The 135,414-nt window shown below is 44.4% G+C and overlaps 4 protein-coding genes across 11 annotated transcripts; 1 reads left to right on the forward strand and 3 right to left on the reverse strand.

The window, feature by feature from the left end:
* The first annotated feature begins 7,165 nt into the window (after window positions 1–7,165).
* LOC115174489 (galectin-3) lies at window positions 7,166–12,136 on the forward strand. 2 transcript variants are annotated; one of them, XM_029733063.1, is made up of 6 exons: window positions 7,166–7,239; window positions 8,801–8,811; window positions 9,073–9,708; window positions 9,962–10,050; window positions 10,345–10,516; window positions 11,410–12,136. In XM_029733063.1, the coding sequence occupies exons 2-6, from the start codon at window positions 8,806–8,808 to the stop codon at window positions 11,566–11,568; spliced, it is 1,062 nt and encodes a 353-aa protein (XP_029588923.1). In that variant the 5' UTR covers window positions 7,166–7,239; window positions 8,801–8,805; the 3' UTR covers window positions 11,569–12,136. The 2 variants fall into 2 exon arrangements, with proteins under 2 accessions (XP_029588923.1, XP_029588922.1); XM_029733062.1 differs by lacking the exon at window positions 7,166–7,239 and having other exon boundaries at window positions 8,726–8,811.
* LOC115174488 (mitogen-activated protein kinase-binding protein 1) lies at window positions 12,137–57,415 on the reverse strand. Of its 3 annotated transcripts, none has more exons than XM_029733060.1 (32): window positions 57,140–57,415; window positions 46,216–46,307; window positions 44,017–44,079; window positions 43,823–43,880; window positions 42,791–42,961; window positions 38,587–38,724; window positions 38,182–38,364; window positions 37,460–37,620; window positions 37,029–37,218; window positions 36,732–36,860; window positions 36,390–36,574; window positions 36,060–36,277; window positions 35,800–35,870; window positions 33,833–34,030; window positions 33,177–33,288; window positions 33,028–33,091; window positions 32,838–32,948; window positions 32,501–32,539; window positions 30,990–31,144; window positions 30,861–30,895; window positions 24,462–24,674; window positions 22,780–22,925; window positions 22,447–22,586; window positions 22,167–22,364; window positions 21,991–22,054; window positions 21,378–21,524; window positions 21,061–21,236; window positions 20,077–20,757; window positions 19,775–19,883; window positions 19,496–19,581; window positions 18,877–18,962; window positions 12,137–13,268 (listed from the first exon to the last, which is right to left on the reverse strand). In XM_029733060.1, exons 1-32 carry the CDS (start codon window positions 57,224–57,226, stop codon window positions 13,011–13,013), a joined length of 4,764 nt encoding a protein of 1,587 aa, XP_029588920.1. In that variant the 5' UTR covers window positions 57,227–57,415; the 3' UTR covers window positions 12,137–13,010. The 3 variants fall into 3 exon arrangements, with proteins under 3 accessions (XP_029588920.1, XP_029588919.1, XP_029588921.1); XM_029733059.1 differs by having other exon boundaries at window positions 21,991–22,057; XM_029733061.1 differs by lacking the exon at window positions 32,501–32,539 and having other exon boundaries at window positions 21,991–22,057.
* A 4,576-nt stretch (window positions 57,416–61,991) lies between these two features.
* On the reverse strand, window positions 61,992–91,008 carry LOC115174491 (MAX gene-associated protein-like). Of its 5 annotated transcripts, XM_029733069.1 has the most exons (10): window positions 90,515–91,008; window positions 90,272–90,350; window positions 87,733–88,309; window positions 87,303–87,528; window positions 86,955–87,183; window positions 86,596–86,777; window positions 86,179–86,340; window positions 73,776–73,815; window positions 68,820–68,931; window positions 68,494–68,584 (listed from the first exon to the last, which is right to left on the reverse strand). In XM_029733069.1, the coding sequence occupies exons 1-9, from the start codon at window positions 90,893–90,895 to the stop codon at window positions 68,894–68,896; spliced, it is 1,914 nt and encodes a 637-aa protein (XP_029588929.1). In that variant the 5' UTR covers window positions 90,896–91,008; the 3' UTR covers window positions 68,494–68,584; window positions 68,820–68,893. The 5 variants fall into 5 exon arrangements, with proteins under 5 accessions (XP_029588927.1, XP_029588926.1, XP_029588930.1 ...); XM_029733068.1 differs by lacking the exons at window positions 68,494–68,584; window positions 68,820–68,931 and having other exon boundaries at window positions 72,236–73,815; XM_029733067.1 differs by lacking the exons at window positions 73,776–73,815; window positions 86,179–86,340; window positions 86,596–86,777; ... (3 more) ...; window positions 90,272–90,350; window positions 90,515–91,008 and adding exons at window positions 61,992–64,767; window positions 65,026–65,148 and having other exon boundaries at window positions 68,420–68,584; window positions 68,820–69,087.
* On the reverse strand, window positions 90,901–103,778 carry LOC115174391 (T-box protein VegT-B-like). The gene is made up of 4 exons (XM_029732907.1): window positions 103,653–103,778; window positions 100,489–101,810; window positions 91,021–91,316; window positions 90,901–90,932 (listed from the first exon to the last, which is right to left on the reverse strand). The coding sequence occupies exons 2-4, from the start codon at window positions 101,733–101,735 to the stop codon at window positions 90,901–90,903; spliced, it is 1,575 nt and encodes a 524-aa protein (XP_029588767.1). The 5' UTR covers window positions 101,736–101,810; window positions 103,653–103,778.
* Between the last annotated feature and the right edge of the window lie 31,636 nt (window positions 103,779–135,414).

The raw sequence follows: 135,414 nt of genomic DNA on the forward strand, positions 1-135,414 counted from the left end.
CTAACAGAGGTAGGGATTTGTTATTTTGCTGTTGTTACCGTGGACACCGCTAATTTAGCTGTGAGTTAGTTTGACCATGACTTTCCACTCTCCACCATAATGATCTACAGGAATTAGGGAGAAGATTGGATTAGATAAACAAATATTAGCGTTACAGAGTAGGGCTGTGACGGGCACAAAATTTCGTCAGCCCGTGATTGTCAAGCAAATAACTGTCGGTCTCACGGCAATTGGCCGTTAATTAACATAAACACATTTTGCATCTACTGGCTTCCACACATAGCCTACAAGCCACTGATGCAGATCTTTGGAACATCTACATTTTAAAAAGTATAATAAATCCATCTAATATAGCCTACACCTTCACTATAAATCTATTATTTATTTTAAACAGGTCTAAAGAAACATGATATGAAGAAAATGTAGTCTATTTCAGAAGAACAGAATAGAGTACTCTGAGTTGTTCTTATGTTATGTCCTGATGTGGCTATGCCAAATGGTTGTGGGCAACACTAGTTCACTTAGCAGACAAGATGCTTAGAATTCTGTGGCATTATTTTAAATTATTTCATAGTATGAAGAATACAACTGAACAAAGCTGAATAAAATATAAATATTTTCTCCAAACAATTTGAGGGAATGCGCATATGCGGCTATTCTGTGATAATGCTGTTAACAAAGAAATAGGTACTCCTATATGCTTAATTTAGAGTTATTAATGTAACTTTAGTTGTTCTACAAACTTTGGGCTATGTATTTTGATTGTTAATACATTGTAAGGCTGCATGATGAGATTCTAATGATGATTTGAAAAAAGTTGCTTGAAAGGCATGAGCTCTGTGTCACAGTTGTCGTAGGGTAAAGACCAAGACGCAGCGGGAAAATGTACACTCATCTTCTTTTTATTTGGTGAAGAAGGAAAACACAATAAACGTATACAAAACAAAACAAACTTGACAGTCTTGTCAGGCACACAGCTAAACAAGCACAATCTCCCACAAAATCCCATGACAAACAAACTCCTAATTATAGGACCTTCAATCAGAGGCAACAATAACCAGCAGCCTCCAATTGAAGGTCCAACCCCAATTAACTACACATAGAAATACAAAAGACTAGATAGAAAATATACTAACATAGAACATAGACTAACAAACCCCGAACCACATAAACCAAACACCCCTCTACCTAAATACTTAGCCCAAACCACATGAAACAAACACCCCCTGCCACGTCCTGACCAAACTATAATAACAAATAACCCCTATTACTGGTCAGGACGTGACACTCTGCTTTGTTTTTTGTGCAGGCTGAACACACTTCATCAGTCTCTCATTCACAATTTGACAAGCACTTGACAATGCCTCGGATTTCACGGCGACATCCCTTTTGTGGCTGTAATGCCCCCTGAAAAAATCCATGCCTTTTGCGCCAGTGGCCGTCGTGCCCTTGGACCGGAGTGCTGCATTGAGCCCTTCTCCCTGAGTGCTGCACACTCCTAAGCACTTCTCACCCACCTGGCTCTCCATCACGTGATCGGGTCTTTCTCACAGGTTAAAAGTGAAGCCAGACACATTGGGGACGCAACTATGAATATTGAAGATATTGGAAGAACTGCCCACATTGACTTTTCATCAGCCAGCAAGATGAGTAGGCCAAAAAAACAGCAAAAGCACTAGCCTATGTCAATCTACTATCCCGCATAGTACAAAAGTTGACCTATTCTATTCTGTGCAAGAAATAAAAATTCCAAAACATAGTCTTGGACAGTTGTGGGATGCAATAGATCCCAAATTAATACAACCACTAGTATCAAAAAAACATTTTTACCCAATGTGGCTGACGCAACAGATCAGAACATTTACCTTAAAATGTTGATGAACTATTAGGCTATTTCTTCACATTATAAGCACAGCAATGCGCACATGGTAGTAGGCTATAAGCACTAATGTTCCTTTAGCGGAAAACACCATTATCAAAAGTAACCGCAAATGCAATTATGCATGTAATGCTTTTATTATAAATGTGTGTTTTTATGGTGAAAATGATTTTCCCCAAACTTGAAACTCACGCGCTGCTTATATATGCCAGTTTGGCTCTACACCCCTTGTAAGCGGATTAATGTGCTTAATTTTAAGAAGTTATTTGGCCACTTTAGTTGTGATACAAACCTTATTAAAACATATAAGCTTATGGGCTAGGCTACATGAGGTGTGTGACTATAATTAGAAAAAGTTGTACAAAAAAAGGTGATAGGCTAATATTGTCACCCATCAGACTATTCTTGATTTAATCTTTAATACATATACTAAATAATATATGTGTGACATTTGTTTTGATTTAGAATGGACCATTATCATGCACCTGTCTCGGAACAGGGGCAGCGGGAAAAAATACATGTCATCTCTGCACTGGTCTCTCATGAAGTGTTTGATTAGATTTTCGAAGACATTTGCCTGATTGGTGTCACAGTTTTCCCCAGCCCCAGCTAACACACCTGACTCCAATAATCACCTAATCATGATCTTCAGTTTAGAATGCAATTTGATTAATCAGCTGTGTTTGCTAGGGATGGAGAAAAAGTGTGACACCAATCAGGCCCTCGAGGACTGGAGTTGCCCACCCCTGGATTAGAGGGACAACAGAGTGCTGAGTAGCAGGCAGTTAGCAAGTTTGGTAGGCTACTAATGACCATCAGCAGCATCAGAGCTTGGAGAAGCCTAATTACCGTGACTAAACGGTCACGTGGAATTTGACTGCCTTCATGACTCTTGACCGCCGGTGTGGCATTAATACGGTCACCACAGCCCTATTACAGATTACAGAAATGTAAAGGTAATTTCTGACTGAGCCGACATACCCAGAGTTTAAAGTGAATGCAGTCTCTCTAAAGCGGAAACATTGCCTTTAAACTTCAATCACGCTGTAAAGCTGAACTTCTGTGATGTGGATTGAATAGAGCCCTTAGTCGCCAGAAGTTAGGTGCAGGGGATTCCAATTAGCCTGATCCCAGATCTGCTTGCGATGTCTTGCCAACTCCTATGGCCATTGTTTGGCATGACAACATACAAGTAGCAAGACAGCACAAAAAGCTGTTACCATGCATAGAGGTGGTCAGATGTTATAGGTTCTTCAAGGGGTTTCAATATCTACAGATAATCTGATCATGGATGGAGAGAAGGATTAGGATTGACACCTGGAACCAAACTCAATCTGAGAGATTATAGAAATCATTAAACATTGTTTATATTTTTTAGCTATCGATTTCATTCAGGTATTAAAATGAACATCTCCAAGAATAGCTTTTCTATGGGAGGGTTAACACTGTCATAACACTGTCATAACAATGAAATAACGATGACATAACCTTTACGTTGAGAGATGGATCGACAGAGTTGATTATGTTCATCACCGTTACCAGGAAACTGTTAGACTGGGCCCTCTTCTGTTGAGATACAGACTCAATGTAATGACACAGACTTTTCACCCTATCTGTGCAGGGAACCAAGCCCAGCTCTGACACAGTGGAGGTATCTGTCTGTTGTAATGACATTACTGTCCCTGGCACAGAGACCATGTCAGGGTATATCAGGGAGTTGGTTAGTGTCTGTGAGACCATAGTCTCATGACTGGCTGCTGAGCAATGAAGTCAACCATGTTACCCACAGCAGACTCAGAACCCGTCCCTTTGTTCGTTGCGTTTGGAAACGGGGGTATGCACGACAATGGGCACTGTCGCGCTAATTAATTGGTTACTGCTAGCACCCACCCACACACACACGCACGCTTGCTTGCGCACACACACACGCACGCACGCACACGCGCACACACACACACACACACACGTATACATAAAACACATACAACATAACCATACACAGACAAAATTCCCTGGTTTCTATGGCAACATTTCAATATTGTGTCAGTGTTGTGCTCTCTCTCTCTCTCTCTCTCACTCTCTCTCTCTCTCTTTCTCTCTCTCTCGAAAAAGGGTTTTTGCATTCCAGCCACACCCATGACAATTTAAGAGCATCAACAGTGAAGTTCTTTTTTTATATTATAGGGACATTTTTATATAACCTATTTTGTTGTTGTAGTGGGGACAGTTACATGAGAACTTTAAAAAAAGTATACTTTAAGGAAAATGTTTACATATAATTGTTGTATTTATTTATATGTTTAGCTCACATAATTTAAAAGTATGCATTAGGTGTCTGTGATAGCGTAAACATGGCAAAAACAAATGTAGACATTAATAAATGCATTTTTATAGCTTCCCAAATATTTTTTTCATTGGTGGGGGGCTGCCAAAATTGAGGCATGGTTGCTTCGAAACTGCGCCCCCTGTCAGTTATTGAGTGTATATATACAGTGCTGTCAGAAAGTATTCACGCATTACTTTTCCCACATTTTGTTGTGTTACAAAGTGGTATGAATTAAATAGATTTAATTGTCATTTTTTGTCAACGATCTACACAAAATACTCTGTAATGTCAAAGTGTAAGAAAAATTCACCTTTGACAGCGATTACAACTGTGAGTCTTTCTAAGTAAGTCTGTAAGAGCATTGCACACCTGGATTATTCAATATTTGCATATTCTTCTTTAAATAATTCTTCAAGCTCTGTCAAGTTGGTTGTTGATCATTGCTAGAATGCCATTTTCAAGTCTTGCCAAATATTTTCTAGACAAATATTTTCTAGACATCCAATGTCATCTTGGTAAGCAACTCCCGTGTATATTTGGCCTTGTGTTTTAGATTTTTGTCCTGTTGAAAGGTGAATTTGTCTCCCAGTGTCTGTTGGAAAGCAGAACTGGGTTTTCCTTTAGGATTTCACCTGTGCTTAGCTCTATTCCATTTATTTTTTATAGTAAAACGTTCAAGTCCATGCCGAAGACAAGCATACACATAACATGATGCAGACACCACCATGCTTGAAAATATGAATAGTGGTACTCAGTGATGTGTCGTGATGGATTTGCCCCAAACACTTTGTATTCAGGAAATAAAGTTAATTTCATTTCCTTTCTTTTTTTGCAGTTTTACTTTAGTGCCTTTTTGCAAACAGGATGCATGTTTTGGAATATTATTTATTCTGTACAGGCTTCCTTCTTTTCATTCTGTCAGTTAGGTTAGTATTGTGGAGTAACTACAATGTTGTTGATCCATCCTCAGTTTTCTCCTATCACAACCATTAAACTCTCTAACTGTTTTAAAGTCCCCATTGGCCTCAAGGTGAAATCACTGAGCGGTTTCCTTCCTCTCCGGCAACTGAGTTAAGGACACCTGCATTTTTGAAGTGACTGGGTGTATTGATACGCCATCCAAAGTGTAATTCATAACTTCACCATGCTCAAAGGGTGGAGCAGTGGTCATAATTCACTGCATGTCAGAGCTAGAGCCATCACTATTTGACCCTGGTTTGATCCCGGGCTGTATCACAACCGGTTGTGACCGGGAGTCCCATAGGGCGGCGCACAATTGGCCCAGTGTCGTCCGGGTTAAGGGAGGGCTTGGCTGGTGTAGGCCGTCATTGTAAATAAGAATTTGTTCTTAACTGAATTGCCTAGTTAAAAAATGGGATATTCAACGCCTGCTTTTTACATTTTTTTGTAAATATTTGTATGAACATAACAAGATTCAACAACTGAGACATAAACTGAACAAATTCCACAGACTTGTGACTAGCATAAATGGAATAATGTGTCCCTGAACAAACAGGGGGTCAAAATCAAAAGTAACAGTCAGTATCTGGTGTGGCCACCAGCTGCATTAAGTACTGCAGTGCATCTCCTCCTCGTGGACTGCACCAGATTTGCCAGTTCTTGCTGTGAGATGTTACCCCACTCTTCCACCAAGGCACCTGCAAGTTCCCGGACATTTCTGGGGGGAATGGCCCTAGCCCTCACCCTCCGATCCAACAGGTCCCAGACGTGCTCAATGGGATTGAGACCTGGGCTCTTCGCTGGCCATGGCAGAACACTGACATTCCTGTTTTGCAGGAAATCATGCACAGAATGAGCAGTATGGCTGGTGGCATTGTCATGCTGGAGGGTCATGTCAGGATGAGCCTGCAGGAAGGGTACCACATGAGGGAGGAGGATGTCTTCCCTGTTACGCACAGCGTTGAGATTGCCTGCAATGACAACAAGCTCAGTTCGATGATGCTGTGACACACCGCCCCAGACCATGACGGACCCTCCACCTCCAAATCGTTCCCGCTCCAGAGTACAGGCCTCAGTGTAACACTCATTCCTTTGACGATAAACACAAATCCGACCATCACCCCTGGTGAGAAAAAAATGCGACTCGTCAGTGAAGAGCACTTTTTTCCAGTCCTGTCTGGTCCAGCGACGGTGGGTTTGTGCCCATAGGGACGTCGCTGCCGGTGGTTTCTGGTGAGGACCTGCCTTACAACAGGCCTACAAGCCCTCAGTCCAGCATCTCTCAGCCTATTGCGGACAGTCTGAGCACTGATGGAGGGATTGTGCATTCCTGGTGTAACACGGGCAGTTGTTGTTGCCATCCTGTACCTGTCCCGCAGGTGTGATGTTCGGATGTACCGATCCTGTCCGTCCTGTCTCACTGTAGCGCTGTCTTAGGTGTCTCACGGTACGGACATTGTCATTTATTGCCCTGGCCACATCTGCAGTCCTCATGCCTCCTTGCAGCATGCCTAATGCACGTTCACGCTGATGAGCAGGGACCCTGGGCATCTTTCTTTTGGTGTTTTTCAGAGTCAGTAGAAAGGCCTCTCTTGTGTCCTAAGTTTTCATAACTGTGACCTTAATTGCCTATCTGTAAGCTGTTAGTGTCTTAACGATCGTTCCACAGGTGCATCATCAATAATTGTCTATGGTTCATTGAACATGCATGGGAAACAATGTTTAAACCCTTTACAATGAAGAGCTGTGAAGTTATTTGGATTTTTACAAATTATCTTTGAAAAGACAGGGTCCTGAAAAAGGGACGTTTCTTTTTTTTCAGAGTTTAGTTATCTGCTTTTAGTAAGATTGAAGAACATAGTTTGATAAGGGAGATTTTATGACAGGGAATCTTTCCCCGTGGGCGTGGTTCTTCCAGGAGAGTTGGGAGTGGCCTAATGAAAAAGGGAAGGTATAAAGGAGGTCATAAATATGTGTGTGTGGATTCCTGCTGTAGCTGTCTAGCTGTCACCTCAACAACCCAGCAACAATCTAGTTATACAGTGTTACACCTGAGAAGCGCAGTGAATAACAGGTAACGTAACGTTGTATTCATTTATGTCTAGAGACTGAGTTTGAGATTGTATTGTCCCATTGGTTTAGAGCTCTTATCGTGTTTTTATTGTTTTACTGTACAGTGTGTTGCAATTTTAAATAAAGTTTAGCTCCAGCTGTGCAGAATCATATTTCATGATACATAGAAGGGGAAAGGGGATACCTAGTCAGTTGCACAACTGAATGCATTCAACCATAATGTGTTTTCCATATTTAACCCAACCCCTCTGAATCAGAGAGGTGCAGGGGGCTGCCTTAATCAACATCCATGTCATCAGCGCCCAGGGAGCATTTCATGTTGGGGGTTAACTGCATTTCTCAAGGGCAGAACGGCAGATTTTTCCACCTTGCCGGCTCAGAGATTTGAACCAGCGACCTTTCAGTTACTGGCCAATGTGCTTAACCGCTAGGCTAGTGAGGGAATATTCCAATTAAGTTATGGCTGATCTCTGACCTTGGTTAGCCCTCCCCAAAAGTTGGTGCTTGCTCTGCTCTGCAGCCGAGCCAATTTAGTCCTGGGCTAAAGGTTGATGTTATCCCACTTTAGAGTGTGCTATGCTGCAGTCCAAAAGTTCTCCTTTGTCAAACCAACCTTTTGCAGTGTGAAAAGTCCTGGCATATAGAGTGAAACTAACATAAATTTTGGCTGAATCAAAAAATGAATTGTGCAACACTTTCAATGAGAGAGATTAGACATGTTCAGCATGCTGTTTTTAAACATGTTTAAATTATTGTAAATAAATATTTGTGCTGATCTATGGAATGTTCAAAAGTAGCTACTGAGCAAAATAATATATATATATGACTATATATGTCATTCTGAATGACAAAGAATTATACAAAGCAAATATGTTAAACTGAATTGTTGCTTCTTATAGTAGCTGCTGAGAAAAGGTAATCAACTTATTTGGGCATGACTGCAGTTATGGTTTGGAGGCCTATTATGGGATGGTAGCCTATCTTATACTACGCATCCATATCATACTTGCGGTCATGTTATAGTCTATAAGACAAAGACAATGCACAGCAAATGCAAGACTAGTCTGAGGGCAGGTAATCAGGTTATGATGTAATTGGTGAGTAGCTATCTGTGGAATCTGCTGTGGCAGGAGGAGAGGACAGTCACTTGTGTGACTGTGGCAGAATGATTACAGACAACAGATTCACAGTTCCATACACATTCCTTACAAAGGGCTTTATTATGCAATAGATGCCATATTATGTCCATTTCCTCCAAGTATTACAATGGTCTTTAGGGTGGCCTTCTACCTTCATACTCTGTCTATGAGTAGTGTGGGACTTGGTCTACAATAATACAGAGATGTTGTGAGCCAATTTGAATTCACTAGGGAATGTTTCCAAACTCCAAACTTTTTTCTGAGCTATCAGTTGGTAACTTGAACTGAATGCCCGATGATCTGACAGTGGTGATTTGCTAGAGAGATTTTGTTTCTGCTGTTAGGGGACCATGGCTGCAACACTGCTTCCGTTTCTGATGAAGATAAAAAATCGTAGTGATGCTGTTCTCTCTTTACTTACAGATACTATGGAAGTAAGTACCTCACCTCCTCCAACCTCTACACTGACAACTAACGACTGAGAACTATCCCTGAAAGGAACTGTCTCAGTATTCTTGAAATATTGTGTGGAAATAGTCTGTCTGTGTGTCTGTATGCATGGGAGTGTGTGCATGAGTGTTGGTGCCAGTGTGCATGTGTGTATCTTTGACGGTGTGTGTGTGTATTAATCTTGACCCCCCCCCCAGCTCTCTGATGCTTTGTGTGGCTGTCCGTCCTCTGGTTATACCCCCCAGGGAAGCAACGGTATCTGGCCCAGTCAGAAGCAACCAGGGGGTCTTGTCTGGTCGACACAGCCTGGCCAACAGCCCACCCAACCCCAGGCCATGCCCTGCTTTCCTGGGCAGCCCAGCACCCCCTGCTGGCCTGGTCCACAACCATCCCAACAAGCCCCAGCTCCGGCTCAACCTCAGCCTATGCCCTGTTTTCCTGGGCAGCCCAACACCCCCTGCTGGCCTGGGCAACAGCCATCCCAAATAGCCCCAGCTCCAACCCAAAACTGGAACTGGCCTGGTCCGCAACCATCCCAACCAGCCCAAGCTCCATCCCTAAACTGGCCAGGTCCCCAACCACAACCACCCCAACCAGCCCCAGCCCATCCCTGCCAGCCATGCTGGCCTGGACCCCATCCCCAGCCTCCCCAATTCCAGCCTCAGCCTGCACCCCAGCCTATGCCCCAGCATTTTCAACCTCAAGGCCCAGCTCTGATTCAAGCCCAGGCCCAGGGCCCCAGTCAGCCTAGTGTCCCAGAGTGGCCAGTCCCAGGCCTTAGCCCAAGCATTAACCCAGGGTCTGGATGGCCATTAGGCCCTGGTCAGGACACAGATGGCTTCACACCTGCTCCACAGTGGAATCCGACACCAGCTGGACTGGTGAGAGACAAGGAGGGAGGGAAGGAGGTTTCCAAATCAAATGTTATTGGTCACATACACATGGTTAACAGATGTTAATGCGAGTGTAGCGAAATGCTTGTGCTTCTAGTTCCGACCACGCGGTAATATCTAACAAGTAATCTAACAATTTCACAACAGTGGATGTGGAAGGAAGGAGGAAATGTGCAATAAATTGTGTTGGTGTGAAGTCAGAGCCATATCCTAAATGTCAGTGTGTTGTGTTGGTGTATAGAGCGTGCCCTACAACCTGAACCTACAAAGAGGCATCTACGACAAGATGATGATCACCATCATGGGCCGGGTCAAACCAAATGCTAAGCAGTGAGTTCATCAACTACCATAGTCTACTATGGTCTTTGCTGTTTACTAGGATTAATAAGATCCCTGAGAGACCCAGTGTAAGCATTGGATGCTCTACACATCACTTGTATGTTACATGAACAACTGTTAACATACGTGTCATTTCGTAAAGTTGATTGTTCTGAGCATGTCGGCTGCCTTTGTCTGATGACGGTGGCTTGTGTTCACTGCCTAATGTCTTGACCTATCCTATTATCAATCTGAGCAATTAAACATCCTTTTCGATTCATTTTTTTTGGTTGTATCCCCCTCCAGGTTCACAGTCAACTTCCTGCGAGGTAAAGACATCGCCTTCCACCTCAACCCTCGGTTCAATGAGGGGGGCAAGAAGGCAGTGGTGAGGAACACCAAGGTGGGAGAGCGCTGGGGGAAGGAGGAGAGGCACACACAGGGAGGCTTCCCCTTCATGGCTGGACAGTCCTTCGAGGTCAGTGGGAATATTCATTACAGCAGTGCAACTCTAGCCCCTACTGTACTGACTAACAAAAGGAATATAGAGAAGTGTGTTTACTATCATTATTAAGCGTAGAACGATGGTTAGTTGTTTTTATTGATCTCTACTAGTTAAGGTTAGTACAGGGATAAAGTACTGTAACTAAAGTAGGTTATAGATCAGCACTGTGGGATATCCTCTCTCTGAAGCACTGTCTGGTGAAAGCTTTGGTTGAATGCAGAGTCTATGTACTGTTGAGTGTCCGAGAGGTAGTCAGATGTACCTTTCAGGGATCTTTATCGAACCAGGCTATTTTGCAAAGACAATCTGGTTTAAAGCTGCAACATGTCACTTTTGGGGCAACCCGACCAAATTCACATGTTATAGATCTGTCATTCTCATTGAAAGCAAGTCTCAGAAGCGGTAGATCTATGCACTATTTCTATGCTTTTAGTTCTAAAGTTTAGTTTTTTTTCTCGTATTTTGGCCTACTTTTGGTTTTGTATAGCAGCTTTAAACTGCTGAAAATACAATATTTTTGCTTTTTGAAAAGATATTTCACCGTGGTTTAGATACAGAGGTGGTCAGTGGCACCTTAATTGGGGAGAACGGCTCATAGTAATGAATGGAGCAGAGTCAATGGAATGGTATCGAACGCATCAAACACATGGTTTTCAACATTCCATTAGTTCCATTCCAGCCATTATAATGAGCCGTGCTCTTCTCAGCAGCCTCCTGTGTTAAGATGGTACAATGATTCTCTACACTATACTTGCTTGTTTTGTCACAAACTGAAATTAGGCAAACTATTAGAATTTTAGCAACCAGGAAATGACGGAGTGATTTCTGCACAGCGCATCTTTAAGAGTGTTCGTCTTTCCTTTCAGATGAAGATTCTGGTTACGTCTGGGGAGTTCAAGGTGGCTGTGAACGGAGCTCAGCTGTTTGAGTTCAAACACCGCGTCAGAGAACTCAACCAGATCGATCGCATCAACATCCTCCATGATGTCATCCTCATCTCCATCAACGAAGACACAATACCATGACATCAATATACAGTATATAACACCCAGCATAGGCTACATGCATAACATGGCATCAATCTGCATTTGTCTTTGCACCTGTTTTATGATGATGAGCTATACACTTAAACCACATTAATTCCCACTAACAAACACTCCATCTGCAAATGTGTGTAATGTTAAAGGCCTAAGAATTCAACAATGCCATTTAATTGTAATTCTTATATTTCATATAACTATTTTCTGTTGAATGTCTATATAAATCAACATACTTTATGACTTTGAACTGACTAAAGATATCAGTAGTTACAGAACGTCTCTATATGAGAGGATTCAGCGTCCTCAGCGGATTCAGCGTTTTGGAATCTAACCAGCTGGGTTAACTTTTGCCACTGTAAATAAGAAAATAAGTTGGTAGAGCATGGCGCTTGCAACACCAGGGTTGTGGGTTCAATTCCCATGGGGGATCAGTATGGTAAAAAAGTATGAAAAAGGTATGCACTCACTACTGTAAGTCGCTCTGGATAAGAGCGCCTGCTAAATGACTAAAATGTAAATGTAACATTTTATGAAATAAAACCATTAAATTGAATGAAGTTACATTTTAAATATTTTATTGTATCAGACCTCTCATACAACTGCAATATCAAGACAGGCTTGACAGTCAACTCAACACACACAAACAAATCACATTCACACACACAACACTCACAATGAAACCAGGGGAAAGAGAGACATTAAGCATAGATTCAAAAACAGGTAGAGTAAGACAAACAGTATGATCATTGAGAAAAGTCACAGTGCCATTGCACAATTACAGTGAACGTAAACATGTCTACCCTTGCCGTGCAAGCTACATTTTTTGGGAGAATTCAGTTAAAAGGATAAAACAGGCATAAAGGATTTATGGCCACTATTTTCTTAGGGAAAACCCATGTCATTTTCTCCCCTCAACAGTGGATAGGACATGACATTCGCCCACAGTGCAGTCCCAGCATTCATTCATTTTCCTTCATTCATTCATTCATTCATTCCTATCATCATTACTCCCTTCATTAATCCCTACATCCATTCAAAATCAAATAAAAATCTAATCAGAGTTTATTTGTTACGTGCAAGGATAAAGCAGGTGTAAAAAGTACAGTGAAACAACTGCTTACAAGTTCTTCCTCAACGTTGCAATAATACTGAGTCATATAAAAGAAATACACACAAGACATTTTTAAAAGTACACATGAGAATCTTAAATGTAATTCATTCTTAACAACTAATTTGTCTATCGTCACTTTATTTAATGTTTTTTTGCAATTTTATTCACTTTTCTATGAGGAAGTGTCTGGTTCTCATTGTCCTTATGATTTGTTGATTACCGAGCGATTCCCGTCTGTGTGTATTTTCATATGTGTAGTATGCATTTAATTCATATACATGTCTGCTTGTATGCATCTTCTGTGTATGTATCCTTTTTAGATCTTGTTGTCCAGTCTCTTCTCCACTGACTTTAGTAAGAGCTCAGAATACTGCTGCAGGAGAGCCAATGTCCTGTCCCCCTCACCTTTGACCCCTACCTCCCCTCTCATTGCTACCTCCCCCCTGAGCCCTTTACTTCTATGTACAAGGTGTGGCAGGGAGTCTAGTTCAGTCTTCACTGTTCCCAGAGCCTCAAACAGAACCGTCTCCATCTCCTGCTGCTCTGCATTGACCTCTGACCCACTGCTCAGCACCTGGAGAGAAACATGACATACTTTACTGTAAATACACAAGGTATAAACACACACAGATGCACACCCACACACCGAATACAACAGGTGTAGACTTTACAGTGAAATGCTTATTTACAAGCCCTTAACCAACAATGCAGTTTTAAGAAAAATAAGAGTTAAGAAAAATATTTACTAAATAAAAGTAAAACAATTTAAAAAAGCAACAATAAAGAGGCTATCTACAAGGGGTACCGGTTCCCGAATCAATGTGCGTGGGTACAGGTTAGTCGAGGTAATATGTACATGTAGGTAGGGGTAAAGTGACTATGCATAGATAACCAGAGAGTAGCAGCAGCTTAAAAGAGGGGGTGGCGGGGGACAATGCAAAAAGTCTGGGTAGCCATTTGATTAGCTGTTCGGGAGTCTTATGGTTTGGGGGTAGAAGCTGTTAAGAAGCCTTTTGGACCTAGACTTGGCGCTCCGGTACCGCTTGCCGTGCGGTAGCAGAGAAAACAGTCTATGACTAGGGTGACTGGCGTCTTTGGCAATTTTTAGGGCCTTTCCTCTGACACTGCCTGGTATAGAGGTCCTGGATGGCAGAAGTCTTGGCCCCAGTGATGTACTGGGCCGTACGCACTACCCTCTGTAGTGCCTTGAGGTCGGAGGCCGAGCAGTTGCCATACCAGGCAGCGATGCAACCAGTCAGGATGCTCTTGATGGTGCAGCTGTAGAACGTTTTGAGGATCTGAGGACCCATGCCAAATCTTTTCAGTCTCCTGAGGGGAAATAGTTGTGCCCTCTTCACGACTGTCTTGGTGTGTTTGGACCATGATAGTTTGGAGAATGGGGGAATGCTCGGCCCTCCTTTTCCTGTTGTATACAAATCATCTCTTTTGTCCTGATCATATTGAGGGAAAGGTTGTTGTCCTGGCACCACACTTTCTGGTCATTGATCTCCTCCATATAGGCTCTCATTGTCATTGATGATCAGGCCTACCACCGTTGTGTTGACGGAAAACTTAGAGGGTGTTGGAGTCGTGCTAGGCCACGCAGTCATGGGTGAACGAGTACAGGAGGGGACTAAGCACGCACCCCTGAGGGGCCCCCGCGTTGAGGATCAGCATGGCAGATGTGTTGTTCCCTACCCTTACCACCTGGGGGCAGCCCGTCAGGAAGTCCAGGATCCAGTTGCAGAGGGATGTGTTTAGTCCCAGAGTCCTTAGCTTAGTGATGAGCTTTGAGGGCATATGGTGTTGAATGCTGAGCTGTAGTCAATGAACAGCATTCTGACGTAAGTGTTCCTTTTGTCCAGGTGGGAAAGGGCAGTGTTGAGTGCAATAGAGATTGCGTCATCTGGATCTGTTGGGGCGGTATGCAAATTGGAGTGGGTCTAGGGTTTCTGGGATGATGGTGTTGATGTGAGCAATGACTAGCCTTTCAAAGCACTGCAGGTTACAGACGTAAAGGTCGGTAGTCATTTAGGCAGGTTACCTTGGTGTTCTTGGGCACAGGGACTATGGTGGTCTGCTTGAAACATGTAGGTATTACAGACTCAGCCAGGGACAGGTTGAAAATGTCAGTGAAGACACTTGCCAGTTGGTCAGCGCATGCTCGGAGTACACGTGCTGGTAATCCGTCTGGCCCTGCGGCCTTGTGAACGTTGACCAGTTTAAAGGTCTTACTCACATCTGCTATGGCGAGCATGATCACACAGTTGTCCGGAACAGCTGGTGCTCCCATGCATGCTTCAGAGTTGCTTGACTCGAAGCGCACATAGAATTCATTTAGCTTGTCTGGTAGGCTTGTGTCATTCCACAGCTCGTGGCTGGGCATCCCTTTGTAGTCCATAATAATGTGCAAGCCCTGCCACATCCGACGAGCGTTGGAGACGGTGTAGTAGGATTCAATCGTAGTCCTGTATTTATGCTTTGCCTGTTTCATGGTTCATCTGATTGCATAGTGGGATTTCTTATAAGCGTCCGGGTTAGAGTCCGCTCCTTGAAAGCGGTAGCTCAACCCTTTAGCTCAGTGCAGATGTTGCCTGTAATCCATTGCTTCTGGCTGGGGAATGTATGTATGGTCACTGTGGGGACAACGTCATCGATGCACTTATTGATGAAGCCGGTGACTGATGTGGTATACTCCTCAATGCCATCGGATGAGTCCCGGAACATTTTCCAGTCTGTGCTAGCAAAACAGTCCTGTAGCTTAGCATCTGCATCATCTGACCCCTTCCGTATTGAGCGAGTCACTGGTACTTCCTGCTTTAGTTTTTGCTTGTAAGCAGGAATCAGGCCGTAGAATTATGTTCAGACTTGGCGAATGGAGGGCGAGGGAGAACTTTGTATGCGTCTCTGTGTGTGGAGTAAAGGTTGTCTAGAGCAGTGATTTTCAACTGGGGGGGAGTCGCAACTGACTTTACACAACGTTACCGCTATATACAGGCATGCGTGCACTGCATGGCTTATTGTTGCTGACTTTACACGTGCAGCGCGTCCGCAGTAATGAAATGGCTAGCTACGTTCGGACTCAAGAGGGTTTTCACGCTGAACACACTCACTGACCAATACAATAATGTTCTCAGCCCACACGCACACACTGATACAATAAAAATGTCATTCTGCAACATTGTTTTGTTTTAAAATGTGACACGTCCAATCAAATAATACAGATATTTTTGGACAGCTAGCTTGGTTGACAGCTAACGATGCAGATGTGCAGGCATTGCACATGTGTATAGTTAGCTGTCACTTATGTCATGTAGGCTAGCTGTCGGAGTAAAATCATGGACAAGTTTTTTTTAAACGTGCAGCTCCCTCTTCATCTACTGCTGCTTCCAATGTCAACAACCAGGCAGACAACCCAATCCCTTTCAAGAAGAGAAAATACTACCACTGACTCATAAAAATGCAAATCAATTTATAACATTTTTGACATGCGTTTTTCTGGATATTTTTGTTGTTATTCTGTCTCTCACTGTTCAAATAAACCTGCCATTAAAATGATAGACTGATCCTTTCTTTGTCAGTGGACAAACGTACAAAATCAGCAGGGGATCAAATACTTTTTCCCCCCACTATATAGAAGACAGGCAGGGTGAATTTAGACCGCTGTGCGTCGTATGCAATGAGCTGTTAGCTAATGTGAGCATGAAACCCTCCAAAATGAAAAGGCATCTGGACACCAAGCATCCAAGCTGAATTGCACACCACCACCACTGCAGAGTCTGTCTTTAACACGATGGATATGTACCTGGGCTTCGTGGGACTGGCCTGGGATGGGTGCGTCGGTGTGACCACTGATGGGGCAGCTGCCATGACGGTAAAGCACTCCGGAGTAGTAAAGCGGATCCTGGAGAGAGCACCGAGTGCGACGTGGAACCACTGCTTCCTACACAGGAGGCATTGGCAGTGAAGGACATGGTGCCTGAGCTCCACGCCACTCTCCAGGATGTGATCAAGTGTGTCAACTATATCAAAAAGAGTTCCACGAAAAGCAGGTGTTTCCAGGCCTTCTAAAGGGATATGGGGAGCGAGCACGAGCAGGTGCTTTATCATGCATAGGTCTGCTGCCTACCTGCCGGATATGTTTGATCATCTGAATTCGCACAATGTGTCAAAGAAAGGGACGGGGGCACAATCGATTTGAACAGAGGGACAAAGTGGATGCCTTCAAGATGAAGCTCACCGTTTGGGCAAATCATGTTTCTAAAGGGAGCATTAACATGTTTCTCAATGCTGATTCTGAGATTCAGAATCTGATCAACAAAGCGCACGGCAACACACTGAAAAATCCTGTTAAACGGCATCTTGTTAAGCTGCAGGGAAAGTTTTGCGACTACTTCCCGGAGGAGAACAGAAGACAAGACGACTGGATACCGGACCCCTTTCGAGTGGAGATGGGAAGCGTCCCGTTGCCAAGCAACGAAGATGATCAGCTGGTGGAGCTGTCCTTTTATAAAAGACTGAGCATGCGCTTCCTGGAAATGACACTGCCAAAGTTCAGGTGCAGCTTAGTGGGAGAGTGTCCTGCTCTCGCCTGTCATGCAAATTAGAATCATGCTACCGTTCAGCACTACCTATCTGTGTGAAAGGGGCTTCGCTGAAAACTAAAAGCAGAAATAAACTGGACAGCCAGCATGAGCTCGAAGTTGGCCTGTCAACCATCACCCCAGACTTCAATAAACTTATCAAACTGAAGAAACACCCCCCATTTTCCCACTGACAAGCCACACACACACAATAAATAAACAAACAGGTAAATTAGTTATTGTTCAGTATGTTAATTATTATTGTTAATTAATTCTGACATTCATATTATATTTTATTGAACTGGTTAAAAACTTACATCTATAAAAATACTTTTGAAGGTTGTGAAACTATTCATACAGTCCATAATATTGGGTAGCGACTCAATTGTCATTGTCAATTTTGGGTCCCCAAGCAAAACCAGTTGAGAACCACTGGTCTACAGATTTTTTCCCTCTTGTTGCACATGTAACATGCTGGTAGAAATGAGGTAAAACAGATAAGTTTCCCTGCATTAAAGTCCCAAGTCACTAGAAGTACAGCCTCTGGATGAGCATTTTGTTGATCGCTTATGGCTTTATACAACTCGTTGAGTGCGGTCTTAGTTCCAGCATCGGTTTGTGGTGGTAAACAGATAGCTACGAAAAATAAGGATGAAAATTCTTGGTAAATAATGTGGCTTACAGCTTATCATGAGATACTCTACCTCAGGCGAGCAAAACCTTGAGACGTCCTTAATATTTGATTTCGCACACCAGCTGTTATTTACAAATAGACACAGACCGCCGCCCCTTGTCTTACCGGAGGCAGCTGTTCTATCTTACCGATGCACGGAAAACCTAGCCAGTTGTATATTATCCATGTTGTTGTTCAGCCACGACTCAGAGAAATGTAAGATATTACAGTTTTTAATGTCCCGTTCATAGGATAGTCTTGAAGGGAGCTCATCCAGTTTATTTTCCAATGATTTCACGTTGGCCAATAGGACGGATGGAAGAGGTGGGTTACCCACTCGCCGACAAATTCTCACAAGGCACCCGGAACTGCGTCCTGTATCGCCGTCTTCTCTTCCTGTGAATGATGGGGATTTGGGCCTGGTCGGGAATCTGGAGTAAATCCTTCGTGTTCGACTCGTTAATGAAAATATCTTCGTCCAGTTTGAGGTGAGTAATCGCTGTTCTGATACCCAGAAGCTCTTTTCGGTCATAAGAAATGGTGGCAGAAACATTATGTACACAATAAGATAGAAAAAAAACCACACAATAGCACAATTGGTTAGGAGCCTGTAAAACAGCAGCCATCTCCTCCGGGACACGGATCTGGACACACATTTGTTTTACTATCCTTGTGGGGACCAAACAATTGATTCATATTCAAAATCCCATTTTCCCTAACCCTGAACTTAACCCTAACCCTAAATATAACCCTTACCTAACCTTAATTGTAACCCTAGCCCTAATTGTAACCCTAACCCCTAAGTCTAAAATAGCGTTTATCCTGGTGGGGACCGGCTAAAAGTCCCCACTTGTTTGAATTTTCCTTGAGAGGACTTCTGGTCCCCACAAGGATAGTAAAACCAAACACACACACACCAGACTGACCGTAGTATAGAGCTGGGTGGCTCTCCTCACACTGTTGTGCAGCTCTGCTATAGCCTGTCTACAGATTTCCACAGTGACAGCGGGATCTGTGGTAGAAAACATACATTCTGGTGTCTCATAATCATTGAGGGGCTGAGAGTAGTAAACACAAACAAAAACATGCTACAGTACAACACACACACACACACACACACACACACACACACACACACACACACACACACACACACACACACACACACACACACACACACACACACACACACACACACACACACAAACAATGGGTAGGTACAGAGCTAATACAACACACCCAAAAGGTAACATGTTATGGATGCATTGGTATATGCTTTTAGTCTGTGAACAATGTGAGTTAGTAAATTCGAGACAAACAGCACATAGGCAAAAGGAAGGTTTGAAAGCTGAAGGCATTAAGCTGACTCACCATTCAGGCAGCAGTGTTGACAGTAGGAAGGGACAGAAACAGATGGACAAACAGGCCAGAAAGCACACAGACACTTATGATGAAGAGAAGGACGAAGCGGAGGTAGAGAGATGGAGTGATGGAGAGGAAGAGTGGCGGTGAGGATGATAGAGGAGCGTCTGCGTTGATTCAGACCTGGCTGGGGGTCAGAGGTCAAGGCGTTGGCCTGGACCGACACTACAAGGGGCTCTCTGCACACCGCCTCCTCCAAATCTGGAGCACTGAGAATGGAAAGGAAAGGTTACACGGGGAAACTTTGAGTGTTTGGAATGTATTGTTGTATTAGGGGGCTCCGTCTCAAACGACACCTTAGTCACCAAATATTTTAATACTTTGTTTTCTAGCCAAACATACTGCACTATGAAGAAATGGGTGCCATTTGAGTGTATCCTAAGTAAATAGACTACAGTTTACCTCTCTGAGTGCTTTATAGGAAGTGAGGTAGGCGAGACGGACACCAGCTGGACGTTACCCAGAAGCCCTTGCATCTGGGCCGTAGTCAGGGAGAGGCGTTTACCGAAGGCTGCAGAGAGACAGCCCCAGGTTGATTAGTAACAATGCCTTTACATTACATTTACTAAACATTCCTTTAATCAACACTTTTCAGTATCTATAACATAATCAATACAACATGTAAAAAATATCTAATTTCATACTTGCATTGTAATGATGTCCTCTAATAACCTTGAAACTTTACAAAAATAATTCTGGCTTACTTTGGTGTTGTTTCCCGAGGGCAAAGTCTCTCGTCGGGGAAACAGTCCAATCAGGTTGAGGTTTGGTCTCCGGGCAGAGGCTGCACCGAGGGCTGAGTGACTGTTTGCTGGGCAGGGGAATGCGGGAGGGCTGGGTGCTCAGGGGCAAAGCCAAGCTGGGATTGGGCGAGACTGTCGCACATGGAGGAGAAGGGGAGGGGCCAGGGAGAGGACAGGGAGAAGGGGAAGAGAGAGAAGAGGAGCGGGAACAGAGAGAGTGGGAAGAGGGGAAACAAGGAGAGGAGGAAGTGAGGCGGGGTGGTTCAGCCTCCAGTAGCCCACAAAAAGGCTTCCTGCTCTTGGGGCTGTTAGGTGTGTTTCTACTCCCTCCACTACCATCCTCCAGGCCTTGTGGTGTTAGGGAAGCATGGCAGGACAGTAAGCCCAGATGGAAGCCCTCTGCCAAGGATGCAGAGTGGCTGGTCTTGGCCATGGAGCTGGTGGTGGGACTCATGTAGTCGCAGGGGGATCTGAGCTTGGGGATTTCCGAGGGCAGGCAGGAGACAAGAGGGGGGGGAGGAGAGGTAGAGGAGGGAGAAGGGAGGCAGGAGTGGGCTTTGGAAGGGTGTGTATCGAAGGGGAGGTGCTGGGGGCGAGGGCACATCTCTCCTCTACCACTGGAGGGGTTTAGGGAGCGGGGGACTATGGAGGGTGGGGGCAGGTCCAGGGTCATGGGAAGGGTCATGAGACAGTAGAGAGGATAGAAGAAAAAAAAGAATGCTGCTTACTGTCAATTAGACAACCAATGTAATGTAAACTATTTTTTTAAATGTCACATGTATATAGGTAGACAGGTGTTTACTGACAAGCCATCAATCTTGTTTTGAGATCATGTGGCTTGTGCTATACTCCCCCTCTGAGGTTAGATTATTAATATGTACAGTATTATAATGTATGTGCTGTACTGTGTGCTGTACTGAACATCAGTGGCACTGAGCAACTCACCCTCTGTGGCCAGGTTCTGTACAGACTGGGTCTTCTGTAGTCCAGCTGCTCTGTCCAGCAGGGTTGGAGCTCTGGCCAGAGGGCTTGACATCCTCCACAGATGAGCCCCAAGAGGCCTCTTCTTCTGGGGATGGGAACGCAGCATGGTGCCCCTTTCTGGAGCACACACCTCCAGTCTGACACAGGGAGGGAAGCTTCATCAATCAATGAATCAATGAATCAAATCACAGTTTTCACAAATATATGATAAAATAATATTTTTACTTGCAAATATTTCTCACAAATGACTTAGTCCCCCCCTCTCTAAAGCTACTCACTTTGTCCCCTCCTGCCCTCTCGCAGGGGTCATGGGCCTCTCCCTGTTTTCGTGGCCCTTCCCCTGGCCCCCCTCCATCAGTGGCCTCACTTTGGACACCAAGGGCCCCTGCTCCCTCTCATGGGCATTGGAAAACAGAGGGGTTCTCCTGTAGAGAGGAGAGAGGACATCACCTGGTTACAGTGTACAGTCCTGTACTAGACAGGGTGAAAGCAACTCTAGACAATTAAAAAAAGGATTTGTTGGTGTTGCGAACATGTGAAAGTATAAATGGGCTTCCATATGTATGTGTGTAAAAGTCTTTAGGATCCCTGGTAGGGATCACAGACTTAGGAGATCTTATACGTTTTGTTCTATGATCTAAATCAGTTAATATACCTTTTTGAGCATTTAGAAGCATTTATGGAATCAAAACAAGCACTTAAAGGTTTCCTAATTCATGAAGGTGATGTTGACTGACTGATATTACCGTATAAAATCAACGCAGACCTCATTTTCGCCTTTTATCCCAAACCCCATTCATTTACCCCATAGGAATGGCCAACGAACCAGAGGTAGAAAATGCTAACTCATTTAGGTTTTTTTTATGACTACAAGCTAGCGAGCTCTATTACCTGTTGTAGGAGCCTCTGGCCAGGAATCGCGCTGACATACTGATGCTGGGAGCTCTGCTGCGCTCTTCTGGGGAGGCGGATAATTACAGTCAAATCATTGTAATGTGTACCTGTACAAGAGTTTAATGGGTGGAATGTCACCTTCATGTGCAAAGTTGGAATGTGTCCTCTCTTACCCATATTGCTGGGCTCAGCCAGTGTTTCAAAGTGGTGTCTGAGGAAGGCCTGATGGTGACTGTCTTCTAGAGGGTCAGAGACTTTCCTCATCGCCTCATCCATACTAGACACTTCCATCTTCCTCTCCTCCTCCTCATCCTCCTCCAGGTCAGAACTGTCCTCGTCTGAGCTTAGAGGCTCTGCTGTGCCCTCAGAGTCTGGGAGGAGAAGTCAAAGTTCAAAAGTCAAAGGATGTATGTGTGTATGTGTGTATGTGTGTGTGTGTGTATGTGTTCTTACCACCATGATCCGGGTCAGGAGTAAGCTCTCTACTCCCATAGCCCATAGAACAGGCACTGTCTGGGCTCTGGCTGTCCTGGCTCTCAGGCCCACGGTTCCCCCTACTCAGGCTGCGGGGCGACTCTTTCACCAGGTAATCACTGAGAGAGGGGGGGATAGGGGAGAAAGAAGGAATGAACAGTGAGAAGACAAAAAGAAGAGAGAGACAGAAAGTTGATAGATAAAGAGAAACATGAAAGGAAAAATTGAAGGTTGAAGTGGTGTGTGTGTGTGTGTGTGTGTGTGTGTGTGTGTGTGTGTGTGTGTGTGTGTGTGTGTCTAAACATAGTGTACCTGCCCCGTCGTCTGGCAGCGTAATCGCTACCCTCGGGGTACAGCACACGTCCATCAGACCCCTGGCAGCCCAGGTCAGAGTCAGGGTTGGGGTTAGGGGTCAGCCAGGCAGCATAGTGACGTCTCTTAACCCGCTCCTCTAAGTCCTGCTTATACCACAGAACAGAGGAGCATTAGGGTTGGAGAAAACCAAATTCAAGTCCATCTACATAGCTGTCTATAATCTTTTACTAATCTATTAGTTATCGATCAGGGATGGGCAACTTTGATGGGGGTGGGGGGCAACCAAATATCTGCCTGCCTACCCACGTCCATACCCCCCCAACCCCCACATTGCGAGCAAAACATTTTAGTGGCCCCACTCTTGACAGATATTCTACACATTTTGCCATGGGGCGGAGAGAAGATTTAAAAAATGTGTAATTAATTTACTGAAATTCTACTCATTTTACCATAGGGTGGAGAGAAATTTTTGCCGTTTTTAATATGATATCTGAGCGAAAATGGAGGAAAACTAAACTTCCGGAGGACCTATCCTCTTGTCTCGATTCACCAAGGCATATCCTCACATGGTCCCTCCTATCATTGCTATGTGGATGACACTCAACTACTTTTCTCCTTCCCCCTTATGACACCCAGGTGGCAACATGCATCTCTGCATGCCTGGCAAATATCTCAACTTGGATGGAGACCCACCACCTCAAGCTAAACCTCGACAAGACGGAACTGCTCTTCCTCCTGGGGGAGGCCTGCCTGCTCAAAGACCTCTCCATCATGGTTGACAACTCCACAGTGTCCCCCTCCCAGAGGGCAAAGAACCCTGATGTGACCCTGGACAACACCCTGTCGTCTTCTGAAAATATCAAAGCAGTGATCCACTCCTGCAGGTTCATGCTCTATAACATCCGTAGAGTATGACCCTACCTCACACAGGAAGCGGCACAGGTCCTAATCCAGGCACTTGTCATCACCCGTCTGGACTACCGCAACTCGCTGTTGGCTATGCTCAAACCCTGCACCCCAACCCAAGCACTCATTCTGCCACCTCAGGTCTCTTGGCCCTCCCACTCTTGGCCACCTCCAAACTCTTCTCTATCCTGGCACCCCAATGGTGGAACCAGCTTACCCTTGAAGCTAGGACAGCAGAGTCCCTGCCCATCTTCTGAAAACATCCGAAACCCTACCTCTTCAAACAGCACCCCCCCCCCAAAGAAAAATAAACAAAAATAAACATTTACCAGCATTTACAACCCCCCCCAGCTCTGACTGTACTGACAGCTACGTTATCGAGGAAAAAATTACTTTCTATGCTCTGGATAAGAGCGTCTGCTAAATTACGTAAATGTAAATCTGAGTGAGACTGCATAACAAAATCAGACCATGATAAGAAATAGCTGGCCATGAAACTACCTTTTGCTGACATGGGCTAATTGACTGACTATCAGTGACTAACAACAAGAGAAAAACTGCTGATGCACGACCAAATTTCAAAATTGCACCTTGTATATTCTACTATTCTAACTCGCAACAGTAAGTTCAAAACCTGGAATGAGTCCATCAGAGGGCCTGCCAGTTGCGGCCCGCCAGTTGCCCATCCCTGCTGCAGATAACCACTATAACCCCCTCGCTCCATCTCACTCTTCCACCTTCCTCTCTCCCAGTCTCTCCCCCTCTCTACTTACCGAGGCCCCTTGCAGGCTGGAGGTGCTCCCTGCGTCGCTCGCTTTGAGACGGGAGGCAGGGCCTTTCTTGTGAGAGGAGCCGGTGATGGAGAAGGCCTCTAGCTGTCTCAGGTCCAGCATAGACTTGACCATGAGTTCCAGAGAACCCATACGACAGGACCAGCGACGCCGGGGCCGACTGGAGGGCTCAGGGGCCAGAGGGCTGTCTAGGGCCTGGAGAGGAGAGTGGAGGGAGGTGGAAGACAGAGAAAGAGAGAGCGAGCGGAAGGAAGGAACACTCCACTATGTATTTATTTGGTCTGAAGCTGTCACTGAATGTTGAATTTGGCTCTGTACTCCAGCATTTTGGATTCGAGATCAGATTTCTTTGAGGGTATTTTCATACATATCCATTTTACCGTTTAGAAATGAATGCACTTTATGCATCTAGTCCCACCATTTGAAGTTGTCATAAGTATTTGAACAAAAATAAAATGTTGTCAAAAGTTTAGTATTTGGTCCCATAATCCAAGCACACACACAGTTGAATTTGGAAGTTTACATAACCTAGTTTTAATGACTCCAACCTAAGTGTTTCAACCACTCCACAAATTTCTGGTTAACAAACTATGGTTTTGGCAAGTCGGTTAGGACATCTACTTTGTGCATGATACAAGTAATTTTTCAAACAATTGTTTACAGACAGATTATTTCACTTATAATTCACTGTATCACAATTCCAGTGGGTCAGACGTTTACATACACTAAGTTGACTGTGCCTTTAAACAGCTTGGAAAATTCCAGAAAATGGTGTCATGGCTTTAGAAGCTTCTGATAGGATAATTGACATCATTTGAGTCAATTGGAGGTGTACCTGTGGATGTATTTCAAGGCCTACCTTCAAACTCAGGGCCTCTTTGCTTGACATCATGGGAAAATTATACAAATTATTCTGTTTAAGATAATGCCTAAAGTATTCCACCCTGAAACCATATAATTGTATGAAATGTGTTAAGAGTCATAATTCAATAATGTGTGTGACTAGGCCATTGTGTTAATATTTCGCAATATGAGCTGGGTATAGTTGAGACATTCAAGGACAACTGAACTGTCGACTTGTGATAACGTTGAAACTAATAACTGGAAAGAGGCCTCCCCACCCTAGGGAGGAGAAAAACTGTTAGAAATGGCTAGGCTTGCAGAAGATGATGAAACATGTTGCAGAAGTGTGATAAACAATGTATGTGAACTTTGGAAAAATACAGCCCACCTAAAGAGAGGTGGAGTTTCTACTGATGTGAGTTCATTTGTGTGTGTGTGTGTGTGTTCTCCTTTTGAAGTCAGAGCACTCTCTGAATAAAGTATTGATCCATTGCAGAATCTGAGACTTAGTTTAATTCTTTATTAACCGGAGATTTACGACCTCTGGGAAATAGACAAAGCATGAGTAAAAGTTGAGTTCAACCATTGAGATAGCAAAATTCTCGTGACAGAAATCAAAATAAAGAAACAGTACGCAAGTATAAACACCATGCGACCACGCAGCCGTCATACCGCTCAGGAAGGAGACGCATTCTGTCTCCTAGAGATGAATGTACTTTGGTGCGAAAAGTGCAAATCAATCCCAAAAATATGGCAAAGGACCTTGTGAAGATGCTGGAGGAAACAGGTACAAAAGTATCTATAGCCACAGTAAAACGAGTCCTATATCGACATAACCTGAAAGGCCGCTCAGCAAGGAAGAAGCCACTGCTCCAAAACCGGCATAAAAAAGCCAGACTATGGTATGCAACTGCATATGGGGAAAAAGACCGTACTTTTTTAAAAATGTCTTCTGGTCTGATGAAACAAAAATAGAACTGTTTGGCCATAATGACCATCGTTATGTTTGGAGGAAAAAGGGGGAGGCTTGCAAGCCGAATAACACCATTCCAACAGTGAAGAATGGGGGTAGCAGCATCATGTTGTGGGGTGCTTGCTGCAGGAGGGACTGGTGCACTTCACAAAATAGATGGCATCATGAGGTTGGAAAATCATGTGGATATATTGAAGCAACATCTCAAGACATCAGTCAGGAAGTTAAAGCTTGGTCGCAAATGGGTCTTCCAAATGGACAATGACCCCAAGCATACTTCCAAAGTTGCGGCAAAATGGCTTAAGGACAACAAAGTCAAGGTATTGGAGTGGCCATCACAAAGCCCTGACCTCAATCCTATAGCAAATTTGTTGGCAGAACTGAAAAAGCAAGCAAGGAGGCCTATAAACCTGACTCAGTTACACCAGCTCTGTCAGGAGGAATGGGACAAATTGACACAACTTATTGTGAGAAGCTTGTGGAAGGCTACCTGAAACGTTTGACCCAAGTTTAAACTGTTTAAGGCAATGCCCCCAAATACTAATTGAGTGTATGTGAACTTCTCACTCACTGGGAATGTGATGAAATAAATCCCTCTCTCTACTATTATTCTGACATTTCACATTCTTAAAATAAAGTGGTGATCCTAACTGACTTAAGACAGGGAATCTTTACTAGGATTAAATGTTAGGAATTCTGAAAAACTGAGTTTAAATGTATTTTGCTAAGTTGTGTGTAAACTTCCGACTTCAACTGTAACTACATGATGCTTGTGACTCTACAAACTTATTGGATGCAGTTTGTTTTGGTTGTGTTTTGATTATGTTGTGCCCAACAGAAAGGAATGGTAAATAATGTGTCATTTTGAAATAACTTTATTGTAAATAAGAATAGAACACTTCAGCATTCATGTGGATGCTACCATAATTACAGACAATCATGAATGAATCGTGAATAATGATGATTGCGAAAGATTACAGATGCACTAAGATCATGCCCCCAAAACATGCTAACCTCTCATCATTACCAATAACAGTCGAGGTTAGCATTTTTGGGGGGGGTATGATATTTATACCTCTGTAACTTTCTCACTCATCATTATTCACGATTCATTGATGATTATCCGTAATCATGGAAGCATTCACATTCAATTAATGTAGAAGTTTTTATTTACTATGTAACTCCAAAATGACACAATACATTATTTACCATTCATTTCTATTGGGCACAACATAATCCGAAACACAACCAAAACAAACGGATTTTCAGTTTTCATGCATTTTGCATCCAACAAGTTTGTAGAGTCACAAGCTTGATGTAGTCATTGTGTGCTAGGAATATGGGACCAAATACTCAATGTTGACTAAATGTAATACACGACAAGTGAATTTTTCCAAATACTCATGACACCTTCAAATGGGGGGACTACCCAGCTAACACATTTGGTTCCTTGGAATTTGTGGGAACGTACGTTTTTGGTTTTTCATTAGTTCTGGGTATTAAGTTTCCTGATCGGTGAAACTGAACGTTTTTTAAACATTCTGAGTTGGAAGTAAAGAAAAATGTACTATGGTTCCTTAGAAGTTTTCCTGGGAGGTTTTATTAACGCTCTGAGAACAGAAATTATAGGTTATTTGGAGGTTTATGAATAACTTCCTCAAAACTTCCACTGAATGTTTCAATAAGACTTTTAATAACATTGCTAGCTTGTTTTGGGCTAACATTTTTTTAAACTCCAAACACATGGAAATTATATTCCTTAATCACCCATAAAAAATGATGTTATGTGACACTGCATTAGTCAAATTCAAACCTATAATCTTCTGTTCTCTATCCATAAAATGAGTCCACTGCACCACCAGGATGGAGCTAGCATGCCATGTTTTTTTGAACTCATACAAAGCATCTATTCAAACAGACCCCATTTAAAAGGAAACAAGCCCTTATTAAGATCAGGTGTGGCCAATTAGTGGGCGTGGCCAAAACACCTGCACCTACTTAACAAGATAGAGGATAGGGAGAGTTTTGTTAATGCTGAGAACGGAATGTATATGTTTTTACACAACGGGTGGGTCTAATCCTGAATGCTGATTGGTTAAAACTGCATTCTCGCCAGTGTCTATTACACAAGTTACCACCAGCTAAATCTAGGACGTTAAAATGCCTATTTACTCTGTTCCATCTTACTGCGCAATCCACTGTCTCATCAGCCCAGCCAGGCAAGTTATAAACTTGATCTCCACTATAAAAAGCATCTAGACATTAGCACACAGAGATTTGTATAAACCTTGCTGTCTGTCTCTCCAACATTTGCAACATTGTTTCAATATTCAAATTCGATCTTGAGCTGTCCCATAGTAATGAACGAGTCGGTACGAGAGACAAGCAGGGAGCGTCTCTCAGCCAGTCGAACTAATGAATCAGCTTGCATAATTTATAGATATACACTGCTCAAAAAAATAAAGGGAACACTAAAATAACACATCCTAGATCTGAATGAAAGAAATAATCTTATTAAATACTTTTTTCTTTACATAGTTGAATGTGCTGACAACAAAAATCACACAAAAATAAGCAATGGAAATCCAATTTATCAACCCATGGAGGTCTGGATTTGGAGTCACACTCAAAATTAAAGTGGAAAACCACACTACAGGCTGATCCAACTTTGATGTAATGTCCTTAAAACAAGTCAAAATGAGGTTCAGTAGTGTGTGTGGCCTCCACGTGCCTGTATGACCTCCCTACAACGCCTGGGCATGCTCCTGATGAGGTGGCGGATGGTCTCCTGAGGGATCTCCTCCCAGACCTGGACTAAAGCATCCGCCAACTCCTGGACAGTCTGTGGTGCAACGTGGCGTTGGTGGATGGAGCGAGACATGATGTCCCAGATGTGCTCAATTGGATTCAGGTCTGGGGAACGGGCGGGCCAGTCCATAGCATCAATGCCTTCCTCTTGCAGGAACTGCTGACACACTCCAGCCACATGAGGTCTAGCATTGTCTTGCATTAGGAGGAACCCAGGGCCAACCGCACCAACATATGGTCTCACAAGGGGTCTGAGGATCTCATCTCGGTACCTAATAGCAGTCAGGCTACCTCTGGCGAGCACATGGAGGGCTGTGCGGCCCCCCAAAGAAATGCCACCCCACACCATGACTGACCCACCGCCAAATCGGTCATGCTGGAGGATGTTGCAGGCATCAGAACGTTCTCCACGGCGTCTCCAGACTCTGTCATGTCTGTCACATGTGCTCAGTGTGAACCTGCTTTCATCTGTGAAGAGCACAGGGCGCCAGTGGCGAATTTGCCAATCTTGGTGTTCTCTGGCAAATGCCAAACATCCTGCACGGTGTTAGGTGGTAAGCACAACCCCCACCTGTGGACGTTGGGCCCTCATACCACCCTCATGGAGTCTGTTTCTGACCGTTTGAGCAGACACATTCACATTTGTGGCCTGCTGGAGGTCATTTTGCAGGGCTCTGGCAGTGCTCCTCCTGCTCCTCCGTGCACAAAGGCGGCGGTAGCGGTCCTGCTGCTGGGTTGTTGCCCTCCTACGGCCTCCTCCACGTCAAATTAGCCGTAGTATGCTAGCTAGCAATGGAACGAACGACCTGGTCGCGTCTCTGGTCACCGAACCAATAGAACGAACAACCAGCCGGCTTGGGTAGCAACCCTAGATTTGTGTCGGGACTATATCTTGTGGAAGGATGAAATGGTATGAATATATTAATCAAAATAAAATGTTTAATTAAAATGTCAAATCATTATTTGAATATGTTGGTAACCCGTTGTATAAAAGTGATAATGCCCTCGAAGCATTGAGGTGGGTTGAGGATAAATCGGCACGGTTTGCTTCTCGGGCATTATCAATTAATTAAATAACATTGTTAGAATGTTCTCCAAAAGTTAATGTTTTCTTGTGGTTTTTATGGAAAGTTTTCATAATGTTCCTGGAACAATTTGAGAACATTACTTTAAATAAAACCATGAGGAAACCTGCAGCAAACCAGTTGGAGAACGTTCCTAGAACATTACTAAAACTGAAATTAAATGCAACTATGTTTGAACGTTTAGGAAACGTTCTGTTAAAGTAATGACATACCAAGAAAATTATATTTTTTGTCAAGTTCCTTAAATGTGCTGAGAATATTCCAAAGCCAAGGAACTACCCTGCACCATTCCCAGAAAGTTGTGGGAAGGTTGTATGAAAAATAACCATAGTTTGACCACGCGCTCACCAAGCTCTAAGAAACATATGGTTCCCAGAATGTTATGTGCTAGCTGGGTAGGAACATAAAGTGTTTTTATTTCTAAACTATAAAACAAATATGTAAGAAAGTGTGCTCAAATAAAATGACATTCTGGACTGTTGCCTCATAATTTGAATTATAAAACATTTGATCTCAAATGCTGGAGTATAGAGCCAAAATAAGGAAATTAGTGCCACTGTCCAAATAAATATGTAGGGAGTGTAGGAAAGAGAGTAGCATGACCAGCAGAGGGCAGAATGGAGCAACCTCCGTGTGTGTGTGTGTGTGTGTAACTACAACAGTTCAACAAACCTTAGATTCCCAGTCCTGTCCTTCATCCGAGGCAACTATAAAAGACCAGAATGCAGTATTTAATGTAGAGACACTATAGGTAGAAGTTGCCCAAATGTTACATCCAGATGTGACGACTCTGTTCTGTACCTGCGTCGTCGTCATGACTACTCCCTGAGGAGGTGTTGCTGTTTACTGTGATCTGTTCCAGGTCACAGGGATCGTCCCTCTCCTCTGGCTCCTCCACCTCACGGTCACTCTCTGATGACATCAGACCAAGATCCGGTGCACTGTACACCTCACGGCTATACCACACACAACAACAACGAGACAGTAGGACTGGGCGATATGGCCAAATATAATATCATGATATTTTGGAATGGTATGACGGTATTTGATGTTTTTGAATAACAAAAGTAAAAAATATGCTTCATGAGTAGTGTGTGACACTAGTATGGCAACACATACATTCTAAGATATTTCAAGAAATGTTAATGGCGCATTCTTCATTCTGATTCAGTCAACAATCTTTTAGCATTTTCATCAATGTATGTATTTTCTGCACTCATTTGAGATCATTTCCACACTTCCACGTAGGGCTGCATGATATGGACAAAACATATAGGCCTTATTTTTTGACCAAATATTGCAATTACGATTTGACTTGCGATTAAGATCAAAACACTTGGGTGAGCTGTTGGAATCATGGGAATATAATGACTATTCTAATTCTATAGATAGAATATAATAGTGGGCACTTTGAGTACAGTTTTAATGACATGACAACAAATAAAAAAGCCAGGGCGGAGTTATTGTGACAGGGTAGGAACCAAAGTGTTGGCCAGTGTTTCCTAATCTTTTAGCAACTGTCACGTATACGCCCTCTCCGGCCTCTAGGTAAGCATCAGGGAGTGTTTTTTTTTGTGCCAGTGTAAATGACGTCGGGTCCGGGAGCCACTACAGGCCAGGCTCCCCTGCCTCCACCAGCTAGTCAGGCTCTCATGCCTCAGCCGGATCGCCGGACTCCCCTGCCTCATTGGGCTTTCATGCCTCCGCCAGATCGCCAGGCTCCCATGTGCTCGTCAGGCTCCCCCTGCCTCAGCCGGTCTGTCAGGTTCCCATGCCCCAGCCAGCTCAACAGGTTATCGCGCCTCACCCAGCTTGACAGGTTCCCGCGCCTTAGCAGGGGTGACCAGTCCGTTCATCCCCTTCGTCGGCGTCCTGCGGCTGGAGCCACGCGTCGGGGAGGGGGTACTGTCACGTATACTCCCTCTCCGGCCTCTAGGTCATCAGGGTGCTGATTATCCCGCACACCTGTCACCATCGTCAAGCGCACCAGAGCCTCATAACACTCACTCCCTGTACTTGCATCCCGACTCTGAGCACTCGTTACAGCAACATTAAATGTTTTCTCTTTGCAGTTTCATGTAGCTAACATATTCATGCGGAGGTGACATGGCGGCAAATTCAAGATACAATAACAATTTGAACAGTTTGCTACTACACTGGATAAAGAAGCAGAAAGAGCGTGGAGATGTGGAAATGGACAGCGAGGGAGTAGGAAAGGAGCTGAGTGTAGAGGGAAGCAGTGTGGTGAGGAAGAGTGGCGTCAAGTACAAAAATAAATGTAACCTGACGAGAGGAGAGTGAAGATGAATTACCTGCGGTGGCTCCTTGAGTGACAGGGAGCGGGGCTTAGTCTGTGAGGAAAGCGGAATGGAGAGAGGGAGAGAGACGACTCAAGTAGCGGACTAAACTATAAAAACGGACTCTACACGTGGCGTGGTAGCGTATCCCATTTAACAAACCAAAAACTGAAATACAGTCTTAGAAGGTAAAACCCAAATCGGTCCGTGCAGCAATACCGGTATATAGTCAGATATGGTATACCACCCAGCCCTAGGAGACTGTGAAATGTCTGTCCAGTCCTCTAGCCCACACTCCTTGGTTTCTTGTGGAAACTGTTACCCTACTGCTTATACCCATCCAATCCTTTACCTGAGTGTGTCGGTGTTGCAGGGTGGTGTGGGGGAGGTTCGTCTGAGTTGGGAAAGATGTTCTCTCATATTCATGGTCAGCTCTGGAGCCAGACGCCACACGAAGATACAGCTGGAATAGACAACAGGCCATCAGACAGACACAGAGACAAACAGACAGACTCACACACACACCAGGGCAGGGGTCATACCTGTCCCCAGACACAGAGATCAGATGTTTACAGTCGTTGGTGAACTTTATCCCAGTCACTATCTCTGAAAACAGGAAAAGAATGAATCAGCTGGCTGGTAGGTTGTTTTGATACTCTGTGTGTGTGTACAGTATGTCATGGTCTGTTACCAGAGTGTCCAAACATGGTAGCCACACACAGTCCAGAGCGGAAGTCGAAGATGCTGATGTTCTTATCAGAGCAGCTGGTAGCAACGTACTGACCAGACGGATCAGTCTGCACCTGCATGGGGAAAAACAGAACAAAAAAGGCTGAAACTAGTGGTGGGCACCAACATCGACAATTCAAATGATATCGATATCGTTTGATATCAATATGAGCCAGGCATATCGTGATATCGGTTTATCCTTGCTGTAAATTACTATGTAAAAGAGCACACGTGACTGTTTCTGCAGGCACAAAATCATCTCACCGGCTCTCAATTTAGCATAGCTAACTGCCTGCTGATGGGCCATCAACAGACTTCCCATTGTACTCAAACTGGGTTGGTAGGTTAAGCCCCCAGAACATTCACACCTGTGACCTGGCCCAATGGGCAAGCAGGATGTCTGAATGTCACAAATCCGTGGAAGTGAAGTCCACACAGTTGCAATGTTATTTAGTCAAACCAAAATGACATCGATACAGATATGATGCCATATCAGTGCCCATCTCTAGTTGAAACGCCGTATCTATCACAAGCTTCATAAAGACCTTCTTTGGGGAGCGGCAACAACATTTTTTTTATCTGTTTTTGACAGAGTTTTAGAGGTGAATGATACTAAACCTTAAGCAGGCTGCCATCCTCAGTCTGTGAACCCTTGTAGAATGTCTTCTGTTTCCCATTGCTGATGTTGAAGATCCTGATGCATCGGTCCTGGCAGCCCACAGCAGCGTACTTACAGCTGGGCTCTACATCCATGTCATACAGAGTGGTCTTTCTCACCACGTGGTGAGAACGCCTGAACTCTGTACCTCCGGCTGTCTGGGGGGGAGAGAACAACAACAACCTCTGTACCTCCGGCTGTCTGGGGGGGAGAGAACAACAACAACCTCTGTACCTCCGTCTGTCTGAGGGGGGAGAGAACAACAACAACCTCTGTACCTCCGTCTGTCTGAGGGGGGAGAGAACAACAACAACATCTTTACCTCCGTCTGTCTGAGGGGGGAGAGAACAACAACAACCTCTGTACCTCCGTCTGTCTGAGGGGGGAGAGAACAACAACAACCTCTGTACCTCCGTCTGTCTGAGGGGGGAGAGAACAACAACAACATCTATACCTCTGTCTGTCTGAGGGGGGAGAGAACAACAACAACCTCTGTACCTCCGTCTGTCTGAGGGGGGAGAGAACAACAACAACCTCTGTACCTCTGTCTGTCTGAGGGGGGAGAGAACAACAACAACATCTTTACCTCCGTCTGTCTGAGGGGGGAGAGAACAACAACAACCTCTGTACCTCCGTCTGTCTGAGGGGGGAGAGAACAACAACAACCTCTGTACCTCTGTCTGTCTGAGGGGGGAGAGAACAACAACAACCTCTGTACCTCTGTCTGTCTGAGGGGGGGGGAGAGAACAACAACAACCTCTATACCTCTGTCTGTCTGAGGGGGGAGAGAACAACAACAACAACCTCTGTCTGTCTGAGGGGGGAGAGAACAACAACAACAACCTCTGTACCTCCGTCTGTCTGAGGGGGGAGAGAACAACAACAACCTCTGTACCTCCGTCTGTCTGAGGGGGGGGAGAGAACAAACCTCTGTACCTCCGTCTGTCTGAGGGGGGAGAGAACAACAACCTCTGTACCTCTGTCTGTCTGAGGGGGGAGAGAACAAACCTCTTTACCTCCGTCTGTCTGAGGGGGGAGAGAACAACAACCTCTGTACCTCCGTCTGTCTGAGGGGGGAGAGAACAACAACAACCTCTATACCTCTGTCTGTCTGAGGGGGGAGAGAACAAACCTCTTTACCTCCGTCTGTCTGAGGGGGGGAGAGAACAACAACAACCTCTATACCTCTGTCTGTCTGAGGGGGGAGAGAACAACAACAACCTCTATACCTCTGTCTGTCTGAGGGGGGGAGAGAACAACAACCTCTGGAGTTATCTAGCTTACTCTTGAACAATAATGTTAACGCCATCTTAAGGTATTCTACTCTCTATGCTCAGTGTCTGCAGTTCATATACAACCCTAACCCTAACCCTTATAGACGGTAACAGATGCTTTTAAAAACTCTGAAAAACCAGATGGGGGCCGTGTGCAATTTCTCTAAGTTAAATACCGACAGGCAGCCACTTGGTAAAAACAAAGAGCATGATAATAGATGGAACAGAGAGCACTGCCAGAGAAGATCAGATTGAGAGAGAAAGAGAGATGCATGTCAGTGTTTGTTTCCTAAACTGCCACTCAAATAATGTCTATTTACACTGGTTAAGATGCTAGCAGGAAGTTAACAAGACATTTTTGGGTCTGGAAGAGGAACCCTGTCCCTGCGATGGACTCATGTTCCAGAACTTAACAGTAGTCCCATTCCTCTATCCATTATCCTAATAGGGACATTTGAAAGGGAAGGAGGAACGTATGAAGAGCGGATGATGATGACTGTTGTCTCTTATGTAAATGTTGAGATACCGAGAACCCAGTTAGTTACAAAACGTTGCATTTACAACAACTCACATTTTGGACTTCTGTAATTGCAACGTGACACCCTAACGTGTTCCTTACCCTGTGTACCCTGACTGAGTGTTGAGTGCCTTACCCTGTGAGCCGTACGGAAGTAGATGCTCTTGTCTGCTCCACAGCTGATCATCCTCACCTTGTTGTCATTGGCTGAGGGAGGAGAGGCAAAGTAACCCTAGCCATGAAAACAACCCCAGAGCTTAGACCGTGACAAAGATCTTCCATACAGTACCCATCTCCTACTGTCAAACCTTACTACATAGACTGTATCTGTTCTACATATGTTGACGTCACAATGACGCCTCTCTCTCTGATGCCGGGAGGTTACAGGTCGCTCACCAGCGAATCGGACAGCGGTGATGGATGAAGAGTGTTCGTCCAGGGTCTGGACTAGGCCGTAGTCTTTCTCCGCATCCAGGACGTGGATCAGACGGTCGCGGCTAGCGGTGGCTAACAGCTTCAGACCCGTCTCTGGTTTAGAGTATTCCAGACACAGGATCTCTGAGTCATGGGCCTCCACCTTCTGAATCTCTGTCATACTGCTGAGGTCATGAACCCTGCAGAACACACGCAGGCGCACACAAACGCACATCAAACACACACCCTGCACAGACATAACCAGCCTCCATTCCTATCCCATCCCCATTGCATTCTCTTCCCGTTCCGTACCTCAGCATCCCGTTGCGGTCTCCAGACGCCAGGTGTTTCCCATCGGGGCTGACACAGATGGTCCTAATGCCCGTTCTGGTCTCTGCTGTCTGTCCATCTGTCTTCTCTGTGCTAACAGACACACTTCCCTCTGTTTCCACCAGGGCGGTGGTGTTTTCATCCATATAGATCACCTTCAACAAGTCCTGAGGGGTAGAGAGGTGGATGAAAAGTGAGGGAGAAAGATGACTCCCAGGAGCCAATTCAGCAGGAGGGTTAACAGGGGTCAACACAACACAGCTTTTTACATGCAGAGGTGGGTCGGTATCTACTACAGTACACTGTTAAGTATCGGACACATACCTTACTGAGAACATTCTGCGTATGTGTGTGTCCCTGCCTCTCTGTACTCCACAGTCTGACAGTGTTGTCTGCTGAACAGCTGAGGAACTCTCCAGAAGACAGGCCAGACTCTGGGACCTCCGGGACCATCTGGAGAACAGAGAGGGGAGGAAGAACACATGGAGAAGGATGCGATGGTATTGTAAAGGAACACTCACCTCTGCATCGTACTGAAGTACTTCCATATAGCCTCAACTACAGAGACACTTAATCATCTCTACAGCCCTCAAATATTACTCTGATATCTTGACATTTTACCTGTAGGTCCCAGACACAGGCAGCGTGGTAGAGGGCAGAATGCACCTTGCCTACCCTGTGGAGGTCCCTGACATCCCACACATACAGGCTGTGGTCGTTATACACACAGCTCAACCAATGACTGACCGGGTCATAGGTCACCGCCACAGAGTCAGGGTAGCGGGCGGACATCTTGTTGGAGAACAGGTGGCTGATGGGAGAAAATAAGTCATGTGTGACTTATGTTAATGCATGGTGTACCAGGAGTAACCTGCTTCAGCTCCTAATATTGGTTGTAAAACAAGGTTGTGAAGATGCCCCTAGAAACTGATCTAAGGTTAGTTTCGTATTCCCCCACCTTAATAGTTAAGGTTAGCATTAGGAAGGGTAAGCTGATCCTAGATCTATACCTAAGGGTAACTTCTACCCAGAGGTGTGTGTGTGTGTCACACCTGGCCTGTGTGATGCTGGACACGTCAGTGCCAAGGTGGTGTGGTCTTGGCAGGGTACAGATGAACCCCAGGTCAGCAGGGCTGAAGGCTCGCACCATCCCATCAGCACAGCCACAGAAGATCAGCTCCTCTGACACACACAGAGACCTGGCCACACTGGTCTACGGGGACAGGAAGAGATCAATTAACCAGTCAGTCTACCAATCAATCAATCGATAACATTAAAGAGTGACTTGGAGGTGCTTCTCAGACACAGAGATTGACATTGCTACGCATGGTCTACAGAGGACAGGAAGTTATGCAACAGAGAAAATCTAGTATCAAGGACCCAAGGATCTAGTCAGTAATGATCTAGGTTACATATCTAAGCTCAATTTCCTGGCCTCACTCCTGGATGGACAAAGGTGTTCCCATTGAAAGTATCTCAAACACATCCTGTCCCCGTCCCTGTCCCTAACCCTAATCTCTCTGTGATCCCCTTACTGCTGGCAGGACACAGGGGACACACAGACCTCAATAGAGCCTTCAGTTGGACAGAGTCCATACCAAAGACAGACATGAACTCCTTTCCCTCCACAGACACATGCCGGACATTTCCTAGCACGAGGCCATCTGTTAACAGTCCAAAGGCACCTTCACACTCCTATGTCAGTCACTCACCCATAGGCCCACCCATTTGTCAGTGACTCACCCATATGCCCATCCATCTGTCAGTGACTCACCCGTAAGTCCACCCACTTGTCCAGCATCCTCTTGGGGTTGAACTCACAGAGCAGACCGGAGGAGGTGATACAGAAGGTGCTTTCGGCCTTAGAGCCCCGCCCACACGCCACATCACAAAAGAAGTTGTTCCTCAGCTCCCCCAGGAGCCCAGAGCGCCCCAGCAGAGGGACAGGTGTACTGGCCTGCACAGACACAACAGAAACACTAGTGTTATTAGTATTAGACTTAGTATTAGGAGCCAAGAGGGCCCCGGCAGAGGGACTGGTGCACTGGCCTGTAGAGAGAAATGCAGTTAGTTAGTTATGTAAAATGCAATGAGTAAGAAGAGTGAGCCGTTCTGTTATTCTGCTCACAATCAGTAGCATTAGCCTGCACAGAAACCCAAGAAACAGAGACGGAAGTACCTTGATAGATTTGGAGTGGTCCAGGTACCAGAACTTGACGTGTCTGTTCCCTGCTGTCACAAAGTAGGAGCTGTCCTCAGAGAAGGACACTGCTGTCACCTTACTGGAAACCTTGTTAGCAGCAACTACTGTGTTCTTCTGCAACCACAACAAAACATGTATGAGGGCAGTAACTATAGAAGTATAGACCCCGTGGCAGTTACACAAGCAGAAGGGCAGATAATATTGATGTTGCCGTCTCTGTGGCAGTGGCTATAGCAGAAGGGCAGATAATATTGATGTTGCTGTCTCTGGGGCAGTGGCTATATCAGAAGGGCAGATAATATTGATGTTGCTGTCTCTGGGCAGATAATATTGATGTTGCCGTCTCTGGGGCAGTGGCTATAGCAGAAGGGCAGATAATATGGATGTTGCTGTCTCTGGAGCAGTGGCTATAGCAGAAGGACAGATAATATTGATGTTGTTGTCTCTGGAGCAGTGGCTATAGCAGAAGGGCAGATAATATTGATGTTGCTGTCTCTGGGCAGATAATATGGATGTTGCTGTCTCTGGGGCAGTGGCTATATCAGAAGGACAGATAATATTGATGTTGTTGTCTCTGGAGCAGTGGCTATAGCAGAAGGGCAGATAATATTGATGTTGCTGTCTCTGGGTAGATAATATTGATGTTGTTGTCTCTGGGGCAGTGGCTATAGCAGAAGGGCAGGTAATATTGATGTTGCCGTCTCTGGGCAGATAATATTGATGTTGCTGTCTCTGGGGCAGTGGCTATATCAGAAGGACAGATAATATGGATGTTGCTGTCTCTGGAGCAGTGGCTATAGCAGAAGGGCAGATAATATTGATGTTGCTGTCTCTGGGTAGATAATATGGATGTTGCTGTCTCTGGGGCAGTGGCTATATCAGAAGGACAGATAATATTGATGTTGTTGTCTCTGGGGCAGTGGCTATAGCAGAAGGGCAGGTAATATTGATGTTGCCGTCTCTGGGTAGATAATATTGATGTTGCTGTCTCTGGGGCAGTGGCTATATCAGAAGGGCAGATAATATTGATGTTGCTGTCTCTGGGCAGATAATATTGATGTTGCTGTCTCTGGGGCAGTGGCTATATCAGAAGGGCAGATAATATGGATGTTGCTGTCTCTGGAGCAGTGGCTATAGCAGAAGGACAGATAATATTGATGTTGTTGTCTCTGGAGCAGTGGCTATAGCAGAAGGGCAGATAATATTGATGTTGCTGTCTCTGGAGCAGTGGCTATAGCAGAAGGACAGATAATATTGATGTTGTTGTCTCTGGAGCAGTGGCTATAGCAGAAGGGCAGATAATATTGATGTTGCTGTCTCTGGGCAGATAATATGGATGTTGCTGTCTCTGGGGCAGTGGCTATATCAGAAGGACAGATAATATTGATGTTGTTGTCTCTGGAGCAGTGGCTATAGCAGAAGGGCAGATAATATTGATGTTGCTGTCTCTGGGCAGATAATATGGATGTTGCTGTCTCTGGAGCAGTGGCTATAGCAGAAGGGCAGGTAATATTGATGTTGCTGTCTCTGGGCAGATAATATGGATGTTGCTGTCTCTGGGGCAGTGGCTATAGCAGAAGGGCAGGTAATATTGATGTTGCCGTCTCTGGGCAGATAATATTGATGTTGCTGTCTCTGGGGCAGTGGCTATATCAGAAGGACAGATAATATTGATGTTGTTGTCTCTGGAGCAGTGGCTATAGCAGAAGGGCAGATAATATTGATGTTGCTGTCTCTGGGCAGATAATATGGATGTTGCTGTCTCTGGGGCAGTGGCTATATCAGAAGGACAGATAATATTGATGTTGTTGTCTCTGGAGCAGTGGCTATAGCAGAAGGGCAGATAATATTGATGTTGCTGTCTCTGGGTAGATAATATTGATGTTGTTGTCTCTGGGGCAGTGGCTATAGCAGAAGGGCAGGTAATATTGATGTTGCCGTCTCTGGGCAGATAATATTGATGTTGCTGTCTCTGGGGCAGTGGCTATATCAGAAGGACAGATAATATGGATGTTGCTGTCTCTGGAGCAGTGGCTATAGCAGAAGGGCAGATAATATTGATGTTGCTGTCTCTGGGTAGATAATATGGATGTTGCTGTCTCTGGGGCAGTGGCTATATCAGAAGGACAGATAATATTGATGTTGTTGTCTCTGGGGCAGTGGCTATAGCAGAAGGGCAGGTAATATTGATGTTGCCGTCTCTGGGTAGATAATATTGATGTTGCTGTCTCTGGGGCAGTGGCTATATCAGAAGGGCAGATAATATTGATGTTGCTGTCTCTGGGCAGATAATATTGATGTTGCTGTCTCTGGGGCAGTGGCTATATCAGAAGGGCAGATAATATGGATGTTGCTGTCTCTGGAGCAGTGGCTATAGCAGAAGGGCAGATAATATTGATGTTGCTGTCTCTGGGTAGATAATATTGATGTTGTTGTCTCTGGGGCAGTGGCTATAGCAGAAGGGCAGGTAATATTGATGTTGCCGTCTCTGGGCAGATAATATTGATGTTGCTGTCTCTGGGGCAGTGGCTATATCAGAAGGACAGATAATATGGATGTTGCTGTCTCTGGAGCAGTGGCTATAGCAGAAGGGCAGATAATATTGATGTTGCTGTCTCTGGGTAGATAATATGGATGTTGCTGTCTCTGGGGCAGTGGCTATATCAGAAGGACAGATAATATTGATGTTGTTGTCTCTGGGGCAGTGGCTATAGCAGAAGGGCAGGTAATATTGATGTTGCCGTCTCTGGGTAGATAATATTGATGTTGCTGTCTCTGGGGCAGTGGCTATATCAGAAGGGCAGATAATATTGATGTTGCTGTCTCTGGGCAGATAATATTGATGTTGCTGTCTCTGGGGCAGTGGCTATATCAGAAGGGCAGATAATATGGATGTTGCTGTCTCTGGAGCAGTGGCTATAGCAGAAGGACAGATAATATTGATGTTGTTGTCTCTGGAGCAGTGGCTATAGCAGAAGGGCAGATAATATTGATGTTGCTGTCTCTGGGCAGATAATATGGATGTTGCTGTCTCTGGGGCAGTGGCTATAGCAGAAGGACAGATAATATTGATGTTGTTGTCTCTGGAGCAGTGGCTATAGCAGAAGGGCAGATAATATTGATGTTGCTGTCTCTGGGCAGATAATATGGATGTTGCTGTCTCTGGGGCAGTGGCTATATCAGAAGGACAGATAATATTGATGTTGTTGTCTCTGGAGCAGTGGCTATAGCAGAAGGGCAGATAATATTGATGTTGCTGTCTCTGGGCAGATAATATGGATGTTGCTGTCTCTGGAGCAGTGGCTATAGCAGAAGGGCAGGTAATATTGATGTTGCTGTCTCTGGGCAGATAATATGGATGTTGCTGTCTCTGGGGCAGTGGCTATAGCAGAAGGGCAGGTAATATTGATGTTGCCGTCTCTGGGCAGATAATATTGATGTTGCTGTCTCTGGGGCAGTGGCTATATCAGAAGGACAGATAATATTGATGTTGTTGTCTCTGGAGCAGTGGCTATAGCAGAAGGGCAGATAATATTGATGTTGCTGTCTCTGGGCAGATAATATGGATGTTGCTGTCTCTGGGGCAGTGGCTATAGCAGAAGGGCAGATAATATTGATGTTGTTGTCTCTGGAGCAGTGGCTATAGCAGAAGGGCAGATAATATTGATGTTGCTGTCTCTGGGCAGATAATATGGATGTTGCTGTCTCTGGAGCAGTGGCTATAGCAGAAGGGCAGATAATATTGATGTTGCTGTCTCTGGGCAGATAATATGGATGTTGCTGTCTCTGGGGCAGTGGCTATAGCAGAAGGGCAGATAATATGGATGTTGCTGTCTCTGGGGCAGTGGCTATAGCAGAAGGGCAGATAATATGGATGTTGCTGTCTCTGTGGCAGTGGCTATAGCAGAAGGGCAGATAATATTGATGTTGCTGTCTCTGGAGCAGTGGCTATATCAGAAGGGCAGATAATATTGATGTTGCTGTCTCTGGGGCAGTGGCTATAGCAGAAGGGCAGATAATATTGATGTTGCTGTCTCTGGGGCAGTGGCTATAGCAGAAGGGCAGACAATATTTGCTCATAGAAAGGTCACAGAGGGCAGATGAGAATTTCATTTGTTGACAGAAAGGTGCATTGGGCAACTTAAGTAAGATGCCTATTGGCCAGAGGCTGCTGGCGTACCTTCCATGCCCAGACGTGGACCATCATGTCATGCTGGTAACCCACGCTGACGATGTATTTACTGTTGGGAGAGAAGGCCACACAGGATACGCCATACTTATGTTCCTGCAGCTCTGCCACCTGCCGAAACTCACACAACTCCCAAACACGCACCGCAGGCAGGTGTCCCGACTGGGAGGGGGAGGGAGTGCGAGAACAAGAGAAGAGGAGACAGAGATAAAGTCACAGTGAGATTACACATGCTGTGTCAGCCACAATCCACTCAGTCCGAACCATTTCACACACTATCAAAAAGGTCAAAAGGTTGTTACTTGAATGTGACTGTGCCCAGGTCAGAGTTCAGGACATGGTCGGCTGAGGATACAGGGACTCTATGAAAAACACTGTCTGTGGATCAGCTCCTCTGTGTGTTTGTGTGTTATCAGATCGTCCTCTCAGAGATATCCACATTTATACCGCTAGTTTTTATCCTACTGATTGTTCTGCTTCTGTAACAGAGTCATCACTGCTGCCATAGCAAGGGACTCAAATCAATATAATGACAGAGTCTATCAGTGATATTCTAGTCTTTAACCATGACCCAAAAGAAAAGGAAATGTAGGAAGGATTCAATTGAGATACCTTCCTCAATAACCAATAATAATATATTCCCCCACCCTAATGGTTAAGGTTAGCATTGGGAAGGGTAAACTGATCCTAGATCTCTACCTAAGGGTAACTTCTACCCAGAGAGGGGTGGGTGTGTGTTTGTGTAACCAACAGCAGTCCTATGAGCATGGTACTTGGTACTTTGACCCCTGCTGCTATGGCAACTCTGAAGTGATCACCTATTTACAGTGAGAGGGATTTATTTTGGCTCTGATTGGCTAGCTGGGATTAGGCTAAGCGTCACATCAACGTCGAGCCACACGAGCTAATCTGGAGCTAGAACGTTACCACACCTACGGCACAACCGCACTACAACACAGGGAGATATTCAATCAAACCCACTAACCAGCTTTTGAGGACTAAAATCAAAGAAAGAAAACTCACCTCTCCTGTGACCAAGTATTTGCCATCTGGAGAGAAGGACAGAGCTGTGATAGTTTTCCTGTTAAAAAGAGAGGAGTATTCTGTGGGTACAGTCATACATGTATCAGTGGGTGTTTAGGAGATGGGGAGAGGATGATCAGGTCATGAGGAGAATGGTGATTAGGGGTCGGTAGCGCGAGTGAGTAATGTCTCACCTGGATGTATTCAGGATGTGGTGCTGTCTGTTCTTCTTGGGGTTCAGCAGGACCACCACACAGCTACAGAGCAGGGGAAACACACCAGGGTTACACATCAGGAATTACTACTGTAATTACACTGTATCCTCTCATTAAAGTCGACCATCGTCTTATGCACTTTGTCGGCAGCTGAGTAATACGTGGCTGCAGAATAATAATTACATGATAAGGGCAATTTGCATTTCCAAAAAGGCAGTGAGAAATATGGCATTCACCGTGAATACTTATGTAAATAACATATTTCTGTATTTCATTTTCCAAGAAATTTGCAACCATTTCTAAAAATATGTTTTCACTTTGTCATTATGGGCTATTGTGAGAAGATAGATGTGGGAAAAAATCTATTTCATACATTTTTTTTTATTCAGGCTGCAACACAACAAAATGTGGAACAAGTCAAGGGGTATGAACACTTTCTGAAGGCACTGTATGTAACAGTAGCAACCCAACAGGGGTGTTAGTTACCTAACAGGCTTTCGAAGGGCTGTTTGTTCTGTGTTCAGCAACAACGCTTCTCTTAATCCTGAATATATAATATGGAAAGCAGTGTTACTACTGTAAAGCTTCCACTGATCCTAAACAGAATCTCTAAGCCCGCCTGATAATCGTGTGAACCTCTATGAGCTTCTACCTGCCTGCCATTCAAATCAGATACCCGAGTCCCTGTCATAATGTGTGCCTATCACTTCCTGGTCACAGAGAATGTGGGGGGTGTAAATTATGACAGGACACCCTGGCCGCTAATTAAGACAGGACACCCTGGCAGCTATGTGAAACAGCTATGTGTGAACCACGTCCCTGGCCTATTAAGTGTGCCAGGAGTTTAAAATAGAGGAGCTGAGGAGGATTGGCAAAAGGTATGAACAATGGCCCCCACACACACACACACACACACACACACACACACACACACACACACACACACACACACACACACACACACACAGTCCTTGGCGCAGAGCTAGTCCAAGGACCTAATTCTCTTGTTGTTCCAGACATTGGCCTGATTAATAAGGTTATGACAGAGGCTTTTAGGAAGCATGGCCTACTTACTGCATTTCTGCTTCTGTTTACTGTTTCTGCTTACAGGCAGACAGAGTCAGCAGCAACTCTGAGAAATGCTGATCGTCCACTAAATACTCCATTCGTTCATCCCTCTAGCCCCATCCCATCTTAGCTTGGACGTATTCAGCACTGCTAATGTTGAACAAGGACCTTACACAGTCTGCATAATGGAACAGCAACTCTGTGTACAGCACAGTTAAAGCACCACGTAGGGAATGAGTCCCGGGACGAGAGTAGAGTAGTACAGAGCAATCTTGATGAGCTTTAAAAGGGGCAGTGTAGTCCAAAAAGTGATTTGAATTATTTTGTAATTATATTTTGACACGATGAGGTTGAAATAACACACTGAAGTTGTGAAAATTATTATAATGCCCTTTAGATGTAAGAGCTTTTTAAAAAACCTGTAATTTCAGCCTGTTTTTGGCCCACAGCATGACATCACAATCTGTTCTGATTATTCTGACCAATGATCTTTTATTTGCAGAGTCTAGATGATCCTATTCGCCAATCAGGGTTGTGTGTGCAGACTGTCCAGCTCTGGTGGACAGTCCTGCAGTCGGCATGCCAATTGCACGCTCCCTCAAAACTTGAGACATCTGTGGCATTGTGTTGTGTAACAAAACTGCACATTTTAGTGTCATTTTATTGTCCCCAGCACAAGGTGCACCTGTGTAATGATCATGCTGTTTAATTAGCTTCTTGATATGCCAACCTGTCAGGTGGATGGATCATCTTGGCAAAGGAGAAATGCTCACTAACAGAGATGTAAACAAATTTGTGCACAAAATTTGAGCGAAATAAGCTTTTTGTGCATATGGAACATTTCTGGGATCTTTTATTTCAGCTCATGAAACATGGGGCCAAAACTGTACATGTTGCATTTATATTTTTGTTCAGTAAAAATACCTGAGTTAAATTAATGGCAGTGTATTTGAGTATTTTCAAATACATCACTACTTGTCTTTTCAAATACAATATATCTGAATACTTAATTCGAATGTATGTGAAATTATTGAGACATTTGAAATAGTATTTGAACCCAGGTATGGCATGCACGCACTCACACCTCTCTTTCTCTCCCCCTAGACTCACCCAGCAGGATAGGCCACAAGACCAGAGTGGGGGTCACAGGCCAGACCACTGTTGCCAGAGGCTGTGATTCCCAGGACCCTCTCCAAAGTCACCTACAGAGGGAGACAGACAATTCTAGAGTTTTAACAAGCCAATCCCAAATCCTGCCCTAGTCCCTAGCCCGCAATCACTATGCATTAGTGGAGATCTGAGAGGATTTTATAGAAGGGATAATCAACTTGGGGCTCTATGCGTTCTCTGGAAAATAATGCAACGTTGTTCATTATTTTCCATAGAACGCATTGCCCCTCGTTGATTATCCCTTATGTATTGCATGTCTGTTTATGAACCCTGGAAGATTATCCCTGATGGACCACCCAGCTAGCAAATAACATAACAGAGCGCGCTTATCCTATGGTTATTTTGCATACAACCTTCAAACAACTTTCTGGGAATGGTGCAGTATAGTTACTTGGCTTTGGAAGATTCTCAGCACATTTAAGGATCTTGGCAAAAATTATTGGTATTTCATTACTTTAACATAACATTTTCTAAAAGTTCAAACATGTTTACATTTAATTTCAATTTTTGTAATGTTCTAGAAACGTTCACCAACTTGGTTTGACATTGGGGATGTTCTGAAATAGTTTAGAGAACATTAAGAAACAACGTTCTTCTGTGGGAATTTCAGTACTTCAGCATAATGTTCCTACAGGCTTCCATCTTGTTCTACAGTTGAAGTCCGAAGTTTACATACACCTTAGCCAAATACATTTAAACTCAGTTTTTCACAATTCCTGATATTTAACCCTAGTAAAAATTCCCTGTTTTAGGTCAGTTAGGATTACCACTTTATTTTAAGAATGTGAAATGTCAGAATAACAGTAGAGAGAATGATTGATTTCAGCTTTAATTTCTTTCATCACACTCCCAGTGCGTCAGAAGTTTACATGCACTCAATTAGTATTTGGTAGCATTGCCTTCAAATTGTTTAACTTGGGTCAAACGTTTAGGGTAGCCTTCCACAAGCTTCCCACAATAAGTTGGGTGAATTTTGGCCCATTCCTCCTGACAGAGCTGATGTAACTGAGTCAGGTTTGTAGGCATCCTTGCTCGCACACACTTTTTCAACTCTGCCCACACATTTTCTACAGGATTGAGGTCAGGGCTTTGTGATGGCCACTCCAATACCTTGACTTTGTTGTCCTTAAGCCATTTTGCCACAACTTTTATTTTTATTTTTTTTCAATCTTCACAAGGTCCTTTGCTGTTGTTCTGGGATTGATTTGCACTTTTCGCACCAAAGTACGTTCATCTCTAGGAGACAGAACGCATCTCCTTCCTCAGCGGTATGACGGCTGCGTGGTCCCATGGTGTTTATGCTTGCATACTATTTGTACAGATGAACATGGTACCTTCAGGCGTTTGGAAATTGCTCCCAAGGATGAACCAGACGACTTGTGGAGGTCTACAATTTTTTTTCTGAGGTCTTGGCTGATTCTTTTGATTTCCCCATGATGTCAAGCAAAGAGGCACTGAGTTTGAAGGTAGGCCTTGAAATACATCCACAGGTACACCTCCAATTGACTCAAATGATGTCAATTAGCCTATCAGAAGCTTCTAAAGCCATGACACCATTTTCTGGAATTTTCCAAGCTGTTTAAAGGCACAGTCAACTTAGTGCATGTAAACTTCTGACCCACTGGAATTGTGATACAGTGAATTATAAGTGAAATAATCTGTCTGTAAACAATTGTTGGAAAAATTACTTCTGTCATGCACAAAGTAGATGTCCTAACCGACTTGCTGAAATTATAATTTGCTAACAAGAAATTTGTGGAGTGGTTGAAAAACGAGTTTTAATGACTCCAACTAAGTGTATGTAAACTTCCGACTTCAACTGTAGGTCTCAATGTCGTCATCCTCCGTTAGCTTGATTAAAAACAGATTTGGATGCGATTCGGTCTGCGTTTCTCCTCGCAGCTTCTTGACTTCCTCAAGCAGGCGGACATTCTGTACATGCTGTTCTTCCAGCGTTCATTCCTGAATGTCGTTGGGCCCGTACAAACTGAGCTATCAACTTGTCGATGCTGATACTGCGTAAACGTCAACCCTGGTCTGACCACGTTGCCAGATTGCCCGCATTCTCCATCACGACTCACTCCCCTCTCCACATCGACGAGACAGCAGTGGAGAAGCTGGAAAGTTTCAAGTTCCTCGGCGTACACATCACGGACAAGCTGAAATGGTCCACCCACACAGACAGTGTGGTAAAGAAGGCACAACAGCGCCTGTTGGCTTGTCACCTAAAACCCTCAAACTTTTACAGATGCACAATTGAGAGCATTTGTCGGGCTGTATCATTGCCTGGTAAGGCAACTGCACCGCCCACAACCGCAGGGATCTCCAGAGGGTGGTGCGGTCTGCACAAAGCATCACCTGGGGCAAACTACCTGCCCTCCAGGACACCTACAGCATCTGATGTCACAGGAAGGCCAAAAAGATAATCAAAGACAACAACCACCCAAGCCACTGCCTGTTCACCCCACTACCATCCAGAAGGCAAGTTCAGTACAGGTGCATCAAAGCTGGGACAGAGACACTGAAAAATTGTTTCTATCTCAAGGCCATCAGACTGTTAAACAGCCATCACTAACACATACACCTACATACAGACTTGAAATCATTGGCCACAAACAAATGGATCACTAGTCACTTTATTAATGACGTTTACATATCTTGCATTACTCATCCCATATGTATATACTTTATACCATCTATTGTATCTTGCCTATGCCGCTCAGTCATTGCTCATCCATATATTTATAATGTACATATTCTCATTCCATCCCTTTACTTAGATTTGTGTGTATGAGGTAGTTGTTGTGGAATTGTTAGTGTCTTGAAGTGCCCCTATGTCTCGCTCTCTCTCTCCACAGTTTTATGACGGTCATAAATACTCTGCTTCTGGGTCTGTAGTATTAGGATTGGAATGTGTGACTTTGGGACACAGAGAGAGACTTGGCCAAACTTTAACATCAAAAGGTTGAATGATGAAACAGTATCTCTGTAAATCCGGACAGTTCGAATGGTCAGTGGGAAATCAAGGAATGACCACGTCAAATTTGTTTCATTTGGTGACCACATTATCATTTGATTGTAGACACTTCTCAATTATGGGGTTTGCATCCAAATGATTAAGTATAAGAATACTTTTGGGAAGACAATGTGATTTTAGTCTTCTAAATGAGAATAGTTTTTCATAGTAACTTATGATCAGTCAGCCTCTTCTCTACTCCAGTATAAAACCAACTTCTGGCGAAATGTACATTTAGACCAAAACATGCCGGGTTGCTGCCGGTGTGTGAAGTGGTTCTAGCTGTGACCTGAATAATCAACAAGAGAGACCAATAGATTGCTACAGAAGGAGCAAATCCTAGACACCACTTTACCAGTCTGCAGCTGGAAATGTGTGTAAGTCTAGGATGAGGATACAGACAACTGCGGAAGCATCTATTCTAACAGATCAACTAAGAACAATGGTACTCTGAAAGATCCATCTCAAGAACATTTCCCTATGCAATGACCATTAGTACGCCTGACGTATCCATATATAACAGAGCTACAAAGGACATGGCGACTAGACTTAAACAACCAGAGACTCTCTGACTGATCGAGTGTTTTCAATGGAGAGACAGCAACAACAAACAAGCGTAAATATGTACATTGCATTTCTAAAATCCAAAGGAGTGGTTGTTAGGGTGCTAAATATCCATATTTACGATGAACGTATTCAACTGTATGTATGTACTGTAGTGGGCCCATTCTGTTCTTCCGCTCTTTATCTGTCCCCACCCATTTCCTTTGTCAACCAAGCCGTGATATCGGTTTAGTCCACTAGGGACTTTTCAGTGTATCATGTGAGTAACCAATGTGTTACCTATCCTGTGTGTGTTTATGTAATTCTGTGTGATTATTATTTAGTGAGTTAATTATTTATTTACTAAGCCAATTTGTATATCACTGATTCATCATTTATGCAAGGGTTCGCGACATTCAGAATATGACTGGTGAGGTAATACATTAATAAGTGACTGTAATCGATAAGATATTGAAAATATCTGAAGAGAGTTACATTCGGGAAATTGTAACTCTTTAAACAACATTTTCCTGTGTTGCCCCGACATCAAGTTAATTACAATTCCGTGATTAGTTTAAATCATGGAATAATTACACAGAGAATTGATTTGATAATATAACAGTCTTCATATTAATGAATAGTCAACTTTACGACATTAGATGACTTGTTGATATTGCTGCATTGTCAGAAATAGAAGCACAAGCATTTCGCTACACTCACAATAACATCTGCTAACCATGTGTATGTGACTAATAACATTTCATTTGACTATGTCTGTCACCAGAACTCGACGAGTCTCCCCCTGGTGTTTCTTTCAACATTAAATTTTTTCCCCTCAATCTACACACAAGACCCCATAATGACAAAGCGAAAACAGGTTTTACATTTTTTTGCTAATTTATTAAAAATAAAAAACAGAAATACTTTATTTACGTAAGTATTCAGAGCCTTTGCTATGACACTCAAAATTGAGCTCAGGTGAATCCTGTTTCCATTGACCATCCTAGGGATGTTTCTACAACTTGATTGGAGTCCACCTGTGGTCAATTCAATTGATTTGAAATGATTTGGAAAGGCACACACACCTGTCTATAATAGGTCCCCCAGTTGACAGTGGATGTCAGAGCAAAAACCAAGCCATGAGGTCGAAGGAATTGTCCGTAGAGCTCCAAGACAGGATTGTGTCGAGGCACAGATCTGAGGAAGGGTACCAAAACATTTCTGCAGCATTGAAAGTCCCCAAGAACACAGTGGCTTCCCTCATTCCTAAATTGAAGAAGTTTAGAAACACCAAAACTCTTCCTAGAGCTGGCCGCCGGGCCAAACTGAGCAATCGGTATAGAACGGTCTTGGTCAGGGAAGAATCCAATGTTCACTCTGACAGAGCTCCAGACTTCCTCTGTGGAGATGGGAGAACCTATCAAGAAGGAAAATCATCTCTGCAGCACTTGACCAATCAGGCCTTTATGGTAGAGTGGCGAGATGGAAGCCACTCCTCACTAAAATGCACATGGCAGCCCGCTTGGAGTTTGCCAAAAGGCACCTAAAGGACTCTCAGACCATGAGAAACAAGATTCTCTGGTCTGATGAAACCAAGATGAAACTCTTTGGCCTGAATGCCATGCGTCACATCTGGAGGAAACCTGGCACCGTCCCTACGGTGAAGCATGGTGGCGGCAGCATCATGCTGTGGGGATGTTTGTCAGCGGCAGAGACTGGGAGACTAGTCAGGATCGAGGGAAAGATAAACGGAGCAAAGTACAGAGAGATCCCTGATGAAAACCTTCTCCAGAACGCTCAGGACCTCAGACTGGGGCAAAGGTTCACCTTCCAACAAGACAATGACCCTAAGCACACAGCCAAGACAACGCAGGAGTGGTTTCGAGACAAGTCTCTGAATGTTCTTGAGTGGCTCAGCCAGAGCCCGGACTTGAAACCGATCGAACATCTCTGGAGAGACCTGAAAATAGCTGTACAGCGATGCTCCCCATCCAACCTGACAGAGCTTGAGAGGATCTGCACAGAAGAATGGGAGGAACTCCCCAAATACAGGTGTGCCAAGCTTGTAGCGTCATACCCAAGAAGACACAAGGCTGTAATGATGTAAATGTGCAAAGTTATTTTTTTTTAAAATAAGTTAGCAAAAATGTAAAAAAAACAGTTTTTGCTTTGTCATTATGGGGTATTGTGTGTAGATTGAGAGGATTTTTTGGGGGTCAATTTTGGAATAAGGCTTTAACGTAACAAAATGTGGAAAAAGTGAAGGGTTCTGAATACTTTCTGAATGCACTGTATATACCGTACCAGTCAAAAGTTTGGATACACCTACTCATTCAAGGGTTTTGCATTATTTTTACTATTTTCTACATTGCAGAAAAATAGTGAAGACAAACTATAACTATGAAATAACACATGGCATCATGTGGTAAACAAATGCATTTCATATTTTAGATTCTTCAAAGTAGCCACCCTTTGCCTTTGACAGCTTTGTATACTCTTGGCATTCTCTCAACCAGCTTCACCTGGAATGCTTTTCCAACAGTCTTGAAGGACAACAGCTGCTTTTTAATCACTCTGCAGTCCAACTCATCCCAAACCATCTCAATTGGGTTGAGGTCGGGTGATTGTGGAGGCCAGGTCATCTGATGCAGCACTCCATCACTCTCCTTCTTGATCAAATAGCTCTTACACAGCCTAGAGGTGTGCTGGGTCATTGTCCTGTTGAAAAACAAATGATAGTCCAACTAAGCGCAAACCAGGTGGGATGGTGTATTGCTGCAGAATGCTGTGGTAGCCATGCTGGTTTAGTGTGCCTTGAAATCGAAATAAAACACTGACAGTGTCACCAGCAAATCACACCATCACACCTCCTCCTCCATGCTTCATGGTGGGAACCACACATGCGGAGAACATCCGTTCACCTACTCCGTCTCGAAAAGACAAGGTGGTTGGAACCAAAAATCTCCAATTTGGACTCATCAGACCAAAGGACAGATTTCCACCGGTCTAATGTCCATTGCTCATGTTTCTTGGCCCAAGGAAGTCTCGTATTATTATTGTTGTCCTTTTAGTAGTGGTTTTAGTAGTCAAGATTCATGCAGTCTCCTCTGAACAGTTGATGTTGAGATGTGTCTGTTACTTGAACTCTGAAGCATTTATTTGGATTGCAATTTCTGAGGCTGGTAACTCTAATAAACTTCTCCTCTGCAGCAGAGGTAACTCTGGGTCTTCCTTTCCTGTGGCAGTCCTCATGAGAGCCAGTTTCATCATAGCCCTTGATGGTTTTTGCGACTGCACTTGAAGAAACTATCAACGTTTTCGAAATTGGCTGGATTGACTGACCTTCATGTCTTAAAGTAATGGACTGTCGTTTCTCTTTGCTTATTTGAGCTGTTCTTGCAGTAATATGGACTTGGTCAATTACCAAATAGGGCTATCTTCTGTATACCACCCCTACCTTGTCACAACACAACTGATTGGCTCAAACGCATTAAGAAGGAAAGAAATTCTACAAATTAACTTTTCACAAGACACACCTGTTAATTGAAATGCATTCAGGGGACTACATCATGGAGCTGGTTGAGAGAATTCCAAGAGTGTGCAAAGCTGTAATCAAGTCAAATGGTGGCTACTTTGAAGAATCTAAAATATATTTTGATTTGTTTAACACTTTTTTGGTTACCACATGATTCCATGTGTTATTTCATAGTTTTGATGTGTTCACTATTATTCTACAATGTAGAAAATAGTCAAAATAAAGAAAAACCCTTGAATGAGTAGGTGTGTCCAAACTTTTGACTGGTACTGTATATACACACACACACTACATGACCAAAGGTATGTGGACACCTTCTCATGAAACATCTCAGTCCAAAAACATGGGCAGTAATATGGAGTTGGTCCCCTTTGCTCCTATAACAGCCTCCACTCTTCTGGGAAGGCTTTCCACTAACTGTTGGAACATTGTTGCGGGGACTTGCTTCCATTCAGCCACAAGAGCATTAATGAGGTTGGGCACTGATGTTAGGCGAATAGGCCTGGCTTGCAGTTGGTGTTCCAATTCATCCCAAAGGTTTTCAATGGGGTGGAGGTCCGGGCTCTGTGCAGGCCAGTCACGTTCTTTCACACTGATATCGACAAACCATTTCTGTTTGGACCTTGCTTTGCGCACGGGGGCATTGTCATGCTGAAACAGGAAAGGGCCTTTCCCAAACTGTTGCCACAAAGTTGGAAGCACAGAATCGTTCAGAATGTCATTGTATGCTGTAGCGTTAAGATTTCCCTTCAATGGAATTAAGGGGCCTAGTCCGAGCCATGAAAAACAGCACCAGACCATTATTCCTCTCCCACCAAACTTTACAGTTGGCACTATGCATTGGGGCAGGTAGCGTTCTCCTGGCATCTGCTAAACCCAGATTCATCCATCGGACTGCCAGATGGTGAAGCGTGATTCATCACTCCAGAGAACGCGTTTCACTGCTCCAGAGTCCAATATCGGTGAGCTTTACACCACTCCAGCTGACGCTTTGGATTGCGCATGGTGATCTTAGACTTGTGTGCGGCTGCTCCACTATGGAAACCCATTTCATGAAGCTCCCGCAGAACAGTTATTGTGCTGACATTGCTTCCTGAGGCAGTTTGGAACTCGGTAGTGAGTTCTGCAACCGAGGACAAATTATTTTTTTGGCACTCAGTGGTCCCATTCTGTGAGCTTGTGTGGCCTACCACTTTGCGGCTGAGCCATTGTTGTTCCTAGACATTTCCCCTTCACAATAACAGCACTTACAGTTTTCCGGGTCAGCTCTAGGAGGGAAGAAATTTGACGAACTGACTTGTTGCAAAGGTGGCATTCTATGACGGTGCCACGTTGAAAGTCACTGAGCTCTTCAGTAAGGCCATTATACTGCCAATGTTAATTTATGGAGTTTGCATGGCTGTGTGCTCAATTTTATACACCTGTCAGCAAGGGGTGTGGCTGAAATAGCTGAATCCACTATTTTCAAGGCGTGTCCACATACTTTTGTATATATAGTGTTAATGTGATGGGATGTATAGGCAATATGGACAGTATATGGATAGAATATGTATACTGAACAATAATATAAAACGCAACATGACACAATTTTAAAGATTTTACTGAATTACAGTTCATAAGGAAATCAGTCAATTAAAATAAATTCATTAGGCCCTAACCTATGGATTTCACAGATATACATCTGTTGGTAGGGGTGTGGATCAGAAAACCAGTCAGTATCTGGTGTGACCACCATTTGCCTCATGCAGCGCGACACATCTCCTTCGCATAGAGTTGATCAGGCTGTTGATTATGGCCTGTGTAACGTTGTCCCTCTCCTCTTCAATGGCTGTGTAAAGTTGCTGGATGTTGTCGAGAACTGGAACACGCTGTCGTACACGTCGATCCAGAGCATCCAAAACGTGCTCAACGGGTGACATGTCTGGTGAGTATGCAGGCCATGGAAGAACTGGGACATTTTCAGCTTCCAGGAATTGTGTACAGATCCTTGCGACATTGGGCCGTGCATTATCATGCTGAAACATGAGGTGATGGCGGCAGATGAATGGCACAACAATGGGCCTCAGGATCTCATCACGGTATCTCTGTGCATTCAAATTGCCATTGATAATACACAATTTTGTTCCTTTTCTGTAGCTTATGCCTGCCCATACCATAACCCCACTATGGGGCACTCAGTTCACAACGTTGACATCAGCAAACTACTCTTCCACACGACACCATACACGTGGTCTGCGGTTGTGAGGCCTATTGGACGTACTGAAAAATTATTTTAAAACAACTTTGGTAGAGAAATAAACATTCAATTCTCTGGCAACAGCTCTGGTGGACATTCCTGCAGTCAGCATGCCAATTACACACCCCTCAAAATATGAGACATCTGTTGCATTGTGTTGTGTGAAAAAAACTTTACATTTTAGAGTGGCCTTTTGTCCCCAGCACAAGGTGCACCTGTGTAATGATCATCCTGTTTAATCAGTTTCTTGACTTTACATGTTGCGTTTATATTTTTGTTCAGTGTAGTATATCTGAATAATAGTATATGTAGTTAAATAGGTTTGGCCTTACCTATAATACAGTATATACATAATGTATGAAATGAGTAAAACAGTATGTTAACATGATTTAAAGTGACCAGTGTTCCATTATTAAAGTGACCAGTGTTCCATTACTATGTACATCCTGTAGTTTGTTCAGTGTGTTCCAGTGTTGGTCGCACCCACTAATTGGCCAGACCTGATCTTAATGAGCGCTCGTTTCCTTTTAAATGTGGTCTGTTTGAATAGATGATCAGCTTTGTATGAGTTAAAAAACATAGCATGCTAGCTCCATCCTGGTGGCGCTGTGGACTAATTCCATGGACAGAACACATACAATTATAGCTTCAAATCTCATTGATGCTGGGTCACAATAAAAAATAAATGCTTGCATGATTGATGCCTAAGGAAATACATGTTAATCTGTGCTTTGAGTATTTAAAAAATATATATAAAAAATAAGCTAGCAGTGTTATTGAAGTCTTATTTGAAACAATCGGTAATACAACCTTCCAGGTAAACCATCAAGGAACCAGAGTAAAACGTTTTCAGAACCTCCCTGCAAACTAAAAATAACTGTTCTCAGAACAGGCGAAATTTTCACTTCTGTTCTCAGAAAGTAAAAAAAAAAAATGTTCAGTTTTACTGGTTAGGAAATGTGTGGCTTCGTTTCCACAAGCAATGTCAAACTAAAAACAAGTTCCCACAACTTCCAAGGAACCAAATGTGCTAGTTGGGATATATCGACCTCAAACTGAAAGACACTGAACTATTGGTCTGAACAGAGAGCTAAACAAATACCTCCCTGGCATTTTCTGACACTGAATTGTGGCTATTATCATCAATACAACGTGAGAGGAGGCTGATTGATTAGTTTGCACGCTGTTCTGTACTTGATTTTCTCAACAATAACCTGATTAGATGGATCCACTGACTCAACCTCATGCATTGGAAAAATGTCAAAATATACTCTTTTTTTTACCAGTTTCTCAGGTGTTTACAGACCAATGACCATTTTATTGGGAATATGAAGTCTTACATTTGAACATTTTAATCTAAGGCATTTCTTGAGAGTGATATACCCACAATAAAGCAACATGTTTCATTATTTTCCCTAAATGACACAAATAGAAATATAATTTGCATGCAATGACACTATAAATTACTCTAGTTAACCTATCATTCGGGCATAAAAAAAAAAAATCTATGAAAAACAAAACGGCAGTCACTCACCTTGTCGGCAAGGTTTTCCTTCCGATTCTTCCGCAGCATGTTCTTTATCCGACTTTTTATTGTTGACCCGTGCCCGTCTACTGTCATCTTGATGGTAAAATATCCCGATAAATGTCTTACGTTAAAAGTTATGCGATGTTTGAACCGTGAAATCCTTCTTTAGGATACAAACGCGCTTGCATCCCCAACTAATATTTTTTTTGCAGCGGAGTAAACTTTAATCTCTTGAGTAGGTTAGAGCAGCGTTAAACTCCGGTGACGGGTGTACTGTAGTCGGCTTAGCTCATGTTTAGCGACTAAACTAGTTATCTCCTCTAGTGCAGTGGTTCACAAACTGTGGGGCGCGAACCCTAGGGCGCAAGGGGTCAGCGAAAAAAACGTTTCGATTGACATTGTTTTTAACGAACTCAGCCTGGCTTTAATCTTACTCTTGAAAGTTGTAATAGTAGAATGCACGAGGTGCAATTTCGAAATTGGTTAGTGTATCATCAGTTCCTCTTGTCATGGTATTAATTGCATAGAGCTATTTATAACTTGTCAGAAATGTCCAGATCAACTAGCCCATGTCAGCTAAAGTTTCTTTATTTAGGTTTTTTTGGTCACTCAAATATCACATGAATACACGTTAGAAAATTAGCTTTAAACGGCAAAATGTTCTTTGCAACCCATGACATAACGTGTAGAATTGCAGGAAATAAGCTTTAAACCTGCAAAATTCTCTACACCAACAAGAGGGGTGTGAACAGTTCGTGTCATGAAGTGCTTGTGCCCAAAGAAATAGATGGGGAACACCCCCCCTGGGGGTCCCCCAATGCTGAAAAAGGTTGCAAACCCCTGCTCTAGTGCAGTAGGAGGTCCATATAGACGTAGATCTAAGATCAGTTTTGTTCCCCTGCATACCGATGGGCTGTGGGGATGGCAGCAGAATATGCAGATCCTAGATCAGTCTGTGTGTGTGTCAGTCATTCATCCCTACTTCTCGTTTGTTAAATTAGCAGAGAAGAAAAAAATGTGTTATTTATCTAATACATGATATTGGAATTAGTAGCTCAGATAGTTAGCCTACATCTGCACTCTACTAGCCCTATAAATGCAATCATTACCCCGTATCCGCCAGTGTAATAGAGACGTGAGGGTGTTAAACCTAGATAAAATATACATTTAAGCTGTGTCATAAGTAGACCATTAGAACGCTGCAATAATTAATGTCTATAATTACTAGTCAAATTCTGATATTTACAAATTGTTTAATTCTTGTGTTCTATTTTATTATTCCACATTCAATACTATTCTACCACCTCATGGCGTTTCGTGCAGGTTACAACTGCCACACCAAAGAAATGTACAGTGCCTTGCGAAAGTATTCGGCCCCCTTGAACTTTTCGACCTTTTGCCACATTTCAGGCTTCAAACATAAAGATATAAAACTGTAATTTTTTGTGAAGAATCAACAACAAGTGGGACGCAATTATGAAGTGGAACGAAATTTATTGGATATTTCAAACTTTTTTAACAAATAAAAAACTGAAAAATTGGCCGTGCAAAATTATTCAGCCCCTTTACTTTCAGTGCAGCAAACTCTCTCCAGAAGTTCAGTGAGGATCTCTGAATGATCCAATGTTGACCTAAATGACTAATGATGATAAATAGAATCCGCCTGTGTGTAATCAAGTCTCCGTATAAATGCACCTGCTCTGTGATAGTCTCAGAGGTCCGTTTAAAGCGCAGAGAGCATCATGAAGAACAAGGAACACACCAGGCAGGTCCGAGATACTGTTGTGGAGAAGTTTAAAGCCGGATTTGGATACAAAAAGATTTCCCAAGCTTTAAACATCCCAAGGAGCACTGTGCAAGCGATAATATTGAAATGGAAGGAGTATCAGACCACTGCAAATCTACGAAGACCCGGCCGTCCCTCTAAACTTTCAGCTCATACAAGGAGAAGACTGATCAGAGATGCAGCCAAGAGGCCCATGATCACTCTGGATGAACTGCAGAGATCTACAGCTGAGGTGGGAGACTCTGTCCATAGGACAACAATCAGTCGTATACTGCACAAATCTGGCCTTTATGGAAGAGTGGCAAGAAGAAAGCCATTTCTTAAAGATATCCATAAAAAGTGTCGTTTAAAGTTTGCCACTAGCCACCTGGGAGACACACCAAACATGTGGAAGAAGGTGCTCTGGTCAGATGAAACCAAAATCAAACTTTTTGGCAACAATGCAAAACGTTATGTTTGGCGTAAAAGCAACACAGCTCATCACCCTGAACACACTGTCAAACATGGTGGTGGCAGCATCATGGTTTGGGCCTGCTTTTCTTCAGCAGGGGCAGGGAAGATGGTTAAAATTGATGGGAAGATGGATGGAGCCAAATACAGGACCATTCTGGAAGAAAACCTGATGGAGTCTGCAAAAGACCTGAGACTGGGACGGAGATTTGTCTTCCAACAAGACAATGATCCAAAACATAAAGCAAAATCTACAATGGAATGGTTCACAAATAAACATATCCAGGTGTTAGAATGGCCAAGTCAAAGTCCAGACCTGAATCCAATCGAGAATCTGTGGAAAGAACTGAAAACTGCTGTTCACAAACGCTCCATCCAACCTCACTGAGCTCGAGCTGTTTTGCAAGGAGGAATGGGCAAAAATTTCAGTCTCTCGATGTGCAAAACTGATAGACATACCCCAAGCGACTTACAGCTGTAATCGCAGCAAAAGGTGGCGCTACAAAGTATTAACTTAAGGAGGCTGAATAATTTTGCACGCCTAATTTTTCAGTTTTTTATTTGTTAAAAAAGTTTGAAATATCCAATAAATTTCGTTCCACTTCATGATTGTGTCCCACTTGTTGTTGATTCTTCACAAAAAAATTACAGTTTTATATCTTTGTTTGAAGCCTGAAATGTGGCAAAAGGTCAAAGTTCAAGGGGGCCGAATACTTTCGCAAGGCACTGTATACGGTTTAGTTCATTTTCAAGGCCACAGTATCTTGCCAGCACATCTCAGCCTACTGTGTGTGTGTGTATATATACAAATACTCTTTGTAAATGTTTGTCTGACTTGAGTGTTGAATAATGCTCCTCAATGCATTTTTTTGTAAAGAATCGACTGCTATGTCAGTCACTTTAATCGTGATTGTTTTTGACACACAAGATTGAAACAAATGTCTTTTGACTACAAGTAAAATAACAAAAATGTTGACATGTTATGCATAAGTTCCTCAAAAATCAGACATGAGAATAATTGAACGAGGAGTACCATTGTAAAACAGACAGGGAAGCAATTCATAAGGCAAATTAAAATATACTGCTCAAAAAAATAAAGGGAACACTTAAACAACACATCCTAGATCTGAATGAAAGAAGTAATGTTATTAAATACTTTTTTCTTTACATAGTTGAATGTGCTGACAACAAAATCACACAAAAATAAATCAATGGAAATCCAATTTATCAACCCATGGAGGTCTGGATTTGGAGTCACACTCAAAATTAAAGTGGAAAACCACACTACAGGCTGATCCAACTGAAGTAATGTCCTTAAAACAAGTCAAAATGAGGTTCAGTAGTGTGTGTGGCCTCCACGTGCCTGTATGACCTCCCTACAACGCCTGGGCATGCTCCTGATGAGGTGGCGGATGGTCTCCTGAGGGATCTCCTCCCAGACCTGGACTAAAGCATCCGCCAACTCCTGGACAGTCTGTGGTGCAACGTGGCGTTGGTGGATGGAGCGAGACATGATGTCCCAGATATGCTCAATTGGATTCAGGTCTGGGGAACGGGCGGGCCAGTCCATAGCATCAATGCCTTCCTCTTGCAGGAACTGCTGACACACTCCAGCCACATGAGGTCTAGCATTGTCTTGCATTAGGAGGAACCCAGGGCCAACTGCACCAGCATATGGTCTCACAAGGGGTCTGAGGATCTCATCTCGGTACCTAATGGCAGTCAGGCTACCTCTGGCGAGCACATGGAGGGCTGTGCGGCCCCCCAAAGAAATGCCACCCCACACCATGACTGACCCACCGCCAAACCAGTCATGCTGGAGGATGTTGCAGGCAGCAGAACGTTTTCCACGGCGTCTCCAGACTCTGTCACATCTGTCACGTGCTCAGTGTGAACCTGCTTTCATCTGTGAAGAGCACAGGGCGCCAGTGGCGAATTTGCCACTCTTGGTGTTCTCTGGCAAATGCCAAACGTCCTGCACGGTGTTGGGCTGTAAGCACAACCCCCACCTGTGGACATCAGGCCCTCATACCACCCTCATGGAGTCTGTTTCTGACCATTTGAGCAGACACATGCACATTTGTGGCCTGCTGGAGGTCATTTTGCAGGGCTCTGGCAGTGCTTCTCCTGCTCCTCCTTGCACAAAGGCGGAGGTAGCGGTCCTGCTGCTGGGTTGTTGCCCTCCTACGGCCTCCTCCACGTCTCCTGATGTACTGGCCTGTCTCCTGGTAGCGCCTCCATGCTCTGGACACTACGCTGACAGACACAGCAAACCTTCTTGCCACAGCACGCATTGATGTGCCATCCTGGATGAGCTGCACTACCTGAGCCACATGTGTGGGTTGTAGACTCCGTCTCATGCTACCACTAGAGTGAAAGCACCGCCAGCATTCAAAAGTGACCAAAACATCAGCCAGGAAGCATAGGAACTGAGAAGTGGTCTGTGGTCCCCACCTGCAGAACCACTCCTTTATTGGGGGTGTCTTGCTAATTGCCTATAATTTCCACCTGTTGTCTATTCCGTTTGCACAACAGCATGTGAAATTTATTGTCAATCAGTGTTGCTTCCTAAGTGGACAGTTTGATTTCACAGAAGTGTGATTGACTTGGAGTTACATTGTGTTGTTTAAGTGTTCCCTTTATTTTTTTGAGCAGTGTATTTAACATGGTTGTGACTGTGTAGAAATAATAAAAGAAATAGTAGAAATTCTATTTGCTAAAGACTTAAAAGTACTAATTATAAGAAAACTCCCAAAAGCCTGGTAATGAAATTAAGAGTGTATTTAAAAGGACTGGACACAACAATCGCAGCTATAATACATATTTCTATGCCACTGTAAAGACTAACATTTACAGTGTTTTTTTGACATGAACAAACACATGAATGTTGTATCTGAAATCAATGATTTTTCAGCTGCAAAGATTAGGGCCTATTGGTAACTTCAGAAATGGATCAGAAAGTAATTGACCAGTTTTGTGGTCATGCATGTTCATTATTTTTGTACAGACCTTCCCTTGAACTTATCTTCAACAATTACAGGGGTTTGATTATTAAATAGCACAAGTAATCAACTTTCTACAACATAATAACAATATTGACTTCACCAAAAAAGTAGGACATCCCACATTCACCCCAACATGGGGCTGATGTCCCATGTACAACTACTCAAACAGTAGCCAAACCTTCAATACATGTAATACAGTTCATTCATTTAACGTTTCGCTCAATGACTAGAGATGTTCTGAAAACTGACTGTCCTGTAGGTGTAAATCACTGTTTGCTTTGTTGTGTTGTCACGAGTAGGCAGGCAGGCAGGCAGGCAGGCAGGCAGGCAGGCAGATGAGTACTAAAGCTGAGAGGGTTAACTCACACAAACATAACTGTCCAGGGTCCTTTGGATTTGTGAACAGGCACATGTGGCGGTCTCAATGGGATTTCTGGACCTGAGTGCAGCTTTAAAGACAGTAAATGACACATCTGTTGACGTGTTGAGTATGATTCCCTTGTTCCTCTGGTTGGAATTAGGCGGAAATGCATCATCATTGGAGTGAAGGGAGAGGAAACGAGGTAGACAACTACTGTACATTTATACATTTTAGTCATTTAGCAGACACTCTTATCCAGAGCGACTTACAGTAGTGAGTGCATACATTTTCGTACGGGTCCCCCGCGGCAATCAAACCCACAACCCTGGCTTTGCAAGCGCCATGCTCTACCAACTGAGCCACACTGTATCGAGATGCACCAATGGAGGTAGTGTGGAAATGCAGCCTTAGTCTCAGCTCCACTAGGCCTTGTCAGACCTCATCGTCCTCTTCCCACCAACAGAGCGGGTCACAGGCCATGTTCCAGGCCGACCCACAGCCTGTGGTGTTTTACCCGGGCTTCCTTTAGTCATTGCTGCAGAGCTATTAACCCCAGCTCGGGTTGTCCAGGCCGGGCTATCTCCTCGTGGTGGTTTGGCTGCGCTGCCATCAGTCTTCACCACAGGGCTTAACCCAGCCCGAGTTCCAGGGGCCGGGCTAGGGCTATCTCCAGCTTTCCGTACTTTAGGAGGCCTACCCCGAGTGGCAGGGCTACTGGCAGCTCTCTTCACAGGGCTACCCGCAGCTGGAGTCACTTTGGCAGAGCCACCTCCAGGCCCAGTCATCACCACAGGACTAGTAGTAACCCCAACCCATCGTACTTTAGGAGTCCTACCCTGCCTCGTAGGTTCCCGTGGGGTTAGTTGGTTTTCACCATCCCCAGTGTTAGTAACAAGAATACCCCCAGGTCGAGACACTGGGGTACGAGTACTACCCGTGGCTTGTGTAACGTTGGCTGGGCTACCCTCAGTCGTTGCCACAGGGGTAGTAGTGATATGTTCAGTTGGTGGGGATTTAATGTCCAAGCATGACGGTCGTCGTGTTCTCTTCACAGTTGGAGCCTCCAAGCCATCTGCCAAGCCTCCCCCTCCCTTCTGTGTCAGCAAGCAATCATTTTCCTTTGATGTCACCAAGCCGTCCTTTGCTTTCTGAGTGATCAAGCTATAATTTTCCTTTGGTGGGCCCGAGCTATCCTCTCCTTTTTGTGGGACCAAGCTATTAGTTTCTTTCTGAGACGTGCTATCCTGTTCTTTTTGTCGTTCTGAGCTATCCTTTCTTTGTGTGACTGAGCTACCCTTGCCCTTCAGTGTCACAGAGCTCTTCTTTCCATTGTGTTGGACCAGGTTATCCTTGCCCTTCAGTGTCACAGAGCTCTTCTTTCCATTGTGTTGGACCAGGTTATCCTTGCGCTTCGGTGTGACCATACTATCCTTTCCCTTCCGCCCCACTACTATGCCCTCGTGTTCAGAGAGAGCCTTCACCAGTACGGCTGCCTCTCCCTTGGTCAGAGACAGGCCCCAGCCTCCTGGATCACGCTCACCCACCGCCTGCGGTTTCTCCAATGGCCTCCAGATGGCACTGTTTAGGGGAGCGCTGTCCACAAGGGGATACTTCATATCAATAAAGACTTGATTAGTAGGTTTTCTGTTAAGGGACTTCTTCTCTGTAGGAGTTGATATGTTGTCCTTCTCTGTGGAAGTCTCTTCTTCCATGGATCCATTACAGACAGGGGCCTGTGGTTCCTCCTTACGTACCACTGGCCTCTCCTCTGCTGGGCTGTCTGAGGACTGCTCAGCCTCCCCAGACACTCTACCCTGGTCCTTCTTCTCTGGGTCAGTGGCAGACGCAGAGCACTGTGGGCTAGGGGTCTGCGAGAGGGGCTGAGAGGGGTGGATAATCCGGGGTGTACACTCCTTTTCCACAGCGCTCTCCTTCTCCACAGCCTCCTTGGCTGCTGAGGTGGTGTTGGTGGTGGTGGAGAGGGAGGTGACTGTTGGTCTCTTCATAACCTTCACTGTGTAGACCGCTCCTCCTGCTGTGGATAAAGGAAACACACCATAGTTAGAATGACAGACTTAAAACAACATATTCTAGACAGAGTGGCAGTCTAACGATCATAACCCTTGCCACATTTTACACATATAGTGTGCCAATGGACATTAAAACACAGTTATCACGCTCTTCCAATTCAGCATTGTTTATATTTCATTTTTTAGATCTAGAACTTACATAACCTTCTAGACAAAAGTGAGAGACCAAATGTGGGTATCCTGTTCCTGTATGCGCTCACCTGGTATGGAAGCAAGAAGTATGATCTTGCCGCTTTTGGTGCGTAGAACAGCGGCCACTGGTTTCACAGAGCCCCTAGCTGCCCCTGCCTGACCCAGAGAGCTTGCCAGAGACAACTGGGACACTGGGATACACACAGATAGAAATACATGAATAAATAAGAGCTATATTTAAATGGTTTATCAAAGTTGTCTGGCTAACTCTATGATCCTGCTTAGTGCCCATACTCTCTTCAGACATCGGGAGAGGAAGTGAGAAACAGGTGATTAGCGACCCTTTGACTTGGCTGCGCAAGTTAAACGTTTCATTGGTCGCATCAGTGCGAGCAGCACATTCTACATGGTTACCTAACTTAGGAGGCTAAAACCATGATTTAGTCAAACAGTAAAGTACGTCATAACCTCATGATTCCTGTAATGAAAGTGTCTGCCCACCCCCGTATCTGTTTCACTGGGGGCCTTCTACGGTGTCGAGTGAGCCACTCTCTCTCCTTTCACGGGAAAAATAATGCTCCAGGAGAAAGTGTTCTGATTGCATAACATTTTAAAATCATATTGCGGGTAAAACACAGCTTTCCTGTTATCACAGTCGAAGAAAGGAGGTTATCAGCTTTCTGTAGGTATAATTTGTATTTCTCAGCTGTCAATTTTCAGCTCAATAGCAATTATTTTATAACCGAGGTATCTGATACGGCTTTGAGATACGGAGCATGTTAAATGTGCATTGGTCATTGGCTTCATGGAAACTGTATGCAATCACTAATATAAGTCGCTCTGGATAAGAGTGTCTGCTAAGTGATTAAAATATAAATGTAAAATTGGGCGGTAGGCTAGAACTGCAACTTTTTGGGGACATAAACAATTTACTGTTAGATTAATACATGGCTACTAGCAGTGGGTATTATATTAAGAGATAGCCATTTAGCTAATGTGTTTTGAGATTTCCACTTACCCAGGTGATGAATTAGCCTATGATATTAGTGCACATTAAGATGCTGGAAAATTAATCTCTATTAAATAAACAAACATACATTCTGGAGCCAGATTTTTACAGTCAAATATAACAATAGCCTAATTGTCAACCCAAAATGCATGACAATCACTGGTTTAGGTTGGACATTAAAATATTTTGAATCGCAACATGAAAAGATGATGAAACAAGGGATTTCTTCAATACCAACTCAGTAGTCGATTACACTTTTTCATAAAGCATTATGAATGACTAAGATTACATTTTTTTTCTATTGCTTGCCGGCACATATTTTTTTGGGTGCAACCAAATCATTGGCTGGTGCCAACAATTAAAAATGTTGTTGCACCAGCGCCACCAGGGGAAAATGTTATTCTGGAGCCCTGGGCCTTCTACAGTGGTGTATTCATGGATGCCAAAAGGAAGCCATGATTCCCCAAAAATTTGAACAAAGAAGTAACTTTCCTGAAAAAAAAATATGTTTTAGGTTTAGTTAAAGTGAAACACGTCAATTCTGCTCTTAATTTTGACGGTTGCAAAAAAGTGATATATTTTGGTAATTTAGTAGTACATCTAGCTCTTTTTGCCCCTAGTCATTCAACTCTACCATTGAAATCGTGATGTAGAGGCACCTCTACGTCATCAAGGGAAGGGTTCGGTATGAAATACCCTCCCTTCTAGATGTGCTGGGTGGTACCACCTCAAGGCTTACCATAAAAGCAGGTGACAGCATGGCTTATTTGGCAAAGGTCTTGGTAAGTGGAGTGTGCCAAAATATTTAGCATGATGCTTCCTTGACCAGACTACTGACGTTACAAAATATTCAAAAGGTAGTAAGGCACATTTCCGCTCAACGTTTTCACTTACCCTTTCATCCACATCTGTGCTTTTACAAAGACCAAACAACATGTATGCTATGAGGATTATACATTTATATTCGTAGCTACATCCATCGTAACAAGAAATAGATGACAGTGGTGAACTGCTATGACTCATTAGTGTTAAAATATGTCAAAAGTTATACAGTACCAGTTCACTGTTATTCTACATTGTAGAATAACAGTGAAGTCATCAAAACTATGAAATAACACATGGAATCATGTAGTAACCAAAAAAAGTGTTAAAAAATGTAAATTATTTTATATTCATCTGATGCAGCACTCCATCACTCTCCTTCTTGGTTAAATAGCCCTTACACAGCCTGGAGGTGGGTTGGGTCATTGTCCTGTTGAAAAACAAATGATAGTCCCACGAAGCGCAAACCAGATAGGATGGCATATTGCTGAAGAATGCTGTGGTAGCCATGCTGGTTAAGTGTGCCATGAATTCTAAATAAATCCCAGACAGTGTCACCAACAAAGCACCCCCACACCATCACACCTCTTCCTCCGTGCTTCACGGTGGGAACCACACATGTGAAGATCATCCGCTCACCTACTCTGCGTCTCACAAAGACATAGCGGTTGGAACCAAAAATCTCAAATTTGGACTCATCAGACCAAAGGACAGATTTCCACAGGTCTAATGTCCATTGCTCATGTTTCTTGGCCTAAGCAAGTCTCTTCTTATTATTGGTGTCCTTTAGTGGTTTCTTTGCAGCAATTCGAACATGAAGGGCCGATTCACGCAGTCTCCTCTGCACAGTTGATGTTGAGATGTGTCTGTTGCTTGAACTCTGTGAAGCATTTATTTGGGTTGCAATTTCTGAGGCTGGTAACTCTAATGAACTTATCCTCTGCAGCAGAGGTAACTCTGTGTCTTCCTTTCCTGTGGCGGTCCTCATGAGAGCCAGTTTCATCATAGTGCTTGATGGTTTTTGCGACTGCACTTGAAGAAACTTTGAAAGTTCTTGAAATTGTCCAGATTGACCTACCTTCATGTCTTAAAGTAATGATGGACTGTCATTTCTCTTTGCTTATTTCAGCTGTTCTTGCCATGATATGGATTTGGTCAATTACCAAATAGGGCTACCTTCTGTATACCAACCCTACCTTGTCACAACACAACTGATTGGCTCAAACGCATTAAGGAAAGAAATTATACAAATTAACTTCTAACAAGGCACACCTGTTAATTGAAATGCATTCATGTGACTACCTCATGAAGCTGGTTGAGAGAATCCCAAGAGTGTGCAAAGCTGTCATCAAGGCAAAGGGTGGCTACTTTGAAGAATCTTAAATATAAAATATATTTTGATTTGTTTAACACTTTTTTGGTTACTACATAATTCCATATGTGTAATTTCATAGTTTTGATGTCTTCACTATTATTTTACAATGTAAAAATAAAGAAAAACCCTGTAATGAGTAAGTGTGTCCAAACTTTTGACCGGTAATGTAGCTTTATCTGAATGTTGGCTAATACATTGATCCAGCTTAGTGCCATTCCTCCTGTTGTCAGACATATAGGAAACAGGTTATTATTACCTGTCAGGGTGTTGGGACTAGGGGTGAAGGCGGGTGATGAGAGCTGGCAGGTAGAAGAGATATGGATAGAGGTAGAGGGCACACCTGCTCTTCTCTGGGCAGCCAGAGCTCTCTTCTTCTCCCAGATCTCCTTCAGCTTGGCCTTGACCAGCTCCTCTGGCTTCCCTACAATGGAAGGAGATATGGGTTTATAACAGCATGTCTTGGTTCTTAGGATGGAATGCCGCTAGTATCTTAGTTTTCTCCTCTTTTTGGCCTTTTCTTAACCATTGTGAGTTCACACACACACACACCACTGTTTTTGCTTTAAAAACCATCTTTGAAAATAAGGAGTCTGAAACAACATAATATTCAAGTAGATCACGTGAGTGAGTGAGTGAGTGATTTCAGTCAGACGTACCAGAAATGTATGTAATCTCCTTGACATAGACAGACTGGATCTCAGTCAGCATCCTTTTCTTCTCCTCCAGAGACTCAGAGTCCACTGACAGGGTACGAATCTCCTTCAGAGCCTGATGGAAGACAGAGTTTAAATATCTTTCGTATTCGATAATTATCAAACTGCAAACCAATGGAAAGATCAGAGGTCACAATTCAAACATGAAAAAGTACAGTTGAAGTCAGAAGTTTACATACACTTAGGTTGGGGTCATTAAAACTTGTTTTTCAACCACTCCACACATTTCTAGTTAACAAACTACAGTTTTGGCAAGTCGGTTAGGACATCTACTTTGTGCATGATACAAGTAATTTTTCAAACAATTGTTTACAGACAGATTATTTCACTTATAATTCACTGTATCACAATTCCAGTGGGTCAGAAGTTTACATGCACTAAGTTGACTGTGCCTTTAAACAGCTTGGAAAATTCCAGAAAATGGTGTCATGGCTTTAGAAGCTTCTGATAGGCTAATTGACATCATTTGAGTCAATTGGAGGTGTACCTGTGGATGTATTTCAAGGCCTACCTTCAAACTCAGTGCCTCTTTGCTTGACATCATGGGGAAATCAAAAGAATCAGCCAAGACCTCAGAAAAAAAATTGTAGACCTCCACAAGTCTGGTTCATCCTTGGGAGCAATTTCCAAACGCCTGAAGGTACCATGTTCATCTGTACAAATAATAGCACGCAAGTATAAACACCATGGGACCACGCAGCCATCATACCGCTCAGAAATGAGACGCATTCTCTCCTAGAGATGAACGTACTTTTGTGCGAAAAGTGCAAATCGATCCCAAAAGAACAGCAAAGGACCTTGTGAAGATGCTGGAGGAAACAGGTACAAAAGTATCTATATCCACAGTAAAATGAGTCCTATATCGACATAACCTGAAAGGACGCTCAGCAAGGAAGAAGCCAATGGTCTTGGTAAGTGGAGTGTTCCAAAATATTTTGCATCCTTGACCAGACTACTGACGTTACACAAAATTCAAAAGGCAGTAAGGCACATTTCCACATGACCAAATTCAACCTTTTACTGGTTATTTCATACCCATCTGTGCTTTTACAAAGACAAAAAAACATGTAGGTGTCACGTTGGCATGAAGGATCGGGAGACAGACAAGAATGCTTAATAGGGTTTTTTATTCAGCCCAAATTACGGCGTGCCGTGTAAAGGCAAGGGGACGAAGCCCAAACGAACACGTAACAAAAACACATGGTTGAAACCCAAACAAAAGAGTGAAGAGTACCTCGAATAAATAACACACGTGCACAATGATTAACACACGGGACGAGTGTTAATCACTCTGCCTGCCTGCCTGCGAATCTGAAGCGTTTTCTGGGGTTTGCCAATTTTTATAGACTATTCATCCGTGACTACAGTCGTTTGGCAGCTCCTCTCACCGCTCTCACCTCCATTCTATTGGTTCCCCGAGGCAGCATTCCGGGAACTCAAGCACCGCTTCACTTCTGCTCCAATCCTTACCCAGCCAGACCCAGAACTCCAGTTTGTCCTCGAGGTGGATGCTTCCGACACCGGGGTAGGTGCAGTTCTGTCTCAACGTTCTCCCGCAGATCAGAAGCTCCATCCTTGTGCCTTCTCCCGCAAGCTCTCACCTGCAAAGAATATGACGTAGGCAACTGGGAACTCTTGGCGGTTAAGCTGGCTCTTGAGGAGTGGCGTCACTGGTTAGAGGGTTCAGCACTTCCCTTCATTGTGTGGACGGATCATAAAATTCTAGCCTACATCCAGACCGCTAACAGTCTCAACTCTCGGCAGGCCAAGTGGGCATTGTTTTTTGGAAGATTCAACTTCACACTCACTTATCGCCCTGGATCTAAGAAAACCAAGCCTGATGCCCTTTCTCGTCAGTTCACCGCAGACAACAAAAGTTCCGAGCCTGAGACCATTATGCCATCCTCCTGCATCGTTGCTGCTGTCTCCTGGGAGATTGAGTCTCGTGTTCGTCGGGCTCAGCTGAACCTAGAAACGGCCCATGTAAGGCTCTTGTGCCAGATTCAATTTGTTCTGATCTTCAAATGGGCCCATTCTACTCACCTCACCTGTCACCCTGGCATGAACCGGACAGTCGCCTTCCTGCGTCAGCGATTTTGGTGGCCCACCATGGAGAGAGACACTCGGGAATTCATATCAGCCTGCTCAGTCTGTGCCTGGAATAAAAACTCCATCTGGTCTGCTTCGTCCTCTTCCCATACCTAGTCACCCCTGGTCACACACAGCTTTGAACTTTGTCACTGGGCTTCCCCCATCAAATGGTAACTCAGTCATCCTCACTATTATTGACCGATTTTCTAAAGCGGCTCACTTCATTCCCCTCTCCAAGCTTCTGTCCTCCAGGGAGACTGAGGACCTGCTGGTATCCCATGTTTTGCGGCTGCATGGAATCCCCAGTGACATTGTTTCTGACAGAGGACCCCAGTTCACATCCCAGGTATGGAGAGCCTTCTGCACAGCTCTGGGTATTAAGGTCAGCCTTTCATCTGGATATCATCCCCAGACCAATGGTCAGACCGAGCGGGCTAACCTGGAGTTGGAAACTGCTATAAGCTGTTACTTGAGCTAACCTTTCCTCCTGGAGTGCCCAGCTATCCTGGGTGGAGTATGCCCACAAAACCCTCATCAACGCCTCATCAGGTATGTCTCCCTTTGAGTGTGCTCTGGGTTATCAACCTCCCTTGTTCCCTGCCCAAGAGGTTGAAGTAGCGGTGCCCTCAGTTCAGGACCACATGCGCCGTTGTCGTCGCACCTGGAGGGGGGCCCGGGCTGCCCTACTTCATGCCTCCGCTAGGATCCAATCCAAGGCTAACCGTCGTCGTGCTGCAGCTCCACTCTACACCCCAGGCCAAAGGGTATGGCTTTATTTGAAGGACTTGCCTCTGAAAGTGGTTTAAAAAAAACTAGCTCCTCGATTCATTGGCCCCTTTGAAATTGATAAAGTCATAAACCTCTCTGCTGTTCATCTAAAACTCCCTGACTCTCAAAATTCACCCCACGTTCCATGTATCATTAATCAAACCAGTCTGTTCCAGTCCCTTGTCCCCTCCTGCAGCTGCTCCTCCACCCCCGTCTTATCGACAACCATCCTGCCTATACGGTCCGGCAGCTCTTGGATGTGCGCCGTCAGAGCCACGGGTGGGAAGGATAACGGGCCTGAGGAGCATAGCTGGGTGCCCTGTCACATTCTGGATCTCTCCCTCTTACAGGATTTTTACACCTCAGACCCAGACAAGCCGGGTCGTGCGCCAGGTGGTGTCCGTAGAGGGGGGGTACTGTCACATCTGCTCCCACTACGCCCTCTGGTGTCCATCCGGTGTCGTCCTAACTTGCAGTTCTCCCCCTGTATTCTCTCGCTCTTGGTGTGGTTGGAGACAGGTGTGCTGGAGTCAGAGCAGATCCCTACCAGCTGCAAATCATCCCATAAATCAAGACCTCTACATATACTCTTTTCTGCCACCTCCACTCTGCCAGATCGTAATCTCTGCTCAGTCAGTATCAGTCTAGCCTTTTGTCTATTCTCAAGATCCTGTTGCTCTGCTTTGCTCATTTTCCTGCCTTACACCATTTTTGTCCTCTCCTTGCAGTTACCTCTCTTGCTCCTGTCTCCTGTTCCACATCTCACCACCAACCACCTTGCTCTGGATATCACTCACCACCATTACCTTGGATTCCCCTCAGGACCTGTTCCACTCAGCCAACTCCAACCTCACTCTACACTCCTGGTTTTTGCAAGTCATCTGAGCTATCCCGGTTCAGCACTCCCCATTTCTCTGATCAATAAACCTTGTTGTGCATTCATCCCGGCTTCCTCTTCTGAGTCCGCTCTTGGGTTCCCCCCCTTCGCTCATCGTAACAATTATACGGTTTATATTCGTTAACTACATCCATCGTAACAAGAAATGGATGAATATGTTGGTCATGTCAACATGTATTTTTTCCCCCAACCGCTAAAACAGTTCAGCAGGCTTAGAGTTCAGTAGCTGCCAGTTCTAATCCCACATGGGGCAGATGTCTTTTTCCTCTCCAAATCCTTTCTTTACAATATTCATCCTTCTAATTCTGAAAAGTGAAAGCATACCCGTGAGAGCAGTCACCCTGGTAGTAGTTGACGGTTTTTATACAGTACTGAAGACCAATCTGAGTTCATTTGATCATTGGAAAAAGAGCTATTTAGTAAATTGTGCAGTGCGGGTTGGACTGAATTGAGCCCCTAATCTTCATTTAAGGTGATGATTGAACTTTTCTTCCCAACACAATACTGAAATAAATGTGAGTCCACGTTAAAGATTTTTTTTCTGCGCCCCATGGGGATTCCAATTTAAATTTACACCACAAGTGGCAATAGATGTCAGGAACTCTGCGCCTTACCACTGAGCTAACTGTCCAGAGCCGTATTTGTTTCGCGATGCACATCATTTTGTTATCAGAGCGTGCCAGTGGACTTCTGGTAAGTATGCTTTAGTGAGAACATTTTGGGATCAGGTACAACTACGTATACACACCCCCAAAATGAATACTTATGAGCAATTCCCCCCCACCCACGGCTTTTCACCTGAATGTATTCATTTTTTATTTGAAGGGGTTGGGCAAAGGCTAAAATTGGGGTTGAGTTACCCTTTAACCATTTTCCTTCAATTTGCTGTCTGTCCGAAAAGAGTATGACATGTTATATTATTTTTCTCCAGACATCATCAGATACATTGGCTACACATACTGAGGGACTCTGTTTTGCGCACTCAGATGCTTTCTCCGATGAGATGAATGTGTCTTGATGTCGGTGCGCGTCTCAAAGTTTTACATTTGTTGCCTTTAAAAGGAGCTCATGTCTTATTCAGGGGAGCTTAGCTCTTCCTGGCTTCCCCGTAATTCGCACTCTGGTTTCAGGTACCCGCTTACCTGGTTTACTTTGAGGTGAGAGGATGGCAGCAATCTTTTTCTGCAAAGACAGGAAAATCAATAAGTTATACATTAATGAGAGGGACTAACTCTTATAAATGACCAGAATAGTTATCTTCCAAATACTTGTTTCGATATCTCACGATGGGATTCGCTCTGAATCACTGTCTCGGAAGAACCAATGTTTGAGACGAACGGCTTGAGTGGTGAACGAGGTGAGCCTCTCACCTCCTTATAAAGGAGCCACTTGCCCACCCTCTGGTCATTCTCACCTATCTTCCTTGCAAAGAGAACTACTCTCTGGAAGCTCTCCTCAGGACGACTTGATCCCGGTCTTCCTGCTTAAGTGTTCTCAGGTGTGCCGTGCTTACGCCATTGAACGCAGGATTTTCAGCTCGTCCTTTGTACTGACCAACTGACCAAAAGGAAAGTTTCAGCTTCAAGTAGAATTTATTTTCTACCCGCGTTAGCTAGCTTCATGGCTAGATATCGAGACTGGGTTAACCCACGCCGCAAGGCATAAATTAAGTTGGCAAGCTTGCTGAAAAGCAAGCTAACCACACACTAGCATTTCTACCTGCACATACGGTAGCATAAGGATTGCTACAGTAGCTAACTCGAAATGAATTCCCTACTTGCCCAGACGGTAGTATAAGCAGTCTCACCTTAGAGCCTTTGGCTTTCCACCCGTCGCCTTCACTTCCACGGAGGAAGAACAACTCCACCGTTTATGTCCAGTAACTACTTAGATAGAAAGAGAGCTTTAGGCATAGCAACCAGCTCTTCGCTCCCTGGACTCCCACCTGCAAGGTTAGGCCCCTCTCTCCTCAACGATGATCTTGTCAGTGGAAGCTATTATATTTAATTACAAGGAGTGTACAAAACATTTAAGGACACCTGCTCTTTCCATGACACAGACTGACCAGGTAAATCCAGGTGAAAGCTATGATCCCTTATTGATGTCACGTGTTAAATCCACTTTAAATCAGTGTAGATGAAGGGGAGGAGAAGGTTAAAAAAGGATGTTTAACCCTTGAGACAATTGAGACACGGATTGTACATGTGTGCCATCGAGTGTGAATGGGCAAGGCAAAATATTTAAGTACCTTTGAACGGGGTATGGTAGTAGGTGCCAGGCTGCCCGGTTTGTGTCAAGAACGGCAACGCTGCTGGGTTTTTCACTCAACAATTTCCTGTGTGTATCAAGAATGGTCCACTACCCAAAGGACATCCAGCCAGCTTAATACAACTGTGGGAAGCATTGGAGTCAACATTGGCCAGCATCCCTGTGGAACGATTTCAACACCTTGTAGAGTCCATGCCCTGACGAATTGAGGCTATTCTGAGGGCAAATGGGGAATGCATCTCAATATTAGGAAGGTGTCCTTAATCTTTTGTACACTCAGTGTATAATAGAATAGCAAAGCTGGCTGCCTTCGGAGGGGCCTGAGGTCCCACTCCACCAGAGGAATGGCTAAATTTTGGGCACTGTTTAAGGACAACTCTTCTTAGAGATTTGAGACACCACGTATTGGGCCTTCCCTCATTCTGTTATGAGGTTTTTCCCCAAATGGTTCTCTCTGCACCTTCATTGACGAATACTTCCTCAGTATTGGAGCCTCTGAGGGTTGCTTATGTTGGCACTTCTCTGGCTTCAGAGAGCACGTCTGCGATATGGGAATTGGCCATATCCCACTGTTAGATATTGAAAATGGGTATTTGAAATAAGAGAACTCAAGGTTACTTTCGAAACCCTGGTTCTCTGAAAATATAAGTGAGAGATTGCGCCGCATTTCCCTGCTCGCAAGATCGCAAGGAAGAGAGGCATGCTCGAAAAAGACCATAGGGCGGGCAAGTGGCTCCTTAGAAGGTGATGAAGCTCACCTCATTCACCACTTGAATTGTCTGCTTCCAACAGATGCTCGTCATTGGTTCTTACGAGATTTGAATTTGATTTATTAGGATCCCCATTAGCCGACACTAATGGCGACTGCTAGTCTTATCGGAATCCGACAGATAACGAAAAATACATTAGACAAAAGACTTTACGAATAACATACATTTAAAAACATTAACATTTAGTGCGTTTGGGTGTGTGTGCGCATCTATCAGTTACACATACATGTCAGTGCATACACACAACAAGTAGGTCATAACACCCGTTTCAAACACCAGTCTCAACGTCAACAGTGAAGAGGCGACTCCGGGATGCTGGCCTTCTAGGCAGATTTGCAAAGAAAAGCCATATCTCAGACTGGCTAATGAAAAGAAAAGACTAAGATGGGCAAAAGAACACAGACACTGGACCTCTGCCTAGAAGGCCAGCATCCCAGAGTTGCCTCTTCACTGTTGATGTTGAGACTGGTGTTTGCGGGTACTATTTAATGAAGCTGACAGTTGAGGACTTGTGAGGCGTCTGTTTCTCAAACTAGACACTAATGTACTTGTCCTCTTGCTCAGTTGTGAAACGGGGCCTCCCACTCTTTCTATTCTGGTTAGAGCCAGTTTGCGCTGTTCTGTGAAGGGAGTAGTACACAGTGTTAAAAGGCTAACACAACGTGCAATTGGAACACTGGAGTGATGGTTGCTGATAATGAGCCTCTGTACGCCTATGTAGATATTCCATTAAAAATCAGCCGTTTCCAGCTACAATAGTCATACAACATTAACAATGTCTACACTATATTTCTGATCAATTTGATGTTATTTTAAAAATTGACAATTTTTTTTTTGCTTTTCTTTAAAACAACAAGGACATTTCTAAGTGACCCCAAACTTGTGAACGGTAGTGTATATTAAAGGTAATGACTAAACAATTCCACCCTGAAACGTAATTATGACATTATGTAATATATATAATGAATAATTAGACAAACGTAACTATTAGTAATTATAAGATTCTGGAACATGTATAATGAATTAGAATGATAAACTTCAGTCTAATAAGGTTTGGTCGAGACAAGTAGAAATGTGTGTGTGACTAAGAAAATACCGAGAACAATTAAACTGTGTACAACCAGACCTGGCTAGAACTCTGAGAAACTTATGGCAGGAAAGGGAGTCCCATCAAGGTCCCTCTAATCTCGGGGGAATGGAACTGCCAGCTTGGTAGTGATAAACAGTGGTGAGAACTATGGGGAAGGATACATCCCCCCTACTGTTCGTGTGTATGTATGTGCGTAGGCTATCTACTGTTTGTGTGTAGGTATGTGTGTAAGCAGGGAGGGAGTGAGTTATAAAATGACATGTTCTTTGTATTTTGACTTTAGAACGTTCTCGTGAATAAACTTTACGGACCCTTTGCATAAGCTGAGTCTTTGCCTAATTATTATTAAACCCAGGGTCTTACAAACCTCGGGGATTGGTCAAAGCTTATTGACTGTTAGTTATTATCATTGGGATTGAAAAGTCTCGTGACAAAGGTCCCATAACTCTCGTATATTTTCTGCACTATGCAACGATATGGGCAGCGACCATGTCACGCGTTTACAACATACCGAAGTGTGCTGGTTATCAAGGGGCAAAGTATTGACAATTGTTTTTGAATTGAGAGACGAGCTTAGTTTTCTTTACTGACCATAATATTCACTTGTCTGACGGCTTGCATGATGACGAGGTTTTCACACGACTGGCCTATCTAGGTGATTTTTTCCCCCCTCGCCTGAATGATCTGAATCTAGGATTATAGGGACTCTCCGCAACTATATTCAATGTGCCGGACAAAATTGAGGCTATGATTAAGAAGTTGGAGCTCTTCTCTGGTCTGCATTAAAGGACAACACACAGGTCTTTCCATCATTGTATGATTTTTTTTGTGTACAAATGAACTCAAGCTTACGGACAATGTCAAATGTGATATAACGAAAAACCTGAGTGAGTTTGGTGCGCAATTCTGCAGGTACTTTCCCGAAACAGATGACACAAACAACTGGATTCGTTATCCCTTTCACGCCCTGCCTCCTGTCCACTAATGCTATCTGAACAAGAAAGCCTCATCGAAATTTCAAGAAGCGGTTCTGTGAAAATTGAATTTAAGTCAGAAGTCACTGCCAGATTTCTGGATTGGGCTGCGCTCAGAGTATCCTGCCTTGGCAAATCGTGCTGTTAAGACACGGATGTCATTTGCAACCACAACCTATGTGAGAGTGGATTCTCAGCCCTCACTAGCATGAAAACTAAATACAGGCACAGACTGTGTGTGGAAAATGATTTAAGACAGACTCTCTCCAATACAACCCAACATTGCAGAGTTATGTGCATCCTTTCAGCACACCCTTCTCATTAACCTGTGGTGAGTTATTCACCATTTTCGAAGAACAAATAAGGTTTTATATGTAAGATGGTTAAATAAAGAGCAAAAGTATTGATTATTATTATTTGTGCCCTGGTCCTATAAGAGCTATTTGTCACTTCCCATGAGCCAGGTTGTGACAAAAACTCACACGCATTCTTATGTTTAATAAATCTATTGTATAGTGTGTGTGGCAGGCTTACAATGATGGCAAAAACACACATTTGACAGTGCGGTGACCCTGGTGCTTGAGGGGGTATGCAGCTGGAGGTTGAATGTTTGAAGGGGTACGGGATTATAAAAAGTTTGGGAACTACTATAGCAACACCCCAAAATAAAAACTTTAATAAAACTTTAATAAAACTTGACATAAGAACTTCTCTAAGCATTACAGGGATACGAGACTTAGCAATTCCAAGCGAATCCCACCATGACATATCGCACTCATATTATAAGAGAACCGTGGTTACGAAAGTAACCTTGAGAATCGCTTTGTCCTCCTCTTTAAAAGACATTGTAAAATCTTTGTCTGCCCCAGTGGCTAGATGAACACCTTAACCCATGAGCGACTAATGAAAAAATGTATTTGGCCTTACTGCTTTTAGCCCACACAAAAGCATTGAATAACAGATTCACTATATAGAACAGAAAATCATTTTTTACATAAAAGGGCAGTTTGTTCTTAAGTGTCTGTCCTATATCTGAGAGATACTGTATAAGAAAGATCAGGCAACATTTATTTAACCCCTTATTTCTGGCACTAAACCCTAAATATATACAGTACCGGTCAAACGTTTGGACACACCTACTCATTCCAGTGTTTTTCTTTATTCTTACCATTTTGTACATTGTAGAATAATAGGGAAGACATCAAAACTATGAAATAACACATATGGAATCATGTAGTAACCAAAAAATGTTACACAAATGAAAATAAATATAAAATATAAGGTTCTTCAAAGTAGCCACCCTTTGACTTGATGACAGCTTTGCACTCCTGGAATTTTCTCAACCAGCTTCATGAGGTAATCACGTGGAATGCATTTTAATTAACAGGTGTGCCTTGTGAAAAGTTAATTTGTGGAATTTCTTTCCTTCTTAACCTGTCTGGGCTAGGGGGCAGTATTGAGAATTTTGGAAAAATATGTTCCCATTTTTAACTGCCTCCTACACCAACTCAGAAGCTAGAATATGCATATTATTGTTCAGGTTTGGATAGAAAACACTCTGAATTTTCTAAAACTGTTTGAATGGTGTCTGTGAGTATAACAGAACTCCTATGGCAGGCAAAAACCTGACAAGGTTTCAAGCAGGAAGTACCCTGTCTGACAAGGAGTCGTGCGTCTTGCATCTTTTTATTGAAAAGTAAGGATCTTAGCTGTAACGTGACAATTCCCAGGGCTCCAATAGGCTCTCAGAGCCCGCGAAATAACTGAAGGTTTACGAGGGAGCCTCAGGTTGAAACAGATTATCGCCTTTTGTAAGTGGATGCTCAGAGGACCTTTGAATGATGCGCGTGCATGAGTCGCTTCTGAGGAGAAATTTTATTCGGCTGTTTAGGCTCAATGCATACTCCCGGTCGGAATATTATCACTTCTCTACGACATAAATGGCATAAAAATTGGTTTTAAACAGCGGTTGACATGCTTCGAAGTACGGTAATGGAATATTTAGACATTTTTGACACGCCAATGCGCCATGCGCGACACCGGGAAGAAGCATTCTAGAACTCACGAACAAAACGTCGCTGTTTGGATATAACGATGGATTATTTGGGACCAAACCTACATTTGTTATTGAAGTAGAAGTCCTGGCAGTGTATTCTGATGAAGAACAAGCAAGGTAAGAACATTTTTCTTATAGGAAATGTGATTTTGGTGGATATCTAAATAGCTAGCCCTGTAATGCCGGGCTATGTACTTAGATTATTGCAAAATGTGCTTCATCCGAAAAGCTATTTTAAAATCGGACATATCGAGTGCATAGAGGAGTAATGTATCTATAATTCTTAAAATAATTGTTATGCTTTTTGTGAACGTTTATCGTGAGTAATTTAGCAAACTGTTAGTAAATTCAACGGAAGTTTGCCGGGGGTTATGCGTTTTCTGAACGTCACATGCTAATGCAAAAAGCTGTTTTTTGATATAAATATGAACTTGATTGAACAGACATGCATGTATTGTATAACACAATGTCCTAGGTGTGTCATCTGATGAAGATCATCAAAGGTTAGTGCTGCATTTAGCTGTGGTTTGGGTTTATGTGACATGATATGCTAGCTTGAAAAATGGCTGTCTGATTTTTTCTGGCTGGGCACTCTGCTGACATAATCTAATGTTTTGCTTTCGTTGTAAAGCCTTTTTGAAATCGGACAGTGGGGTTAGATTAACGAGATTCTTGTCTTTAAATAGCTGTAAAATAGTCATATGTTTGAGAAATTGAAGTAATAGTATTTCTAACGATTCAAAAATCGCGCTACTGGAATTTCAGTAGCTGTTACGTAGGTGGGACGAAATCGTCCCACATACCCCAGACAGGTTAATGCATTTGAGCCAATCAGTTGTGTTGTGACAAGGTAGGGGTGGCATACAGAAGATAGCCCTATTTGGTAAAAGACCAAGTCCATATTATGGCAAGAACAGATCAAATGAGCAAAGACAAACAACAGTCCATCATTACTTTAAGACATTAAGGTCAGTCAATCCAGAAAATTTCAAAAACTTTGAAAGTTTCTTCAAGTGCAGTCGCAAAAACCATCAAGAGCTATAATGAAACTGGCTCTCATGAGGACCGCCACAGGAAAGGAAGACCCAGAGTTACATCTGCTACAGATGATAAGTTCATTAGAGTTACCAGCCTCAGAAGTTGCAACCAAAATAAATGCTTCACAGAGTTCAAGTAACAGACACATCTCAACATCAACTGTTCAGAGGAGACTGTGTGAATCAGGCCTTCATGGTCGAATTGCTGCAAAGAAACCACTACTGAAAGGACCAATAAGAAGAAGAGACTTGTTTGGGGCAAGAAACAGAAGCAATGGACATTAGACCAGTGGAAATCTGTCCTTTGGTCTGATGAGTCCAAATTTGAGATTTTTGCTTCCAACTGCCCTGTTTTTGTGAGACGCAGAGTAGGTGAACAGATGATCTCCACATGTGTGGTTCCCACCATGAAGCATGAAGAAAGCGGTGTGATGGTGCTTTGCTGGTGGCACGGTCTGTGAATTATTTAGAATTCAAGGCACACTTAACCAGCATGGCTACCACAGCATTCTGCAGCAATACACCATCCCATCTGGTTGGCGCTTAGTTGGACTATCATTTGTTTTTCAACAGGACAATGACCCAACACACCTCCAGGCTGTGTAAGGACTATTAGACCAAGAAGGAGAGTGATGGAGTGCGGTATTAGATGACCTGGCCTCCACAATCATCCGACTTCAACCCAATTGAGATGGTTTGGGATGAGTTGGACCGCAGAGTGAAAAAAAAGCAGCCAACAAGTGCACAGCATATGTGGGAACTCCATCAAGACTTTTGGAAAAGCATTCCAGGTGAAGCTGGTTGAAAGAATGCAAAGAGTGTGGAAAGCTGTCATCAAGGTGGCTACTTTGAAGAACCTAAAATCTAAAATAAACTCAGCAAAAAAAGAAACGTCTTCTCACTGTCAACTGCGTTTATTTTCAGCAAACGTAACACATGTAAATGTTTGTATGAACATAAGATTCAACAACTGAGACATAAACTGAACAAGTTCCACAGATGTGACTAACAGAAATGGAATAATGTGTCCCTGAACAAAGGGGGGGTCAAAATCAAAAGTAAGTCAGTCAGTATCTGGTACTGCAGTGCATCTCCTCCTCATGGACTGCACCAGATTTGACAGTTCTTGCTGTGAGATGTTACCCCACTCTTCCACCAAGGCACCTGCAAGTTCCCGGACATTTCTGGGGGGAATGGCCCTAGCCCTCACCCTCCGATCCAACAGGTCCTAGACATGAGGTCCGGGCTCTTCGCTGGCCATGGCAGAACACTGACATTCCTGTCTTGCAGGAAATCACGCACAGAACGAGCAGTATGGCTGGTGGCATTGTCATGCTGGAGGGTCATGTCAGGATGAGCCTGCAGGAAGGGTACCACATGAGGGGGGAGGATGTCTTCCCTGTAACGCACAGCGTTGAGATTGCCTGCAATGACAAGCTCAGTCCAATGATGCTGTGACACACCGCCCCAGACCATGACGGACCGTCCACCTCCAAATCGAACCCGCTCCAGAGTACAGGCCTCGGTGTAACGCTCATTCCTTCGACGATAAACGTGAATCCGACCATCACCCTTGGTGAGACAAAACCGCGACTCATCAGTGAAGAGCACTTTTTGCCAGTCCTGTCTGGTCCAGCGACGGTGGGTTTGTGCCCATAGGCGACGTCGTTGCCGGTGATGTCTGGTGAGGACCTGCCTTACAACAGGCCTACAATCCCTCAGTCCAGCCTCTCTCAGCCTATTGTCTGAGCACTGATGGAGGGATTGTGCGTTCCTGGTGTAACTCAAGCAGTTTTTGTTGCCATCCTGTACCTGTCCCGCACTTGTGATGTTTCGGATGTACCGATCCTGTGCAGCTGTTGTTACACGTGCTCTGCCACTGCGAGGACAATCAGCTGTCCATCATGTCTCCCTGTAGCGCTGTCTTAGGCGTCCTACAGTATGGACATTGCAATTTATTGCCCTGGTCACATCTGCACTCCTCATGCCTCCTTGCAGCATGCCTAAGGCACGTTCCCGCAGATGAGCAGGGACCCTGGGCATCTTTCTTTTGGTGTTTTTCACAGTCAGTAGTGTGGGGTTTGACATTTTGAACATTGAGATATTAAATAAATGATAGAATCAAAGGAGAAAGTTAAGGGTTCTCTGTAGAAGGACAGATAGCTGTGGAATGTGTTGGAATGTGTTGGGGGAAGGGAGCAGAGCACCGTGTTGATACAGGGGAGACAAATGGACATCTGTGGATTAGATGGAGGGGTTGAGGTCAGGAGGTGAGGACAGGTCACCCGAAGGGAGTAATAAGGGTTTGGGATCTTGTTACTCTTTTCCTGTTAGACCAAAAACTAAGGATTGGAGAGAGGGAGTGTCTTAAGTAGGAGGTATATAACTGTGATGTGAGAAATGTTTTGCTGTCTGATTACAGCGGTACAGAACCTTTGGGAAGAATTAAACTTAGTTAAAGCTCTAGTGTCCGTGGGTTATTTACTCTGAAAAATAAGAACCTAACAGTAGAAAGGCCTCTTTAGTGTCCGAAGTTTTTATAACTGTGACCTTAATTGACTACCGTCTGTAAGCTGATAGTGTCTTAACGACCGTTCCACAGGTGCATGTTCATTATTGTTTATGGTTCATTGAACAAGCATGGGAAACAGTGTTTAAACTCTTTACAATGAAGATCTGTGAAGTTTAGATTTTTACGAATTATCTTTGAAAGATAGGGTCCTGAAAGAGATGTTTCTTTTTTTGCTGATTTAATATTGATTTGTTTAACACTTTGGTTACTACGTAATTCCATATGTGTTATTTCACAGTTTTGATGTCTTCACTATTACTCTAAAATGTAGAAAATAGTAAAAATAAAGAAAAACCCTTGAGTGAGTAGGGGTGTCCAAACTTTTGACTGGTACTATACTTCCATAAAGAAATTTAGCGGGCACCGGGTGACCTTCAGACTAGAGGTCGACCGATTAATCGGAATGGCCGATTAATTAGGGCCGATTTCAAGTTTTCATAACAATCGGTATTTTTGGCCACCGATTTGCCGATTATAATTTTTTTACACCTTTATTTAACTAGGCAAGTCAGATTAAGAACACATTCTTATTTTCAATGATGGCCTAGGAACGGGGGTTAATTGCCTTGTTCAGGGGGGATTCGTTTTTGCAACCTTCGGTTACTAGTCCAACGCTCTAACCACCTGCCTTACATTGCACTCCACGAGGAGCCTGCATGGCAGGCTGACTACCTGTTACGCGAGGGCAGCACGAAGCCAAGGTAAGTTGCTAGCTAGCATTAGTTTGCTAGTTAGCATTCTAAAAAACTATCAATCTTTACATAATCACTAGTTAACTACACATGGTTGATGATATTACTAGTTTATCTAACGTGTCCTGCGTTGCATATAATCGATGCGGTGCCTGTTAATTTCTCATTGAATCACAGCCTACTTCGACAAACGGGTGTTGATTTAACAAGCGCATTTGCGAAAAAAGCACTGTCGTTGCACCAATGTACCTAACCATAAACATCAATGCCTTTCTTTAAAATAAATACACAAGTATATATTTTTAAACCTGCATATTTAGTTAATATTGCCTGCTAACATGAAATTGTGTCACATCTCTAGCGTTCATTGCACACAGAGTCAGGGTATATGCAACAGTTTGGGCCGCCTGGCTCGTTGCAAACTAATTTGCCAGAGTTTTACGTAATTATGACATAACATTGAAGGTTGTGCAATGTAACAGGAATATTTAGACTTAGGGATGCCACCCGTTAGATAAAATACGGAACGGTTCAGTATTTCACTGAAAGGAAAAACGTTTTGTTTTCGAGATGATAGTTTCTGGATTCGACCATATTAATGACCTAAGGCTCATATTTCTGTGTTTATTATATTATAAGTAAGTATATGATTTGATAGAGCAGTCTGACTGAGCGGTGGTAGGCACCAGCAGGCTCGTAAGCATTCATTCAAACAGCACTTTCGTGCGTTTTGCCAGCAGCCCTTCGCTGTGCTTCAAGCATTGCGCTGTTTATGACTTCAACCTGGGTGGGTATAATTTGTGGAACGTTCCAACAGGAATATATTCCAAAAACTTCGTAAATAACAAGGTTGCCAAAAAACAACACAGTGTTTGGTACCCTTCCTGCAGGCCCCTTGCTCTGCATGGGTAACGCTGCGTCGAGGGTGGCTGTTGTCGATGTGTTCCTGGTTCGAGCCCAGGTAGGAGCGAGGAGAGGGACGGAAGCTATACTGTTACACTTGCAATACTAAAGTGCCTATAAGAACATCCAATAGTCAAAGGTATATGAAATACAAATCGTATAGAGAGAAATAGTCCTATAATTCCTATAATAACTACAACCTAAAACTTCTTACCTGGGAATATTGAAGACTCATGTTAAAAGGAACCACCAGCTTTCATATGTTCCCATGTTCTGAGCAAGGAACTTAAACATTAGCTTTCTTACATGGCACATATTGCACTTTTACTTTCTTCTCCAACACTTCTCTTTCTTCTCCTTGTTTTGCATTATTTAAACCAAATTGAACATTTCATTATTTATTTGATGCTAAATAGATTTTATTGATGTATTATAATAAGTTAAAATAAGTGTTCACTCAGTATTGTTGTAATTGTCATTATTACAAATAAATAAATAAAAAAAAATCAAGAATCGGCCGATTAATCGGTATCGGCTGTGTTGGTCCTCCAATAATCGGCATCGGCGTTGGAAAATCATAATCGGCCGACCTCTACTTCAGACCAGTGTTGTGAGGCCTGTGGGCGTCCTCGTGCAAAACTTGTACATGTTGTACATGTTCGTGAGAGTCTCACTTTTCCACAGAGAGGTCATGTATAGGCCAAACTGTTCGGACGCTACAGACAGAAGTTGGCAGATCGGCTGTACCAACTTCAGACGAGTCCCAAGACACGTGTGGAGCAAAACGGAGAACACCATCGTGTTCACGAGAGTCATCTTTCCGTAGAGGGGTCATAATAGTTTGTAGGCCAAATCCTTCAAACGCAACAGAAGATTTTTGTTTCGAAGACCGATTTTCGGGATATCTCATGGCCTGATAAACACCGCTCAAGCTGTCACCTTTCACTGCAGATGCAGAAGTGTGACATAGGCAAATGCAGTGGATTAAGACACATCCAATGCAAAGAAAACAAGATATCTCTAGTTTAAACTGACAGATTTTTATGGGGATTGTTTTATTATGCTAATTCGATTTCCGTGGGGGGCGAAGACGGCAACCTTAGTGGGTTAAATGGTCTATAAAAAGTTGACGCATCTATTCCGACAATAACTATTTAGTGTGTGCATGCGTGTTCAGACTTACCTTTCCGCTGCTGGGGATGATGAAACCGTTAATGTCGTTGAATAGGTGCACCTGTGGCGGCAGCATCTGGGGAGGGGGTTTGGTGTTGAACTCTCTGACGCGGGCACACGTCATCACACTCTCAACGTGCTTGTGGACTGGGTCCTTGTCCTCTTCTCGCAGCTGCAGACACACACATACAATCTGTCATATCTTTTTCATATACATCTTTTCTGAAATCAACATTTTCACCATTTGCTCCAGTCCTGTGACTTTTCAGGGTGGTAGTTTGACACTATGGGCTGTATCCCAAATTTTACCCTGTTTCCTATATAGTGCACTACATTTGTTCAGGGCCCATATGGCTTTGGTCAAAAGTAGTGCACTATAAAGGGAAAAGGGTGCCATTTGTGAGCATACTATGACAGTGGCATTTACCTTAGGGGTGAGACGAGGGATGTAACCAAGGTGGTAGATCCTGGTTAGAGGCTTGATGGGTATGTTGGCAGCAATTTTGGGGATGAAGAGGGGCTCGGGGTCCACCCCTGAGGTGAGGTCCCACAGGGTAAAGACGCGGATGCCTCGATTGGGCTGGACCTCATGGTCCACCTTAGACATAGCTGGACAGGGAGAGAAGGAGGAAACGTTCATTAGCTTGTTCAAGTTGATCAAGTTGTTTCATTCATTTGGTCAATAAGAGAATAGAATGCAACATTGTTGTACATTCTGAGACAGTCATTTGCCTTTGGCGCCCTCTCACAAGTCCCAAAATCCAGTCACCCTGGATTTAAACTTACTGTAAACAGGAAGCATCTGGTTCTGGTGATTCTCTGCTGCTGTGGTCTGTTTGGTGATCTTGCATTTGAAGCAGGAGCAGCCCAACATACAGTCTGGCCTGTAGCAGTGGAGTGGACCCCTGGACACCCGGGCCAGGCTGGAACACACACACCCCAGCCTGCAGAACTCAGAACCACACTCTGGACCGTCCACTGGGCTGGCCTTGGGGGCTCTAATCTTAGGAAGACCCTGAAGGGTACAGACAGAGAGACCATCAGACGGTGTGTGTGTGTGTATGTGTGTGTGTGTGTGTGTGTGTGTGTGTGTGTGTGTGTGTGTGTGTGTGTGTTTGTGTGTGTCAGACCTACCTGTGCAGTGAGCAGGGCCATCAGGGCCGTCTCCACCCTCTCAGTAGTGATGTGTGTTCTGTCGTGTCCCTGGTAGAAGGTGGCATCCTCCATCTCCATCATTTTCAGCTGGATCTTAGAGAGGCCAACCAGTCTGAGCTGGTTCTTAGAAAGGCCACTCAACCCGCTGGAGAGGCTTCCTCCTGGGCTGGTGTCCCTCCTCACTGCCCCCTTACCTGGAAGTGACCTATTGATACAAGGATAATGTATAATAAAAAGCTTTATTGTCCATTGTAGGGTTAAAAAAAAAAGGAGACATGCTCAATCCCAAACATCTACAGCACATGAAAAATGTCAGACTCATTTCATATTCATCATAAAATATATATATAGATGTCTATACTGTATGACTTGGCATGGGTATAACGTGTCTGTAGTAGCATGCCCTTACCTTTGTGCTGGGCTGGTGACTTTCACCTCAGCTGTAGCTTCAGCAGCAGTTGTTTTGTTACTGTTGGAGACCTGAACGGGCCGTAGTACAGAGCCAAATCTGCCTTTGCCCTGCGCTGGTGTTATATGGTGCTGTTTGCCTTGTGGTGGTGCATGTTTTGGTTTGGGCTTGGCTGCTTTAGGAGGGGTCACGTGGTCGGTGATAGGTGGAGGGGGCTTCTTTAGAGCAGCGTACAGAAGAGGTTTCCGGGAGAGGGGGCAGGGTCTACAGAAGGCAGGTGGCTGAGGCGGAGGGGCGCGCATCTTCAAAACGCTGTCCTGGGTCCGCACGTAGCTGGTGCTGGTCACAGGTAGCTGATAGGCCACGGAGCCCAGGGGGTTGTGGGAGAAGACGTCGGTGCAGGCTCTGATTCGCTGGGCCTCTCTCTCCAGGTACTGGTCGAGCATGTTGCTGCAGAAGGCAGAGCGGTTGGGGTTCTGAGAGGACACTCTGGTCCTGATGAACTTGTCCCTCCAGCCCTTGATTTTGGTCAGGTCACTGGTCTTCCCTGTCCTGGAGACAAAGGACCTGCTTCCATCTGCACAGAGAGGAGACAAGTTCATTAGAGAGAGAGACATGGGCCTGATTTCAAATCAACAACTAGACCCTTCACCTAGCCTCTACCCCCTTAGTGTTTGGAGGAGACAAGGCCATTAGAGAAGAGATACAGGCCCAATTCTAAATCAACAACTTGACCCTTCGCCTAGCCACTACCTCTTCAGGGTTTGGAGACTAAGTATATTGCAACTATCCAGTCCCTTCAGATCTGCAAACACTGACGAGGTTGGGGCTTGGGGGTTATTATTGGACCAAACAATAACCTCAGCCATTAACACTCCCCCATTCTACCACAGTAATAACTGTGGAGGGAGACACTTTCGATCAGTCCGCATGGTCAATGCAGCACATGCAATGTTGATGACAACAATGTTGTTTCCACTTTGATCTTAATATAAATCCACAAGCTTTCTATAACTACAATATTAGCTTCTGTGTCTTAGATCTCAAACAGAGGCTTCTAAACAGCTTCTACCCCCAAGCCATAAGACTCCTGGACATCTAGTCAAATGACTACTCAGACTATTTGCATATTTACCCCTCCCCTCTCCACATCACTGCCACTCTCTGTTGTCATCTATGTATAGTCACTTTAATTAACTCTACCTACATGTACATATTACCTCAACTAACCGGTGCCCCCGCACATTGACTCTGTACCGGCACCCCCCTGTTTACATTATGATTTTTTACAGTTCCTCTTTGTTTACTTGTTACTTTTATCTCTTATTCTTATCTGTATTTTTTAACTGCACTGTTGGTTAGGGGCTTGTAAGTAAGCATTTCACTGTAAGGTCTACACCTGTTGTATTCGGGCGCATGTGACTAATAACATTTGATTTGAGCTAGTTTGTTTTTTCTTAGCAAGTTAAGCTAAATCGTGTTAGCCACTAATGCTAATCACTAGATAGCTGGCTAGCTAATAAAAGTACTGAGTCGGAGCAAACGTAGCTAGCTAATACAGCCTGATACCAGTGCTGCTGGAGGCATGTTGTTTGCGCAACAGTATCTTCTAAATCAAAGAGGAATAGGCGAAGCATGAATATGTTGGCTACATGAATAAAGATTTAATGTAGCCAAAGATTATAGGGTCCCCTCGGAAACACGGAACATCACTTTGGTTCCGACCCTGTCACAATAACTCGTCCATGGCATTTTCATTCGTTGTCATGTCAAACACTGTATTCAACATGCCCACTATGATTTATATTTTAACTATAGAATTAGAATAAACATTCTATTTTCCATGATTCCAAAAGTTTTGATCTAAATCGCAATTGCAACATTTGGTTAAAAATAAGGCCTAGTATTTTTGCCCATATCGTGGCAGTGTGGAAATGATCTCAAATGAGTGCAGGAAATGCAGGAAAAGATTTTAGGTTGAAGTTGAACAGTGTAAAACAATCAGAATGGAGAAAGACCCATTGAAATCATTTAGAATATATGTGTTGCCACCGTAGGGTCACGCACTAGTCATAAAGCACATGTAGAACTTTTATTAATCAAAAACATAAAATCCCATCAAATACTGTCCAACATTTGAAAAATACCATATATGATATGATATTTTGGCTATATCGCCCAGCCCTACTTTCAAGTGTAATTCATTTACTACTAGGCTAGGCGTTAACATTTCTCAATTAGGGAATAATACTATGTCTATTAATACGTTCCCTTGTTGGCAGCTATGACAAAATCCCTGGGCCTGCTAATAGTGGCTCTACTCAAATGAGAATGAATAATAACCCAGTGAAAGCAAGTAAGTCTTGTGTTGACATCCCATATCATACTGCATTGTGAATGGCAATCAGTGAAAAAGACAGTTGGCGTTGGTGTTATATTTTGTGTGTCTCCAGGCGTCTTGTTGCCAAGTACGCTGCTAGAGAATGACAAGCCCCTTTCAGAGTGTGTACAGTAGAACAGAACTTCTTTGCAGCCTTACCAGTTCTCTCTGGGTGTTCCTGCATTACTGGTGACGTGTTACTGGGTGGCATATCCTCCACACGGACACCAAGAGCTTCCTGTGACACAGAGGAAGAGATGACATGTTCAATACCATCTGCACCTTCAGAAAATATACACAAAGTTTCCCACTTATATTTTCGACTCAGGGGATCTAAATGAACAGTTGTCTGAAACTCTTTTTTCCCCCCATAACTCTCAGAGCACGAGTGTTGTGTTTTACCTTGGAAGTAAAGGACACAAAAAGTAGACCCTCCACGTCGTCCAGTTGCGGCTGCATAGCGACAGTTACCGGGCTGCTTGTTAACGTGACAGCCGCTATCGCCACATTAGTCCCCTTAGTGACTCTTCCTGCATTGCCCCAACGATTGCCCCCTGATTTCCACCCCTTCTTCCATGGCTTTGGGACGGCAAAGGGTGAGGCGGTGGGGGTTGCAGGTGAGGGGGTAGGGGGGAAAGGTTTGGGAGCGATCTTCTGTAATTTGGATGTTTTAGGGGTTAAGCTGGCTGCCTTGCCCTCTTGAGGTTCGGGAACCAAAATGGGCGAGGTCATGGTGGGTTCTACAAACGTAGCCTTCTTTGAGGACGGAACCTCAGACTTCATTGGTTCTACAGTGGAAGGTTCTGAAGGCTTTGAACAGCTGTTGGTGTGTAACACAGCATACTGTGTAGCATTATGAGGGTTAGCAGTCAGGCTGACCTGTATGAAGGGGTCCGTCCCAGCCCCACCTTGTCTCTCCTCCCCAGCCCCCTGCCTCTCCCCAGCCCCCTGCCTCTCCCCAGGCCTGGAGGCTCCTGAAGGCAGGGCTAGCTGGGCTTGGAGGTACCGTCTGTGGAAGACGTGGTCACCGTCACTATCGTCAAGATCTATGCCCTCAAGATCTATCCCCTCCTCACTGGCAGACACATCAGTCTGGCTGGCATTGGAGTCTGCTGTAGGGGCTGTACCAGGGGCAACTCTCCTCAGCTTCCCTGAGACTTCAGCCTCCACAGGGTGAGTAGTAGAGAGATAATTTTTCTTCATGCTACAACACAATGAGCGATTTGGTCTAAATATGAAAAAATAAATACAATTACATCGGTGTATCAAAAATGTATGTCAAAATGAGTAACATTCAGTGAACACACACCAAGGAAAACGTACAGTTATTACTATAACTACTGTTCCCTAAAGGAGGAAAACGAGGTACAACACAGCTGTGGGGACACAGAACATTAGAATCCCATCTGACAAGGCCAATGAACACAGTGCCTCACCGGAAGCCCCACCTTCCACAGGTGATAAACCCCATGCACAGATGAATTTCTTAAATTCAGTACCGCTCCTTCACCGAGTCCAGAACTGGGCAGTGCGGGCCAAACAGGGAACCGTAGTTATAGACATAACTTTGTTTCCTTTTAGTCGGTCAACTCGGTACAACACAGCTACGGGGACATGAAATCACACCCCAAGCGAACCCCAGCAGACACCAAATCAAATGGCCCATGGCAGAACACCCAGAGTTCCAACCTGACATGAAAACCTGCGGTCCCAGGTACTGCGCAATCTGCTCGCTGCCTAATGACCTTCTCCTGGCCTAGCCATAAGCACACTGTGGGCAGTGACGCCAACTCGACACAGCACATAATCTCCTACAGGCAACCCTTTAAAACAATGCCCAAGATGCAGCCAGACCCCTGGTGGAGTGAGCACATACATCATTAGGTAATTCCTGCCTTTTGCTGTCATATGCCAGAGAAATTGCCTCCACAATCCAGTGTGAAAGACGCTGCTTGGAAAGCACTCTACCACGAGCCAGATTAGCAAACCAGACAAAAAGTTGGTCACACAAACGGACACCCCTGGTCCGCTCAAAGACACAGGGAATGTAAGCTAGAGACCTGTAGGATAGTCATGACAAGGGTTGCAAAGCAGCAGAAACTTTCCTGTACATTTTGGGGAATTTTGTTTAAATTAATTTAGCTTAAATTCATTATGTGGGATACACATAAGGCATTTCAAGGTCTTGTGGTATATGTTGGTTAAACTATCCCCAATTCAATAGAATTGCAACCCTCTGCATGCACAGTGCATTCTTCCATCACATGTGCAGTGCACTCTTCCATTACTTGTAAAGCTGATTCTCAAGATCTTGCACACTAATGAGATGCTACTGAACCCACACTACTACACTGTCTGAGTCAAGGACTACATGCTTTCTGGTAAGTTTTGATTACAATACTGGGTGGGCTGAAGATATTTTATATGACATACATGATTTTTTGTTAACTAGTAAATAGTAGTCTAAGGTATTCACACTGGTGACAGACAATGCTAAAGTGGAGGAGTCCTACCCTCACATCACACCCATTGGCTGTGCTGCTCATGCATTAAATCTGCTCCTCAAGGACATCATGGCACTGAAAACAATAGATACCCTCTACAAGAGAGCCAAGGAAATGGTTAGATATGTGAAGGGTCATCAAGTTATAGCAGCAATCTACCTCACCAATCAAAGTGAGAAGAATAAGAGCACTGCATTGAAGCTGCCCAGCAACACCAATTGGAGTGGTGTTGTCATCATGTTTGACAGTCTCCTGGAGGGGAAGGAGTCTCTCCAAGAAATGGCCATATCACAGTCTGCTGATATGGACAGCCCCATCAAGAGGATCCTCCTGGATGATGTATTTTGGGAGAGAGTGGTAAACAGGCTGAAACCTATAGCAGTAGCCATTGCACAGATTGAGGGAGACATGTTCAGACTCTGCTTGCAGATGTAAGAGGAGAAATACGTACTGCCCTGCCCACTTCACTGTTGCTCCAAGCAGAGGAAACTGCAGTTCTGAAATACATCAAAAAGCGTGAAGACTTCTTCCTGAAGCCCGTACACGCCGCAGCGTACATGTTGGACTCCAAGTATGCTGGCAAGAGCATCCTGTCTGGTGCAGAGATCAACAAGGCCTATGGTGTCATCACTACCGTGTCTCGCCACCTTGGCTTGGATGAGGGCAAGGTTCTTGGCAGTCTAGCGAAGTACACTTCCAAGCAAGCGCTTTGGGATGGAGATGTAATATGGCAGTCGTGCCAACTTATCTCATCAGCCACCTGGTGGAAGGGACTTTGTGGATCTGAGGCTCTTTCCCCTGTTGCCTCCATCATCCTCCAAATCCCACCAACATCAGTCGCCTCAGAGCGCAACTGGTCCTTGTTTGGGAACACGCACACCAAAGCACGCAACAGGCTGACCAATACAAGGGTTGAAATATTGCTGGCCATCTGGGCAAATTCGAGCCATCCTCAACAAGGTTGGAAAGTGACAGTGAAGATGAGGCCTCAGAGTCTGATGTTCAAGAGGTGGACACTCGGAGGTCCAGGGAGAAGACATGGAAGCCTGAGAGGAAGACAACCAAAGCTTTAGTTTCTAGACTATCATTTTACAGATGTATGTTGAAAACGTTTTTGGGAGATGCGATGGATCATTGGGGATCATTCAATAGTCCTTTTCTTTTGTTGTTCAGTGAAATCATCCCATGTGAATAGTCAACTAATTTAATTAAAGTTCAATTCATTTGCAATTATGTCTTCATCATTTGCAATTATGTCTACTTATGGTAAGGTAAAAGGTTTGTTTGTCTCCATATGATATGGTAAATATATCCAATGCAAAAAAACATCTACATTTAAAATGGTATTAATATTCATTTGCATATATTCTCATTAATTCCCATATATTCCCGTTAATTCACATATATTCCCGTTAATTCCAATATATTCCCGTTAATTCCCACCTATGAATATTCCCCAAAATGTGCAACCCTAGTCATGACCTTAGGGGTGAAGGCCTCATTAGGACGCAACGTCACCTTAGTCGCCAAGGGCGAAATTCATACAGGAGGTGTGAACGGATAACCCTTAGAGAGGTCCAATGTGTTTAGCCGAGACCAAAGCCACGAGAAGGGCGACTTGTAGGAGAGGACTTTTGGATCCACACACTACATTGATTTAAAGAGGGCTCACACAACACATCCAAACCCCAAATGGGGGAAATAGGCTAAGAATGTGTGTGTGTGGAGGACAGAAGGCTAACATAGGGATAATACAAACAAGGCTACTGATAGAACTCTGTTACATGGCAAAGACCAAGATGATAGCCCTACAGTATGGACAACATGCAGAGACGTTGAAACTAACCATGTGTAAACCCTCCAGCCTGAGACGGTGCACACCTTTAAAAAAAACGCACAGCTCAATTCCCATATGACACGCTGAAATAGCTGCCTTATACACCTTAATTAAGGGTGAAGAATGAACAGCCTTGCTCAAAAAGCAAGACTGTCCACCAGAGAGCTCTGAAAAGGAACAATCCCTATATTTTGGCAACAATGCTTAAATGCCCACCACTTGTAACCATACAACCTTCTTGTGGAGGGTGCCCTTGCCTACTGTATTGTAGAAATAACGTTCAGAGGTAAACAAACCACATGCCATCAGACTGGACCGAAATGAATGATCTCTGCAAACCAAGGTGGTCCAACGACAAGCCACAAGGATCAACGACAAGCCCTCCCATCGCACCCTGATTCAGCCCACGCTGGAGGTCCACAGGGGAAAATGCATAAAGAAGGGTCCCCACTGGTTCGCGAGAGCATCAGTTCCTAACGGAGCACTCAGGTCCCATATCGAAAACAACAGCCAACAATGTGCGTTCTCACAATGTGTAAAAGATCTACATCGGCCCTGCCCAACTTTTCCCATATCTGGGAGACCACCCAGGGGTGCAGACTCCACTCCCGAGAGCGGGGGCCCCCTGGATAGCAGAGCCTTGTAAAATGCGGGTTTCAAATATTGCCAGCAGTTCTTGATTTAGTTGACACTTAAAAGGACTCCAGTCTTGATTTATTTCTGTCTGTATCATGCTCTTGTGCTTCATGAGCTATACTTTTTGCAATCTAGAGTCCCTAACTGTAAACACTTCACTGATGAATGATTAATTTTGTATGACTGACCAGTTTTGCCTTTGTGTCTTGTTCTGGGCATGGATGAAGAGTCCACCAAGGCAGCCATTGAGGACACTACTGTGGGGATCTACATTATCAAAGACCATGTGAGTGAGGAACCAGAGGACACTGGGATTATCCTTGAAGGCGTCAAAGTGCTGCAGAATCTGGGCAACGTAGAATTTGCTGTTGCAATGCTGTTCGGCCTCATGTATGCCATGAACCTCAGTTACAAAACTGAGCTCCGCTACAAGTCTTTCAGAAGCTTTTATGGAACTGAATGGGGAAAACTTAACAAAGTTGTTGCATTTAAAAACAGGCTGTTTCAGTGAGCTGTTTTGTTGTGTGTTTCAGACTGTAGGTTGTGTTTCCCACTGTATGTCTGACTTATGTTGAACTTGTTAGATTGTTTACAAAAACTCAAAACAGAATGAGCATGTTTAAAAGATGGAGCTATCGTGATTTTGTAGTGTTTTGAGTAGATGCCCTTAATTTTCTTTGCTGCTTATGGAAAAAGTTCAGTTTCACTTTGTAGTGACTTTTAGTCAATATAATTAACATGCACCAATATGTACACATACCTACCTCATTCTTTGTCTGTTACTCCTTATGAAAAATAACTGCCTCATTTTGTAACAAAATGCATTAGAGAGTGTGACCAATCATTGTTAGGATAACTCCTTTTTTATACACATACATACATACATACATACACATACATACATACATACATACATACATACATACATACATACATACCCTACATTACTGTGATTTAGACCTGTGCAATTCATTGAACACTGAATGTCAGTAAATTGACATTTGTCATTCCAAAATAATAGTCATTTTTTTAATACATGCCTTTAGCCTTTGTCACTGATACAAATGGTATTTTGCTCCTTTGTTACACATCTTTAGCATGTACACCTTTAGCATATTTCTCTATTCATTTGTGAGAATACAAACACTAAGGTAGAAAATGGCATCATTTCATCTTGTGCTTACATTAATAATTATGTAGAACCTTGTCCATAATATAAATTATGGGCAAGGTTCTACATAATTATGAGTAATATCACCGATAAAAGAATGTTAATTATTAAGTAGTGATCAGGTTTAGGGAACATGATCAAATCCATTTGAAGCTACACATTTAACTCAAATAAAATTAGCTTTACCAAATCATGTTAGATTGATTCTATTCCATTACAATGCATTTTTACTTTAACAAATTATATTTGCTGGACAAAACGAAAATAAGTAAACTGAAAAAGAAAAGAATGGTGTTTATCTAACATGTTTCATTCATGTGGAACCAAAGTATACATTTGAATTAAGTCAATTCAAAGCACCATTTGTTTTCAGTGCACCCACGGCTGGAAAGGCCGCATCAGCAACAGCCAGAGGGGAACCACAGCTATCATAGAAGCCATTATCCCTAAAAGGCGCAGGCACTGGCAAAAACGCACTGTGTGACCAAAATGAAATTGGGCCAAGCAAATCCAGAAACCAGCCTCCCTCTGCGGGGACATGAACGCACGATTCTCGACTGAGTGGAACTCGAGACCCAGAAACGGAATGCGCTGAAATGGAGTGAAACAGCTCTTCTCTTGACTCACTATGAAACCCAGAGACTAACAACGGGAAACCCGCATGGGTGTGTAACACCACCTGCTCCCTCGACTCTGCTACCACCAGCCAATCATCCAAGTAGTCCAATATCCTGAACCCAAGATACCACATACGTGCCAAACCCACCTCCACAACTTTGGTGAAAGTGCAAGGCCAGATGGAAAGCCCGAAACTCATAGGCTACAGCCTCAAAATGGAACCTCGGGAACTTTCTGTGAGGGGGCTATATGGCTATATGGCCACATTAACGGACGCATTCTTCAGGTCGATGGAGGTGAACCAATCGCCCTGGCGCACTGACTGTAACAACCAGCTGTTTGTGAGCATTCTGTATTTGTAGACCCTGAGGTGCTTGTTCAGGGCACACAGGTCTAAAAATGGGATACAAAGTCCCGTCCCGTTTTGGAACCAGGAAATACCGTCTGTACCAACAATACTGGGCCTCTGATATAGGAACCACTCATATTGCCTTGTTCTGGAGAAGGGAAGAAATCTGCTCTCTCAAAACGGGCGCTGAGGCCTCCGGAACAGTCGATGTAATGACGTCGTAAAAACGTGGGGGGACGCACAACGAATTGTAGCCTTTACCCCAACGTCACTGTTTGCATAATCCAGGGCGACACTGCGCATGCGCGTCATTGGTCGACACAGACAGTGAGTCTCCCGTAAAGTGCCATCTGAAGGTGGACTGGGAGAATTTGGTTATGATTTCCACCACTTTCGAGAACTGAGTGTCTTGACTGTAAGCTCACGTAGAGGACACAACACTCTTGACACCTGTGAAGACCGCGGAACTTGGTGTAGAAACAATGTGTTTAAGTGCCGACATTTGCCTGAAGCCCAGTCCACTCTGGGTTGGCCGTGCCACTTGGGGGTATTGTTGTCACAGCAAAATTCTCTCATCTCGCTAGGTGCGCAGGGGCTGCTGCTCTCTGGGCCCGCTGGGAAGGCAGAGTTTGTACCTTCAGACACACAAAATGGTTGAAAATGGGAACAGTTAGCTGAAATCAGGGTAGCTGAAATCGGGTGCTCCTACCGCCAACAGCGTTTGACTTTATAATAATAGGACCGCAAGCCTTTATCATTGAGTTTTTTACAGAAATGTTTGGCTAATGGCTAGGAATGCCTTGGAAATCTACCAGTCAATCGCGATCGACCAGATAGTGACCACTGCCGTAAGAGAAGGTACACCTTGTCAAGCTGCGCCCCCACTCCACTGACAAGCGCGCAGCTGCTCGACGGCATAGATCAATGAACGGCGCACTAGAAGCCAGGGATTGTCCTGGTGCCCCGAAGCCAAGCCCTCCATCTCGATCTCAGAAAGAAATCTGGAACAGTCCAGAGACACCATGTCGTCACCCGAATGTGAGTCCTGTCTAACACCGAAGGAGACCAAGATATCAGCTCGCTCTGATTATACAAAACATTAAGAACTGCTCTTTCCATGACATAGACTGACCAGATGAAAGCTATGATCCCTTATTGATGTCACTTGTTAAATTCACTTCAATCAGTGTAGATGAAGGGGAGGAGACAGGTTAAAGAAGGATTTTTAAGCCTCGAAACCATTGACACATGGATTGTGTAGGTGTGCCATTCAGAGGGTGAATGGGAAAGCCAAAATATTTAAGTGTCTTTGAATGGGGTATGATAGTAGGTGCCAGTAACAACAGATTGTGTCAAGAACTGCAACGCTGACAGGTTTTTCACGCTCAGCAGTTTCCCGTGAGAATGGTCCACCACCCAAAGGACATCCATCCAACTTGACACAACTGTGGGAAGCATCGAGTCAACATGGGCCAATATCCCTGTGGAACGTTTGACACCTTGTAGAGTCCATGCTGCGAATTCAGGCTGTTCTGAGGGCAAAAATATTACGAAGGTGTTCCTAATGTTAGGTATACTCAGTGTATATCGCCATGCTGGGATGATGGCTCCACGTGATCCGACCAAGAGCCCAGATCCACACTCGTATCCTGCAACTCAGACTCCACCGAGATACAGGCACCCAGGGGAGGAAAGTCAACTACAATTCTACTAAGCCTTCTAAGGAAGGGTGTTCTCTTGAGAGGGCTTGTACACAGCCGGCGACAGTGGTCTGTGGGCTAGCATAGACTGGAATATGTTCCGGGGGTCACCCAACGGCATCGGGGAGTATACCACCTCAGTCATCGTCTTCATCAATAAGTGCATCGACAACGTCGTCCCCACAGTAACCGTACGTACATATCTCTACCAGAAGCCATGGATTACAGGAAACATCCGCATCGAGCTAAATGCTAGAGCTGCCGCTTTCAAGGAGCGGGACACTAATCCGGACACTTGTAAAAATTCCCCTTATGCCCTCAGACCATCAATCAAGCAAAGCATCAATACAGGATTAAGATTGAATCCTACTACACCGGCTCTGACGCTCGACAGATGTGGCAGCACTAAAACTATTACGGACTACAAAGGGAAACCCAGACACAAGCTGCCCAGTGACACGAGCCTACCAGACAAGCTAAATGCCTTTTATGCTGACTTCGAAGCAAGCAATACTGAAGCATGCACGAGAGCACCAGCTGTTCTGGATGACTGTGTGATAATGCTCTCAGTAGCCGATGTGAGCAAGACCTTTAAACAGATCAACATTCACAAAACCGTGGAGCCAGATGGATTAGCAGGACGTGTACTCGAAGCATGCGCGGACCAACTGGCAAGCGTCTTCACTGACATTTTCAACCTCTCCCTGACCGAGTCTGTAATATCTACATGTTTCAAGCAGACCACCATAGTCCCTGTGCCCAAGGAAGCGAAAGTAACCTGCCTAAATGATTATCGCCCCGTAGCACTCACCGGACTATTTACATTGACACCCCCCCATTTGTTTTGTACACTGCTGCTACTCTCTGTTTATTATCTATGCATAGTCACTTCACCCCTACCTACATGTACAATTTACCTCAACTAACCTGTACCCCCGCACACTGACTCGGAACCGGTACCCCCTGTATATAGCCTTGTTATTGTTATTTTATTGTATTACTTTTTTATAACTTTTTACTTTAGTTTATTTGGTAAATATGTTCTTAACTCTTCTTGAACTGCTCTGTTGGTTAAGGGCTTGTAAGTAAGCATTTCACGGGAAGGTCTACACTTGTTGTATTCGGCGCATGTGACAAATAAAAAGTTTGATTTGGTCGCACGAGTTGGTTCGATCCAGGGCAGCCAGAGCATGCACCCAGCTGAGACATACACGACAACACTTATGAATATCATTCCAAGACATGGTGAAACCTCATGACTGTGGGCAAGGTTGTGAATTCCAACCCAGCTTAAAAGCCTTAGTTGACTCGTTCGTGCTAGTCATCTTACTTACAACCAGTTACCAAGTTACCGAGGATAAACAGCCATAAGAATAACCTGTGGATGGCGAGGCTTCCTGGTGAAGCATGGTGATCACTGGCCTTGTCAGATGGGATTCTAATGTTCTTCAGTAGAGGGCACTAGTGCGCGAACTCCCCATTGCTGTGTCGTACCGACTTGACCGACTGAAATGGAACAGCTGAATTACAGTACAACGTGATAACAAAAAGCTTCACTAACCTGAGATCAGCCACGCCACTCACAGTCACAATCTGCTCAGTCCCCTCACGACCATCGGGCCTAGCGGAGCTCAGACCAGGGGAGCGGGTATCTTCCTTCCCCGCCTGAGACTGCTCTGGCCTGGGCTTGGTGAGGCGCCGGCTGCCGCTGTCCTCCCTGAAGCCCTTAGCAAAGGGATTATAGTCTATCTTCAGCTGGGTGATCATGGTGTTCTGGTATGACGTCACAGCATAGAACTCTGTCTGCGGGAACGTGAAGGTCATGACCTTCGGACTGAAGAGCTGGAGGTAGAGCAGTTTAGGGTCAAAGCCAAGGTCTTCTCCCTCTGCGATGGGGATCACGTGTAAACTGGGCCTGTAGCGGTGCATGGAGTGCAACATCACAAGCCCCTCCTGGTCCAGGCAGTGGTTAGTGAGTTTGAGTTTATAGAAGGAGACCAGGCTGGCCATCCAGACCTTCCCCAGGGCTGATGAGTCCTGGTGGGGGAAGACTCTGCTTGAGGCCTGGGTGTGTGGTTCTCCAGGACCACTGGGTTCCCACTCCAGGTTCCAGCGATGGCGGTATGTGTCGATGGGGGTGATTGACAGGACTAGAGCATAACGGCGTGTTGGTTCCAGACCCGTCACGTGGTAGCGGCAGTAGGGGAACATGCGCCGGCCCTGCTTCGTCAGGATCATCTCGGTTCCACAGCGATGGAACTCCTTCCAGACATTGCTGTTCTCCAGAGTGACCCCCACACCGCCACATGACCTCACCGCTGAGGGGCCTCCCTCCTCGGGCTGCAGGCCTCCGGGGGCTGGGCCACTGGCAGCGGGTGATGAAAATGGGGAGGGGAGGGCTAGTTTGGCATCACTGTTTGTCATGGTGGCAGCTGATGGAGATGCTGATGCTATGGGTGGGATGGCTGCCTTAGCATCAGTGTTTGCCTTACTATACATGGGTAAGGCTATAGTTCTACTCGCTTCTTTGTTTGTAATGGCGTCAGTGGATAAAGCTATGCCTAAGTTAGCTTCACTCTGTGTGGATGATGCCATAGCTAGGTTGACTTCAGTGTTTGTTATGGCATCGGTGGATGAAGCCATGGTTACGCTGGTTAAGCTCGCATCCTTGCCTGTCATGGTTACAGATTGGTCCTCCACCCCATCCTTGTTGGCCAGGCTTGGCTTACTGGTGACGCTGTCAGATGAAATTGATGTGGTAATAGCCAAGTCCTCTACCCACTCCTCCATTACAGTAGGGTCCTCCATAGTAAATGTTGTATTATATTCTTATTTCTGTTTAAAGCACATCAAGTTGAACGATGGTTATTTTCAGTTGACATCCTGGAAGAATCCAAATATGTTATGTTAGAATAATGGCTCATGTCAGTGACCAGATAATAGAGAACTAACTAACTAACATGTCAGGATGTCTACATTAATTATTATGGCATCAAAAATAACATTTAGCTGTCCAAATTGTATGTAAGAAATAATGTGCTGGAACATGATGAGATTGAATTTAAAAAATGCATTGTTTTCATATTTGTGATGGACATGTCATATCCACTGTCTGCTATAGAGTGAAGAAGTGTAGGGTTATCCAAAAACTGTAGGCCTATCCCAAAAGATTAGACTAATTTGGCTTACACCACACTTTACATCCATTTCCTGCTGTGTATCAGCTTCTAGTGTTTGGGAATTTGATTGAACAAGGGCATTGTATTCATGCAATGTGTCCTTCAAGTGGAGCGGGAGAATTTGCTCACTATGCTCTCTTCATTTGGTAACTTGCGCCGTCAGCTCCTAAACCCGAGACTAGCCACTCCCCTGCACAATTAATGCAAGACCCTCTGGTGAGAATCTAAGTTGATTAATTAATCTACTAGCCTACAGGCTAAGCCTACAATAGTCTACAAAACGTTACAAAATAGTTACAAAACAATATCAAAATTATTAGGCTAAATGTTTAATAATTGTATGCACTGGTAACCAGGGTTGGGGAGTAACCTGTTACATGCAATCTGATTACAAAAAAATGAACCAGCTACATTACCAACAAAAATATTGTAATCAGATTACAGATACTTTTGAAAAACTAGATTACTTCTTGGATTACTTTTACATTCAGAAAGGATTTTGCCAATACACTGACACCTTTGTTTTCTCAATGACATTCAATTCAGCATTGAAAAAAGGCACACGTTTAAAGAGTCTGACCACATGTCAAAGACCACTATGACGACACACCAAATGCATTTGATGGATCCTTTTTGTCTTCTAATGCCTTTTTCCAATGTGAAAGTAATCAGATTACATTACTGAGATTGGGTAATCCAAAAATTACAGATTACAGTTTTGGATAGGTAACTAGCTACCAACGGATTACATTTAGAAAGTAACAAACCCAACCCTGCTAGTAACCTAGCCAAAAGGACAATTCAAATTCACATTTTGATTAATCAAAATGTAGGCTATTGGCTAAAATGCAATTAATTACATTTCCTACTGGAGTGTCCTTGTCAATTTCAGTTCAGAAACAATGCAAATGGTCCGTTCAGGTATAGATGTGCGTAGGATACTGGAGGTTGTATCATTAATGTTTGTTAATTAAATATGGTTATTCCAAATCATATTTCTTCTCACTTATCAAACAAACCATTGTTTTCCATGAGCTTTAAATTAACTATTTCTTTTTAAAAAAAAACACAGGCCAGTCGAGTAGCCCTTAAAAGTTGTTTGACACCACCCTTCGTCCTGTCCTCACCAAGCCACGTTGTAGGCCTCCATGTATTTAGCCAGCAAATTAAAAAGTTGCCCATTCACCGACGCCTACCTTTCACAACCGTAACGTTAGTGTGCGTTGCGCTGTTTGGAGAGCAACTATTACAGCGCAAACTCCAACTGTTGCGTGCCGTCATCGAAACAAAACGCCTCGAAATAATCTTCGAGTATGCACATTAATTCACAAATGGGAGGCCGCCGAAGCCACGCAACGTAGCATCGGACCGTGCACAAGGTCGACCAAGGCGCGAGCACAACATCAACCCGCAATGGCGCGTGATTTACCACGCCAGCGCGAGGGAAAGCGGGAGTCCCATCCGGTGGATATCTGCCACCTCGAGCCCCATTCGTGGCCTCGGACAAGTCTGTGCAACAACCAACAAATACACAAATTGACTCTACCTTTGTGAATCGTGTAGGAATCGGACAGTGTTGTGACTCCTTCCACTTCTTGGCTACCTCTCACTCCTTTCGAATATCTATTCTATTTAAATGCTCACTCCACGGAGGCACACACACACACATCCGTGCTCGGGGTGACGTAAGAGTCACCATGGCGGCACACACACACACTTGGGTTCGGTTTGTATGTGTTTTGCAGGCTCCCTCCAGAGGTTTAGCGGGCTGTTTCTAAGGTGCAACGGCCACACAAAGGCATGAAAGACTACCGACTCAATCTTTAGTCCACCTGATAATGCGAGATAAAAAACGCGCAGCAGCTCGGTTTTGAACACCTTCATTGGGGAAAAAGAAATATTTAGCCTATATTACTGCTGTGTGTGTGTCTGTTGGACATCTGTTTGCCTGTCTGTCTCATATTTGGTCTGTCTGGCTGTATGACGATAGTCGGTTTGTCTTAGGTCTACCTGTCTGGCTGTATAATATGTTTCTGTATGTCTGTCTGACGAGAGTCTGTCTGTCTTATGTCAGTCTGTCTGTCTGATGATAGTCTGTCTGTTTTATGTCTACCTGTCTGTCTGTCTGCTGACGGTCTGTTTGTCTGTCAACAGAATTAATGGGGCGGCTGGTAGGTAACCTAGTGGTTTGAGTGTTGGGCCAGTAACGTAAAGGTTGTGAGATCGAATCCCCGAGCTGACAAGGTAAACATCTGTCGTTCTGCCCCTGAACAAGGCAGTTAACCCCTATGTCAAAGTGTGCAAGTTGTTACATTGTAGTCAGAAAGTAAAACATGTAGCCTAATACAATGTTACAGTAGGCTATGTGTGAAATAAATTATACACTTTAAAAATGATTCTTAAAAGTCAATATTGACCATCCAGGCTACTGTTGAGAAATATAAAAGCTCAGAGTGCAAAATGTTACATTATAAACCAGCCAAACTGTTAGCAACAATTATAGCCTAAAAGTGTAACTTTTGCTGAGTTCATAACAAAGGGGGAATTTGCCGCCATAGAGTTAGATAGAGGGCTCTAGATGGATAAAACCTATTTTGGCATAGACATTGAGGTCCTCTCCATTTTAAAGTAGTCAACTGGGTGGGACTTCCTATTGGGGAAGGATCACATGATTCCATCTGGGTCATCAGGAGGGATCAGCCAATGAATTAAACCATTGAGCAAACATTCCATAACTGTAGGTGTCAGTAAATCGCCATCTTTGCCTTCATACCTGTTCAAAACTACACACTCTAGTTGGCAATATGCACCCTTTCAGTTTATTTGCCAACTCATGGAAGTAGTAGAAGAAAAAACTACTTCAAAATGGAGATGGACTCAATGGCGCTGCCCGTGTGCTAACAAACACCATAATGGAACATATATAAAGATATCGCTTTCATTCTCTGTTTACCACATACGACTGGGGAAAATCTATTTTAACGTCCCTCCGACTGGTGGTAAACTAGTCTATCATTCTTGCGCTCCAAGTGGGAGGTGGGAATTTACCAGTTGTGAACTTGTAAATACCAGTTGGATATATTCACGTGCTTTGAACTCGTTGGCTAATTGCCAACAAGTTGTGTCAACAAACTTAAAGTATAGCTATCAGGCTTGTAAACCACTTATAGTGTTGAAAATCATTATGAATAGATTGCTTTTTTTTTAAAAATTGTAGTTGCATGTAACTGCCGAAAATGCTGTTAATGGAAGTAATTTCGTTAGTAGGTGAAGTCAGAGCTCACCATATGGGAGAAGTCAGAGCTCAAAGATAATAGAAACATTTCCCACTAGTTAATACCAGTTGGAGTGCCGTTCAAATGTATTTTTCCCAGTCATATGTGTTAAACATATATAAAGATGAAATCTCTATCATTCTCTATGTCACATTATGGTGTCTGGTTGTGAACAGCAATAGCACGTGGGCCTGTATGGTTTATGCCTAGTATTTTTATATCAGTAGGCCGTGTTCAATTTCTCACTTACTGCATACCATAAATTGACAAATGTAAATTGCCTATATAGACTACTATTATATGCGCCATTGTTCTAATTTTTTGCACTTGAATAACATCAACAACATGACTGCTGACTCAGCCCACCACAGTGGGAGGGAGGGGTGAAGGACAAGGAGACCAGATACAGGACTCCAGGGCCAGCCTATTGCCGTCTTCGACAAGCTGTGTGTGAGGGCCGCAACAACAGTTTTATTTTGTCTAGAACACCTCGCATGGACTTACAGACAAAATGCTGCTGCAAATCATTTACATCCCGTTATCCTAATAAAACAAATAGTCAGCAAACACTTTTAGGATTATTGTGGGATATTTTGCAAATGTTCCGAATACCAATAGTTACTCGTTATATCATTTCGTGTGTCGGTAGGCTTTCCGTTCTTGGGCATTTCCGTAAAAGCCAATTTATGCTTGATCTGAAAGTGTAGTAATAGACTCTGTATTGAGGGTGTGATGCAATTTCGCAGTTTATGGAGGGACACAGAGGCCAAATTGAGCTCTGTACCACATCGCTATGCGCCTCCCAAATGTAGCGTCCCACTGTAGCTCAGTTTGTAGAGCATGGCACTTGCAACGCCAGGGTTGTGGGTTCGATTCCCACGGGGGGCCAGTATGTAAAAATGTATGCACTCTACTGCAAGTTGCTCTTGATAAGAGCGTCTGCTAAATGACTAAAATGTAAATGTTGTTTCTCTTTGCTTATTTCAGCTGTTCTTGCCATAATATGGACTTGGTCTTTTACCAAATAGGGCTATTTTCTGTATACCACCCCTAGCTTGTTACAACACTGATTGGCTCAAACGCATTAAGAAGGAAATAAATTCCACAAATTAACTTTTAACAAGGCACACCTGTTAATTGAAATGCATTCCAGGTAACTACCTCATGAAGCTGGTTGAGAGAATGCCAAGAGTGTGCAAAGCTGTCATCAAAGCAAAGGGTGGTTATTTGAAGAATCTCAAATATAAAATAAATGTGGATTTGTTTAACACTTTTTTTGGTTACTACATGATTCCATATGTGTTATTTAATAGTTTTGATGTCTTCATTCTACAATGTAGAAAATAGTACAAATAAAGAAAAACCCTTGAATGAGTAGATGTTCCAAACCTTTTGGCCTTTAGTGCATGTCTACTTCATCATCAGACCATTTTATTGGTAAACTACAGGGTAATATAAATGTAAAAGTGTATTTTAATGATCTAATATGTTATATGCTACACTTAATATGGTTTTAGTCCAGAGAGGCTTGAGTAATTATCTAGATCTCCATTGAGATTGTGAAGGGATCCAGATTGAGGATTTAAGAGAAAACATTGGCATACCTTGACACTTTTATTTTTAAGTCCTGGATTACTAACCCCTTGATGTTATTGTTGGATCTGATTTTAATAGCTAACATTTCAATGGCCATAACAAATAGATATGGAGACAGTGTACAAACTTGTTTAACTCCTCTGGACGGTCAATACTTTCTGAGGAGTAAACATTACTGGGGTTGCTATACATAACTTCAACCCATTGTATAAGAGATTCACCAAAATTCAAATAGTCCAGGCATTTATATATACATTCTAGTTGTACTTTATCAAAGGCCTTTTCAAAATCTGCTATGAAGACCACGCCTGTTTTCTTTAATGTTTCATAGTGTTCTATTGTTTCAAGTAATTGTCTTATATTATCTCCAATGTATCATCCATGTGAAAAACCTGTCTCATCAGGATGAATAATATCTGGTAAAACCTTTTTAATTCTATGTGCTATGCATTTTCACAGGATATTTTGCATCACAACATTGAAGTGTAAGGGGCCTCCAGTTTTTTAAGTGGACTGGATCTTTATACTTGCCACTGGGTTCCTGTTTCAGTAATAGTGAAATCAGATCTTCTTACTGAGTATCTGATAGTCTACCATTTGTATAGGAGTAGTTAAAACATCCTAATAGACGATTGTTTAGTACATCAAAAAAATATTTGGTATAACTCTACTGGTATGCCATCAAGCCCTGGAGTTTTTCCAGACTGAAAAGATTGAATAGCATCAATAAGTTCTTCCTCTGCAATTTGGCCTTCACTCAAATCCTTCTGTACAGTTTTACGCTATTATTAAGTCCTTACAGTTAATATTATTCACTGAAGATGGAGGAAACTGAAAAGAGAACATATGCTTAACTTATTTTGCTTCTTATTTCAAGATATCAATCAGTGAGTCATGGATGACTCAATCATTTGTAACCAATTTCTGTAAATTATTTTTGGTAGCATTTTTATGTTTTTCCTCTAACTTATTCTGTGCCTCTATAGCACAGTTTTTATTGCCATCCTCTTGTAATGGTAGTTCCTCCATTTCCTTTGTTAGTCTAATCTATTTTGACCTAAATTGTTTATGTTTTAAAGATGAGTAGTGAATTGCATGGCCTCTGAAGGCACATTTGAAGCTGTCCCATACAATAAGGGGATCTGCAGTGTTATGCAGGAAAAGTCAGTTATAAATTATTTTGTCTTTGTTAAGAACAGATTGTCATCCAGTAGGCTTTGATTAAATTTCCAATATCCCCGCCCACGTGGAAATTCTGTAAGAGTTATGTGGATGCCAATTAGATGGTGGTCCGATTGCGTTCTCTCCCCTGTCAACACTTTTTATGTCAAGACTTCGGCCGAAGGTGATGCCTCTCCTTGTTTGGGTGGTGTTCGGCGGTCGACGTCACCGGTCTTCTAGCCATCACCGATCCATTTGTCATTTTCCATTTGTTTTGTCTCGTTTTCCCACACACCTGGTTTTCATTTCCCAATTACTGGTCATGTATTTAACCCTCTGTTTCCCCCATGTCTTTGTGTGTGATTGTTATTTGTTCAGGTCGGTATGTTCCGTCTGGTTTGTATCGGGTGCTGTTTATCACCCATGCTTTGTGGCAACCGTTCTTTTTGCACTTTGTAAATTGTTTACTTTGTGCTGTCGAGTAAAGTGCGTTGTTTCACTCATCTCTGCTCTCCTGCACCTGACTTTATACACCAGCTACACCCACCAACCTGACAGAATCACACACCAAACCATATGAAGTCAGCAGGACCAGACACCCCCCTATTAGGGGTCGAGGAGCACGACCAGCAGCATGCAGCCATACTACAACATCTCAGCACCGCCATGGATCGCGTCCTGCAGACTATGGATCGCTGGGAGAGAAGAGGAGTTCCTCCAGCGCCTCCACCAACACCACCAAGGGCACCACTACCCACCCCTCCTTCACCCGGTCCCAATGGGATTCAGCTCGCTCTTCCGAGGGAGTATGATGGGACGGCTGCGGGATGTCAGGGGTTCCTACTCCAGCTGGAGCTCTACCTGGCAACCGTCCACCCGGCTCCTTCGGGCCGTGAGAGCGTGTCCGCCCTCGTTTCCTGTCTCTCAGGGAAAGCCCTGGATTGGGCCAACGCCGCATGGGAGGAAGGAGACGCGGTGTTGGACCAATTCAAAGATTTCACCCGCCGCTTCCGGGCGGTTTTTGACCACCCGCCTGAGGGTAGAGCGGCGGGTGAACGTCTCGTCCACCTTAGGCAGGGGACGAGGAGCGCACAGGAGATCGCCTTGGACTTTCGGACCCTGGCCGCTGGCGCGGGATGGAACAACAGGGCCCTGATCGATCACTACCGTTGTAGTTTATGCGAGGACGTCCGTCGGGAGTTGGCCTACAGGGACACCACTCTCACCTTTGACCAGCTGGTGGACCTGTCCATCCGGTTGGATAACCTGCTGGCTACCCACGGACGTCCAGATCGGGGTCTGTTGATTCCATCCCCCAGCACCACCGCTCCTACGCCCATGGAGCTGGGAGGTGCTGCTATTAGGGCGACCGGAGGAGGGGCCGGTCCATGCACCATCTGTGGCCGCAGAGGGCACACTGCCGGTCGGTGCTGGGGAGGTTCCTCTGGGAGTCGAGGCAGCAGGCAGGGCACTCTCGTGTCACCCCAGGTGAGTTGGCACCAGGCTCACCCAGAGCCCCCTGTTGCTCACATGTTTTTGTTTATTAATTTTCCAGATTTTTCCCCGCATTCCCAGCATAAGGCGTTCGTAGATTCAGGCGCATTTTTATTGACAGATCATTTGCCCATAGTTTAGGGATCCCCATTGTTCCTGTGGATATGCCCTTCCCTGTGCACGTCCTAGATAGTCAACCATTAGGGTCAGGGCTAATTAGGGAGGCCACTGCTCCACTGGGCATGGTGACGCAGGAGGGTCACAAGGAGAGAATCAGTCTCTTCCTTATTGATTCTTCTGCGATTCCCGTGGTGCTGGGCCTACCCTGGTTGGCCTGTCATGGGGGTGGTCACGAAAGTGCTCGGGGAGGTGTTTAGGGGTTTCCATAGGTGCTACTACGGTGGAAAGTCCAGACCAGGTCTCCACCGTGCGCATCCTCTCTGAATATGCTGATTTGGCTCTCGCCTGACTCAATTGTGCGATAAATCTCCTGGTAGACGCAGCACTTCCCAGGAGTCACGTGTATCCCCTGTCACAAGAGGAGACGGCGGCTATGGAAACATATATCTCCGAATCTCTGGGGCAGGAGTACATTCGGCCCTCCACTTCACCTGCCTCCTCGAGTTTCTTTTTTGTGAAGAAGGATGGAGGTCTGCGCCCGTGTATTGACTATCGAGGCATCAACCAAATCACTGTGATGTACAGTTAGCCACTACCTCTCATAGCCAGTGCGATCGAGTCAATGCACGGGGCGCGCTTCTTCACAAAATTGGATCTCAGGAGCGTTTACAACCTGGTGCGTATCCGGGAGGGGGACGAGTGGAAGACGGCATTTAGTACCACCTCAGGGCACTATGAGTACCTCGTCATGCCGAACGGGTTGATGAATGCTCCATCTGTCTTCCAGGTCTTTGTAGACAAGATTTTCCGGGACCTGCACGGGCAGGGTGTAGTGGTGTATATCGACGACATTCTGATATACTCCACTACACGCGCCGAGCATGTGTCCCTGGTGCGCAGAGTGCTTGGTCGACTGTTGGAGCATGACCTGTACGTCAAGGCTGAGAAATGTCTGTTTTTCCAACAGTCCATCTCCTTCCTAGGGTACCGCATTTCCACTTCAGGGGTGGCGATGGAGAGTGACCACATTTCAGCCGTGCGTAATTGGCCGACTCCCACCACGGTAAAGGAAGTGCAGCAGTTTCTAGGGTTTGCCAACTACTACCGGAAGTTTATCCGGGGCTTTGGTCAGGTAACGGCTCCCATTACCTCACTGCTGAAGGGGGGACCGGTGCGTTTGCAGTGGTCAGCTGAGGCGGACAGGGCTTTTGGTCAGCTGAGGGCTCTGTTTACCTCGGCTCCCGTGCTGGCTCATCCGGATCCCTCTTTGGTGTTCATAGTGGAGGTGGACGCGTCCGAGGCTGGGATAGGAGCCGTGCTCTTTCAGAGCTCGGGTACGCCACCAAAGCTCCGCCCCTGTGCCTTCTTTTCAAAGAAGCTCAGCCCGGCGGAGCGAAACTATGACGTGGGGGACCGGGAGTTGTTGGCTGTCGTCAAGGCCTTGAAGGCGTGGAGACATTGGCTTGAGGAGGCTAAACACCCTTTTCTCATCTGGACTGACCACCGCAATCTGGAGTACATCCGGGCGGCGAGGAGACTGAATCCTCGCCAGGCAAGGTGGGCCATGTTTTTTACCCGTTTTGTTTTCACCCTATCCTACAGACCAGGATCCCAGAACGCGAAGGCAGACGCACTGTCCCGGATGTATGACACAGAGGAGCGGCCCATGGATCACACTCCCATACTCCCGGCCTCTTGCCTGGTGGCACGGGTAGTGTGGGAGCTGGACGAGGACATCGAGCGGGCGTTACGTACAGAGCCCACTCCCCTCCAATGTCCAGCTGGGCGTCTGTACGTTCCGTCTGCTGTCCACGACCGGCTGATCTATTGGGCCCATACGTCACCCTCCTCTGGTCATCCTGGTATTGGTCTGACGGTGCGCTGTCTTAGTGGGAAGTACTGGTGGCCCACTTTAGCTAAGGACGTGAGGGTTAATGTTTCCTCGTGCTCGGTGTGTGCCCAGTGCAAGGCTCCTAGGCACCTGCCCAGAGGTAAGTTACAACCCTTACCCATTCCATAACGGCCGTGGTCGCACCTGTCAGTAGATTTCCTGACTGATCTTTGTCCTTCACAGGATAACGCCACGATCGTGGTCGTTGTGGATCATTTTTTAAAGTCCTGTCGTCTCCGCCCTTTGCCCGGTCTCCCTACCTTCCTACAGACTGCTGAGGCCCCGTTTACACACATCTTCTGGCACTACGGGGTGCCTGAGGACATAGTATCTGATCGAGGTCCCCAGTTCACGTCAAGGGTCTGGAGGGCGTTCATGGAACGTCTGGGGGTCTCGGTTAGCCTTACCTCAGATTTCCACCCCGAGAGTAACGGGGTGGAGAGAGTTAACCAGGATGTGGGTATGTTTCTGAGGTCCTGTTGCCAAGACCGGCCGGGGAAGTGGGCAGCATTCGTGCCCTGGGCAGAAAGTTGGCACAGACCGTCACCGCAGTGAGGCCCCGGTGTTCGCACCGGGGGACTGGGTCTGGCTCTCGACCCGAAACCTGCCCCTCCGCCTGCCCTGTCGGAAGCTGGGTCCGCGGTTTGTGGGGCCATTTAAAGTCCTGAGGAGGGTGAACGAGGTTTGTTACAGGTTACAGCTTGTGTCTCTCCTCAGGCCGGTGGTGGCTGGCCCACTCCAGGAGTCTGAGGTGAGGGAGGTTCCTCCGGCCCCTCTGAACATCGAGGGGGCCCCAGCGTACTCCATTCGTTCCATACTGGATTCGAGACGTCGGGCGAGGGGCCTTCAGTACCTCGTGGACTGGGAGGGGTATGGTCCGGAGGAGAGATGCTGGGTTCTGGTGGAGGACGTGTTGGATACTTCAATGCTGTGAGAGTTCCACCGCCTCCGTCCGGATCGCCCTGCGCCTCGCCCTCCGGGTCGTCCCCGAGGCCGGTGTCGACACGCTGCTGGAGCCGCGCGTCAAGGGGGGGGGGTACTGTCATGACTTCGGCCGAAGGTGATGCCTCTCCTTGTTCGAGTGGTGTTCGGCGGTCGATGTCACCGGTCTTCTAGCCATTGCCGATCCATTTGTCATTTTCCATTTGTTTTGTCTCATTTTCCCACACATCTGGTTTTCATTTCCCAATTACTGGTCACGTATTTAACCCTCTGTTTCCCCCATGTCTTTTTGTGTGATTGTTATTTGTTCAGGTCGGTATGTTCCGGCTGGTTTGTATCGGGTGCTGTTTATCACCCATGCTTTGTGGCTTTATCACCATAATTTGTAGTTTGATATCCTTTACGGTTCATTGAAGCACTTAAAAACGTGTTATAATCTACCACCATATTAATAGGACAATTTGTGACTTGCAAGCGCAATAGATATATGCATATTTTCGAAGAAGTGTGGATCATCATTATTAAGACTGTTTAGATTAATCAGCAAAAAAATGTATCGTCCACTAGCATTTATTAAAAGATCCACCTTCCTTGCAGGTCTGTTCGGACAATTTGCGCTTAAGGATCGAAATGATTGTTCATTAACATCATCACCCCTTTTGAACTTCTTTGCCCATGGCAGAAATACATTTCTCCCTCCCAGTCCCGTTTTTGTACAACCTCATCTATAGTTGCAGTGTGAGTTTCCTGTAAACAATAGATATTCTATTCCTTCTCTTTTAGCCAGGTAAAGACTGATTATTAAAAAAGACAATCTCCATTTTAACTCCCCCTCCACATTTACTGGACTGGTTGAACAGTGCAGAAGACAACCTCCCCCGACAGTTTTTTTTTCTTCTTGTCAAGTCCAGTATGTAGATCTAATTTCAAGTGTTTCTTTTACGCCTTCTACATTAGGTTACTGTTACATGCTGACTAGACTGGGAGCGGGTGTGTGTCCGCGTGCTCCATCACGATCAGGACACACAGGTTGAAACATCAAAACGAACTCTGAACTAACTATATTAATTTGGGGACAGGTCGAAAAGCATTCAACATTTATGGAAACGTAGCTAGCTAGCTTGCTGTTGCTAGCTAATTTGTCCTGGGATATAAACATGGGGTTATTATTTTACCTGAAATGCATAAGGTGCTCTAGTCCGATAATGAATCCACAGATTAAAGGATAAACCGACTTAGTTTCTAGTAATCTCTCCTCCTTCAGGCTTCTTCTTCTTCTTTGGACTTTAGGCAACCAACTTTAAGGTGCATTACTACCACCAACTGGACTGGAGTATGGACGTCAGTTCATCTTTCAATCACCCACGTGGGTACATGCTCCTAAAAACCAATGAGGAGATGGGAAAGGCGGGACTTCCAGCGCACCAAGCTTCACAAATAGAACCAAGTTATATTTTAACCCTGGTGCCAGAGTGTAGCCCTCTCCCAGCAGAGAAGCCTTGGCTCATGGAGGGGTAGACCGGGTTGCCAAGGTTCCCAGCTCTACTGGGCAGGCAGAAGCTTTGCCTTCCTTCTTGCAAAATTTGCATGGCGGCGACAACCGCCCCAAACAGTTCCTTCAGCTCGATGTCAAAGAGGATGGACAAGTTGAGCTAGAATTCTATTGGCAGGGGCTTTCAATCACCTGCGAGTGAATGCGCTTTTCAGATCAGAGCACAGAGCCACGTGTGTGCACATTTGTTGATATTCTTTGTTAGTTAACGAGTTATAAGCCCAGTTATAGATAACTATATGTCAGCAATGGGGAGTTACTGCTTCCTACAAGAGCACAAAACGTGTATATGTGACAGGTTAAAGGAAATACTCATAGCCTGTTATACATTAAAAAGTATTAGTAAGTTCATAGTATGTGAGGATCTTAAAACACCTAAGGTTAAAAAGATCATGCATTCTGTATTAGTAGATAGAGATTGATAACATTCATCTAATTGTGTTAAAAAGTTAAAATCCATCAAGCGTACAAAGGGTAAGAATTGTAAAAGGAATGTGTAAACGTTATATTGATTACTTTATTTTGTGGTGCCTAATTGAAGGGGAAAAGTGTTAATCTGTGATCTACTAAATGCTCTTTAATCTATGAGCCTGAGATCGATTGCTCTGGTCTCCACCCAAGTTCGCGGGGAAATCGCGGTCTTTTCCTTATTGCAGTAAAAGTTCTCAGTGAGGAAACAATACCGTATCTCTCTCGTGATTATTTCTCCCCTTTTTCAGGGGCGTAACATATGCCACATTTCAAGTTGTCGTTGAAAAGCCAGTCAGGTAAAATGCTTATGTCTTAATGTCCCCTTTCTGCACATATTGTTTTAGAACCAAACTCCTGCTTGGACAGATAAATTCATCCAAAGTATTCTTCTTTCTTTATTTGAAGTATTGCAATTCAGTACCAGTTGAAAACTGCTTAGAATGTAACAACCTGCATGTCAAATTATATATCTTTTAATAAATGTTATTATACCAAGTACTACATTTCCTTCATTCAGTGAATCCTTTTTCAAATAAATGTCTATATACTACAGTTATGGTCAGTTGTTCCTTTTAGTGTGCTCTTGATTGAATTTTGTTTCAAACTATAAAAATGTTTAAGTAGTATCTTCTTACAAACAGCTTTACCCTTGTTTCCTCCAAAATAAATGTAAAGGATCCATTTCCCAAATACTTCTGAAAATGCTTTAGAGAAGTATATCATATTTACTATTCCATACACATACTGCACTCCCAACACACCATGGTTGATAGTTCCCATTGTGATTTTATTTGACAATTTCTAAAATACATAAAATGTTACACCAGGCAACAGATACCAAAGTTGTTGAGGATACATAAACAAAAAACTCAAGAGACTTGTTTCCATTGTGATCCTCTATTGGTAGGCAAGGGCTTTAGGGAAAAGTCAAGTGTCATGGGCAATCTGTGCCATACATTCAACCATAGATAAAGTTCAAATATTTACATACACGGTATCAAAAAAAGCAAATATACACACCTAGCAAATAACTCCACTAGCGCAGAATTGTTTATTTTTAAAAAACATTGAGGGTTGTTAACACTAGAAGGTTATCTCATCATTAACCAAGCCTTGCAGGAGTGTTTGAACCTATGACTGGTAGAAACTGTTTTTAATCGCAGCCAGTAGTGTTTTCCACTCTACCACTGCCGTATATAAAACATGTTCTGACCAGTACAACTTTTAAATTGACATTGCACAAAGTCTACGGCTCTGCCTCTCGTGGCGTCCGAAGAGTCCCTAACTGAAGTAAAACGTTTTTGTTTTCAGATACTGGTGGACTGTGCCATATAAGATGTTGTGGGTCATCCCCAACTTCAATTGAACAACCCTTTCATCAACCATTAGCCACTAGAGTTCTCTGAGTTGAGAAGGGCCAACATGAGACAGAGGGCTCAGATTCAGTATCGTCCTTGCTATTTTATTGTGTGCTGTTTATAGTTTGTACAAAGTAGTGAAAGCATAATCATAGTGAGTGTTTTCAAGGTACCCTTATCCAGAAAATAGACAATCACCTACACCTAAAAACTCCTAGGTTGATAAATTAGCCTCAACTTCTTTAAATGTTTAAGACAAAACAGGTTATTCCCTATCCCTATCCCATATTCATACTGCACTCCTAACACTCCAGAGCCTCCAAGAAAATAGGTTGCTCCTAACACCTAAGCTAAGGCCTGCATTTTTTATAGGTAAGCAGCGTTTACAAAGTGGGGATTAATAGAGAGACTTAGCAAGGGGAAAAGGAGCGAGAGCAGATAATGTAGGCAACATTATCATCAGTATACCATGCAGGTATTTGCACTTAATGCACCTAAAACACACCTAGCTCAACATCACTGAACGTTCACTCATCCTTTCACCCTCTCCTTAGTTTCTCTTGTCAGTCCCTCAGACTCTCACCCACTCTCTCATCGCGCTCTTCTGTACTTTAATACCCAATCCTTACTCCCTCATGTCTTTTTCATCAATCTCTCATCCCATTTTAGAGGGGCACATCTCAATAGTCTACAGTGGCATCCTCTCCGAACCTCCTTTTCTCCATCAGCACTGACAGGTTTGTTTTGAAAAACTTACCCGGTCTAATTTGAGATCTCCAGAGGGGAGTGAATGAGAGAAGAAGGGCAGGGGTAACTTTTTAGAATGAGATTGAGATTCTGTCAGAGAGACAGAGAGAGTCTGAAGTCAAGCGTCTACTGTTTGCCGATGATCTGGTGCTTCTGTCACCAACCAAGGAGGGCCTACAGCAGCACCTAGATCTTCTGCACAGATTCAGACAGACCTGGGCCCTGACAGTAAATCTCAGTAAGACAAAAAAAATGGTGTTCCAAAAAAGGTCCAGTCGCAAGGACCACAAATACAAATTCCATCTAGACACCGTAGCACTAGAGCACACAAAAAAAGATACATACCTCTGCCTAAATATCAGCGCCACAGGTAACTTACACAAAGCTGTGAACGAGCTGAGAGACAAGGCAAGAAGGGCCTTCTATGCCATCAAAAGGAACATCAAATTTGACATACCAACTGGATCTGGCAAAAAATACTTGAATCAGTTATAGAACCCATTGCCCTTTATGGTTGTGAGGTCTGAGGTCCGCTCACCAACCAAGAATTTACAAAATAGGACAAACACCAAATTGAGACTCTGCATGCAGAATTCTGCAAAAATATTCTGTGTACAATGTAAAACACCAAATAATGCATGCAGAGCAGAATTAGTTCGATACCCGGTAATGATCAAAATCCAGAAAAGAGACGTTAAATCCTACAACCACCTAAAAGGAAGTGATTCCCAAACAATACATAACAAAGCCATCACCTACAGAGAGTTGAACCTGGAGAAGAGTCCCCTAAACAAGCTGGTCCTGGGGCTCTGTTCACAAACACAAACAGACCCCACAGAGCCACAAGACAGCAACACAATTAGACCCAACCAAATCATGACAAAACTAAAAGATAATTACTTGACACATTGGAAAGAATTAACAAAAAAACTGAGCAAATTAGAATGCTATTTGGCCCTAAACAGAGAGTACACAGTGGGAGAACACCTGACCACTTTGATTGACCCAAACTTAAGGAAAGCTTTGACTATGTACAAACTCAGCGAGCATAGCCTTGCTATTGAGAAAGGCCGCCGTAGACAGACCTGGCTCTCAAGAGAAGACAGGCTATGTGCACACTGCCCACAAAATGAGGTGGAAACTGAGCTGCACTTCCTAACCTCCTGCCAAATGTATGATCATATTAGAGACACATATTTCCCTCAGATTACACAGATCCACAAAGAATTTGAAAACAAACCCAATTTTGATAAACTCCCATATCTACTGGGTGAAATACCACAGTATGCCATCACAGCAGCAAGGTTTGTGACCTGTTGCCACAAGAAAAGGGCAGCCAGTGAACAACAAACACCATTGTATACACAACCCATATTTATGTTTATTTATTTTCCCTTTTGAACTTTAAGTATTTGCACATCATTACAACCCTGTATATAGACATAGTATGCCATTTGAAATGTCTTTATTCTTTTGGAACTTCTGTGAGTGTAATGTTAACTGTTAATTTGTAGTGTTTATTTCACTTTGGTTTATTATTTACTTCACTTGCTTTGGCAATGTTAGCATGTGTTTCCCATGCCAATAAAGCCCTTAAATTGAAATTGAAAGGACAAGAAGAGGAAACAATTTTAGTAGATTGAGATACATACGGAGTGAGTGCCGGGTAATGTGTGAGTGAGGACAGAAGACAAGGGTAGAAATCCACTTTAGATTATTGAGATACAGCCACATCCAGAGTGAGTAAGAGCCCTCTCGTGCGTGAGCAGTCGCTTAAGAAGCACTCCCTCAGCGGCTCCCAAGCTTTATTTTATTTTAATCCATGGCAAAATATTTTGAATTACAGGATTTGCTATAAAACTGCAACATTTTCTCTTAGCCTCATGGCAAAATCTGTAGAATAGCATGAGATTAGCTATAAAACTGCGCATTTTTCTCTCTGCCCCATGGTGAAATGTGTAGAATTGCAGGAAATTTGCTTTAAAACAGCAACATTTCCTCCCAGCCTCATGGCAAAATATGTAGAATAGCATATGATTATCTATAAACTGCATATGTTTTTTTCTCTGCCCCATAGCAAAATGTGTAAAATTTCAGGAAGTTAGATGTTTTCCTAAATAAATGTTTTTCTCTAAAAAGAAACATATACATTGACTGACCTTCATGTCTTAAAGTAATGATGGACTGTCATTTCTCTTTGCTTATTTGAGCTGTTCTTGCCATAATATGGACTTGGTATTTGACCAAATAGGGCTATCTTCTGTATACCACCCCTACCTTTACACAACACAACTGATTGGCTCAAACGCATTAAGAAGGAAAGAAATTCCACAAATTAACTTTTAACAAGGCACACCTGTTAATTGAAATGCATTCCAGGTGACTACATCATGAAGCTGGTTGAGAGAATGCCAAGCGTGTGCAAAGCTGTCAAGGCAAAGGGTGGCTACTTTGAAGAATCTCAACAATATAAAATATATTTTGATTTGTTAAACACTTTTTTGGTTTCCACATAATTCCACATTTCATAGTTTGATGTCTTCACTATTACTCTAAAATGTAGAAAATAATACAAATAAAGAAAAACCCTTGAGTGAGTAGGTGTGTCCAAACTTTTGACTGGTACTGTATATAGCTTAAATTGACCTCTGCCATCCTCTGATGAAGGCCTACCTGAAATAGCGAACTCCGCACTATGGGTGGTAAATAATTGGATCTGATTAATTTGATTCAATGCAACTTCATCTTTGACAACTGCAACTTCCTATCTAAATGTTATGGTTATTTTGATCAAAACTTGGGTTGCATATGGAACTGTGGCAATGTAAATAATTGTAAGGCTACTCATGTTTAATTCCAAAATAGCACGTTGTGTGACCATAAAAGCCTGTGTGCAATTGGACACCATATATCAGACCTCTGGATAAGACCCAGATGCAGACCGTTCGAAGCACAGATGTTTATTTACAAAACAGGGGGCAGGCAAACGACAGGTCAAGGGCAGGCAGAGGTCAGTAATCCAGGGTAGTGTCAGTAAGGTACAGAACGGCAGGCAGGCTCAGGGTCAGGACAGGCAGAGGTCAGTAATCCAGGGTAGTGTCAGTAAGGTACAGAACGGCAGACAGGCTCAGGGTTAGGGCAGGCAGAGGTCAGTAATCCAGGGCAGGGTCAGAAAGGTACAGAAAAGCAGGCAGGCTCAGGGTCAGGGCAGGCAGAATGGTCAAAACCGGGAGGACGAGAAAACAGCACCTATAGAAGCTCGAAAATGGGAAAACACGCTGGTAGGACTTGACGGGACAAGACAAACTGGCAACAGACAAACAGAAAATGCAGGTATAAATACACAGGAGATAATGGGGACAAATGGGAGACACATGGTGGGGGGTGGAGACAAGCACAAGACAGGTGAAACAGATCAGGGTGTGACAGTACCCTCCCCTCTAGGGACGCCACCTGGCGTCCTACCTGGGCACATACCTGGTTGACCAGGGTGCCTGCAGCGGAACTCAGCAATGAGGCCTGGGTCCAGGATGTTTCCTAGCGGGGACCCAGCACCTCTCCTCCGGGCCATAACCCTCCCAGTCAACCAGGTACTGGAATCCCCTGCCCCAAGGTCGAACACTCAGGAGGCGCCTCACTGTGTATGTCGGATGGTCGTCGATGAGACCGGGGAGAGGAGTGAGCCTGGAAACAGGAGACAACGGCTGTGAGACAAGCATTTAATTCTAGATACATGAAAAGTGGGATGTATACGGAGAGTGCGGGAGAGTGCGGGACAACAGAAGGCGAAAAGCAGAGGGGCATTAGAGATGGAGAAAGGCTAAAGTTTGCGGGACTCCACCCAGAGGGGCAGGTCCCGAGTGAACACCCATACCCTCTACCCGAGACGATAGCGGGGAGCCGGGGTCTAGTGGCGGCCTGTCGCCGATACCTGGAGGTGGTCTTGAGGAGGGCGGACCAGGCTCTCTTCCAGATATGGCGACAGCGGCGGACAAACATCTGGGCCGAGGTTATGCTGACCTCTTCCTCCTGCTCAATAGTGGATGATGATATCCCATGAAACACTCGAACGGCAAGAGACCAGTGGCCGAGCAGGGAAGGGTGTTGCGGGCGTATTCCACCCACATGAGCTGCTGGCTCCAGGGGGTGGGGTTGGCGGAGACGAGGCAATGAAGAGTCGTCTCCAGGTCCTGATTGGCTCGCTCCGACTGGCCATTAGATTGGGTATGAAAACCGGAGGACAGGCTGGCAATGCCCCAATGAGGGTGCAGAACGCCTTCCAGAACCGGGACGAGAAATGAGGACCGCGGTCGGAGACCATGTTCACCGGAAGTCCATTGATCTGGTGTGCTGCACCATGAGCTGGGCCGTTTCCTTGGCTGAGCATAACTTGGGAAGGGGAATGAAATGGGCAGTTTTGGTTAACCTATCCACCACCGTGAGGATAGTGGTGTTGCCATCTGATGGATGGAGACCCGTGACGAAGTCCAGGGATATATGGGACCAGGGGCGGTGAGGAATGGGAAGAGGTTGAAGGAGGAGGAGGACATAGTTTTATTCTGGGCCCACACGGTGCAGGCGGCGACGAACGCGGAGACATCAGGAACTAAGGTGGGCCACCAAAAACGTTGTCATACAAAGGCCAGGGTCTGTATTTCAAGGCCTACCTTCAAACTCAGTGCCTCTTCGCTTGACATCATGGGAAAATCAAAAGAAATCAGCCAAGATCTCAGAAAAAAATTGTAGACCTCCACAAGTCTGGTTCATCCTTGGGAGCATTTTCCAAATGCCTGAAGTTACCACGTTCATCTATACAAACAATAGTACGCAAGTATAAACACCATGGGACCATGTAGCAATCATACCGCTCAGGAAGAATACGCATTCTGTCTCCTAGAGATGAACACACTTTGGTGCGAATAGTGCAAATCAATCCCAGAACAACAGCAAAGGACCTTGTGAAGATTCTGGAGGAAACAGGTACAAAAGTATCTATATCCACAGTAAAACAAGTCCTATATTGACATAACCTGAAAGGCCGCTCAGCAAGGAAGAAGCCACTGCTCCAAAACCGCCATAAAAAAGCCAGACTACGGTTTGCAACTGCACATGGGGACAAAGATCATACTTTTGGAGAAATGTCCTCTGGTCTGATGAAACAAAAATAGAACTGTTTGGCCATAATGACCATCGTTATGTTTGGAGGAAAAAAGGGGAGGCTTGCAAGCCGAAGAACACCATCCCAACCGTGAAACACGGGGGTTGCAGCATCATGGTGTTTTGCTGCAGGAGGGACTGGTGCACTTCACAAAATAGATGGCATCATGAGGAGGGGAAATTATGTGGATATATTGAAGCAACATCTCAAGGCATCAGTCAGAAAGTTAAAGCTTGGTCGCAAATGGGTCTTCCAAATGGACAATGACCCCAGGCATACCAAAGTTGTGGCAAAATGGCTTAAGGACAACAAAGTTAAGGTATTGGAGTGGCCATCACAAAGCCCTGACCTCAATCCAATAGAAAATTTGTGTGCAGAACTGAAAAAGTGTGTGAGAGCAAGGAGGCCTACAAACCTGACTCAGTTACACCAGCTCTGTCAGGAGGGATGGGCCAAAATTCACCCAACTTATTGTGGGAAGCCTGTGGAAGGCAACCCGAAACGTTTGACCCAGGTTAAACAATTTAAAGGCAATGCAACAAAATACTAATTCAGTGTGTAAACTTCTGACCCACTGGGAATGTGATGAAAGAAATAAAAACTGAAATAAATCATTCTCTCTACTATTATTCTGACATTTCACATTCTTAAAATAAAGTGGTGATACTAACTGATCTAAGACAGGGAATTTTTACTAATTTGTACTTATTAAATGTCAGGAATTGTGAAAAACTGAGTTTAAATGTATTTGGCTAAGGTGTATGTAAACTTCCGACTTCAACTGTATATTTATATGTACAGTACCAGTCAAAAGTTTGGACATACCCACTCATTCAATGGGTTTTCTTTATTTGTACTATTTCTACATTTTAAAATAATAGTGAAGACATCAAAACTATGAAATAACACATATGGAATCAAGTAGTAACCAGAAAAGTAACCACTCCATCACTCTCCTTCAAATAACCCTTACACAGCCTGTTGGGATGTTGGGTCATTGTACCGTTGAAAGAAAATGATAGTCCCACTAAGCGCAAACCAGATGGTATGGCTGGTTAAGTAGGCTATCTAGTTTAGTGTTAGCAGTGTACACGGTTAGGCAATAGAGTACTAGGGTTCACTTCCACATTCCATCCCTAGGTGGTAGCACCAACCAGGTCATGGGCTGTGCTCTGCCAGGAAGCCTTGACAAGCACATCAGGTGTAGGCAATTAAGAAGATCGTCAGCAGCTTGGAAGAGGAAGAGAGGCCCAACTCAGCTGAAAACCCTCCAGCATGTAGAGTTTTTTAATTGCTTCGCCCACCAAACAAGGAGTTTTTGTATTGAGGTCAATGAGAGAGTGTCGAATTTGGTCAACAAAATAATTAAATACTTATTTTCTACGTAAGGTTTATTTGATCGAATGGAAGTTTTGTAATGCTTAAGATGTTACGAGTGTACTGATATAAGTATGACAGCAAATTTGAGAAAAAACACTTTTTCGGAGTCAGAGATGGCTATGCATATTCATGAAATGAGGATGGGAGCATAGCATCTCTCTCCATTGAATACAGGCGGTTGACATTAACAACCTTCATCGAATATTTAAAAAAGGATTACAATAATGAGGTGAACCCACCAATCCAAAGAAAGGATAGGCGGGAGCTAGACATCCCGCCATGCCACTTTGTGGACAACAACTCCAATTGTTAGGGTAGAGAGATGTACACTATATATACAAAAGTATGTGTACAACCCTTCAAATTAGTGGATTTGTCTATTTCAGCCATACCCGTTGCTGACAGGTGTATAAAATCAAGCACACAGCCATGCAATCTCCATAGACAAACATTGGCAGTAAAATGGCCATACTGAAGTTTAGTGACTTTCAATGTGGCACCGTCATAGGATGCCACCTTTCCAACAAATCAGTTTGTCAAATTACTGCCCTGCTAGAGCTTCACCGGTCAACTATAAGTGTTGTTATTGTGAAGTGGAAACGTCTAGGAGCAACAACGGCTCAGGTGCGAAGTGGTAGGCCACAGAAGCTCACAGAATGGGACCTCCAAGTACTGAAGCGCGTAAAAATCGTCTGTCCTCAGTTGCAACACTCACTACCAAGTTGCAAACTGCCTCAGGAAGCAACGTCAGCACAAGAACTGAAACACGAAATGGGTTTCCATGGCAGAGCAGTCGCAAACAAGCCTAAGATCCCCATGCCCAAGCGTCGGCTGGAGTGCTGTAAAGCTCGCCGCCATTGGACTCTGGAGCAGTGGAAACGCGCTCTCCGGAGTGATGAATCACGCTTCACCATCTGGCAGTCCGATGGACAAATCTGTGTTTGGCAGATGCCAGGAGAACGCTACCCGCACCAATGCATAGTGCCAAATGTAAAGTTTGGTGGAGGAGGAATAATGGTCTGGGGCTGATTTTCATGGTTTAGGCTTTCTTATTTCAGCATGACAATTCCCCCGTGCACAAAGCGAGGTCCATACAGAAATGGTTTGTAGAGGTTTTTGAAGAACTTGACTGGCCTGCACAGAGCCCTGACCTCACCCCAGTCAAAGACCTTTGGGATGAATTGGAACACCGACTGCGAGCCAGGCCTAATCGCCCAACATCAGTGACCGACCTCACTAATGCTCTTGTGGCTACTACAGGGACTTTCTTCCATTCAATGTTCCAACATCCATTGGAAAGCCTTCCCAGAAGAGTGGAGGCTGTTATAGCAGCAAAGGTGGGACAACTCCATATTAATGCCCATGATTTTGGAATAAGATGTTCAACAAGCAGATGTCTACATACTTTTGGTCATGTAGTGTATCTTGTCAGTATATCCATAATCTTTGTCATCAGTCAGTGTCCCAGCTTGCAGAGCTGTGAGGCTGCTGGTTGGTTTGGTGGCCATGATGCCTTTTGTTAGGTTTTGAGTCATTAGTCTGGGCATGCCTGTTTGTTGTTTCTGACTCAATCAAAGCCAATATTAGAGGGACATCAAACCTCTATAGCCTTACCTGTATTTGCCCTCAAAAGATTTTAAAGACCATTGAGCAGGCTAGGTAGTTGTGCATTAATGAACAAACTGTAATGCTGTTTGGGCTTTTTGTGTGTAGTGATAGTCTCCAGATCCCATTCAGTGCATTCGGAAAGTATTCAGACCCCTTGACTTTTTCCCCATTTTGTTGCGTTACAGCTTTATTCTAAAATTGATTATTTTCCCTCATCAATATACACACAATACCCCATAATGACAAAGCAAAAACTGTTTTTATAAATATTTGGAAATGTATTAAAAATTGAATATCACATTTACATAAGTATTCAGACCCTTTACTTTGTTGAAGCACCTTTATTTTTAAAAACTTTTTACACCTTTTTCTCCCCAACTGGTAGTTACAGTATTGTCCCATCGCTGCAACTCCCGTATGGACTCAGGGGAGGCGAAGGCCGAGAGCCATGCGTCCTCCAAAACACGACCGCCAAGCCGCACTGCCCACTTAACCAGGAAGCCTATCCCAGATGACACACCGCCTCATGGGTCTCCATCTCCCGGTCGCGGCCGGCTGCGACACAGCCTGGATTGAACCCGGATCTGTTGTGACGCCTCTAGCACTGCGATGCAGTGCCTTAGACCGCTGCGCCACTCTGGAGGCCCTGTTGAAGCACCTTCTTGGGTGTGACGCTACAAGCTTGGCACACTTGTATTTGGGGAGTTTCTCCCATTCTTCTCTACAGATCCTCTCAAGCTCTATCAGGTTGGATGGGGAGCGTAGCTATTTTCAGGTCTCTCCAGAGATGTTAGATCGGGTTCAAGTTCGGGCTCTGGCTCGGCCACTCAAGGACATTCAGACACTTGTCCCGAAGCCACTCCTGCGTTGTCTTGGCTGTGTGCTTAGGGTCATTGTCCTGTTGGAAGGTGAACCTTCACCCCAGTCTGAGGTCCTGAGCGCTTTGAAGCAGGTTTTCATCAAGGATCTCTCTGTACTTTGCTCCGTTCATCTTTCCCTTGATCATGACTTGTCTCCAAGTGTCACGTCCTGACCAGTATAGAGTATATTTGGTTATTGTAGTTTGGTCAGGACGTGGCAGAGTGTAGTTGATGTATGTATTATGGGGTTTGTCACTGGTCTATGTCTGTGTTTCTATGTCTAGTTGATTGGGGTTGGGCTCTCAATTGAAGGCAGGTGTGTTGAGTTGCCTTTGATTGGGAGTCCTATATAGTAGGGTGTGTTTGTCTTTGTTTTTCGTGGGTAGTTGTTTGAGAGCACTGCTTTTTGTTGAGCCTGCTTTCACTGTTTCATGTCGTTAGTTTGTTTATTGTTTTCTTCCGTGGTGTTTGCATTATTTTATAAATAAATATGTTGAGCACGAAACCCGCTGCGCATTGGTCCCTTTCTCTCTACGACGACAAGCGTGACACCAAGTCCCTGCCGCAGAAAAACATCCCCACAGCATGATGCTGCCTCCACCATGCTTCACCGTAGGTATGGTGCCAGGTTTCCTCCATATGTGACGCTTGGCATTCAGGCCAAAGAGTTCAATCTTGGTTTCATCAGACCAGAGAATCTTGTTTCTCATGGTCTGACAGTCCTTTAGGTGCCTTTTGGCAAATTCCAAGTGGGCTGTCAAGTGCCTTTTACTGCGGAGTGGCTTCTGTCTGGCCACTCTACCATAAAGCCCTGATTGGTGGAGTGCTGCAGAGATGGTTGTTCTTCTAGAAATAGCAGGTGCAAATAGCAGTGATTGGTGATATCACACAGATTTTCACTTCAATGCAGGTAATATTACATTTCATTACATTACAACGGTTTGATTTGCTTGATCTGAGCAATTTTTTAGCTAGCTACATAGCTGTCTCTACATAGCTGTCTTTGTTTCAAAGATAATTGCGTAGGTTAGAGTAGTTTAGAGTAATTATCGAGGTTAGCTAGCCAGCTATTTTTCGTCCTGCTAGCTAGCCAACTTCTACCGACTAGCAGCACTGTAGAAAGTAATACATTACAACGGAACGATTTGATTAGTGTAGTGTTAGCTAGCTACATAGTTGTCTTTGTATCTAAGATAATTGTGTAGTTTAGAGTAATTATCGAGGTTAGCTAGCCAGCTATTTTCGTCCCCCGCGACGCCATTTCCCAAACCTAGCCAACTATTACCGACGAGCAGCATTGTAGAAACTAAATACATTACAAAGGAACGTCTTGATTAGTGTTATGTTAGCTAGCTACATAGTTGCCTTTGTATCATGATAATGGTGTAGTACTGAAACTATCGAGGTTACCTAGCCAGCTACACTTCCAAACAAAGTCAACAACGCAGCCACTGCTAGCTAGCCTACTTCACCAGCAAGCAGTACTGTATCATTTTAGTAATTTTAGTCAATAAGATTTTTGCAACGTAAGCTTAACTTTCTGAACATTCGAGACGTGTAGTCCACTTGTCATTCCAATCTCCTTTGCATTAGCGTAGCCTCTTCTGTAGCCTGTCAACTATGTGTCTGTCTATCCCTGTTCTCTCCCCTCTGCACAGGCCACACAAACGCTTCACACCGCGTGGCCGCTGCCACTCTAACCTGATGGTCCCAGCTCACACGACCCACGTGGAGTTCCAGGTCTCCGGCAGCCTCTGGAACTGCCGGTCTGCGGCCAACAAGGCAGAGTTCATCTCAGCCTATGCTACCCTCCAGTCCCTCGACTTCTTGGCGCTGACGGAAACATGGATTACCACAGATAACACTGCTACTCCTACTGCTCTCTCCTCGTCTGCCCACGTGTTCTCGCATACCCAGAGAGCATCTGGCCAGTGGGGTGGTGGCACTGGAATCCTCATCTCTCCCAAGTGGACATTCTCTCTTTCTCCGCTGACCCATCTGTCTATCGCCTCCTTTGAATTCCATGCTGTCACAGTTACCAGCCCTTTCAAGCTTAACATCCTTATCATTTATCGCCCTCCAGGTTCCCTTGGAGAGTTCATCAATGAGCTTGACGCCTTGATAAGTTCCTTTCCTGAGGATGGCTCACCTCTCACAGTTCTGGGTGACTTTAACCTCCCCACGTCTACCTTTGACTCATTCCTCTCTGCCTCCTTCTTTCCACTCCTCTCCTCTTTTGACCTCACCCTCTCACCTTCCCCCCCTACTCACAAGGCAGGCAATACGCTTGACCTCATCTTTACTAGATGCTGCTCTTCCACTAATCTCATTGCAACTCCCCTCCAAGTCTCCGACCACTACCTTGTATCCTTTTCCCTCTCGCTCTCCTCCAACACTTCTCACTCTGCCCCTACTCGGATGGTATTGCGCCGTCGCAACCTTCGCTCTCTCTCTCCCGCTACTCTCTCCTCTTCCATCCTATCATCTCTTCCCTCTGCTCAAACCTTCTCCAACCTATCTCCTGATTCTAACTCCTCAACCCTCCTCTCCTCCCTTTCTGCATCCTTTGACTCTCTATGTCCCCTATCTCTATGTCCCCCAGGCCGGCTCGGTCCTCCCCTCCTTCTCCGTGGAACGACGACTCATTGCGAGCTCACAGAACAGGGCTCCGGGCAGCCGAGCGGCAATGGAGGAAAACTCGCCTCCCTGCGGACCTGGCATCCTTTCACTCCCTCCTCTCTACATTTTCCTCTTCTGTTTCTGCTGCTAAAGCCACTTTATACCACTCTAAATTCCAAGCATCTGCCTCTAACCCTAGGAAGCTCTTTGCCACCTTCTCCTCCCTCCTGAATCCTCTTCCCCCTCCCCCCCCCCTCCCTCTCTGCGGATGACTTCGTCAACCATTTTGAAAAGAAGGTCGACGACATCTGATCCTCGTTTGTTAAGTCAAACGACACCGGTGGTCCTGCTCACACTGCCCTACCCTGTGCTTTGACCTCTTTCTCCCCTCTCTCTCCAGATGAAATCTCGCGTCTTGTGACGGCCGGCCGCCCGCCCAACAACCTGCCCGCTTGACCCTATCCCCTCCTCTCTTCTCCAGACCATTTCCGGAGACCTTCTCCCTTACCTCACCTCGCTCATCAACTCATCCTTGACCACTGGCTACATCCCTTCCGTCTTCAAGAGAGCGAGAGTTGCACCCCTTCTGAAAAAACCTACACTCGATCCCTCCGATGTCAACAACTACAGACCAGTATCCCTTCTTTCTTTTCTCTCCAAAACTCTTGAATGTGCCGTCCTTGGCCAGCTCTATTGCTATCTCTCTCAGAATGACCTTCTTGATCCAAATCAGTCAGGTTTCAAGACTGGTCATTCAACTGAGACTGCTCTTCTCTGTGTCACGGAGGCTCTCCGCACTGCTAAAGCTAACTCTCTCTCCTCTGCTCTCATCCTTCTAGACCTATCTGCTGCCTTTGATACTGTGAACCACCAGATCCTCCTCTCCACCCTCTCCGAGTTGGGCATCTCCGGCGCGGCCCACACTTGGATTGCGTCCTACAGGACAGGTCGCTCCTACCAGGTGGCGTGGCGAGAATCTGTCTCCGCACCACGTGCTCTCACCACTGGTGTCCCCCAGGGCTCTGTTCTAGGCCCTCTCCTATTCTCGCTATACACCAAGTCACTTGGCTCTGTCATATCCTCACATGGTCTCTCCTATCATTGCTATGCAGACGACACACAATTAATCTTCTCCTTTCCCCCTTCTGATAACCAGGTGGCGAATTGCATCTCTGCATGTCTGGCAGACATATCAGTGTGGATGACGGATCACCACCTCAAGCTGAACCTCGGCAAGACGGAGCTGCTTTTCCTCCCGGGGAAGGACTGCCCGTTCCATGATCTCGCCATCACGGTTGACAACTCCATTGTGTCCTCCTCCCAGAGTGCTAAGAACCTTGGCGTGACCCTGGACAACACCCTGTCGTTCCCCACTAACATCAAGGCGGTGACCCGATCCTGTAGGTTCATGCTCTACAACATTCGCAGAGTACGACCCTGCCTCACACAGGAAGCGGCGCAGGTCCTAATCCAGGCACTTGTCATCTCCCGTCTGGATTACTGCAACTCGCTGTTGGCTGGGCTCCCTGCCTGTGCCATTAAACCCCTACAACTCCTCCAGAACGTCGCACCCCGTCTGGTGTTCAACCTTCCCAAGTTCTCTCACGTCACCCCGCTCCTCCGCTCTCTCCACTGGCTTCCAGTTGAAGCTCGCATCCGCTACAAGACCATGGTGCTTGCCAACGGAGCTGTGAGGGGAACGGCACCTCCGTACCTTCAGGCTCTGATCAGGCCCTACACCCAAACGAGGGCACTGCGCTCATCCACCTCTGGCCTGCTGCCCCCCCCTACCTCAGAGGAAACACAGTTCCCGCTCAGCCCAGTCAAAACTGTTCGCTGCTCTGGCACCCCTATGGTGGAACAAGCTCCCTCACGACGCCAGGACAGCGGAGTCAATCACCACCTTCCGGAGACACCTGAAACCCCACCTCTTTAAGGAATACCTAGGATAGGATAAAGTAATCCTTCTAACCCCCCCCCCCAAAAGATTTAGATGCACTATTGTAAAGTGGTTGTTCCACTGGATATCATAAGGTGAATGCACCAATTTGTAAGTCGCTCTGGATAAGAGCGTCTGCTAAATGACTTAAATGTAAAAATGTAAATGTAGAAGGTTCTCCCATCTCCTCAGAAGAACTCTGGAGCTCTTGTTCACCTCCCTGACCAAGGCCCTTCTCCCCCGATTGCTTGACCGGGCGGCCAGCTCTAGGAAGAGTCTTTGTGGTTTCAAACTTCTTCCATGTAAGAATCATGGAGGCCACTCTGTTCTTGGGGATTCTTCAATGCTACAGAAATGTTTTGGTACCCTTCCCCGGATGACACAATCTTGGCTCGGAGCTCTACAGAATTCATTCGACAAAATGGCTTGGCTTTCGCTCTGACATGCACTGTTAACTGTGGGACCTTATATAGACAGGTGTGTGTGCCTTTCCAAATCATGTCCAATCAATTGAATTTACCACAGGTGGACTTCAATCAAATTGTAGAAACAAATTAGCAAAAAAATTGAAAACACTGTTTTCGCTTTGTCATTATGGGGTGCTATGTGTAGATTGATGAGGATTTGTTTTTATGTAAATAATTTTAGGATAAGGCTGTAATGTATCAAAATGTGAAAAAAGGGAAGGGGTCTGAATACTTTCTGAATGCAGTGTATAAAAAGATGGTCAGAACCATGTTTGTGTAGGCCTGTGATTCCTCATACAGTGGGGGGAAAAAGTATTTGATCCCCTGCTGATTTTGAACGTTTGCCCACTTACAAAGAAATTATCAGTCTATAATTTTAATAGTAGGTTTATTTGAACAGTGAGAGACAGAATAACAACAAAAGAATCCAGAAAAACGCATGTCAAAAATGTTATAAAATGATTTGCATTTTAATGAGGGAAATAAGTATTTGACCCCTCTGCAAAACATGACTTAGTACTTGGTGGCAAAACCCGTGTTGGCAATCACAGAGGTCAGACATTTCTTGTAGTTGGCCACCAGGTTTGCACACATCTCAGGAGGGATTTTGTCCCACTCCTCTTTGCAGATCTTCTCCAAGTCATTAAGGTTTCAAGACTGACGTTTGGCAACTCGAACCTTCAGCTCCCTCCACAGATTTTCTATGGGATTAAGGTCTGGAGACTGGCTAGGCCACTCCAGGACCTTAATGTGCTTCTTCTTGAGCCACTCCTTTGTTGCCTTGGCCATGTGTTTTGGGTCATTGTCAAGCTGGAATACCCATCCACGACCTATCTTCAATGCCCTGGCTGAGGGAAGGAGGATCTCACCCAAGATTTGACGGTACATGGCCCCGTCCATCGTCCTTTTGATGCGGTGAAGTTGTCTTGTCCCCTTAGCAGAAAAACACCCCCAAAGCATAATGTTTCCACCTCCATGTTTTGACGGTGGGGATGGTGTTCTTGGGGTCATAGGCAGCATTCCTCCTCCTCCAAACACAGCGAGTTGAGTTGATGTCAAAGAGCTCCATTTTGGTCTCATCTGACCACAACACTTTCACCAGTTGTCTTCTGAGTCATTCAGATGTTCATTGGCAAACTTCAGATGGGCGTGTATATGTATTCTTGAGCAGGGGGACCTTGCGGGTGCTGCAGGATTTCAGTCCTTCACGGCGTAGTGTGTTACCAATTGTTTTCTTGGTGACTATGGTCCCAGCTGCCTTGAGATCATTGACAAGATCCTCCCATGTAGTTCTGGGCTGATTCCTCACCGTTCTCATGATCATTGCAACTCCACAAGGTGAGATCTTGCATGGAGCCCCAGGCCGAGGGATATTGACAGTTCTTTTGTGTTTCTTCCATTTGCGAATAATCGCACCAAATGTTGTCACCTTCTCACCAAGATGCTTGGCAATGGTCTTGTAGCCCATTCCAGCCTTGTGTAGGTCTACAATCTTGTCCCTGACATCCTTGGAGAGCTCTTTGGTCTTGGCCATGGTGGAGAGTTTGGAATCTGATTGATTGCTTCTGTGGACAGGTGTCTTTTTTATAGGTAACAAGTTGCGGTTAGGAGCACTCCCTTTAAGAGTGTGCTCCTAATCTCAGCTCGTTACCTGTATAAAAGACACCTGGGAGCCAGAAATCTTTCTGATTGAGAGGGGGTCAAATACCTATTTCTCTCATTAAAGTGCAAATCAATTCATAACATTTTTGACATGCGTTTTTCTGGATTTTGTTGTTGTTATTCTGTCTCTCACTGTTCAAATAAACCTACCATTAAAATTATAGACTGATCCTTTCTTTGTCAGTGGGCAAACGTACAAAATCAGCAGGGCATCAAATACTTTTTTCCCCCACTGCATATACCAAATTAATGGAAAATGTAAATTTCCAAGAGGATAGCTTGTGTTTTGAATGTCTCCACCTGCTATTTTTGTGGTAGCATTGTTGTCTATAATGTATGGAAGCCCAAATGTCGATACTATCAAAAAATTGAGAAACTTAAATCAAGATACTTTTCGAGATACTATCTAAAATGTTTAGATACTATGTAAACATTTTGAGCTACTATCAAACCGTTTTTAGATAATATCTAGATTTTTTTGATTCTAAGTCAACATTTTTAGATATGTAAGTCAAAATGTCAAGATACTGAATTGAAATTTAGAGATACAAATTCAAAATTCTTAGATAGTAGAAAATGATCCCCTGTGAACTTATACCTGTGATCTCTGTTTGTCTGTTGCCAGTTCGTCTTGTCAAGTCTACCAGCGTTTTTCCCGTACTCCTCTCTAGTCCCTGTTTTTTAGTTTTCCTGGTTTTGACCATTCTGCCTGCCCTGACCCTGCCTGCTGTTCTGTACCTTTCGGACTCTGCTCTAGATTACTGACCTCTGCCTGCCCTTGCCCCCTGTTTTTGTAATAAACTTTTGTTACTTCGAACTGTCTGCATCTGGGTCTTATCTAGAGGTCTGATAGTACAAACTGGCCATGACTGACCCAGCAGACTCAAACCAGCTTCGCAAGGCCATCTCCTCCCAAAAAGCCACCATTGGGTGGCATGAGGAGTTACTTTGAGGTCTTCTGGATGGATTCCAGACCTTGGCAGGACGCCAGGACTGTGCCTTGAATACATTGCTGGACCAATTCCGTGGATTATCTGTGAAGCAGCCGGCCACGACAGTAGCCTCCCAGCCCCCAATAACACCGCTGTTAGCAGTGCGTCCCTCCAGGCCACCCCGGCTTCCCGAGAACCCTGCTTACCTACTCCGAAACGCTTTGCTGGAGGGTCAGGAACCTGTCGGGCGTTTCTCTCCCAGTGTTCCCTCATCTTCTAGCTGCAACTCTCGTCCTTCCCCTCGGACCGCTCGACGATAGCGTATCTCATAACGCTGATGTCCGGGAGGGCTCTCGCCTGGGCTATGGCGGTGTGGGAACAACAATCTGCCTTGTGTTTCAGCCAAGAGTAGTTTGTGGCTGAGGTGAAAAAGGTTTTCGATTCTCCGTTGTCCGGGAGAGAGGCTGCTAGGAAGTTACTTCAACTTAATTAAGACTCTCGCAGTGTGGCGGACTATGCGGTTGATTGCCGCACGTTGGCTGCCAAGAGTGCCTGGATCCCGGAATCCCTGTTCGACACGTTCCTTCGTGGATTATCGGAGGAGGTTAAGGACGAGCTCGCAGCCTGGGAGCTGCCTATGGATCTCGATTCGCTCATCGCCTTGACCATCCGGATCGATGGGCGGCTACGGGAACGTAGGAGGGAGAGGAGGTCTGATTCTGGTCCCAAATGCTCGCCCAAGGATACCACCTTGCCTCCGAGGAACTCTGGAAGTCCCCAGCGTCTACGTCTCCGAGAGGATCTAAGCTTACCCGAGTTCCCCTGAGAGTCTCCGAGGTCTGCCGACTCGCCTTTTTCGGAGCCGATGCAACTTGGCAGAGCTAGGCTGTCTCCAGCCGCACGCTTACGCAGACTTAACACCCAGAGTTGTCTGTATTGCGGAACTGCCGGTCATTATGTGTTACCTGTCCTTTAAAGGGACCAGGCTCATCAGTAGGTACGAGTACTCTGGTGGGCCATACGGATAATTTTTCTTCTCCCCTTACTCGCACCCCTCTCCAATTCAAGGTCATGAGTTGTTAACTCGAGCACAATTAAGCTGTGCTTCAGTCTGATCAACAGTAGCCTACTGGTAACAACCACAGCTGCAGGTAGCCTAGAGAAGCCTATGTGCTCTGATCCCCTCTGGCCAGAGGAAATGAGGCGGTAACGTCATGTATTTATAGCCTAAGCTATTTATTTATAGCCTAAAATAGGCCTATTTATTTGTGTTAAGAGAAAATGTGAATGTGATTAAATTTGGTTTATATTCAAACTTCGGGTGGCTAGGTTACCAAGACTCAATCCAAAATGATTGACTGGAATGAATCAATCAACACAATAGTGATGACATACTGTGTGAGTAACTTTTTAATTACAGATGTAATGATGCAACCCTGCATAAAGCAAGCTCAGCCCTGTTATTTCAGTTTAAAAAATCTGTTCCCATCATAGCCCATATAAAGCTGTTTACAGCTGATTTACTACTATGTCTGGTAAACTATGTTTATTACTAGGGCCCAGAGTTTTACCTGGTTAAGTTAGCCTACCAGATCAGGAAAACTCTGAGCCCCAGGAAAACACCTCTGAAATCACCACACAGTTTGTTACAAAGAAAGAAACCTATCCTATAAGTATGGTCTACTATCTCACATTTTTAGTTGGTATCTCGAAATTTCGTGATATATCGTGCTTATCTCGAAATTTCGACTTACTATCTAAAAATTTAGATACTATCTCGAAATGTTTAGATAGTAGGCTATCAACATTAAAAAAAAATAGTGGCGTGAATGGGCTTCTAAAATCATGGATGTATGTTTATAACTCAAGCTAGGCTATGCCTATGCTATAAAAAGTAGCACGCAGGGGACCCATAATTGCCCTTGCCCATTATTGCTGTTGAACAGTTGCCTGGCCATGCGCTGGTGCCCCTTTAAAAGGCTCTCCATGTTGCCCTCACATGTGATCGGACATACAGCGGCTCCTGGATGATGCTGTTATGTAAAACACGCTACACTGCAAAATAAGGTGTTTTAT

Source organism: Salmo trutta, chromosome 35 (genome assembly GCF_901001165.1).
Source record: "Salmo trutta chromosome 35, fSalTru1.1, whole genome shotgun sequence".
Lineage (NCBI taxonomy): Eukaryota > Metazoa > Chordata > Actinopteri > Salmoniformes > Salmonidae > Salmo > Salmo trutta.

What these genes read in the sequence shown, in the direction of transcription:
- LOC115174489 (XM_029733062.1), top strand. Translation starts at nt 8,728, where the DNA reads ATGGCTGCAACACTGCTTCCGTTTCTGATGAAGATAAAAAATCGTAGT. An exon ending in ATCCGACACCAGCTGGACTG is followed by an intron (nt 9,709 to 9,961) that starts GTGAGAGACAAG and finishes GTTGGTGTATAG; the next exon opens with AGCGTGCCCTACAACCTGAA. An exon ending in GTCAAACCAAATGCTAAGCA is followed by an intron (nt 10,051 to 10,344) that starts GTGAGTTCATCA and finishes ATCCCCCTCCAG; the next exon opens with GTTCACAGTCAACTTCCTGC.
- LOC115174488 (XM_029733059.1), bottom strand. Translation starts at nt 57,226, where the DNA reads ATGACAGTAGACGGGCACGGGTCAACAATAAAAAGTCGGATAAAGAAC. An exon ending in AGGAAAACCTTGCCGACAAG is followed by an intron (nt 46,308 to 57,139) that starts GTGAGTGACTGC and finishes CTCCCTCTGTAG; the next exon opens with GTGACTTTGGAGAGGGTCCT. An exon ending in GGCTGAGCCCAGCAATATGG is followed by an intron (nt 22,058 to 22,166) that starts GTAAGAGAGGAC and finishes CCGCCTCCCCAG; the next exon opens with AAGAGCGCAGCAGAGCTCCC.
- LOC115174491 (XM_029733066.1), bottom strand. Translation starts at nt 68,871, where the DNA reads ATGCTGACTGAGATCCAGTCTGTCTATGTCAAGGAGATTACATACATT. An exon ending in TAGTCCCAACACCCTGACAG is followed by an intron (nt 65,149 to 68,419) that starts GTAATAATAACC and finishes TGTGTATCCCAG; the next exon opens with TGTCCCAGTTGTCTCTGGCA. An exon ending in ACTTCTTGCTTCCATACCAG is followed by an intron (nt 64,771 to 65,025) that starts GTGAGCGCATAC and finishes CTTTATCCACAG; the next exon opens with CAGGAGGAGCGGTCTACACA.
- LOC115174391 (XM_029732907.1), bottom strand. Translation starts at nt 101,735, where the DNA reads ATGGAGGACCCTACTGTAATGGAGGAGTGGGTAGAGGACTTGGCTATT. An exon ending in AGTGGCGTGGCTGATCTCAG is followed by an intron (nt 91,317 to 100,488) that starts GTTAGTGAAGCT and finishes ATTGTGTTGTAG; the next exon opens with CATGAAGAAAAATTATCTCT. An exon ending in GGCTGGGGAGGAGAGACAAG is followed by an intron (nt 90,933 to 91,020) that starts GTGGGGCTGGGA and finishes ACACACCAACAG; the next exon opens with CTGTTCAAAGCCTTCAGAAC.